This window comes from Scleropages formosus, chromosome 16, assembly GCF_900964775.1.
Source record: "Scleropages formosus chromosome 16, fSclFor1.1, whole genome shotgun sequence".
In the NCBI taxonomy this organism is placed as follows: Eukaryota; Metazoa; Chordata; class Actinopteri; order Osteoglossiformes; family Osteoglossidae; genus Scleropages; species Scleropages formosus.
This window is the reverse complement of record NC_041821.1, coordinates 9,862,035-10,004,313: the sequence shown is the minus strand read 5'-3', so window position 1 is coordinate 10,004,313 and position 142,279 is coordinate 9,862,035. Positions and strand designations below refer to the sequence as shown.

At 42.5% G+C, this 142,279-nt stretch overlaps 8 protein-coding genes and 1 non-coding gene across 20 annotated transcripts in view; 6 read left to right on the top strand and 3 right to left on the bottom strand.

The window, feature by feature from the left end:
* smim14 (small integral membrane protein 14) overlaps positions 1-1,792 on the bottom strand; it is an 8,450-nt gene extending 6,658 nt beyond the window's left edge. Inside the window, exon 1 of one of the 2 annotated variants that reach the window (XM_018735613.2) lies at positions 1,547-1,792. The gene's annotated coding sequence lies outside the window, so the exon portion shown is untranslated. The remainder of the gene's footprint in view (positions 1-1,546) is intronic. The other variant, XM_018735612.2, reaches the window with a different exon arrangement.
* A 2,694-nt stretch (positions 1,793-4,486) lies between these two features.
* Positions 4,487-13,859, top strand: ube2kb (ubiquitin-conjugating enzyme E2Kb (UBC1 homolog, yeast)). The gene is made up of 7 exons (XM_018735862.2): positions 4,487-4,986; positions 10,559-10,652; positions 11,759-11,817; positions 12,186-12,268; positions 12,586-12,685; positions 12,820-12,948; positions 13,081-13,859. Exons 1-7 carry the CDS (start codon positions 4,924-4,926, stop codon positions 13,153-13,155), a joined length of 603 nt encoding a protein of 200 aa, XP_018591378.1. The 5' UTR covers positions 4,487-4,923; the 3' UTR covers positions 13,156-13,859.
* Positions 13,860-15,611: 1,752 nt separating this feature from the next.
* Positions 15,612-34,354, bottom strand: pds5a (PDS5 cohesin associated factor A). The gene is made up of 33 exons (XM_018735861.2): positions 34,225-34,354; positions 33,243-33,372; positions 28,429-28,632; positions 27,698-27,784; positions 27,210-27,307; positions 26,591-26,717; positions 26,351-26,431; positions 26,115-26,255; positions 25,778-25,893; positions 25,390-25,484; positions 25,074-25,219; positions 24,848-24,999; positions 24,605-24,718; positions 24,396-24,477; positions 24,201-24,249; positions 23,470-23,609; positions 23,268-23,383; positions 22,659-22,764; positions 22,397-22,557; positions 22,043-22,166; positions 21,550-21,708; positions 21,201-21,269; positions 20,875-21,011; positions 20,575-20,698; positions 20,208-20,412; positions 19,903-20,017; positions 19,440-19,572; positions 19,200-19,319; positions 19,058-19,120; positions 18,743-18,888; positions 18,540-18,624; positions 18,072-18,409; positions 15,612-17,311 (listed from the first exon to the last, which is right to left on the bottom strand). Exons 2-33 carry the CDS (start codon positions 33,357-33,359, stop codon positions 17,308-17,310), a joined length of 3,954 nt encoding a protein of 1,317 aa, XP_018591377.1. The 5' UTR covers positions 33,360-33,372; positions 34,225-34,354; the 3' UTR covers positions 15,612-17,307.
* Positions 34,355-35,209: 855 nt separating this feature from the next.
* On the top strand, positions 35,210-47,470 carry n4bp2 (NEDD4 binding protein 2). Of its 3 annotated transcripts, none has more exons than XM_018736040.2 (16): positions 35,210-35,638; positions 36,662-37,631; positions 37,750-37,874; positions 38,248-38,336; positions 39,036-39,112; positions 39,352-39,507; positions 39,666-42,238; positions 42,354-42,439; positions 42,531-42,576; positions 42,768-42,895; positions 43,060-43,178; positions 44,157-44,271; positions 44,348-44,530; positions 44,623-44,791; positions 46,297-46,420; positions 46,783-47,470. In XM_018736040.2, the coding sequence occupies exons 1-16, from the start codon at positions 35,383-35,385 to the stop codon at positions 46,826-46,828; spliced, it is 5,262 nt and encodes a 1,753-aa protein (XP_018591556.2). In that variant the 5' UTR covers positions 35,210-35,382; the 3' UTR covers positions 46,829-47,470. The 3 variants fall into 3 exon arrangements, with proteins under 3 accessions (XP_018591556.2, XP_018591553.2, XP_018591555.2); XM_018736037.2 differs by having other exon boundaries at positions 42,690-42,895; XM_018736039.2 differs by lacking the exon at positions 46,783-47,470 and having other exon boundaries at positions 42,690-42,895; positions 45,819-46,369.
* A 2,410-nt stretch (positions 47,471-49,880) lies between these two features.
* rhoh (ras homolog family member H) lies at positions 49,881-54,817 on the top strand. The gene is made up of 2 exons (XM_018735753.2): positions 49,881-50,163; positions 53,210-54,817. The coding sequence occupies exon 2, from the start codon at positions 53,492-53,494 to the stop codon at positions 54,077-54,079; it is 588 nt and encodes a 195-aa protein (XP_018591269.1). The 5' UTR covers positions 49,881-50,163; positions 53,210-53,491; the 3' UTR covers positions 54,080-54,817.
* Positions 54,818-61,308: 6,491 nt separating this feature from the next.
* On the top strand, positions 61,309-65,904 carry chrna9a (cholinergic receptor, nicotinic, alpha 9a). Its single transcript, XM_018735669.2, has 5 exons — positions 61,309-61,354; positions 61,514-61,659; positions 64,320-64,474; positions 64,615-65,147; positions 65,309-65,904. Exons 1-5 carry the CDS (start codon positions 61,309-61,311, stop codon positions 65,902-65,904), a joined length of 1,476 nt encoding a protein of 491 aa, XP_018591185.2.
* Positions 65,905-68,374: 2,470 nt separating this feature from the next.
* rbm47 (RNA binding motif protein 47) lies at positions 68,375-104,302 on the bottom strand. 9 transcript variants are annotated; one of them, XM_029259123.1, is made up of 6 exons: positions 104,204-104,302; positions 103,605-103,944; positions 75,182-76,372; positions 73,203-73,409; positions 72,024-72,205; positions 68,375-71,692 (listed from the first exon to the last, which is right to left on the bottom strand). In XM_029259123.1, exons 3-6 carry the CDS (start codon positions 76,338-76,340, stop codon positions 71,447-71,449), a joined length of 1,794 nt encoding a protein of 597 aa, XP_029114956.1. In that variant the 5' UTR covers positions 76,341-76,372; positions 103,605-103,944; positions 104,204-104,302; the 3' UTR covers positions 68,375-71,446. The 9 variants fall into 9 exon arrangements, with proteins under 9 accessions (XP_029114956.1, XP_029114952.1, XP_029114957.1 ...); XM_029259119.1 differs by having other exon boundaries at positions 73,155-73,406; XM_029259124.1 differs by having other exon boundaries at positions 73,203-73,406.
* Positions 104,303-107,802: 3,500 nt separating this feature from the next.
* On the top strand, positions 107,803-107,874 carry trnaq-cug (transfer RNA glutamine (anticodon CUG)). The gene has a single exon. It is a non-coding gene; the product is annotated as a tRNA-Gln (tRNA).
* Positions 107,875-118,925: 11,051 nt separating this feature from the next.
* Positions 118,926-141,691, top strand: LOC108924353 (putative methyltransferase NSUN7). Its single transcript, XM_029259293.1, has 10 exons — positions 118,926-119,229; positions 123,024-123,082; positions 127,482-127,618; positions 128,880-129,063; positions 131,719-131,932; positions 132,726-132,869; positions 133,266-133,367; positions 136,879-136,993; positions 138,646-138,780; positions 141,502-141,691. The coding sequence occupies exons 1-10, from the start codon at positions 118,926-118,928 to the stop codon at positions 141,689-141,691; spliced, it is 1,584 nt and encodes a 527-aa protein (XP_029115126.1).
* Positions 141,692-142,279: the final 588 nt, after the last annotated feature.

Genomic DNA, 142,279 nt, shown 5'->3' with positions numbered 1-142,279 from the left:
AAAGTGTCTAGGGACCTGAAACCAGCTCTACAAGCCTGGAAAGCCAGAAAGAGCCTTTCCCCACACAGTGAAAGAATAATCAGCCTTACTCTCACTCCAACCCTCTCAGTTTCACTACCTACAAGTGCCAAGGGACCATCGGCAGTATGTGCGATGACCCGATTGCCACAAGTAGCAGACTGCAAAAAAGCTTTAAAATACCAGTAAGGAAACTTTATATTATTGTGAGCAGTGAATATATCACGGTTTTCCATTTTTGACCGTTACTTATCCAAAACCTTTGTCCAAGGTGAGCTGCAATGTTAAGTTTATGTACTAAGGAGTTTAGTTGTGTATCATTTTATACAGCTGGGTATTGTAATCTATCAATTCCAGTTGAGTACCTTAATCGAGGGTATTACAGTGGGGGGAGCCTTCAGACTGCAAGGTGACGGGCCTTACTACAGTACCTGCTCACCAGTAGATTTTGCATGACTGCTGCTGAATGGTTTCTTCCACAGCACTGGCTTAGATGGTACAATTACACACAAAGAACATGTGAAGCCCAGTACTGCCATGTCCATGTGTCGAGACTGAATCGAGAATGGGGCCACATTCCTGGTCTCCATAAGCCTTCGGAAACATGAACCACCACGCACTTTTTGACACGAGCCCTTATCATATATATGGAGCTCCCTTTTGCACAAGAGCGATATTTGGACTTTAAAGGAAGGAAACATTCACTGACATCTAAAGCTGAATCAAAGACATGACTTACATTTATTCATTAGCTAACACTTCTCTCCAAAGCAATTTACAGGTATTTACAATTATTCACACAGGTAACTTTACCTGAAGCAATTCAGGGTAAGTACGTTGCTCAGGGGCACTACAGCAGGGGGTGGGAATCGAACCTGCAACCTTTGGGACCAAAGGCAGCAGCTCTAACCACTACACTACCAGCAGCTGTCCCTGGTAGAAGAATCCCATGCATTGAAACTGCCAATACAAGACAATACTAAGGTAAACCCCACGATGATTCAACCAACGCTTCTGTAGTGTCTGAGAGACCAATGTTTGTTTACGGACAAGTTTTACAGAGAGAGTAATCTCCTCAAATAGGTTATATATGTCACTCCAGCCAACAGTTTAATTATTACGCAGGTTATTTTTCATTCGCACATCTTCTTCTTGTTCTTGTCAAGCGGTGACAACTCGACTCGGTGTGTAAATACTTTTCTATCTATGCACTTTTGACGACACATTCCCATGGCATTTCACACTCACACGGAGTTTCGTCGCTCAACACCACGTTACACCCACTGGAGTAACTACTTCATTCTTCCGAAGGCGCGACATGTAGGGAACCGAAAACACAACAAAATGTGCAAAAAAATTCTGGCCCTCTGCCACAGGAATGTACCTCAATTCCACCCGAACGCGAGGAGGATCCACCAAACTTAATGACATCAATCAAACTCCTTAATCAAACGAGCAAACAGAAACAATCCGACCGGCGGACTGGTACAAGTAGAAGAAGAAGAATTCCGCATGATTCACTACTCACGCTGTTAGATAAGATCAATTATAACTCACTTGCTGCTTGCGACGAAGTGCCCAAAGAACCGTGTTTACAAAAGACAAGACACTTCTGAATTAACTTGAACTGCCGTCGTACGTTGCAAACAGTAAATATCCAAGGGAAAAAAAAAAAAAACTAGACCCTGCAATAGGTAAACAGTGCTGGCGGTGACGCTTCTCTTGCCCACTGTATGTTTTGATAGACATCAGCCACGTCACTAGTCGCGCGAGAGATCCGGGTTTCGAACAAATAAAGGGCCGGAACACGGAATCACAGAGTTAAAATTGCTACACCTCTCAGAAACACAACGCGCACTCTGATTGGCTACGCACGATGCACAGTTCCGTCTGATTGGATATAGGCAATGCGTACTATTCTTTCATTTGCTATACTTAACGCGCTTTGCACTCTGATAGGCTGTGAGGAACGGTCGCGTAATTTGGCGGTATGTTGGCTGAACAAAGACAGTCATGTACGCTTGGTTCGTTGAGAAAAACAACGTGCGATTACAGCCCTCCCCAACGAGGGACGAGGGAATTGGGGTAAATGTACTACAAGTCATTTTCGTTTTTTTTTTTTTTGAGATCAAAGCAATACTAAAGGAAAAATTTATAGAAATAAATAATGCAGAACGATTATGGTGGTTCTATCGAACAAGCTTAGCTACGTTTCCACAGTTATTATTGGTGTGTGTTTGTGTTTTTTAAATAAATTAGAGAGAGAGTAATCACAGATGGATACAGAATAAATTAAACACAAGACTTTGAAAAAAGAAGGCAGTGAGAAGGGAAACACAATTCAAAATCATTTGGCAAATCAAATGTTGGTCCAAGTTGGCTGGCAATCATGGACATGATAATTTTTGTAATAAAAATAAATACCCAAGCCTACATGACATACATAGTGTTCCATCATTTTTTTATTTTGCAAACTTCTTTGTTCTTACATCCCAGGTGTTATTCAATAATACTGTAATGTTACACATAAAAATTAAGAAAATATAATCAGTTGCTCACTTCAACAGTTTGGCCTTCTGATTCATGCAATCACTAAATACTGAGTTTACTGAATAAACTGTACACTTCTGGATTAACAAGGACATTACTCAACAAATACTTTTTTGCATTTGTGAAAGACATAAAATTGTGACAAAAAACTGTGGCATATTTGTAGGAGGATTCAGGTTCATGTCTTTATGGATTAGTGCATTTAAATATTATTAATGAATTAATACTGTGCATTTAATTAATGTTGGATGCCAAATGAAACGTCATCTAAATATAGTGGCAGTCATCTTTCCAGCCTTTGAGTGATAATTTAGCACTATAGTGCTATACACCGTGTATTCAAATTAATTTTAAATAATTTATACATTCATTAACTACATATTCACAAAAAATATATAAACAAAACAAAAACATTACAGTGTCCAGGGATTCTGATAAACAATAACAAACAATTTAAGGGAAAGTATAAATCAGCAAACATAAAAACACAAAGGCTAGACCAAAACTTTTACCCTACCAAAACCTTTACCGACTTCTCTGTGGTTGCTTTGTTTATTTTATAGCCTCTGTCTCAAACATCCGCCTTCCAGATTTGATGCCCCACTGAGAAAAGCAGCAGTTTTTAGAACAGGCTCACACAGCTGCCCAAAGTACACACTTTATTCAACATATTAACATGGAACAACAGCACAGAGGAGCCCCAGACAGGCCATAAGGAGGCCAAACATGATTGCTTCTGAACTGACATTACTCCTTTTTACTAGCTGATCATGTATAAACAAAACTGGGTTAACGCAGTCAACGTAATTTTTTCTATATTGTCCGTCCATCCATCCATCCATCTTCAGAAACTGCCTATTTAAGGCATGTGAAGTTCAAGTCTGGAATTCATAGGGTCTCTTGTATGAGCCTTATCATCAATTATTGATGTATATGTGGTTGGAGATGAAACCATCTATGCTGCCAGAATGTTTTTATTTTTCCATAAATCGCATGGAGAAGAACTGTAATTAATTAATTGGGCAAGGGTATATCATAAAAGTACACCCACTGTGGGAATTCTGCAATACCCCTCTCGGGGGTCCATTTTTAACTCTTGGGTAAGCAGGGGCCTATTTAGGTGTGCTAATGTTTTGCTTCATTTAACATAACAAAAAAGTTGCAGAAATAAAAAAGCACAAACAGAAGGGTTCTTTAGATAGAATATTTTTGTATAGATATGAAGGCTGCTGATGCTGAAGAGTTCATACCATTTTCAGTTGACAAAAAAAATTCCTTTGACTTTTTTTTTTTTAAAAGAATTTCTCCTTTCGTATACAAAAACAGTGAATAAATAGCATTTTCATGTACCTGAACACTTTCACATTAACTAATCTGATATAAAAATGTTGCATAAGAGCAATCTTTCGATATTACAGGACTTTGAATCAAATATTTTTCTTTATCATATATTGTGAAGAAAAATAAAGAACACCTGCCACATGTCAAAGAGCTGTCTGGAAAAGTGCATGGGGCTTCATTTATCTGTTCAACAAAAGGAAAAATCCTGAGGGCTATTCATCATGGGCTTGCATGGACACTGATATCCAACTTAGCACACGTGGAGAATCACAATAGACATGGCTTCTAGTGGAAACTCCATCCAAGGACCAAAAGCAACAACAACAATAATAATAATAATTTTCAAATAGATAACGTTACACCAGCCCAATCTATCTGTATCTAGTTAGGACAACCAATAACCATCAGATCAAGAGTGTAGAGACAAATAAATTGTCAGAGATGGCATATTCAATAAGTACAGTGAATAATGTGCGAATGAACGGGTTGATAATCCCTTTCAAAGACAATTATTCGAATGAACGAATGAGTGAACAAATGAATGAATGAATGAATGAATGATTCAGTGAAGGAAAGAACGGCCAGGGAAGGACGACAGCGTAAAGGCAGCTTTCTATATAAAGCACGTGATTAAAAATGCTTAGTGTGCAGTATCGATGAGCGATTTGTCACATTTCACATCACAGCCCATCATAAGAGATCTGCGCGCGATCCCTATGTATTAATCGATAAGTCGCTGGAACTGTTGGAGCGGCGCTCCGCAACTCTTCGTGCACCACAATGCGCACCCTTTGAAGGCCGCCATTTCGTTCTGCGGGAGGGGGGCCCTGTTTTTGTTGTTAGGGGAAAAAAAAAAAAAAAAAAAAAAAAGGTAAAAAAGTGGGAGAGAACGATCCGAGTGAGGAGCTGAAGGAGGCCCGATCCAGGAGAGCACACAGCGGCAGCCGGAGGAGAAGGCAGCCGATCCGGGAAGCGCACAGCCGGGGGGAAGGCGCACTGGGACGCGGCGCGGTCATGGCCAACATTGCGGTGCAGAGGATCAAGCGGGAGTTCAAGGAGGTTCTCAAAAGCGAGGAGGTTTGCCTTTCCCGTGTCTCTGGCCTAAAACCTCTATCTATATGGGCAAACGTGCTGGGGCGGGTTATGGAGGCTGTAGCGCGACGGAGGCCTGCGAGGGGAAGGGAGGGGAAGGGAAGGGAAGGGAAGGGAAGGGAAGCGGATCCCGGCGGGGCTCCACTTCAGCTCTCAGGCGGCTATCAGTGGTGCAGCCGGCCGGAGAGAGCCCGGGGACAGGCCGTTTCTCTCTGCTTCACACTCGTGGCGCTCATTAACACTCATTTGTGTTAACTTGCGGTTAATAGTATTTCTAAATGTGACAAAATATACATTTTAGAGGTGTGAAGAGGGTGTCCAGCTCCGTACCTGCAGTCTGACATTGGTCAGGGTAGCTTAGCTTAGCTTAGCTTAGCATAGCATAGCAGTGAGTGGCACAGTCAGTAGACAACGAAAAATTCTTATATTTCCTTACATTTCTCACACACAACGTTCAGCCAGTCGCTTAAAACCGCCTTATATTTTCGATTACTACAAATTATTTACGGAAATGCAGGATAATTTATGTCCACCCATTTAATTAACGCTGCGTGAAGACGGACGGTGTTGTATCACCGGACAATTCGCTCGTGTCGCCAGTGAAACGTGTCAGTTTTGCCTTTTAAGATGCTAAAATGCGGGTTGTGAAGACAAAAGAACACACAGCTAGCCACAACTCTAAACCTTTTCGTTATTTAAAAGTGGTGCTCACTGGCGTATACACGTATAGACGAATTATCTAGTAATTAAGAATAACGAGAGGAAAAGCTGTCAAAATATATTTAACTAGACTAGAAGAGCATAATTAGCTATCACCATCTCATCTGCAAAATAAAACTCGGCTCAAGTTTTTAGTTTTTATCACTCGCAAAATTTCCTTTCTCCTTATTCTGGTGCTTTGGAAGAGAAGGTATCACTATATACTTGGACGTTCGTGTGAAGCTTTGATACTTCATGCTTTTTCAAGTAGATATTAATATTTCGGCAGTGATGCTATACAAAACTTTGGACTTCGAGGATGTTCCTGCAAGCAGTGTTGACGTGGTTTTGCTTTTAAACTTTGTTGGTAATTTGGCTGTTGAGTTAACTGTGTGTCCCGGGCTGCGAATTCAGATCTATTTAGATTTAGTTTTACTTGTAAATTTGACCATTTTACCTTCATCAATACCCTACTGATGAAATGTGTGTCTTCGCATTACCTGAGTGAAGGATTCGGGGTCACGATCGTGTCTCTTTGTCTCCATTGAGCCAGGACCTTGGAGGTGGTGTGCTCTTTTCTACCTTACAATCAGATCATCTAAATCCCTTTGGATCTTCAGGAAAGGTTTTTTTTGTTTGTTTAAAAGAAATCTTCAGATTGTGATTCTCTGTTGAGGTTGTGTCCGGTTAGTAGTGTATCCACCAGTATTTTTCATTGTTTAGCTAAGGCCTTTGTCGAAGATGACCTGCTGTGATATATAGTAACTTTTTTTTACAATGACTTACCAATTTATACAGCAGGCAATTTTAATGAATAAATACCATGATCAAGGGAACTATAGCAGGAGTGGGATTTGAATGGAGGATCTTCAGATTGTAAGGCATTGGCCTTAAACACTACACTGCTTGCTGTAGTGTGTACATGCCTTTTGGACTTTGACTTGAGCACTGGTATAATATTCTGGTACTTTTAAGTATTTGTTACTTTACCTGTGTCTTTGTTACATTAGTATTTTGTTGTGTCAAGATGTGGGGAATAGTAGGGTAAATAGTTCATCAGTTGTAAACCAGTGAAAGTGTTTGTATACAAATACCATGTGATCCTTGCGTTGTTTAATTGCATGGGTGCAATGCAATTCGGGAGCAACAGTTGCAAAACATACTCGACGATGAGCTGGGGAGTTCTGTCCGTTATTCTGTCTGTCTACTCCCTTTGTTTTGATTTGCATAACTTTGGCAGCCAAGGCTTGTATTGCATGTTGGCTGAAACAGGACACCGTAAACGTAACCATGCATTTTAGAGCACGGATATGAAATCACAGTACGGAGTGGATATAATCCAGTTGATTTAATAGAGAATGATTGTCCAACATTGTCATAAATATCAGTTTATTTCTTAAAAAAAAAAAAAAAGTGGATCCACTCACTTTCCCCTGCACCGTAGAACCGTAATTATACTGCGGACATTAGAACATAATTAGTGTTTTAAAGTCAACAGGGTTGCAACATATGCTATAAGATGGACTTTATGGGAAAGTGCTCTAATGGGAAATACTTTTGCACAAAATAGTAGGTTGTCCTACTTTTCAAAGAAATTAAATTCTTCAGAAGAAGCCAACTAACGTAATTTGCAATCCGTTTTAAACTTCTAGCCACAAAATGTTTCCTTGTCTAACGAATGCAGCGCATTTCCGAAAACCCCTTTGTAAGGTGAGGTCTCGTAACTTGAAGGCACAGTTACACACTTTCACCTTTGAAACTAATGGTATGTGTTCCTCAGTTTGATAAATTGACCCCCCCATGCTAAAATAGCACCCATTAAAATACACAATTACTTCAACAGTTAACATTTTTTTTTATCACAAGACAACATGACAAACCAGTTTCCCTTCATTGACTATTCTGGAATACTCTATTGCTGTTTACCCAAGCTTGTTCAGCTGTTTAACTCTTAAATAGTGGACACTTAACACTGAAACAGAACATGCATACATACGGTACTCAGTGTTTATACCCTCTAATGCAGATTGGAAGCATTTGGAAATACCCATGGCCCCAACCTGAACCACAAAGGCTAATTTGGGAGCTCATGCAGACTAAAAGTAGCTTTGAGGTCCAGACCAGAGGCCACTACTTTTCTGCCCCTCTTTGTCAGCAGATCTCGAACAGACCAGCTCAACATGAGCCGCTGCAATGGATTCCGCAGGGCTGCCAATCCCTGGTCCAAGACACCGAGAAAAACAGTTGGATCACACACTGTCGAACACACTGCATCAACAAACTCCTTGGCCATTGTGAGAGCCACATTACCATGCTGAAACTTTAAGTAAACCCCTGTTGGCCCTAGTGAAAGACACCCAACAATTTGAGTTACTTTAGAAATTATTTTCGATTGTTCCAACGACTTGGTGGTACTCGCAGGTCGACCAATGTTCATACACGGCTGCCTCACTCTTGATAGCTATGGAATGATTTAGTAAGGATTTTGCCAATATACTCAGATCATTACTGTGGCTCTGCAACCACAATCCAAAATTAGAGGGTGAGTAAAAAACTGCTGCAACACAATTCTTGCAAAAAATGAAGTGTATCCAGCAGTAAGTTTTCACCTGAGGAAACAGCAAAAAGTAATGTTGAGCACATGCAGCCTTGGACAACGTATATGTGCAAATCTGAGTGTAAACCCAAAGGCATCAAGATGAAACAGAAAAACATAAGATTAAGATGGTCATCCCTTGGGAAATGCACATTAGAGTTACAACGATTTCACTTTACAAGGAGTTTCATTTGATACCCCTACATCAGCTTATGATGCATTTCTTTGTGAGAGCCAAATTTGGGTGTCACGCACCTCCTGATGGCTGAGCAGGAGCAAACTCCACAAACTGAGCAGTGATTGAAACCATCGCGAATTGCTCAGCCCAGTTGCTATGACACACTAGTGCTCCATGCTGCTCTACTGTGCCATCCAGAGCAGAACCACCATTTGATCTTCTTTGCAGTTACAATTTAGCTTGTGTCACTCCTTTCTAAAAGGCCATTAGTCCTCATTTACTGGTGTTACCTGTTACAATCTGTGGTTGAACTATCTGGAAAAAAATGTGAACTTATTCGGTGAGTGTGTGTATATTGTAGCTTGAATTAACACGTATACGAATGTTTTGTTCCTGAAAGGTTTACTACAGGACTGTCCAACTTGTGGAGTGAGAGTTGTATGTGGCCAGCAAGAACATTTGTAAAATTATTGATATTTACTATAAGTGGCATACTATCAGTTCTATTAAATTGTATAATGCAATTTTAGACATACCTTAATGAAGTACTGTAAAAGTACACACACGATGTCCACAACCGCTTGTCCCGAACGGGGTTGCGGCAAACTGGACCCTAATCTGGCAACGCAGAGCGCAAGGCTGAGGGGACACACCCAGGATGGGACGCCAGTCTGCCGTAAGGCACCCCAAGCGGGACTTGAACCCCAGACCCGCCAGAGAGCAGGCCCCAGCCAAACCCACTGCACCACCCTTCTGTGAAAGTACTAATATTTCAATAGACACATTTCAGATTCAGTACATCCCTTACGCTGATTTTTACACATGTGGCCCCCAGATAAGTTCACATTGATGATTGTGGCCCTTGGCCAAAGAAAGTTGGACACCCCTAATCTAGTATTCACTTTGTTGTAACAGCTGACCTTTTGGTAATGTTTGTGAACTTTGCAGCATATTCTTTGCTTTTCTAGTAACCTTCATTCAAAACAGGTCACGTTTAAAGTATTTCACTGTAGTATGTGCCTGGTCCACAATCTAACTTTAAATGATCCTAGTTTGTGTTGCACATTTTATTTCCTTCTCACATATTGGATGTCTGTCTGGTTCTGTAGTTTTATATCCAGATGCCATTTGTTATTTGTATGGCATTAATATGAAATATATTGGAGTCATGATTTTCTGCAAGCTTTGTGTCTGTATTTCTCCTTCACTATTCAGTGTTATGAGGGTGAATTCAAAGGAATTAATGCCTGTGTCATGGCTTTTTTACAGGTTAATTGGATTTTGTGACAATTCAATGTTGTTTTTAAAGGATTTATGCAGCTGCTGTAGTATTTGCGAGTCTAGACAATAGAACAAATCCTATTTCTATTAAAGACATGATTTTCCCATTGTAAAACACACACGCTGGCCAAAGCCGCTCATCGCGAGCGGGGTCGCGGCAAGCCGGAGCCTAACCCGGCAACACAGGGTGCAAGGTTGGAGAGGGAGGGGACACACCCAGGACGGGACGCCAGTCTGTCACAAGGCACCCCAAGTGGGACTTGAACCCCAGACTCACCAGGGAGCAGAACCTGGCCAAACCTGCTGTGCTGCCGCGCCACCCACCCATTCTAAAACACGAGAAAATAATCTGGAAAATATGTATGCAAACAGCACTTTCCTGCATGTTTTTTTTGACCTGTTCTTGTGCCAGTTGAATTCTCATCATTCTTGTCAAGTGAAAGAGCTCACAGGCTGCAGATTAAGAATTAATACATTATTTTAAACGCCAAGCACAATAAGAAAATGGCATGTGAATAATGATAATTTCAAAAAGTACCAGGCTGCATAATATATGGACTGTTCTGGCTATTTGACTTGCCGAAAATGATTGTCAAAATGTTGCACAACGCATGTATTAAACGACACTTTATGATAAAAATAGAATTTAGAAAGTATGCAGAAAGACCCCTGATGTTTGCAAGAGCACTTTAGATGACACCATGGCAGCTTTGTGCTTAAATTCCAGTTTGTGTGAATGTTTGAATAACCTCTGCATGTAGCTGAGTGACTATACCTTGCTGTTTTTTTTTTTCCTTTGACAGACTAGTAAAAATCAGATAAAGGTGGACCTTGTAGATGAAAATTTTACAGAGTTGAAGGGGGAGATTGCAGGACCACCGGACACGCCATATGAAGGTGAGAAGTCCCTCCCCACTTGCCTCCACTCGCAGGCAGAGGTTCTCGCGCTCGTATTTACCTAACTTTGCTTTCCCTCGGCCATGTGGAGGATGTACCTACACGATGGGAATGCAGCATGCCAGCTGAACCGTACGCTGCCATTTTTAGGCCTCATTAAGTCTGCTGCGGATTGCTGAGGTGGCTGTGTGTTAATGGCCTGTTTTCACGGAAAAGCAGAAATGTCTCCTCCTCATTTTGTCTCGACCCTGTAGCTCACTGCACAAGTTTAATGTGCTCGCTGTTTATTGCTGCTGGCGAAGTCTTTATGTGCATTTCATTGCATGTGGCTGACAGGATGGGTGTTAATAAGATGTTAATATGAAAATACACACCCTTCCTCGCAGCGCCAAATTGAACTTTTAGTTAATATCGGCTGTAATAAAAAATTTGTGGACAGGCATGTCAGACTCGGTGAATTATCAAATGATGTCTGTCAAAATTACCATGTATGGCAGTATAAGATGTTAAAGAAGTTTAGCTGTGCTATACGTGGAATTGACGGTTCTAGTCACTCATCTTGAATGGTGGTGAACGTCAGAGGGAGCAACAGGGGAGACCTGCAGGGTCCCAAGCTGCCACTACTTCAAGTTGTTGGCACCTTCAAGCCTGGACACTGTGCGCCACACAACCTGCTTTTGCTCCAGTGATCGGGGGGGAGTGCCACCATATTCACAGATGGGAGTTGAGCATTTGGACAGTCTGTAAAAATTTCCAGGGAAGTAGTGGAGTTTATTATACCTATTAAGTGTTAATGGGCTGTCTGGTATAATATTTTTCTTTCCCATAATTGAAGGATAGGCAGGAGGATTGCCAAAATTAAACGGTAAACGCAGCTATGGTAAAACTGCACACTGGGCATGTTGTCTTCAGTTGTGCACCCACTGGTGTTTGGGGGCATCCCTTCCCCCTCCGCTTAACTGGGAACTGATGATAATGAAATGCGTGGTTTAGTTTTCTAATATAACCCATTACCTTGATTTTGATTACTTGAAAAAGCTGAAAATGGACATTTTATTATCTGTAATTTTTTGCAAATTTTCAAAGATATCTCTTGTCTTCAAAAGGTGGTAGATATCAGCTGGAAATTAAGATCCCAGAAACGTATCCATTCAATCCACCAAAGGTAGGTGTCACAGCTTAAGTTCAGAGGTAAAAGAGTAGTAGTATTGTCTCTTTATTAAAAAAATTTTGTGACATCGGGACTGAGATTTACTGTGTTGCGCTTGAATGCTGAAAAGGATTGTTTGTGCGGAGGTGGTACAGGTGAGGAGGGGTAGGAGGTGATGGCAGCACTTTGCTCACTGGGGGTTTCCTCTCCCACCGCCATCCACTGTGGTGCTGCTCCGAGCGGCAGAAAGCCCCAGGACAGCAGAAATGCTGAGCTGTGATCAGCTGACATGAGCTTTACTTTGTCTCCGCCCCAACCCCCCCTCCACCCCGTTAGTGCGAGAACATATGGCTTTGCTGACACTACTACCCTCGGTCTTCCAGGTGCGATTTATAACCAAGATATGGCATCCAAACATAAGCTCAGTCACTGGAGCAATATGCTTGGATATTCTTAAAGACCAGTGGTAAGTAACTGCCCTCACATTCAAGGAGGTGGTGTAGATTTCACCGGATTTTCAGCTGTAGAAAGACTTAAAGGACCTGGCTACAAATTTCACCTCTAGTTGTACCTTTGAGCAAGTCACTTACCCTGAATTGCTCCAGTAAAAAATTACCCAGCTGTATAAATGGGTGTGTGATTGTACATTGCTTGGTAAATAAACCTATATTGTTACAAGTTTCTTTAAAGAAAAGCATAAGATGGTGATAAAAGGAACGGCTGTGTGCCATGTGTTTACTCACAAAGAAACCCCTCCCAAAACACTGCCATCTGACCCCCCAGGGCAGCTGCCATGACGCTGCGCACGGTGCTGTTATCGCTACAGGCACTATTAGCAGCGGCAGAACCAGACGACCCTCAGGATGCTGTGGTGGCGAATCAGGTGAGAGCGTCAGTACAGCCGAGGGGCACGTTTGTCCCTCCCAGAGCATTCAGTTCAATTAAAGATGCACTGTGGCCTTCAATGGCCAAACCAGCTCTCTCTCTCTCTCTCTTCCACCTCCCTCTATACCTCAGTACAAACAGAACCCAGAGATGTTCAAACAGACAGCGCGGCTGTGGGCACACGTCTATGCGGGTGCGCCTGTCTCCAGCCCCGAATACACCCGCAAGATAGACAAACTCTGTGCTATGGGTTTCGATAAGGTGAGTGCAGCTTGTCTGGACACTCACCATTGATACACACTTCCCAAGTATGACAATTGTGTTTGTGTAGTGTTTATTTTTTTAAATGAGATGTAATTTGCAGAACCTCCGCTTCTCTCTGCCCACAAACAGAACGCAGTAATAGTGGCCTTATCTTCAAAATCCTGGGATGTGGAGACGGCGACAGAGCTGCTTCTCAGCAACTGAGACCATGGCGGAGGCGGCTTTACGAGGGTTAAACACCCCTACCCCGGGCCCCAGCTATCCTTTTGCCCCCTCTACTCTCCCACCTCTAGTTTTTCTCTCCCCTCCCCACATCCTCTGCCAAGCCTTCACCACTCTTTTATGCTCTTTTTGGTTTGTTTTTACTTTCCAGAGTACCTCGAGTTCCTTTTTAAAGAAACTGAACAGTTCCAATCACTGTCACAGCATAAAGCTGTACAGCTGCAAATGGGGGCGAGAAGGAAGTAGTCTGTAAATAAAGCTATTAAAGTCTGTAAATTTAAAAAAAAAAAAAAATGGGGAAATTTTTTTTCTTATTGTAAAATGGCTTTAAATTTCAGCTGTGATTATGAAAAAAGGATCTTACCCTTTACTTTTATTTAAGATGTGTCCGAGCGCCATGACTTGTAAAAGCATCTGAAATGTCCCGCTTTGCCCTGCGTTGTGTCCATGGTGTGGATTGAAGGAGCCCATGTCCAGCGTCTGTACTTGTATGATGGTTTGCAGCGAGAGCTGCAGTCTGTAGGGGCCACCTCCACCCCCTCCACACCCTTACCACCAGGCAGTTGGGCAGTGCGATGGGCCCTTCTCATACCCAATGGGAAAAAGTTTGTTTTGGCACAAAAATATCTTCCCATTTTTTGCTTTTTTGGATAAAGTGGTTTAAAAAAAAAAAAAATCAATATCCACATCAGTTTAATTTGTATTTTTATGCATCATTAAAACAAAATTATGCCCTGTTGGCTGCTCTTTAACTATTTGTAGTACACATTCATAAAGAACACAGCATCTCTGGGTTATTAAATGCCTGCTTCAGGCAAAGCAGAGTGCTGGCATGCCCTGTTTCTGGCCTGGTCTGGTTGCACACTCTCCCTAGCCACAGAGGTGAGACAGTGTGTGGCTGAGACTTGATTCTATTCTCTGCTTCCTGCACCGCTTCTGGTTGTGGAGATCAGAAAGGAAGATGCATCTTGCTCAACATATCACAGAACCACATTCAATGTCTCTAATAAATCTAACCCTGTCAAATGGCCAGAGCGGCAATTTACTTCATCGCCCCCCCCTTCGCTCCTGCCCAGCAGGAGGTGAACTGACTCCTTCCTGCTGCCCTTGGCAGTCCTTCGCTCATCCTTTCAGCTCTGAATAGCAGGACAGAAGTGGGGCTAAAGCAGTAAGAACACAGAAGTGGAGAGCCTTTCCAACAATCTCACCATATAGTGCACAAGCATCAGGACTTATGATATACGATTTTAAATTTTCCTTTTGCCATCGCTTAATTTGTCTTCATCCAAAACTGCTGTTGGACTGAGGTTCAAACACTAATATGTTAACATGTATCTTTTATGCTTTATGTAGGAATGTGTTACGATCAGGATGCATTACATATTTATTGCCAAAAATGTTTCATGATGAGATTGATTAAACCTTACATTACCACATGATGCCATGACAGCTATAGTGTAAGAGCTAACTTGATATTCCTCAAGTACACACTGGTGCTCAGAGAACAAAAAGGTGTTTTGCTCATTTCTGGAAAAAAATGCTAGTCATTGGTTAACTTTCCTACTTTTGTTTTAATCACATTTTACTAACTTTTGCTGATCAGCGCAAAACGAACAAAGGCCTTTTTAATATACTTACTTGTCTAGGTCAAGCTTGTGTGTTTATCTGGGAAAAATTACTTGAACATGTTGCCATTTACTTTTAATGCAGCATCCTGAGTTACTATAGATGTAAAAAGTACAGAGTTTGTAAATATTTATTACACCAACACTAAACCAAGGGAACCTCATACTGTTAGCAGCACAGCAGTAAATGCATCTGAGTTCCAGGGTCAACAGCAACTTAGCTTTCTTCTCCTGCAAGCTACCAGCCTTAAGGTTGCAAACTAATCCTAGTGTAAAGCATGTACACATGGCTAGATTTATTTTGGGGGGTGGGATCACCTTCCCTTTCGCCCCCGTAAGCACCTTTCCTGTTCTTTACACACCATGGCTCAGCACAGGGGTTGAGTGGGGACTGAGAAGGAAGCAATGTGCCAGAACTCCTCTTGTACATACAGCTGTGTTCTCATATTGAAGACATTCGTCTCTGAATGCACTACCAATGGCTGAACTTATCTTTGTTGTATAAAGCAGAAACGGCTTTGTCTTCCTGTTATATTGACTATATTGTGTTGCACGAAAAAAAGTTGCAATATGGAGGTTTTTCCACTGGAACTTGCCCCTCACTTTCTCTTTAAAAAAAGAAAAAGCATACAGCATGGTTATTTATTGTCAAACTGTGATTTCTTTGATTAAAAAAAGTGGAAAAATGTGGTTTTCAATGTGTAACAGCAGTTTTACTGGCGTAATATAGTTGACCGAATGAATGTTGAGGAGACTCCACAGTGCCCTCAGGAAGAAAATCGTTCCCAGTTGCTTTGGTTATAGAACAAACATTTATTCCTTGCATTTTAAACATACTGTCAGAAATAAGAGAACATTTATTCACATTTGTTTCAGCAGAACACAGCTCTCATTCTGGGGAAAAGTAACGGGCTCTGGCTACATGTGATCCACTACTATGTCAACCATAGCCTAAGCGTTTCAGCTCAATGGAATCATTTGCCTTTTGCAGAGGCCTGCAGACCATCATTGCTGCTGATATCTGGGATAAAAGGTTTGGTGTTTGGGCCCTGAATATTGGCGTTAGTTTTGTATTATACAACTGTTTATGCTGGTTGCATTCAGTGATAAAGGAAATACTGAATATACAGAAAAAGTACTCAAGCTAAAATCTCCCTGTAGAACAAACGTGGCCATTACAAATCAAATTTGCAATAAAAATCCTGTGAGTGCATTTCTGACAAAGTGTTCTTTTCAGAACAAGACTAATTTCGTGGATGCACACAACTAAACCCATTTCATTTACATAAAATAAAGGACATCCGTATGCATTTCTTCCAAAAAAATATTTGGAATCATTGACAAAATAAAATTGAGCCAGGAAATATTTATGCATTTTTAAATATCTCCATGTCTAAAAGCTATGTAATAAACAGCTAAACCATTTCGTAGGCAACTAATTTTATATACATATATTTATTCAAACTTTTTTTAGGTGTAACAGATGACTCTGGTAATCACGAGTCTAGTGAAGGCATAAAAGGGCGCATTGTCTTTATTATACACTTTCCTCACATTGTTATAAAACCGTAAAATCTAATTTAAAAAGCGAAGGCCTCTGAAGAGGAAACATGAACAACCTGCTAAAGCTTTTTTTTTTTTTTTTTTTTTTTTAAAAAAACCCCACTGGGTGGAAAATATAGGTGAATCACTAAACTGTACCAGTCCTTGGGGACAGGTGGCCCCCGGGAACCATGGCAACAGAAGTGGAACAGAGGAGAAAAACAACCAATCCAGAAGCAGCAGTAATAAGTCGACATGTTTGGGCAGATAACCCCAATATGCCCTGAATTCATTTTTTTATCGTCACCAGGGATTTAAAAGGGAAAAGAAAAGGGGAAAAAAAAAAAAAAAAAATCATCCAAGGATCTTCTGGAAATTCCCAACCCCCCATTTTGCTTCCCGTAAAACTGGATTCTTGCAGCTGAAAAAGCGACCACCAACTATCCACCACTGAATCAGTCTCTACAAATCAGTACCCAGTCAGCCATTCCCATCTACTCAGAGGTACTATGTTACAAGTATTTGGCTTCCAATGGTCAGCATGAGGACGCATCTGTGTAAAATTACTCATATGAAAACGTACATTAGTTGGAGAGAAACTACTAAAGATAAAATAAACGTTTGAGATGTTAAATGATGTAACCATATCAGGATGTTAGATAAACAGTCCAAGTGAAGCAGCAACAAAGATGGCTGTTCAGACCTGCATACAGTGGACATCAACCGTCTTAAAGACTTGCTTCTCTTCCTCTGAGACGGTTCGCTTCTTGAACCGAGACTCCTTGTGGCGGTTCTTGTATGTGCGTGCGGGAACGCAAGTGACAGTGTGCTCCGACTGGGGGAACCCAAATGAGTTCTGGAGTCTAAAGGAGGTGCAGGGTCTGTACAGCACTGTTGCGTCCTGAAAGTCCTGAAGCAAGCCAGCTGCTCGTCTTCCACTGCCTGGGTGTCTGCAGCCGTTCTCTTTTTACCTAAGGGTAACCAGAAGTGATAAAGTTCACGAAGGAGATGGCATCTCACCAATATGGGTGAGAAAAGTGTGCAAGTGGCAGAATTTAGCTATAAATGGAATTAGAGCCTTAACAGTACCAGTGACCATAAGCCACAATGCCCAGTGAGTAGAGGCCTTGAAACTTTGATAGAACCACGTTGAGCAACCTGTCTGTCTGACAGAACCTGAACTGATCTCTGGGAACTGCAACCCTTGGCATCCTTCACAATTGGTGTTCTAGCACTCATTTACATTACATTTATTCATTTAGCTGACGCTTTGCTCCAAAACACCACAAGTTACTTACAATTATTTACCCATTTATACTGCTGGATACCTTAAATTGCTTCAATAAAAGTAAGTACATTGCTCTAGGGGTACTACAGCTGAAGCTAAGATTTAAACCGGCAACCATTAGGTCCAAAGGCAGCAGCTCTAACCATCATGCTATCAGCTGTCCAAGTAATACTACGGTACTGAAATGTTACAGTAAAATTTCTGGGTCAATAGCTAATAGATCAAATGCAATAAGCATCTTTGTTCATCCAAGGGCCTGGAATATGGTATACTGTACACCTGGAACAATGTTATTTACAGTCTTTCTAGTCTTGATTACATTCAAAAGGTCAAAAAGCAGCTGGGACAGGAGATCCAAAATAGTGGGAGCAGAACACTACAAAGCTACTGCAATCTTGAGTATCTATATTAGTGACATTCCCATACACCCCCTCCCCCCTCACCTCTGCAGATCCATTTGTCTTTGTGGGGCTGACCTCTTGGCATCTGTGTCTTGCTGTTTTGGTATCTTGATGGTGATTGGCTCTACTGTGGGGGTGCCAGTGCCATCAGAGGCTGGGACTGCCCGCTTTCTCCCTCGTCCTGCTCCACCTCCCTCTTTCTCTGCACTACTGGCCCCTCCTCCTGCTAGTGACTTGGGTGGACGGCCTCTTCGGGGTTTGTTTACAGCTGGGGGTGGAGCTGCTGTGGTTTGGCAGGTGACACTGTTTTCCGTGCTGGAGGGGGGTGCACCTGCATCCCACTTCCGCCCACTAGCTTGACCTGTCTCAGAGCTGGGCTCCTGTGGAGATTTCCAAAACGGACGGTCAGGCTCTAAATGACCAAAACCACCGGTGTGCGATCCAGGCTCTGAAAGCCATGTGCTCTACTGGGAGGTGTTCTACTTCCCTCTTCTCCTCAAGCAAGCTCACCTTCTTTCCTGCCTCTGTCGCGGCAATTGCAGGGTTCTCGTCATTCTCACTGGCACCCGTTTCAGTGGCCTCTGAGCCTCCGTCCCTTCATGGGAAAAGAAAAATGCAGAAGGCTCATTAACAACAAGAACACAAACAGCCTATTAACAGCAATAGCAACCAAAGAGGTCTGGCATGTTCACAGAGAAATGGCAGTCCCCTACCTTCCCTTGCTCCCAGCAGGTGAGCAGGGCTCCGAATTGCTGCTGAGGTTACTGCCTGCCTCCAATGGAGCAGACTTTGTGTAGGGCCTCCTGCCTGTCACTGACAGAGGCTTGTTTACAGTGCCCAGCACAGGGTTGGGTTTGGGCTGGAGGACACGGAAGGAACAGCAAACAAACACTGACCATTGATCTCAAATAATAATGCTGAGGTTTAATCCTGGAGGCTTTATGTTACTGATTAAGTGGAGGGACTGAAGAGGACAAGTCTTTCCATGCATCACGGACAACTATGTGACATTTGCGGAGCTTCTTTACCTTTCCTGTTAAAAGAAAGGTTCTGGCTTCTGATGACAAATAATCCTTATCATTTATGAAGTCCTGAAAAGCAAAAAGACAGATAAGCCAAGGAAAGACTACAAAGCTTTGTATTTTACTTTTAACAATCGGGGGAGCTTACCTTGTCTGGAGGTGTGAAAAATTTTGTGGGCAAAACAGGGTCTTTGGGTGATTCCAGATGACAGGCTGTACTCTTATTCGTGATCACAAACAGTGCAACATCACACACGACATACAGTTTCTGTTGTGCAGAAAAACAGATGGTTACCACCTGGCATTTCTGGTTTCCTACTGCAGGACACTGCAGCCTGGATGAAACAACCATAGAACCATGATGTTAACAGCACCTAGGATTATCTACCTCATTGGTTTTGGGGTCATCTGGTGCTTGTGCATCCTTAGTCTGTTTGATGTTTTCTACCATCTTCCTGAGGAAAGCATGACTGTTGTTCTCATTCTTGGTCATCAGCACCTCCAACATGAACCACAGACACCTGAGAAAGACAGAAGCACCATTAGTGTCATGGCAAAAATGGAGGGAAGCATGCCAGAAAGCATGACATTGGAACTCAGGTGGCCCATTTGTACTGGTATTGACAGACAATTTAACCTGGATGAGAAAAGCAGCTGTCACTGAACGTGTTCTACATAGCCAGTGTGTATTCCGTTGCCACAACAACTACAGTGTCACAACAACCTTACTGTGGTGGCAGTAAGGTGGAAAAGTAAGAATGTAGGTGACATCATACTCCCACCTCAGTGGTTATGGAGACTGAGAAGAGAGAAGAGGAAATCTGAGGACACCCACAGTCACAGCCACTCACTCTTTGAGGTCCCGGAGCTGCTCGAGGTCCTGGGGCTTGGTGAAGTCTGGGTCATGGGCCAATAGGTGGATCATGTAGGGCACTACATACTCTGGCAGGAGTGAAACAAGCTTCTCTGATAGGGGGTGGAGTTCAGAAAATAAACCAGATTAGGACCTTCTCCGCCACTGTAAAATCTTAGATTCTCTGCATGAAAAAAAAAAATGTCCTGGGTTCTGAAATGCTCAGGTGAGTGTCAGATGTACTAGACTACTATCTGTACAGCTAGCAGATGTCTATTTAACCCACAGCGGGCATAGACTGACCTTGAGCCATGGGGTTCTGCTTGATGTACTCGCGACGGACGCTGATGTTCTTCAGCAGGCACTGGCGGGCATGGGCGCGGCGCTCCTTTACTGGATCCTTGGCGCAGAGGGCAAAAACAGCCAGGTACTCCAGTGGGAGCAGCAGCTTTGCCAGAGCCAGATGCAGTTTTTGAGCAAAGATCTGCCGTACCTGGTAGCACTCATCCTGCAGGTATTAAGGGGTGGGAATACAGATGACATTACTTAAAAGCACTGACAGGGTGATTAAAAGACAGTCAAGCGGTGAAAATATACTGCCAGTCATTTTTATCACCAGGAAAAATTTAATCAGAAGTTGCTCTTGTGAAACTCCGCACAGGCAACTTACATTGATGACCAAACCACAGAGCTGAAACTGCTCTGGTGTGATGATTTCATGGTAGCAGGGCTCCTGCGCCAGTTTCAATATGGCACTGCCAGCTGCCAGTCGTAGACGAGACATGTCCGACTTGCTAGCAGGTTGGGATTACAAGATAAAAAGAAAATATAGATATTAACAGCTCCCTGAAACATCACCCAGTTTTTTGTAAACTATTAGGTAAATGTAGTATTCTGCTAATTACATATCTACACACCAAATCACTAAATCCAATGCAAAGGTGAATGCTTAAGATTTCGCTTCAGGTACCTGATCTTCTTCTGCTCTGTGAGGTCACCCTCACTGACCAACATGGCAGACAGAAGACGCAGGGTGGAGTTGGCTGACTTGGACTGGTTGTTCTTCATTCCCAACAACCAGCGCACCAGCAATTTGATGGCCTGGACCTTAGGAATTTTACAGAGGTGGAAGAAAACTAAGGTCAATACAGGCTGGGATATCACAGCACTAGATGTATTTACAGAAACCAGTCAATCCAACTTTCTTCTCTTTCTTTCTTTTCAGTCTTTCTTTCTAAATGAAGTGGGAAAGAAAAAAGTTTAAAAACATCTACACGGCTCTACGGCAAACCTTACCTTTGCAAGAACTTCTGGAGAAACTTCTTCATCTGTGCTCCACAGCTTCCCATTCCTGTTACCCACAGACTGGAAAAAAGGGAGGCAATTAAGCACATAATTACATTTACATAACCCTCAGCAGGATGGAGACAGACATACAGGGCACCAATGAGTTACACAGTTCAATAATCAGACCGATCTTGGTACTTTCAAATTAGAAATAGCAGTCTGCAACAAAGCAAGACATAATTATCAAAACAAAAAAAGGTGTCAGCAAAAATTACTAAAACTACGGTATAGATTCTTTTTCAAAACTACCTTAATTTCATATGCTACCATATATGTGACAGTCACTGCCACCACCCACCCTGTCATTCATGAGCAGGTCCTTGACAATGAAATTGGCCACAATGGACTTCATGGGTGAAGCAAACTGGTCCGGAGCCAGCATAGAGATGTGTCCCAGGGCAACCAGAGGGGTGATGAGCTGCTCAGGGACATCCGCATTCAGGCTGCGTGACAGGGGCTGCAAGAAAGAGGGAGAGGAGTGCTGAATGGGTCTCTCAGACCAAGCCAGCATCACCTAAACAGATGGTTCATTGCTGAAGTTGATAAGATAAAACACCTTGTTTTCCTGAAATGGTCACTCAAAAAGGAGCAATGTACAGAAATATAATTTCATTACAAAAGGAAACCCATTTTGCCAGTGCTTCAGGCTTCATTCCCCATTCCCAATCACTACCTTTCACTGCGGTAACCATTCAACATACTGTTAAAGCTGCGGCTTGGTACTGCTCTCAGCTGCACTTGCCCTGGTCAAGAAAACAAATCACTAGTTAGATCATGCTATACTGGCTCACCTCAAAAATCTGTGCCAGTTGCACCTCCTTGTTGTGGAAGATGGCATGAATGCAGTGCACTGCCTGCTTGGCCTGGTGTGGAGTACCCCTTTTGGCCTTCTGATGCAGGATCGGAATCAGTGTCCTGATAAAAGTAGATCAGACATGCATTTACACAGGGCTTCAGACTCATCATAGAAATATATGACCACAACCTTTATCATATCAAAACCATAAAATGTAAACATAAAAAAATACTTGCACAATCAAAAATCATAAAAGTATATGATAAGGAATGTAACAAACTGCCTAAGGCCTGTCGATAAATAAAAATGGATACTCAAGAATGTTGTGTAGATTATGGCTGATCCCTACGATCTTATCTGTGGGAGCTCCGTCTCAATCTTTTGCCCGGTGTTCCTGAATATCTGAATAGCAGCCTCAGCCACCTTGTCATCCTCCATCTTCAGGCACTGCAGTAGTGATTCATACGTCTCCGCCGAATGGAAGGAGGTAGGGTGGGTGAAAGACAGCACCTGTGTTGAGCAGCCTTGGTGTCAATGGGTGGATGGACGCATTATGGCCAAGTGGCGAGAGGAGTACAACTTCTGGTTTGGCATGAAACAGGGGTCCTCACTTTGAGAAGTTCCAATCCTGAGCGAATGGCAGTGTCTGGTGTCACACCTTCCTCCTCGTCATCTGCAGTTCCCTCTATAGACTTGTTCAGCAGCTTCACCAAAGCACTGAGAAGCCAATAGCATCACAACTGGTTAGCGTTTCACCCAACACAAACACATCAAGAAATGAACTCCAATTTTAAATTAAAAAAACTACCCAAACAAAGATTAAAATGCAACTGCATGTTTAAACTGCAGCAAAACTGTTAATTTGACAGATTTTATAAACACCTTCAAGGAAGTTACACTACGAAGACTGCAGTTGCAGGATGTCAACACTAGGTGTCCTAACAAAAGAATGGCTTGTATTTGTTCAGTGAGTGTCCCAACAACTTCACTACTGTATCCAGAACAATTATTACAAACCACTTAACCCACATTCATTATGCAGTCCAGCAAGATGAATTTCACAATCTCTGATGACAACTGCTTTCTGTATCACTTTCAAATGCTGAGCAATGATGATATACGCAATTTTTACGCGTATTACAAGTTACCAGGAACCCCTACCACAGTACTCATGCCCTGTGAACTACTGTTTGTCTGATTTCAACTATAATGAAGACTACCTGATAGCTTCAGAATCAATATGCACTGGAGCAATTCGTTCCAGCAGGAACTTCACCATTTCCAGGAAAGGGTTGGCAGGTTGCTTTGGGAATGTCAGCTTGCGGGTGATTTCCCTCTGCAAAATATTGTTTCCCAGTCAACCAAATTGATTCAATAAGTGGAAGTATATGTCAAACAGGGTGAAGTGGGATGAACACTCACCACGCAAACCTCAGCCTGCTTGCAGGAGCACGTTGGGCTTATGAGCTGCTCCAGCTGGGCACGCAGCTTCTCATCCTCTGCTAGCACCTGGTTGAACTTCTTCATGAAGTCCTGGGCTTTACCAGGATCTGGAAGGTTCTCTACAAGGACAGTATGCACAGTTGATTTTCTTTAAACTGAAAATGCCCAACACATTCTCTCCCCTGCTGGGTGTGAGGGACTACAAGGTATATCTGACCCAGACCTTCAAGTACTATGTTTGGAAAATAGAAATGAATGAGAAGTGAAGGCCTAAGGACTCAGAGAATGTAAAGAATTCTTTCAGGTGAACAGAAACCAGTAGCCCTAATGAAAACTAGAACCCTAGATAGCAGCTGCACCCCTCAGTGGTATGTGGAAAAAGCCCAAAAGACAACTTTTTTCTATTCCAAGAACTTGTCAAGGCAGTTTTTCTGGAAAAAAAAACAAAGAGGAAGCTCTTTCTGTATTGGACTGTCTTCACTCTGCCAACAGGATATTAACATTTAGATTTCACCTTTGTTTATCCAGTTCATAAGCACAAAACATGCTTTATGGGGGGGGGGAAACTGGTGCAAGCCTGCAGGAAATAATTACATAGGTCTGCACGGATGATTAAGCTTGCCAATAAAAAGCACAAAAGCAGGTTTGTCTGGAAAACAGCATGTTGAACGTTCTTAGCAAGGAAACCATAGAATGTGCAAAATACTCACTGGTTATGGTCAGCAACTTCCCAAACATAGCTGTGTTGTTGGCCTCAGACTGTACATAAAAGACCACAATGGGTTACCAGAGCAATTGTGACATACCGAATATGCATATGATGAAGGAAAAATACTAAAGAAGTGTGACTACCGAGTTACTTCCACATGGCCGACGATTGGCCACAAGCAGTGTGCGCTACTCACTGGGGGCAGTTTGTGCAGGTCCAACAGCTCCCGTACCAGACCCCTCAGCATGTTCTGACACTTCCACATCTCATTCAGAGCCCTAGGGAAATGTATCAGTGCCATGTGTTATATCCTTGGCTCTTCTGAGCTTTACTGTACAAGTAGGCAAACACCCAGCAGACAAACAACAAACATACTCATGACCTCTAAATGGGCAGTGTACTTACTTTACAGCATTTGGGTCTAAGCAGGCATACAGATAGTACAGACACTTCATTTTTTCCTCGGTCTCCAAGCTATGAGGCACCATGTACTGTGCAAAGATCTTCTCTACCAGCAACCTGGCAAACATAACCAAGTGAGTAGGTCACAGGCATTTTGCTCACAAGTCACTAAAGATCACAACTCAAAAACCTGACTTAGGACATCACAAGTCCAACAACCCAGTGAAGCACAAACCAGAGACTCACTTGTCATCAATGCTATTCTGGTAGTATATGTGGAGAAGTTTGTCTTTTATCCAGCTGATCTTCTGAGCAGACTCCTTGCCAGCCTCATGATGCAGACAGTACTTCTTGTACAGCTGAGCAAGACCCATCATGGCCTCCTTTCGAACTCGCCACTGTAAGCAAACAAGGCAAGCTGAAGAGATGACTCCAATCAGGAAAACAACCTAACCAGAAACAGGCAACATACCCTCTTGTCCAAAGTCCTCTCCCTGACAAAACCCAGCAGCTGGTCATTCACCAGATTCAAGTCCTTCTTCCCTGCATTAATTATGGTGACTATGACATCATGACGAATAGCTTCCTCAGGGTCATGTGATCGAACTTTCAGATATTCTGACGAAGTGAAAAAATAAGATGTCAGGATGCATTTAAGCCCCACTTTCTCTAACCATTTCAACAAACATTTCAGTTAAACCAATGAATCAAAGACAAATAAGGCCACACAAACGGTACATGCTTCTGAATGAAATCAACCACTACTACTATACAAGTGCAGCCCCCACCTGTAAGATCTTTGGCCAAATCAGGGTGGTTCATCAAGCAGTGACTGGCAAATTTCACACACTCCAGTCTCACTGGCACATGGATGTCATTGAATCTTAAAACGAAAAAGATCTAATTCATGTTATGAATCTACTACAGATAGCAGAAACTATTCTCATTCATACTCCGTATATAATTTGAGGACCACAAACTATTTAGCTTCACAAATTGCATTCCCCATTCTAATTCCCCAATCTAAACCTGATTGCAATAAAAAGCTACAATGATCTGTATAAGACGTTTCCTCATATTTGTTTCTACTCCTTTACTTCATAAATGGTCTCATATCACGGCAGACAAAATGACTTCAGGAATGTTCAACACTATTGAGGGCCCATGCTTCTGTACCTTCCCAGGAAGCACTGCCACAATGGGCGGTTCTGGTTGGCCAGCTCTGAGTCCCTGGCTCCGAACAGCTTGGCCAGCAGCCGCACCACAGCCAGACGCTCCTCACCATCATTACTCTGAACCGAAAAATCACTATCATATTAGCAGGGGCATTCAAAAAAAAAAAAAAAAAAAAAAAAAATCAGGGTATGTGAACAACCCAGGAAATACTACTTGTATTGTGACACCGGAAAATGTACATTTCTTAGCTTCCAAGCGATTTCTAGCTAAATGCATCAAAATGATGTAAGCATGGATCAAGCTAAACTCTGGGGATATTGAGGTTTTACACCTGTACCTTCAGTTTAAACTCCAGCTGAGGCATCACAGAAACCAGGAGGTGAGGGTCTATGGCAAACAGCTCCTGGATCAGGTCGAAAACATGTTCTGACAGATCACTCACTGACGACTTGCCCAGGACAAGAACTTGGTTGAAGAACTGGAAAAATCACAGCGCTAGTCACATAAATGCACTACATGGTTAAATGCCAAACATTCAAAATACCATGGTGGAAAATGTCTCAGGATGCTTACATAGGCAATGCAAGTCTCAATGGCTTGAACAGTCCTCTTCAAGAGAACCCTAGCAAGATCATATGCTTGCTTGTTCAAATTCTGCAAACAGGAGTGTTAATCTGTAAAATCTCAGGGATTACAACTGGGATAGAATGAGAATCTTAGGTTAAACTCTTGACCATGATCCAGATTTTCAAAAAGGCAATCACTTAAGCCATCATTAAGTTTGAGTGATAAATTCAGAAATGAACTTTACACCTTGTGTGCAGGAATGAGGTTTATGAGGATAGAGTCCAGCAGCTCTTGGGTGACCCCATCTCCCTCTGTGATGATGGAGCTCATCAGATCCAGCATGTGCATCTGTACCTTCTGGTTGTGGCTGGTGCTAAAGTACAGGGAGAGAAGGTAAAGAGACCATAACAATTAAGCATGTCATTCAATAGATTTTGCATCTACAGAAGACCAGCCCCCTGAGCTTCTGAATGGGGAGAAGTCAGTGAGCATATATATGGACATTGGTTTATACACATGCAGATTTTGTATATTTTAGTCATTTAACCCACTGTAATTCAATACCCTATAAAGAAGAGAAAATTCACACTACAGTAGATTCCTAACATGAAACACTAAAGATGTTTGTATAGCTACCCGTTAAAATGTCTGGTCAGGTACCTCAGGCAAAACCTGGTATTAGTAGTTGTAGACTTCATGCTGGCAATTATGCCTATTAGTTGAAAGGATGGACTTGTGGAAGCAAAAGCTCCACTTTGGAATACCATAAAGATAACTATGCTGTCAAAGCACATGTCCATAACAAACAGTTGGATAAAAGATGAATGCAAATAAACAATGAATCTCCATTTTGTTTTAATCTTACTTGATGACGGAGAAGAGAGTCTTAAAGAGTTGGATAAATATCTCATTGCAGTCTTCCAGTTCAAAGCAAATATTGTAAGACTTTACCCAAGCCAGGTTCTGTAGAGGGAGGGTGGGGGGGGGGGGGGGAACAAAAGTGGAATCATCTGTAGGAAATGATCAAGACATTATGGCAGATTCAGCTATTCATATAGAGGTGTATGCTTTTTCCTTTCAACTTTAACAGAATTTTCTGGCCTCCCAGATTTAAAACCTTCACTTTGTTTGCTTTATCTGATGTTTAAATACCATGTCTGAGTCAAATCCAGACTCCAGTTTATTTATGCTTAAGAACTGACCTTCGGTGGTCCTCCATGAGTATAATTACGTGACGAGTGCTGGCTCTTAATTTAAGGCCTTCCTCTGTCAGTATAAAAGCAATATTGCTTTAATACTTGATTAAGAATAAGAATTTATTAGGAAATGTTTTAGTGAAAAATTTTAACTCACCTCCAGCAAGTAGAAGTATCTGTTGAACTGTGGGCTTTTAGTGTCCTCCAGACCCTTCAGCTGCCTGGTGATAAACAGGAAGATGTCCTGGGAGGGGAGGGAAAAAAAAAGGAGTTCTCTCAAAAAACAGTGACATCGCAAAAACAACTGACAAGTGAGAGGCAGTAAAATTAAATTGTTAGGTACTTAGATTGAATCATTTAATGCTTCTCAGCAGTGATGTACAAATGAAAAAAGAAACACATTTAACCAACAGAGACATAGGTGCAGACACGTAATTCTCAAAGCAGTCAGTTTTTCTTATTCTACCAGTTAATGCAGAAGATATTAGAAGGGTGGCTTCATATAGCATTGGTTGGGAATGCCACTTTAAAATAAAATAAAATAAAATTAAAAAAATAAAAAAAACTAACAATAATGTTATGTGGGAACAGCATATAGAAATGACACAAAGGCAATTTTGACTGAATGTAATACAAATTTATGGTGTAAAAAGGAGGATCAGAAATAAGCGAGTATGAAAGATGTGTTTTGGTATACTTCTTGAAAGATGAAAGGGATTTAGCAGTTCTAAAAGAGAGGGAGATCATTCCACCACAGTGCAGGCACAACTGATAACCTCTGGGCTTTTGAATCTGGACTTCTTGTGCACAGGATCACGAAGCACATAAAATTTTGCTTTGGGATGCTTGATAATGCAGGGTTCAGCACTTTGTTGAACCAGTCCACACCTTGAGCTTATCGTGGGATGTATAAGGTGCCTCGGGTGCGTAGATGCGGAAGATATCTGCCAAGCAACAGGCCACCAACAGCCGTACATCTTTGTTTGGGTTGCGCAAGAAGAACTCAGATGCCAGGTGGAGCGCTAGAGCGAGGTACTGCTGCTTTTCATCCTCTGAGTCTTGGTCCATATCCATGAAAGTCTTCACCACCATCTTTAACAGAGCAAGACAGGAGGCAAAACACAGCATAGTACACATCAAAGTTACAAGATGCAGAGGAAAAGACCAAACAGACAGAAAGCCCAGCAGCTTATGTTGTAACATGTGTAGGCTAATGTTTCTTGTTTGCGTTTGGAATCACAAATACAGCTGCAAACACCTTCCAACCGCATGCAATAATTTGAGAAAATATTTTCTGCATATGCTTAGTTCAAACTATATCCTTATTTGGTCAACAAATGTGTTGTAAACCTGAAAAGTATGCATCAGTAAACAGTACTATAAAAAGGAAGCACGGTGGCACAGCGAGTAGCACTGCTGTCTCACAGCGCCTGGGTGGTGCGAGAGAACGTGGGTTCGATCCCTGCTCAGTCTGTGTGGAGTTTGCATGTTCTCCCTGTGTCTGCGTGAGTTTACTCCGGGTGCTCCGGTTTCCTCCCACAGTCCAAAGACATGCTGTTCAGGTTCCCCCCATAGTGTGTTTCACTGATGTATGGATGAGTGACCCATTGTAAGTAGTGTATCTAGCAGTGTAAGTCACCTTGGTGAAAAAGGTGTGTGGGCTAGTTACACGGCATAGTATTCATTGTAAGTAGCTTCGGAGAAAAGCGTCTGCTAAGTGAATAAATGTAAATGTCTCTTCCAGAGGGGCAGGTTAGGTGAAACTATTCACACACCAAAAAAGTAGCAATTGCCACCCCTTTTCAACTTAGATGGTCTTAATAACATACAAAAGACTAGCACCCCATAAAAATTCAGGCCCAAACAAGAAACAACTTAGGGGAGACTTAAGATAGCATGGGCACCCAGGAAAAGACACAGATGAATTAGATCAACTGTGTCTGGAACCCTCTTCATAAGCACAAATGAGGAGACAAACATCATACAAAGTTTGGTGAGGCACACGTTGTGGTGTGAGCAGGGAGGAGAGAGGAAGGATGCTGGTATATAACTCCCTCAAAATACTGTTACTAATTACATGTCTTTCTTAAACTCCAGCTGCCCTGACAGCAAGTGTTGAGCCTGTCCTGAGAACTTCCCCGACAACAAACCAGCTTTCACAAAGAAACCATTACAATCCTTCAAAAGCAATCTGACACTGCTTTAAATGAAACCAGGACCTCTAGGACCCAGGAGGGCAGCAGCTGCCACAGCCCAGTGTACGCTGTCTATTCAAGCTGCTGTCAAAATTGCAGGACGCATGTGAGCCATGATCAGGCAGGAGCAGTGGGGGGATGGGTGGACTGCCCACAGAGGAATTGCTCAGGAGAGCCGCTGCAGAAGTCTCCCGGAAGCCTCCAGCCAGCCAGTGCCTGAGGACCTGCCAGGGACATTCCACCGATACTGGAGAGCTGCAATATGATTCAGCTGCAATGAGTATTCAGTGTTGTACAATCACAGCAATGTAAATTATGCTGAAGTGTGGAAAGGAGGGTGGACACATGCCTACATGTGCAAATCTCCACAGTAAGATGCCACTGCAAATTTAACATTTCAAGACAACACTTTGGGCAACCATTTGCCCATTAAAGAAGGCAAAATTAAGTCTAAGGAATTTTTAAAGAAATGTATTAAAGTAGGGGGGGGCGCAGTGGGTTGGACCGGGTCCTGCTCTCCGGTGGGTCTAGGGTTCGAGTCCCACTTGGGGTGCTTTGCGACAGACTGGCGTCCTGTCCTGGGTGTGTCCCCTCCCCCTCCAGCCTTACGCCCTGTGTTGCCAGGTTAGGCTCCGGCTCCCCACGACCCCGAATGGGACAAGCGGTTCAGAAAATGTGTGTGTGTGTGTGTGTGTGTATTAAAGTAACAGACACTATGGCCAGTACACATACTACCATTCATTAACACCTGGACGGCAGGCAGGCAGGATGCACTACTACAATTTGAGCTATAGACAATTTGGTTTTATTTTTACTGAAATACTAATCACACAATATTGAACTTGAGTCTGCGACTATAGTTCAGTTTGTACAGTGCCCAAACAGTATGCACAAAAAGTAAATATACAAGCAACAATTTGCATTTAAAATATACTGGTAATGTAATATCATACTTCTAATCAGTATCACAACTTTTCTGTAAAATACTATCCAAATTGTTACAGCAATTATGTGAAACTATGTTAAAACTCCCTCTGTTGTGCAACATGGACACCATTTCTTTTGAATGCCAAATAAACTGTGATAGAAACTACTACAGTAAGAATAGTTATAAATGACTCACATCAACCTGCATATCTGCGTACAGCCTTTCCTTGATTGAAAATGCCACATAAATTCCACAGGGAAAAGTTAATCAAAAAACTAACTTGAAATTGCTTTACAAATACACTCCAAAATATGAATGAGTCTCAAAGTTCCTAATTTATGAACATCCATACATCTCTGGACTGTGGAAGTTTTATATGTATACTTATTCTGCGTACAGTTGTATTTCTGGTTTAAATAATTTAAAGCTATTTAAAAACATATTTAGTACATTTTATTAAATTTCCTTAAGTGCAAGTTTATTGCCACATATCTCACAAGAATAATGTGGCGATATGGTTACACAGTTCTTGGCTTTACACAAAGTGTCAGTTGCTGAGCAATGTAACACACATGCACACACATGTATACACATGGGGAAATTCAGAGTTACCAGCTCAGCTACAACATGTTTTTGGACTGTGAGGGAAACCCACATTTTAAGCTTATTGCATGTAATAGCCATGTAAGCTAAATGACTACAAGCATAGAGTGAAATACAATAAACAGTACATAAACACTGAACATACGAAAGTTCTCTTAGGTGAGCATTTGTTAAGTGCAAAGTACATAACAGCTAACGAGTGCAAATAAACATACAGTGCTATAAAGAAATGAAGAAAAAAGTCTTGTTATTCTCAGAAGCGATGTCAGTTGAAAATTTTGCCAATTTTAATTGGGTTTGGTGATATTTTTACTTAAACAGGTGTGAGTTTTGGGGCTCAGGAATGCATAAGAAAATTTTACCATTGAAATTAATGTTAGGTCTTTGACTTACAAGAACTCACAAAGGGGTTTTCAAGAATACATTACCAATGTGAGGTGGGGAAAGACTAACTGACCTTTGTACAAGGTGACTGACAATGTTATGTTCATACTCAGGTTCTTACAATTATTTACATTTAGACAGCAGAATATTCTTAATGTACAAATTCAGGAACAGTACCTATATCAAAGCTATTATAGCAGGAGTGGGGATTTGAACAAGGGAGCTTTTGATGGCAAGATTTAACCATACCACCTGCTCCCTTTACTTAATGAGTTTAAATCTCAGAATCACAAACTAAAATCCTGTTCAATAAACTCCTCATTTACATTTTTCAGATAAATGTGACACAAAGGTAAGATGACTTTCAATACAGATTAAAATAAAAAATATGAATATATTACCATGGACACTACTCACATACTGCAGTAAACTGTTCATGCAGCTTTTCTCAAAAGTTAAAATCACCTCAGTAGGACACGGAGTAAATATTTGAACTAACAAATAATGAACAATAATTGCATAACCAAAACACAGGGTGGCATATTAGTGCAGTGGGAAGTGCTCATGCCTCAAGGCTGTGGGACTTGGGTCTAGGTGCATGTCTGAATGCCCATAGTGGATAAACAAGTGCCCCGTAGCAGGTAAACGAACAACTAAATGAGCGTGAGATTTCCCAGCACTAAACTGGCATTCCATTCAGTGTATACTCTGCTGTGTGTTCTATGAATCTGGGATAGGCTACAGACCACTGTAAACCTACACTAATAAACAGCTACTGATAATGAATAAATGGATATCCAATATAAAAAAAACAATATATTTACATTCCGGCTATTTACACTGAAAATTACAATAAGATACAGCAGAATGAAGTGTCAGTTCATCTCTCTCAAAGATGAAACATGACATGAAATGGGAAGTACTGTACTGCTTAGGGCAGCTGCCATGAAGTCTGAAGGCTTCTGGTAAAAATCCTACTCCTGCTGTTCTACCAAGTTCTATCAAGTTACCTCCCCTGCCTTAATACAGGAAGAATAACTATATATAAATGGGTAAATCTATACAAAACAGACTGTAATTTAGAATTTGCCTTGGACAAAGATATGAGCTAAAAGTAAGTTAGTAATAATTATAAAAAAGTGGGTAGGTGGCATGGTAGGCTTGGCCAGGTTCCGCTCTCAGGGCAGGCTGGGGTTTGAGTCCTGCTTGGGGTGCCTTGTGACAGACTGGCGCCCCGTCCTGGGTGTATCCTCTCCTCCTCCAGCCTTGCGCCGTGTTGCCGGATTAGGCTCCAGTTTGCTGCGACCCCGCTCGGGACAAGCGATTTCAAACAGCGTATATGTGGGTGGTGGGGATACGGACTTTGAAAATTGTTGGTTCTAGTTCCACTCCCTGCCACTGTTGCAGTAGCCTTGATAAACGTACCTTCCCAAAACCGCCCAAGGAAAAATCCCTAACTAGTAATGGATCAAAAAACTAACTATAAACCGAGTAAATTAAGATGATAAATATTTAGAACAGCAGCACAAGGAACAGATTACTGCAAGTGGTGTTGAGAGTCAAGCTGCTACAAAGTGGGATGTTTATCTGACCTTTAAGCGCTTGACCACCTCGTCGTTGCTGATCTTGTCGGTGATCTCCTTCACCCCCGGGGGGTATGTGATCTTGCCCTCGGCAGGTTTCTGTTGCTGCGGGAACTCCATTCTCATCCTCTACCGCCCCCTACAGGTCGGAGAGAAGAACAACGGGGCGATGATCAATTCAGCACTTTTTTCCTTCCAAAACAATTTCAAACCGTGCCCCCCACACCCTAGAAATAACAATTTTTTAAAAATCCCGGTATCATACATGGAAAAGGAAGTTACGCACAATACCTTAAAACAAAAATTAAAACGTACACAACAACAGGGGCGGGCGGCTGAAGAACCGCCGTAGCGCACAGCACAGGACCCGCGCTCCTTCATAATTCATAGTGCTCTCACAATAAACCACACAAAAACTTCTGGCGCAAGGTTTAACACTAATTATATATTTTTAAATGTAAAAATTTCCTTCCGTGCCACGAAAACAACGCCAAAAAGGACAAAAGTGAGCTAACGGGGCTAGTACTATCCGAACTACCATCATCAGCAGCACCAAAAAACGGGGCCTGCGCGCTAGGCCTCAAACTGTTCAAAAATACACCGACAAAAAAACGCCTCAAACGCACCCCAAACACGCCCAGGCACACATACAACAGCACGTCTATTTTAATTCTTCATTAGTAATGGTTAGAAAAATAAAGCTCAGTCTCTGGAACCTCCTCTCGAATATCATTAACTTTTTATGTAGAAAAATGCTGGTATCTCAGTCATTCACATAATGATAATCCAAAGCAACACGTACACACGACCACTTTTATCATATTTCTTTAACTTTGCGCCGAGAAAGCAGGGAATTTGCATATTTCCAGAAAGAAGGATTTTGCATTTCAACTACCATGTATTTCCTAAGTCCGATTCGAGACCTAGTATCTCTTTTTTCGCGCGGCGCGATTCACCTCATAGTTCACCTGGCGTTTACCCGGATATTTACCTCATGAACCAGCTCGTTTCGGTGTCCAACTCCGATTTTTCCTTAAGGTTTTGCTTTTTCAGTTGCCGCACAAAGCTGCTCCTTCTCTCGGCCAGGGCAGCTCTTCGATGTCTGCGCGGAAAATGAGTGCACAGCGCCCCCCATCGACTCCACCAGAAACCCGGGAAAGCCACAGAGGAGGAGGGTCCATGAAACTTTCACACCGAGAGAGCCCGAGTCTACGGGTTACCGTAATACGCCTTGTTATAGAGCAAACTATTTTTAAGAAATGGAGTCGATCAAAGCAGAGGAATGGTAGCTGCTTGTCGTACTCTTTTTAAAATATCACACATAAGTAGTTACGCAATTCCAAACAAAACCAAGACGCAGATGTCAAAAAACTTTTTAGTACGACTTTGAGAAAGAATCCCAAGTCAATCGGTTACCGTAATACCGCTTATTGTGGCGCAAATATTTTTCAAAAAGCAGCAGAGCCAGGACTGCTACGTAACGTTCTCTGGAGAAAACAACGTGAATTAAGAACTAGTCACATTACCGCAAAAAGGAAACCAAGAGGCAACTGTTCAAAAACTTCAGTCTAGAAAAAAATCCCGAGTCAATCGGGTACTGCAATGCTTTTAATAATGTTTATGAGTGAGCAGTAAAGTTCTAATTGTTTTATATTATCATTTGTGAAAGAAATATCAGCGGTTAGTGAATAAATCCAAAAGGACGTCAACTCAGTAGCTGGTTGTCATACTAGCAAAGCCAAGGGCAGAGCAGCATTTTAACTTGATGATTCGTTAACGTGCCGTGTGTCATCGTCTCTGCGCATTAAAAACAACATGTGTATTTAACGCGCGCGCACAAACAACACCTCGGCACTCCCGAATCACCAACATACAAACTAAGGACATTGGGCAGGGAATGACGTGCCCCTCCCCCGGCTCCGCTGTATTGCCTCAATCGCTGCTATTCAGGTCCCATCCGCTGGGGGCGCTGTTACCGTAACTCTCCACCTCCTCCGCGCGGGGGAAAACTCAGACTGTTTGCGGTTCTTTCTTTTTCCAGTCCCGACTGAATACTCCCCGACTTCCTCCGCGAGAACGCGCCGCAGATGCAGCGGTAGGGTGCGCGCGCAGGGACGTCCCCACCTCAGGGATTGATTGAACCGCCACGATGCCGAGGAAAAAGAGAAGCTCGCAGAGCCCCGCGCGGCAGTCCGGCCTGCCGAGCGACGGGAAGGCGCAGCAAAGCGAACATGGAAACGTCAACAACACCACAAACACAACTACTAGCAGCAGCGGTATCATGGGTGGCCCGCCGGAGGCTGGAGCCCTGGACAGGGACGCGGTGGTGAGCCGCATGCAGGAGATGTTTTCGCACTTGGACCCCGATGTTGTTTACATCGTGTTGGCCGAGTGTGATTTCAAAGGTAACGACGTCAACAGCGGTGTCTCCTGGACCAGGGGGTCGTGTGTGTGTGAGAGACAGGATCTCTGCAGTGACACGATGGCAATCGATCGTTTCCCTTTTTTTCTTATCCACACCGCAGCCAGGCATGCCATGATCCCCCAAAGTTTGACACGTGGAAATAAACATGGTTTTTTTTTTTTTTTCTTTTTTTACCGTTTACTCATTTCAATTCAGTTTCTAAGGAGCCTCGAATGCATAAGACGCTGACAAAACTTTCTCGTCAGTGTGTGGATATGTGCATTTTTGGCCGTATATTTTTCCTTTTTCGTACATGCAAGCAAGTCAGCATTAGTGCAGTTACACACTGAGTCTAATCTGTGTGGTAGTTTGCCTTGTTTCAGTGTATTTCTGACAGTTCACAAAGTCTTTGGGAACTCAGAATATAATATGGTAGCAGTGTTGATTTACCATTGATTGCTCTAAATTCTTATGTTCTTGTTGTTGTTAATAATAATAATAATAATATTTAATTTAATGATTTCTCCCCAGCGACTAATGACAGATAATCAGCTTTGTCATGATTTACCCATTTTTTTTTAAACAGCAGGGTGTCCTTACAATATTAATGCATTGTAAGTACCTTGCTCAAAGGTGGGATTTGAACCCTTTACCCTTAGTTTTCATGGCTACGCCCGAAAACATGATACCACCTAGAACCAGGAGGTAAAAATAATTATTGTAAAAGATATTTACATTAATTTATTTAGCTGATGCTTTTCTCTGAAGCAACTTACAATGTTCAGGTACCTGCTGTTATTTACCCATTTATACAGGAGGGTCATTTTTTTAATGGAGTAATTTGGGGTAAGTGCCTCGCTCAAGGATCCTACAGCTAGAGGTGGGTGTCTAACCTGTGACCTTTGGGTTCAAAGACCCCACATCTAACCACTGCGCTACCAGCTGTCCCCTAGATTTTAGCATGAAATTAATTTTATTAGTTTTTAATACTTTGTTTTTTTTCTCCTTCCCCCCCCCCTCACAGTGGAGAATGCCATGGACTCTTTGCTGGTGCTTTCTGAAGGGGTTGCACCTCCTCAGGTCTCAGGGTTTGAAATGGCTGCCTCTCTGCTCTATCCCAAACCACTAGAAGATACGTCTACGGCTTTGCCGAGCAACATGTCGCGGCCTATGCATGGCAAGCCTGAGGGTGGGGAGGACTCGGACGTGATCGGAACGCACCTCACGGCGGATTTTGACGTGCTTATTGACAGGGAACTGCAGACCATTTCAACGCAGCAGACTGCTCGTGGCAGCCCTTTCTCTTCTTCCTGCTCGCTCTCTTCCCTCCCTCCACCAGAGCTGCTTCAGTCGAGCACAGAGCAGGGCCATGGGCCTGGACAGGTCTCTGTGGACAGCTCAGGCTCAGGGTCCCCTGTAAGTGGGCTCAGCTTTGTAGGGGGAAGAGTCTATAAAGAAGAACCTGGCCAGCTGGACTTCAGTCATCTGACTGCAGAGGCTGTGAGTAACAAGCCATCTTCACTGGACCTCCGGAGCTATGGGCGTCCCTCAGCTTTCCAAGCTTACAGAAAGAGCCCCAAACCCAACACCTCAGATGGCAGTCAATTCATGGAGTCTAGCTTTGAGGGGGCAGCCCTGCCTGGTGGTGATAGAGGCACATCCCTGCCAAAAAATTCACAAGAGCCTCCTCAGACAGCCTCGTCCAATTTCTGGAACATGCAGGCTTCCGAGTTCATGCCTCATGTGAACAGGCCGGTCTTCATCACCCCCGTGGTGCAGAATCACATACCTTGGAACATGCTGCCTACAGTGGACTGGACAGTACGTGGTTTCGGGATGCAGGCACCGATAAAACCAGCAGCTACCATACCAAAATCCTGGGCAGTATCAGCAGGTGCCAAACCTCTGCAGCCATCAAGGCCTACTCGTCTATTTGGCCAGGTTCTGGTGCTGATGAGGGGGGCCCCTGGGTCTGGAAAATCTGCTTTGGCCAGGTGCTTAGTTTAACAATCAAAGTCACTTTACATGTTATACTGATTTCTGTATGTGTCTTCAAATTCCAGCTGCTGATTCTAAACATGCACTGATTTGTACCTCTGCCATTGTTTACAGGAGTATTCTACAACAGAACCGGGGTGGTGTGGTGTTAAGTACGGATGACTATTTTGTGCGCGATGGACGTTATTGCTATGATCAGTCAGTACTCAGTGAAGCCCATGAATGGAATCAAAAAAGAGGTATCGCTGATCTTTTTCTGCTTATTTGCCTTTAGATTCCCACTCAGTTTATTTATGTTCAGATTTTTTTTCTCCTGAATTTTATTACATTTCTCATTCATATCGCTTATGTTTAGGTAAAGAACAAAATACTTTATACTAATTTTCAATTTCTTATTCAACACTTTAAAAATAGCTCAAAAATTAATTAAAATTCAACTTATATAAGAAATGTATGTTTTTGCAATGTGTGATGTGGAGCGCAAGGAGCATAATAGTTCACATTTATAGCCAAATTTTTTCCTGCCGCTGCACCGTCTTAGTGTGAACTATGTTGAAGTTCATGTTTATAATACAAGTTAGACACAGTACTTTCTTCCTCCTTTTTTTATAGCCAAGGAGGCTTTCGAAAAGGGTGTCTCTCCCATCATCATCGACAACACCAACATGCAAAGTTGGGAAATGAAACCATATGTTGCTCTGGTTAGTCACCTGTCTGTACCGCCACAGAAGAACACTCCCAAGACCGTTAGCAAAGTCCTAGACTGTCAACACAACACTTATAGTCATCAGGACTCGTACACAGCCTTGTGACGAGGCCCATTCAGTGTGCTGCTTCTGGTCGCAGTTCAGCCCAGCACACCCTTCTGTAGCAGCTGTTGGTTGGTGCTTTGAAACAGCATCATGCTTCTCAGTTATAACAGTTGTATTCTGAAGATTAAACATATGCTATACACATGTTCATGTAAGGTGTAAATGTTCATGCACCATAACTTTAAGATCATGCCTGGATAAGCCTTTACGCAGCTACTCCTGTAATGTATGTAAATATTTGTGTATCTCCCAAAAAAAAGAACTTAGTAGGAAGGTGATCAGGAATTGTCAATATTCTGAGTTTTATGTAGCTATTTGTGTAATGAAGATTGGTTCATATGGTGAAAAGAAACAAATTAACTGTACTTAAGAATCACACGTCTGCAAATATGTCTCTTTCTCCTAACGTAATGCACAAATTGTATGTTCTATGAGATGTACGTCGCTTTAGAGAAAAGCGTCTGCTAAGTGAATAAATGTAAATTCTCTGCTCAAATCTTCAGTTTGTTGCTTTATAGTCTTCATTTAGTCAAAGTGATACAAAAAACAAACAGTTTTTCATCGATGTCTGTTTTTCCATCTTTGCAGGCTCTCCAGTATAAGTACAAGGTCATGTTTCGTGAACCTGACACCTGGTGGAGATTCAAGCCTAGGGAGCTGGAAAGGTATGCAAGGCCTGTTAAGGAGCCTGCAGGCTGGCATTTTTCCATGCAAACTTACACTCTGTGCTATCTTGGATACGTGTCTAACTCGGATAGTAATTGCTGTGGGTGGCATACTTTTAAATAACACGTGATTGTATGCATAAAGATGTTGAATTGCTTTCTCAGCGCAATTAGGGGCTTAAACCCATTTTTATACGTGTGTTTGTATGTGGTTTGCATTCTTGCTGTTGTCTCTTCAGGCGCACCAAACATGGAGTGCAGAAGGAGAAGATCAGGCGCATGCTGGATCATTTTGACCGTCACGTCTCGATAGACTCCATCATGTGTTCCTTCAAGAAGCCACTAGAGCCAAGTGTTGATGCAGTGCAGCCCTCTCAGGAGACTAGCCTTTCACAGTGAGTCATCAGTACTCTCTACACCTTTTCCCCCTATAAAGGATTCCAGGCATACAGATGGAAATTAGGCAAACTGTACGAAAAGGGGGCTGAAAGGGATGGTGTGGAGGAAGCCCTTGCTAATATGCCGCTTTTCTTCCCTTGCCCTGTGTCCACAGGCCTTCAGCATCTGACGTGAGGCCAGATCTGGTAGAGGAGCCTCATTTAAACCTGGAGTCGGCAAAGGCCCATTTCCAGCTCTTTGACTCTCTTCCAGATGTGTCATCAGTGGGAGGGTGTTATACCAAAGAGGAAAGCATGGGTGACAGCAGCAGCAGCAGTAATCAAACTGATAGCAGCTCCACTTCCAGTCAGTACCTGCACCTGCAGGCAGAGGGACATGAAATAGGCAGAGTGCTTGAGCTTGATGTGGCCAGTACTGAGCTGCAGGAAGGACATACAGAAAACTGGATGGTGGGGAACTGCTCAGCAGCTCCAAATGAAAGAGGGATCCCAGATGACAAGGAGACCCTGCAGTTTGATGTGAAGGACCAAGCAGATGAAGAACCTGTTGCATTTTTTGAGTCAATTAGCCAGAGAGTGAGGCGTGACAGAGGTTGCACCAAGCAGGTTGATGCAGATGAAAATGCCCTGGTGGATGATGATGATGATCTCCCCCTTGGGCATGTTGTCGTAGAGGATGGCGATGTTAAAGACAGTGACTTTCAGACAACTGGAGGTGACTCTGTGAAGCCAGAGCTGCTGGATTTTGTGGGTGACTGGCCCACAGAGGCTCTGGAGCAGCGGGAGCAGAGGACAAGAGGTGAGAAAAACAGTCAGGCTCTGAAGAAAGGTTCAGAAGAACAGGTTGTGAGTGATGATGGCCAAATACAAAATAATTGCAATCCACTTGTAACTGAGTTTCAGAAACTTTTAGATCTATTGCAAGTGGATACTGAAACATCCCAAAAACAAATGACCACCTTTGTGGACTCCCTGCCTGGATTTTTTGATTTGCGCTTTAACTCAGAAGACTTGATTGTAGAAGCCGCAGATGTTGTGAGGGAGGTCAGTTCTGTCTCCGGCAAGGAAGGAGAAAGTCAAAGAACAGGAAAGGACTCCAGGCCTGAGCTGCTGGACTGTGTGGAAGACTGGACAGAGGTAGATGCCACACTTGCGGAGGACTTGTCCCAGAAAACATCTGAAGAACGGGTGATGAAGACATCCGGCATCATCAAGAAGGTTGATGTGTTGTCATTGACCAAGAATAACAGCATCAGTATGCCTGATAGAAGTGAGGAACTCCAACATGGAGACTTGGAAGTGTGTCAGAGTTCCTGTGTGACCACTGACCCAAAATCTGGATCTCTTGCAGCTGGAAGTGCTCTGATGGATGGCACGCCAGTGGTGGCTGGAACCGCGGGTAGTCATGAGCGCAGGCTGAGACACAGCCGGAGATCAGGAAAACAGTGCAAACTGGCACTCACCTTCACCAACAACAGCCCCACGTCACCTAAATTACAGCTAGAGTCCCCTCAGTTATTCCCCCACTTAGGTCCTGTGTCTCCAGACCCAGTTATACGCAGCTCTGTGACTGGTATGGATTCTGCCACACAGACTAACCCTCAAGACTTCGCTCTCCTCTGGAGGATTGATCGGCAGCATCAAATAAGCACTGTTGATCTTGAAGTGAAAGAAATGGAAGGGAACTCCTCTCGCTTCATTCCTAAATCAGTTGAACTTGTTGAAGGCTCAGGTCACCAGGAGGTGCCGTATAGAGTGATGCATGACAAAGGCACTCTAGTTGAGGAGCAGGAACTAAGTGGTGGCAACAATAAGCTTGAAAACTTGCAGATCCTCAGCCGCCACTTCAAGCTAGTCGCCTTTGACATGCTGGAGGACTTGTATGACAAGTGCCACCAAGATATGGAGTGGACTACCAATCTTCTGCTTGACTCAGGAGAGTGGTTCTTCAAAGATGATGAGGAGGATGATGCAGTGGACAAGGATCACTTCACTCAGTGCAGTTGGGTTGACTCCCACGTGTCTGTAAAGATACCTAGTTCTTGTTTGGAAGTAGAAACAGTTGTCTCCGCTACTGAAAATTCAACTGCTTTTGCCTCCTTTGAAGCCCAGTGTCCCAGAACAGAGAGTTATGGGGGGTTGGAGTTGTGCTCTGGTTCTGAGGTGACCCTTTCTACAAGTGGAGAGCTGTCAAATGTGGAGAGCAGTGCAGTGAGCTCGAGACCTGTTGACCCTGTTGGAGCAGCTGAACCTGTCATAGCTGTTGAACTTGGGAACAGTATCCCTGTTCCTGAAGAACCAGTGGCAGATTGCCCCTCAGCTGAGATTAGAAAATCTCCTGAGCTGATGGGCTTTCAAGAAAAAGCCACTGAAGAACAAGAAAGGAGATCAGAGAACCAGATTGAGAAGCATGAAGGTTGTAGTACTGAAGAACCTGAAACACTTGCACCAATGGAAGAAGAGGAAGTAGCAGGACCTTGCCTTCTAGAAACTGAGTATGAGGAGATTGGTAACCTCTTGTTTGAAGGTGAAGTCAGTGAGTCTTTGCTGGAACAGATAATGGAGCTGGAGAAAAAGCAAGCAGGAGACAAGCAGAGGGAGAGGGACAGAGCCAGCCAGGCCAAGCAGCAGTGCCAACCTGTGAATATCCAGACCCTAGAGCTGAAGTTGCCCACAGAGCTTGCTTTGCAACTCACTGAGCTCTTTGGCCCTGTGGGCATTGATCCTGGTAAGAGAAATATATATTAATCAGGTGCAAATGCCTTTAGTAACATTTAATGACAAGTATTTGATTATCAGTATGTCATCAATCATGAGTTGATTTTCTGATTTGTTCTCTTCAGGTAGTTTGTCTCCTGAAGACTGTGCAGTGCAAATCGACCTGAGCCTTGCACGTCTTCTGCACCAGAAATGGAAGGACACTATTCATGTTTGTAGAGATGGATCTGGGGGATTTTCGTGAATATTGAGTGCGTGTAACTTTTCATTTGTTTATATGAACTGTTCATCTATTTTCCCAGAAACGGAAGAGACAGGAAGTGCTCTCGTACTGTCTGCTACAGGAGAGTAAGTCCTGAGGACCCCCTGAGTAAAGTTTGTCATGATATCCTTTCTAATTTCCTTCCTCTTCCCGCTATTGCTTTTGACTTCTCTACTTTGGTATTCTGTCGGGTGACCAGGCTCAGTCCACTGGGGAGACTCTCAGTCGGCCAAGCCGGGGAACCATGGGAAGATTTCACAGCTCTTGCTTTGTCCAGATGGGTTGGTGTCCCTTGGCCACTCGGATGACTTGCCCTACATGGATCACTGGAATGCTTTTCAGCCTTATGTGTCTCTGAGGGACATTATGTTGGAGGAGGAGGCTCTCCAGCAGAACATGGAGAAGGTATCTTCAGCTGGTGTTACACAGGCGTCTTGCAATCAATTTGATGAATGTGTTCACGCTGAAGATGACACGGAATCACATAGACCGGTGTACTGTCAGTATTACAAATAGCATGCTGATACTCCTGACTGAGAAGTCATTCTTTTTTGCCGCTGTAATTGCAGCTAAATCGCATGGAAGCTCAGCAGAAGGACAGCGCCACACTGCTGAAGGAGCACCAGCTGTACAGCTTGTTTCCAACCATTGACCGCCACTTTCTGAAGGACATTTTCAGGGACCAAAAGTAAGCATTGGAGTCAGCATAAAAGCATTCTAGCAACCTGTGATAAGAACCAGCTGTTTGCACAGGGTTTGTGTTATCCTTAGAATGGGTATGCGTTTCTGAGTCAAAAATTTATCTCCTCATGCTAAAATATCACCAGATCCTATTAAAATGTACAAATTCAATAATTGACTTTAGTTATATCATTACATAAGAAAACACTTTGCCTTCATTGTTTACTCTAAGGCTATTTTTTACCGTATACTTAACAAACACAAAGAAAAGATAATACATAAACACTGAATATCACATGTATTTAATTTAAGTTTTAATGCAAAAAAGAAAATAATGAAGACAAAAGTAATCAATGAAAACAATGCAAATTAATTTTACATGGAACAATTTGTAATTGTTTGGATAGTTCAAATAGGGGCCATGATTACTGAGATTATAACAGGTGAAAGGTGCTCATTCTGTGTGATACTTGCATGTTCATCCCATTTTCACATGGGTTTCCTCCAAGTGTTCTAGTTTCCCCTGTGTCTAAAGACATGTTTCAGGTGAACTGGTGACTCTAAATTGCTCATAGTACGTGGGTGTTACATTGCTTTGTGGCATAAATGAATGACTATGGGCAGTTCAGTATATCTTACACTGTAAGACACTGGATAAAGGCACGAGCTAAGCACAAGTTGTTAATCTTTATATGCCATTTTGGAGAAAAGTGTCTGAATAAATGTAAACGTTTAAGTCTTCTGCTGCTCTGCTGTTGGGAGGTACATGAAATCCAAATGAGGTTTTTATAAATGTTAAAAAGTGGCTCTTAAGCCAACATAGAGGTATTAAATGAAACTCCTTGTAAAGATGGATCCTTGTAACTCAAATGCCTCTGTCTTTGGGTACGATTGTATATATTTTTGCAGTTTGCCATAACCACCACGTGTGCAATGTTCCCTCTAACCCTAGATGTGCTGCTTTTTTTCCCCCCCCTGCTGGCAGCTACTCCTTGGAGCGGACAGAGCAGTTCCTAAGAACACTCTTGAATGAGGAGCCAGTGAAAACAGTGGTGGCACCAGAGGCCTCCCAGCACAGGGACACGGAGAGCAAAGACCTTGTGGGTAGCCTACTGCAGACTTTTATTTCTGTGGAACTACTGTCCTGCAAAATCCTAAGCTTACTTCCTTCTCTAGCCTCAGACAAGCAAGACCAAGGAGCCAGAAGTGGTCCAGTTCCAGGACACAGACGACCCAGAGTATGAAGATTTCCGTGCAGAGGCGGTGCTGCAGAGAAAGAAGCAGCAGGAATGCATTGGCAAGGCAGCCGATGCATACACCCGGGGCATGAAGGATGTAGCCAGTTTCTATGCCCAGCAGGTTGGCAACCAGAATAGGTGAAGAGCATCAGTGAACCAAGAAAAGTAATTGGTACAGCTGACTTACTTTTCCTATGTGTCCTTTGTCTTAAGGGTCACCTCCATGGGCTGAAGATGAAGGAAGCGAATCACCGAGCTGCCATGCAGATCTTCAAGAGGGTTAATGCCTCACTCTTGCCCCAGAACATTCTGGACCTGCACGGTCTGCATGTGGATGAGGCACTTTACCACTTAGCACAGGTGCTGGAGGACAAAACTAAAGGTAACGGAATGAAGATTGACACTTTACAGGGAAGATGTATTTCACAGAAGTGGTATTTTGTTTCTATTTTGCAAGTTACACAGGAACTGCCCCGCTCACCTTAGATTCATTTAAGGGAGTTGTTAGGTCTGGGGTAAATATCAAAACACCAAAGTCAAACCACAATTTGTACATCAGGAATATACAGTATTAATAGCAGAAAAAAACATGAGGCTAAAGTTTTTAGAGGGTAAGGTTTTTTTGAGGTAAACACTCCATGTTCTTCGTTCAAAGTGATAAGTGTGTGGACATTTGGAAAGTCCACTAGTCCACTGGGAAAGCTTCACTAGTTACACATAGATACACATGAGAGGATTAAAGGCACAACACATTTACATTTATTCATTTAGCAGACCATTTTCTCCAAAGCGATGTACATTTCAGAGAACAAAACAAAGAGTGCATTACATCAACAGAAGGAGAGATTTGGGTGCAGAAACATGATTCTACAGTACGGTCCGTTTTTCCCATTCTACCATATGAAAAGGTTTACATCATACGAGTAGCTGCATAAAGGTTTTGACTCTCTTCTTTTGTGTTTGCTCAAATCTCTTTTTAGTGACCAATTTCTCATTCGTCTTTGCAGTCGTGAAGTGCTACAGCAGCTATTTTGTTTGGCTGTTTTGTAATGAAGGAGACAATGGGTGTCCATGAGGTTGATTATTTTTTATCTGGACACATGGTGAGAAATGGATGTGTTGAGCAGATAGACGCTCGAGGATATGTCGGAACAAGCTGCTAACTGTGCTCAATTCTGACTTTCTTTGAACAGAACATTAAAAAACTGTTTTTACAATAGAGTTTGTTTTTGAAGGCCTCGGAAAAATTGATTCCGCGGTCTCATTTTTTCATTGTTTTGTTTTCCACGGCCAAGGTGAAGAATATCAACTACAACCTAGGAACGAGCGGCTCGATTCAAGGTTATCCTCATTAATTTTTATAGTTTCCGGTCTACTTTATAAAGTGGTTATTTTCGGTTTTTTGCAAGGGTCTTCAGCTTGCACGTCTTCCCCCTTGAGAATAGCTGAAGCTTGGCAACATCGTCACACTCGAGGACCGCACCAATATTGCCCTGTGATGGAATAATGGGGGCGTGAGAGGTGGGCGCCATGTGAGAACGGAAAGTACAAAGGGCAGGTCCCTGTCATAAGGATGCCCTGTACCCCTTGTTTAGGTTGAGGTTGCCAGCAGGTATCAACAGTTCAGATGTACAGGTGTGAGTGAGGCAGTTTCCTTTGTCTTCTTGTCTAATGTCAGTCTGCCTGCCTGTGTGTAACTGTGTGATCAACCTCACTGTGAGGGGGGCTGCTTTCTGTCTGTGTACGGGACACATGCGGTTCATATCTCTGCCAGGAGCCTCTCAACTTTTAGCTCCTGGTTAGCAACAGCATCTCAGCAACTGTTTTCTTTGTGAACACGGTGTCCACCTCTCCAGTCTTGCTTCCTGTGCCCCCTCACCCCTGCAGAGTGTCAGAACAGTGGGTGCAGACCTCAACTGTCAGTCATCACAGGAAGAGGGAACCACAGCCTGGGAGGCGTGGCCCGCATCCGGCCGGCCGTCATCGATTACCTCAAGAGCCACAGCTACAGGTGAGACGGAAGCTTCCCCCTCCTACCTTGGCAGAGTTTTGCACTCCTTTCGGTGAGAGTCCCTCTTCTGCTTTATAGGCACAATGCACCCATTGATTTCACTGCATTTGCATTTAAAGGCACAGCCATAGGATCACACTGCAGTAAGCCAGTTGTTGGTGTGTCCTGTTGTGTGGAATTTAACGTATACGTTGCTATTGATCTTTCTCCCTGTGATGTTTGCGCCTGTGCTGTGCATGAAACAGCCACCATAGACTGCTGTGAAAGGGTGGACATGAGAAGGATGAAAGAAGTGATGTGACTAAAACAGAGGAATTATTCTTTTCAAAAATGTGTAATTTCCTACTTGTTCTCTCATGCAGGTTCACCGAGCCAAAGACTGGACTGCTGCTGGTCACCTTACACTGAAACAGGCTGAATGTTGACTCATGAAAACACACAGAAAATGTCTGTCTCTGTCTTTCTCTCCCTTCTCTCTCTTTCTCTCTCTCACTTCTCTCTCTCACACACTTTACTTCATTCCGATTTTTAGAGTGCCCATACTTACTTTTTGCTGCCTACCCTTTTCTCCTACCTATATTTGTGTATATATGAAAAAAGACTATGTTTTGTACTAGAGAATCAAAATGCTAAATAAGCAATGTGGAATGCTAACACTAATGATTTTATAGTTTATTGTATAAGGAGTATATTTTGTTTACATAAATATCAATCCGTACTTCGGTACAGTTATGTGGCAGCTATAACCAACATATAACCATATACATTGCCATAACCAGCAGAAGCATCAACAGTTTGTCATGTATTTTTTATGCAATCCAACTGCATATTTTTTTAATTCTAGCGCAAGTTTTGAGTCTTGCGTCCTCATTCATTTACAGTTTTAAGTCATTTGTTTCTGTAAAGTTTTAATTTTTTTCTAAAGTTAATGGTTTACTCACTACAGAGTTCAAGCTTTTAATCTAGCCAAGTTAATTTTTATTGGAGTTTATGATTGGTCAGCTGTTACAAGAAATCCAAAGTTCCGTTTCCAGCTATACTTTAATTAAAAAAACTTTATCAATCCCTTGAAATGTTTCAAATCCCTGAAAGGATGTTAATGTAACTTTATGTGCAATAATCATGATAGTTATTTTTAAAATACACAAAAAAATGCTTTGTATTTAACTTTCATTAAAATGTTTTTTTTTTTTTCTCTCAGCATACTTTAAGTATCGAACACTTAAAAGGAATTTTGACAAATTGAGATGTGTATTTTGATGTTTTATACTATTTGAATATTTGATTATATTGCTTAAAATGAAAATATTCTAATATTTGTTTAAATATAAAAGTTCATATCAGTGGTTTCTGACTTTTATTGGATCTGTACATTTTCTGCAGATTTTTTTAAAAAATGTGTTTCTAAACGTGGTCTAAATTCCATTTAGTCTCCACATACACCGCATGATTTTACATGTTAAGCACAGCAGTAAACTAAGTTACAGAGTTGGCCTGATATGTTGGATATTCTTGAGTAAAGTTACTGTCTTCCTGTAGCAGGCGCTAGAGTAAATGATTAGTTTGATTCAGTGACACAGGCTTGTGTGTTTGAGCTACCCACTCTCTTCCTATTTGGCCGACACTGCTCAAGCTTGTAAATTTCCACCAAAAAGGGAATGAAAGAAGATCAGGTGGGTTTTGGCATCCTCTCATCATGCTGCCCTTTGGTTATTTCGGTAACGAAATTAAACTTCTGAAACTCCTGTGGGTGTGAGTGTATTTGTAAAGAAAAACACCTGAAGATGACACTGAATAATAGTCCTTATTGATGAAAGTGCCAGATCATCTAAAATGTGTATTCAGTTATCTGTAGTGCTCCATATTTATGAAGATTTTATTCACAAAACTTTGGACAGTGTGTGATATCAGAGCAGATTATTGGATCAAAGTGCTAAAATGGGCAATTTTAACATTGTTTCAGTGCAGCAGGCTTTCTTGCATTTATAAGTGCATCTCCCAAGCTGCCCAGCAAGTCTTGTTAAAAATTAAAAAAGGGAGTCTGCAGATCCTTTTTCTCATACATTATTCTTCTCAACCCAGCCTGTCTGTTTCTCTTTTCATTTCTCTCTTCTGTGCTTTTAATCAGTGCTTCCTTGCTCCTTGTCACTATGCAACTTCACACACAGTACATGTTGAAGTTTACTTCTGAATGTATACTTCTGTCATTTTGGCCGACACGTCATCCTTTCTTCCCACAGTCCCTCTTGTTCCTTAGGGTAATTAACAGAGACTGCTCCGGATCTGTGTCCTTCCGCTATAAAATGTTGTTCTCTTCACCTTGTCATCTTTTTGTAATTGACTAAACATCCTATGTAGGGGGCGCAGTGGGTTGGACTGGGTGCTGCTCTCTGGTGGGTCTGGGGTTCGAGTCCCCCTTGGGGTGCCTTGCGACAGAGTGGCGTCCTGTCCTGGATGTGTCCCCTCCCCCTCCAACCTTACGCCCCGTGTTGCCGGGTTAAGCTCCGGCTTCCTGCGACCCCGAGTGGGACAAGCAGTTCAGACAGTGTGTGTGTGTGTGTGTGTGTAAACATCCTATTGACTCTCTTTCCCTGTGAGAATAGTCTTAAGTGGTACCAATGTAGTTTTTCTTACCCTAGCATTATATTATTTTCTCCTGTTTTTTCTAATTGAAGTTCTCAATCCTGAACTGAACCTTTACAAGGCTGTCTTTTTAATGATATTGATTTAGTCATAAAATTAAATACTTGATATTGTTTTTGGCATATGTTTTACCCATCCTGCCACGCAGGGCCTACATTCACCTGGGTTTCCCCACCGCGTTCCGAAGACACGCTGCTGTCTGGGTGGCTGTAATGTGGCCTATGCGAGTTTCTAATCCTATGCAGTCTGTGCCCTTAAGTGCTAATGAACCACATCCTTCAGGTTCTACCAGTTATAATAAATTGATGGAAACGTGAAATTGAGAGCTAAAAAAACATGTCTATCAACCTTGAGAACCATGAGATTCTCTCCTGCTTAGCCATATGTACAGTCCAGCAGTGTAGCGCCGTTCCATCTTTTACGGCATAGATCTTATCCTGTATTTCAAATGTTACTCATCTACCATTTAGCTTATTTCTATCAATAAGCCCACTCTGAGGTGCTTTCTGTCTTTAAAATAGAACTAAATCTCAGTTGTCAACCTGATGTCAGTCTGATGGTTAAATCTAAACAGTTTGTGTATTTTTTTTAAATTGTGTAAACTGCAACTTTTGCAGTGCATGGAGTGTTAAGAGCAGTTGTACATACAAAAGGAGTATATTTGGTGCATTGTTGTAAACAGTGATTGCGTTGCTGCAGTATTTTTGGCTGAGTATAGAACAGGCTCCCTCGCATGTCTTTCAGATACCGGTGCTTTGTGCGAGTCTCTAAGGGCAGACTTCCGACACTTGAAAGGGTGACATCCACACCTCCACATAACAGAACGGATGCAACACAGCGATGCACTGTGCTTTTTTACTTCCCCTTCAGTTTCTCAACTTCACGACTTCTTAGTAAGGAGGCATTGCAGTGGCAAGCACTTCAAGTTCTGCCTGCTCAAGAATACTTCTCGAGCATCAGTAGTATTGCAAATATTACGAGTATAAATAGTTTACGGTAATTCAGCCAGACGGCTAGGCTTTGACTGTATGTGTGAACTGTGTGCTTGAAACCATCTGCACTTTCAACATCATCACATCAGTTTCTAGGAGTCTCAGAAGGTAAGACATCTGGATTTATTGACTTAGCTGTGTATTTTTTTAAGATTTTCCTCTAAAAGTACATGTTCTTATGGAAAATATTATACTGAATTACTTTACTAATAGTGTACATAATTATAGTATCAAAAACTATATTAAAGCTATATATGTTTAGGCTATATATGTAAATTAATCAGCTTGGGGCATATTGACTGCTTATGTTTTGCTTATATTTAATAACATACTAATTAACATGACATCCTAAATCATTTAAGTGTGAAAGTCGTATTTAGACAACTAAAATATATATCTGAATTAAAGTATTGCCATAGAGGCCCCGTTTTTCCTCATAATCCTGTATCGGACCTCATGCAGTGACTTTCTTTGCTTCAACAAGTTTTGTTTTTTATATTTCCTTGATTAATTAACAGGAGTATACTTTTGTATTAAACAGGTATGGATAAAATTTAATCGGGGATTATATTCAAATGGATGTGTGCACAACTTCATTGTAGTAAGAGGTTGCGAATAAATCTCTTGATTCTCAGACTACCTTCAAAGAAAAATTTCAAATTATAAAGTCCATCTTTATATATATTTTTAAATATATATTTATGCTCTTAAAAAAACTTGCCTTGTTTGTAAACAGAAGCATTTTCATTTTTGTACTTGCATTTTACATAGAATAAATCGAATATGAATAGAGTAAAACAGAAGTCTAAGTTTGGAATTAGTACTGAATTTCATTTACTGTTCATTCTGTCCATTACTGCTGCATCATTTTTCAAGTTTTTTTGATAACAGCGTTATCAACCTGCCCACTTGATACCACGATTGTGGTCTTAATTGCAAATGACAAGAGCTCAAAGAATTACAACTCAAAATTAAACATACTCCAGCCTCCGCAGACATCTTCCTATGAAAGTTTTGGTACTTCTTTACATTGTCCAGAACTATCAGTTGTTCACTCATCTAAACAAAAAGAAAACTCGTGCCAACGTGGTATCCCGAGGTTCTGTATGGATTGTTGGTCAAGTATCAAATTTTAATTGATTAAAGAAAAAAACAGAGGAGTATTGCTAAATTCATTAAACTTACGTGGGTGACGAACCTCCTCAGGGCTTGGTGGAAAGGTAAAGCACCTACCAGATCAGCAGGTCAAATTTAATCGGGGCTTACAAAGGGAATATGATGTGAACGCTAGCAGTCAATGGCTACCGTATTGTGACTTTTGGGTGTGCGGTTAGTACATATCGCACACCTTTATAGGTGTTCACCTGGGTAGAGAAGGCCTGTAAACATAGCTACATTCTCCTTGTAAACTGTTCTTTGACTATCCAGTCATCCCTGACGGGTAGTCACGTCAAATAGCCCAACTTCAGTGCATAACATCCTGCTGGGCCTCAGGCAGTGTTCAGACGTGCTTTCTCGAGACACCATCTAAAGGAAACCTCTTCGAATCTTCTAGGCTGTTGCCTTCGCACATGGCAGATGGGCTGTTCACGCCCCATGTGCCATGAGCTTCGAGCACTTTCAGGAAGTTTCCATGTCCGTGGTAGATGTATGAAAATGTTAACAAATAAAATGCTACAGTTTCATGCTTGACGTGTATATATACATACATACACACTCATGTGTATACTGTATATGTATGTGGTGTCTTGTGTTTGTGTCGATGCTGGCGTGATAAATAAAATTTCGGGATTAAAATAAGGGTGAAGTTGAGCCAGGAACAGGAAAGCGGAAGTTTGAGTTGAATAACGAAGATTGTTATATGATAGTGTTAAGTAGAAATCCAGAAAGTTATATTTTGTTGCTGCTATAAGACCATATTTAGTTCTTAATAAATCAACAAAATAAAGGCTGTGGTCCAAAATGATTTTCTTCTTATTTTGCCACCCTGTCTATACTTCTCAGATTAAGAATAAGGTTACTTTATTTGCTTTTTAAATTTTACGTGACAAATTTAGGGTTTTTTTGGACAATATAAGACGTTTTGGCAATAACAGGCAAATGAAATCATGTTCATTTATTTACATTTGTTTGTCAAAGAGTGGGAAGTTTCTTCCTTTTCCATTCGTTCAGTTTTTTTTAACGTAAATCTTGCATTCTTTAATTCTAGTTGTTAGTATTTATCTTGAAAGTTTGAAAAGTGAGTGAAGGTTCAGTTAGTCGGTTTTAGTAAAGTGTTGGAAATATTGAAATGTTGCTGTAAGCCTTTGGACTTGTCACATGCAAAGAGAGCTGTAGCATTATTTACAGCGCTACAGAGGCAGAATAATGACGATCGGCAGGTAACCATTTAAATAGATCTGTCAGTTGTTTGTCGATCAGCAGTTGTCTCCCGGAACCCTGACCACGTTACGCAGTTCCCTATAAAATTCATCCATTGTGGTGTTTACCTCTGCACGCAAAGTAACATGAAGACAGTGAAAAGTTGCATTTGCAGAATAAGTTGCATCAAAGATGTATAGAATTAAAACCCGATTCTTCTGGCTTCGCTTCAACCCTGAAATACGGAACTCATTACGGATTATCACATACCATAAGTATATATCGATGCTATGAATAGACTTTTTGTATTTAATAGCTGCTTAATATGGATATTTTACAGCATGCATATTGTGAATTTTGTTATCCTGAAATGTGCTAAACAAAACAAAGACTTGTCTCTTAACACTATACACGATGTACTTTTTATGCAGATAACTTCTGCTTTTTCCTTTTGTTTGCTACTGACATCTACGTTTACTTGTTAAAATGTTGCCTTTCTTCATGGCAAATACAACATTATGTTTCTGTTCTAGACTACTTGCAATGATTTAGCTATTTAAATAGCAGGGTCATTTTTACTTTTTCAAGTCAGGATAAACCTACCTTGCTCAAAGGTATTACAGCAGGAGTGGGATTGCAACCCATGTCCTTTAATGACAAGGTGATGGCTCTGACCGCTGTGCTGCCTGCTGCCCCTGCCTAAGTTTATGTAAGAATTATTTATATGTTGTATATATGTACTGTTTTCACTGTGTTTTACATTGCTTGTTTTTTCTGTCTGTTCTCTCTCTAGATGTCCCAGGGAACAAGCCCTGGAGACAGAATGGCTTCTTGAGACCCAGGTTAAGTGGCGCACCGTAGGTTAAGGTTATTGCGCCTTTCAGTGGCCTCATGGGAATCTAGGGCTGTGACACTTCTCCACGCAGATTGAAGGAACAAAGTGTGCTGCTCGACAGAAACATTCGCAGCATCCAAATCGACCACCTCACACTGCTTATGGGCTCTCCTCTGTCCCTGTGAGCCGACAGCGACCTAACGTGACTGCAGAGAAGGAGCGAAGGGGCCGCAGGCCGAGATGAATGGCATGTCGGAGGTCTCCGTTAAATGCGTGCTGGTGGGTGACTCGGCGGTGGGCAAGACCGCTCTTCTTGTGCGTTTCACCTCAGAGACGTTCCCAGACAGCTACAAGCCCACAGTGTACGAGAACACCGGCGTGGAGGTCTTCATGGATGGCGTGCCCATCAGCTTGGGCCTGTGGGACACGGCAGGCAATGACACCTTTCGTCAGATTCGCCCCATGTCCTACCAGCAGGCCGACATAGTGCTGCTCTGCTATTCGGTGGCCAACATCAGCTCGTTCGCCAGTGTCCGCAACAAGTGGATCGCCGAGGTGCGAGCCCACCTGCCCCACGTGCCCGTGCTGGTGGTGGCCACGCAGACCGACCAGCGTGAAATGGGTTCGGTCCGAGCCAACTGCATCACGTCCTCGGAGGGCAAGCGGCTGGCTCACGACATTCGGGCCAAAGGCTACATGGAGTGCTCCGCACTGAGCAACAGAGGCATCCAGCAGGTGTTTGAAAACGCCGTCCGGACTGCGGTAAACCAGGCCAAGAAGCAGACCCGTCGAAAGTTCTTTGACATCAACCAATGCAAGATAGTCTAACTCTTCTACTTCCATTTTAAGTGCATTGTTTTACATACATTTTGTTCTTAATTCAGTGGTTCCACTTCCTTTCAGCTGAGGACGAAACTCTATTGACTGCTTTTATTACCATGATGCTCAGGTGGTACGTAGGCTTCTGAGCTCCCGCTTTCTCACACCATCGGTTCCTGGGACTTTCTGTTCACTTTCTACTGAGCGAATGAAAACGTGCAGAAGAAATTCTACAAATTTACAGTGAAGGATGTGCTGTGGAAATCTCAGAAGGGTTCTCGCTCTGCATTATGCTTGAAGAGTTCAGTGCAGGGTGTTGCAGCTTCCACCACTGAACAGTGTGCAGTCAAACAGCTATTTTTATTTATTCACCATTTTCATACACACTGGATGCACAGATTCGGTATTTTTATTATTGCTCACACTTTCGGAAAGGGAATTATAGTGGCATAGCTGTTTTGAAAACTTTGTCAAAATCTTTTTCTTGTCGTAGTATTTCTCCAAAGGAGAACAGACACACTTTTTGATGTTTCTTTCACCGATATAGAAATAATGGCCACGCTGTGACTTTCTTCCACTCTGACTTGTTTTAAAACATATCAGAAATAATCCCAGACTGAAAATGCAGTCTTTCCACACATACCTTGTTTCCCTATATGGTGCTTTAGGTGTCTGTTCTGTCTGATTATGCAGACTTATGTCCGAAGGGGAAGGTAACTAACAGGCATAATAAAAGTAATGTATATACATTATATGTAATGTATATATATATATAATGTATTTTTAGTTAAAGGATGTTATTAAAACAATTTTTATTCAAAGTTCATAAAGTGGGAACTGTAAATAATTGATACAGTAGATGATAATCGACTGCCACAAAATGACGGGTAAATTGTACCTGGTCTTCTCTGTTACACTATGGCTTCATTTTAAATTGTTCATTTGTTATCATTGTCTTTCTAAAGCACATGGTGGGTCATGTATTTGTTCTATGTAAACAATATCAGCATAAAACAAATGATTGACCACAAAAGAAGTCATGCTGTATCTAGTTTTTCAGTTAATGACTAATTGAAATATTTGTTATTATTATGTCATAATATCATAATGTTAGATAAAAGAACTAATGTATCATCCTGGAAATCTGACAGCAGATGAATTAATGATTTCAAGGATTAAATGCAGTTTTAAAATTTATTCTCAATGATGTTGCTTTGACAATACTCACTGTCACATTTTTTCAAACCCAACACTAACACAAAACCTTTAATAAGTCAGTACCAAGTGTGCCTTTTCTAAAAAGAGCAGGAACTTTTTTTTTCATTCACAAATCTTTGAGAACTGAGAATCTTTTGAGAATTCTTTTGAAAAAGTATTGTTAAACACAGACAGCTGAAATAAATATACCATAATATATCATGGAGCTCCTGTAATAATTGTTCCATGCTCACAATTTCTTTACATATGTTAGAAATGTAGTTCATTTCTTTACAGGCATGCTTACACGTCACCGTCAATTACTATGCAACTAAACGTGCAGAAAATATTGATGGGAGTGCAATTGTACCTCGACAAATTTCATAGAAGGAGACTGTGCTGTCAGCAGCGGTTCACATAGCGTAACATGCCTGCCAACACCTGAAATTTTTCTATTTACACATAGACAAAACTTTAATTGAAATATAAATGTATTCCTTTTGGATAAGTAGTAGGTTTAGGTGTTATTACCCAGGTTTTTGCAATTATAAACCTAATTATAATAAGATCGTGCATCTAACGTGCTCATTCCTCATGCGACAGTCCTTCCCATGACCGTGGCCTCTGGGTTAAGCTGAGCACAGACTGTGTGGAGGACACACTGCAGAGGGCAGGAAGATGGACCATGAGGTCACTACACAAGAACTAACCCCTGAAAGACAAAAAATTCTGCAAATTTGTGCAAGGAGGGTATCTTTGCAGTTGGGGAAAAAACGCAAAGGCTCCTATCTCCATGCAGAGACCGTTAAGTTCCATATAACATCAGTTTTGAGTGCATTGGTTCCCCTAAGACCCCCTTCTTTGATAAGGCTCATTTAGAAAATTACACTTGATAAACAGGGGCAGTTCACGAGTGTTCTCCAGTAGATTCCAATTTGATATGCATGCGTTAATTTCTATTGCAGCTTAATTTTATTTGTTGGATAAGTCAACTGACTGTATGTTCAAAGTGTTGCCTCTTGATTTAATTTGCAATGACTAAAGCCCACCTATGTCCAAGGGTAACACAGAGCTTACTCGTGAATTTTCCACTGAGATGGTGACAGAAACATTGCACATAAAAATTAATTGAACTGTACACGTGTTTCTGGGCTGTTGGCCAAGGAAAGAGCTCTGCGCTGCAAGAGGAGCAAGGCTCCGCACGTCTGTTCGCTTATCGTCCCCCCAAATGGTTTGTAGAGCTCAACATCAATTCACAAACTCTGAAGCACAAGCAAGTGGGCTTTGATGGGAGATTAAAATCTGTGCCCTTTTCCGAAGTATAACTGAAGAAATTACAAGCATGTGTGAAAACACACCTGTGTAACCACCCGTCTGGTGCCGGTCTCTGGGTGAGCGAGTTGGAACTAGGGCATCGATTCCTGCAAACGACGTGATTTTGACTCACCATGCAAGCTATGTGTTGATACTGGAGCTGTTTATTTGCCCCACATTTACCGTGTTCATTAACCTGTGCCGTTCGGGGTCAGTTTCGATGGAAAACTGCACGCACTCAAACCTGGACTTTCCAGCTCAGGTTATGAGCTACAAGAAACAGGTTAATATTGTTAGAAAGGGTAATAAATACTGTAAACCATGTCGGCAAAGTCATCTTCAGAATTAACGTAAAACTTAAAGGAAAAATTAGTTTCAAATAAGACTAGTGGAGAAATATTTCTTTCCAGTCCCTCTGGCTTCTCCATCTACCGTTAATAACACATCTGTCCCTCATTGAGTTTATAATATGTAGGCTAACCAGAGACTGGAAATAAAAGGCGTATCAGAATGGAACAGTTATACTCGTCCTGTGTAAACACCAAGTGAGGCGATATTTGACTTGCTGCAATCTTCTGCATGCTGGTGGCAGGAAACAGGAGAGTGACACGCATGTGACGCGGTGCGTCCGGGCGACAGAAGGGGGTGGGGCAACGACTCCCCGCCAGGGGTGCAGAGGTGGTTTGGTTAACCGCAGCGCTACAGTGACGCCCCCCCCCCCTTCCTCCCCAACACTCACATTAACCCTCTATGGTTGTTTCTCAGACAACCAGTAGCTCCAGAGGTACCGGGAGACGTGTTTGCAGGAGGAAACTAACAAGTGACACGCATTTTTGTAAATAATATTTTGTTCTTTTATTGACTGCAATATGAAACAGGAGCATTTGGAAGATATGGATTTCTAGAGAAAATAGGTCAAGCCAAGCATCAAGATCACTTAAACGCAGCAGATTCCCCTTACAGTTATGACACTGTTATGATTGCATCACTATGGAGATAATAATTACTAGCTTTTCCAATGCAATACTAATTTTTACTTATTTATACAGCCTGATATTTTACACTAACCAGCCCCTTGCCGAAGAGCATTGCAACATGATCTCTACTGGTACCTTCGAGGTAGAACTGCTTATAGTAAAGGAAACAATGTCAACCGCTGATGTACCTGCTGCCATCTCTCTTCTCCCGTTGCCATGGAGGGTAGCAGAGAGGGGGAAAACTCCACTCTTCTTTGGTTTCTGGAGCTCTTGTAATGAGCTCGGATGAATACCACAACCTAAGACTCGCATGCAGCTCGGCTCCTGCTCACCACGTGACGAGACAGAAAGATACACTCACACTCTTATCTAGTCTGTTGGACTGCTTTTCCAACTGCAATGATTTCCCCATCTCATTCTTTGATGTATCTCTTATTATATACACCAATTTCAGGGGAAGGGTCTTGCTTCATATATTACAGTTACAAGAGGGCAGAAAGTAGAATACATGTTGTGGCCATCACTTCCCATGTTACCATGTTACTCCTGCTGTAGTACCCTTGACCAAGATCCTTGCTTAAAATGACCTCAGCATTTGAGTAACTCGATTGTATAAATGGGTAAGTAATTGTAGGTATACCTTGTGATGGGCCGGCATCCCATGCAAGACGTATCCTGTCTAGCTTAGTGCACCATACTTTTAAAAGAGGATCTGGACCATTATGACCCAGCATTGGACAAGTGGTTATCGATGAATGAATATATTAATGAATAATTGTATTGACAGTGGAGTGACAAAAAATACAATGCAGAAGTTGCTAAATTAGAAAAAAAAATTTGTGTTCATCAAACCCCCTGAATAATTTCGAAAGAGGGGACACTTGAACCAAAACGACAACCATGACTGAAATTTGTGTGCTAAACTGCCTGCCACCATTACGGACATCGATGCGTTCTATAGGAAAGGCAGAAAGTCAAAGTGGTTTTATTGCCATTTCAACCATAGACAGCTGGTACGGTATATGGTGAAACGAAACAACGTTCCTCCAGAACCATGGTGCTACACAAAAAACAACATAAAGCTACCAACACAAAATAACAAACACAGCAAAAATCAGAAGCTATTACAATATAATAATAAATGCCATAGCTATAAACATACTAATTAGCAGCAAAAAATGCAGTTGGTCAGTACAGTGAAGAACAGTGCAAAAAATTGCAAAGGGAGTGGAACTGTGATAAGCAGAGAATGGGTGTGTGTGTGTGCGTACGTGTATGTGTGTGTGGATTGGTGTCAGTTCAGTACATGGGTACTGAGGAATCTGATGGCTTGGGGGAAGAAACTGTTACATAGTCTGGGCATGAGGCTTTTGCTGGACGGCAGAAGGGTGAAGAGTTTGTGTGAGGGGTACGTGGGGTCAACCCCAATGCAAGGTGGCTTTGCGGATGCACCGTGTGATGTAAATGTCTGTGATGGGGGGGATGATCTTCTCAGCTGTCCTCACTATCCGCTGCAGGGTCTTGAGATCCGAAATGGTGCAATTTCCAAAGCAGGCAGTGATGCAGCTGCTCAGGTGTAAATCCACAAACCGTGGCATCACATAAGTATGAATCAGTGAATGAGATATGACATCATCTTTGTGGTTAAGTGGCCTTTTCTCAAGAAGACCTTCTGAGAAGTGACAAAAAACAAAGCCCAATCATTTCCCTTAAAGACCATAAAAAATAAGTACAGGAGTGCAAATATTTGTCTATCTCAGCTCATGCGAACGACTAACCACTTATTTTTTTGCGCACATGGCGTGCAGCGTAATTGTGTGGCGCTATGCAATGTCACCAGTTGTCATGAGAGCACAAGGTTCTTGAACTCAATCCATGAGCATCATGAGCAAAAGATATGGGATTCTCTTATATCTGCTTGGCATGACTAGCGTGATATCGTTGCGACAAAGGAGTGACAACAGAATGGCAGTTCAATGAGAAGATTAGACATGGTCCTCAGTTTGGTCTCACTTTGTGGTTGACTGTAGACCTTAGTGATATGGCTTACTGCCAAAGAGGTCAAGACCTACAGTAGAAATGTGGTGTGTTTCTCACTAAGGCCAAATTCAGGCCTTCTGCAGCTTTCGATCTGTGACGGTTTGTCAGACTTGTGGTCTATGTGGGATCGTGTGTGTGTGTGCGCGAGTGTGCACAGGTCCGTGATGTGTTCAAACATGTGATCAGAGATGCATTCTCCGGCAGCCCTGCTGAAGTTCTCTTAGCACAGGAAACACCTGCGATCGAGCTACATCCACCAAGCTTCACCCAGTTCCACCAATATGAGCTCTACAGCAACACTGCCTTGTGGCTTCATACCCAATGAGCATAAAAACACTAGAGTGCATCTAAAGGTTGCTTTAGAATATTACTGACTTCCTTTAAAGTGCATATTGAAAAAGTTAAAAAAAATTTACACATGAGCATGAAACATGTGCTAAGAGTCAGTGGAAGTTCTGCTTTGTTGCTTAATGCAGACTCTCCATGTGCGCAGTAAAACCATTCTACATATATTCTGCAAAGGGGACCAATCACACATTTAATAAAGGGTTTGTGATCTTATTGTTAAACAGTCTGAGCTGAGAATGTCAATTAAAACTACTACTACTAGTTCTGCAGTGTCAGATTTCTGTCTGCAGGCACACTGCCGAGTGCCTGCAATACTTCTAGGGCTTAAAAAGGACAGAGAAAAAAAGCAGAGAAGATAAAAAAATAAGGACAGAAATAGGGAAAAAAGATTGTGAGACAGAAATTTAAATCAATATTTAAAACTAAGGGGGCGCGGTGCCGCAGTGGGGCAGTGGGTTGGACCGGGTCCTGCTCTCTAGTGGGTCTGGGTTTTGAGTCCCGCTTGGGGTGCCTTGCAACGGACTGGCGTCCCGTCCTGGGTGTCCCCCCCTCCCCCTTCCCCTCCGGCCTTACGCCCTGTGCTGCCGGGTAGGCTCCAGTTCCCCGCGACCCCATATGGGACGAGCGGTTCAGAAAATGTGTGTGTGTATTCAAAACCACATTTCAAAAAAATAGTTCCTGAATTTCCTAAGATTTTTTTCTTCCTTTGGCTTTTCCATTAGTCACACAGTTTGGCGTTAGAATAGTTTAAAGTTCATTTTATCAACTGGTGTGGTTCACTTTCCAGCTACTGCTCTTTTGTAGTTGTTCTTCCCGATAAATATAGAGCTCAAACTCATACAGTAATGAGCTGCGAAGGCCTTTTTTAAATAGTGATCATGTCTCTAGTCTCCATATCAGTCTTATGTTACCAATGAACTCTCCATCACCCAAACAGATGTGAAACCTTGTATGGTTTAAAAGAACAGCGTTGGATGCACCACAAGCCAAGCATTGTGTCTGGATGCCTGGATGCTGCTGGAGTCAAGGTAGGTCTCCATCATGTGGCATGAATTTCTTCCCAGTGCTTTGATAGACAGCTGATGGAGGTGGAGCCCCCCCCACCCTCCCGTGGTCAGCATGTCATGTGATAGCCACGGTAGTGTTGCAGAGCCCGGAGGCAGTGCGGTCCAGTTTGACTGCTAAGGGCTGAGCACTGATCACAATCACAGGCTGCAAATGGACACCCTCTGCTGCTTTCCTAAGAGTCCAGCTCTTACTTTGGACTGAGGGACTTCAAGTGACCCAACAGGAAGAAGATAGAGCCAAATACAGCCAAGATATACCCTTGTGTTACAAATACGTCTGAAATCTTTCATTAAAATGAAGGTGTTTGGTTTTATGGTATATTTTACAATGCTTTTGAAAGGTAAGCCTTTTTTAATATTCTATCATCCACGTTAAACAGTTGCAGTATATTGTATAGCACTTAGTATGTGGTTCTGTAATTATTTAAAGGGCTGAATCCAAAGAGAGTGTACTGCCAACTGGGGTCATTGTGACCAAGTCCTCCCTTTTCCCTCTGCAGGTGCTGTTGCTGCCCAGGGGAGGTACGCTCAGAAACTTCTCAATGACCTGATGGAGAACTACTCCAGCGCCCTGCGGCCAGTTGAGGACACGGACAAAGCCCTAAATGTCACCCTTCAGATCACCCTCTCCCAGATTAAAGACATGGTGAGTGTCCCAAGGCCCATCTGAGGAAATGCCCAGAAAGGAAATAGAGGAAATAGAGGTATACTGCACACTCATAATAATGTTTCATATGTCAAAACAACATTTTTTACCATGTCTATGATTTTGCATGTTTAGAATAATCCTCACATTTCTTTTATTTAGCAGCTGCCTTCCTCCAAAGAGATGTTAATTTCAGATTATACAAAAATGCATTCAGCAGCAGATGAAAAACTTTGGAGTCACACAATTATCAGACCACAACTTTTTTGTCTGATACCACTGTTTTGGTGGTGCACATAGATGATGTACCTACCAATGGAAGTGAGGCTGAGATAACAAATGCGTAGACAATCATGGCAGATGGTGTGATACAGATCTATGCAGCTGAGATCAGAGAGGGAAACATTTATGAAAGAGATGGGTTTTGAGACCTTTCTTGAATGCTAGGAGGTATTCAGCAGTTCTCAGGGAGAAAGAGAGCTCTTTATATCATATTGCAGCAAAATCCAAGAACAAACAAACATTTTTGCACCCCTTCTGAGTAGGACCACCAGGATAACAGGGATGGAGGAGCACAGCACTCTTACTGGCATGTAGAGAATGACCAGATCCTGTAGTAGGAACCCTTAGCTATGTATGCTGCACACTTGCTCTGGCTGATTTTATGTCACAGCTGTATTATTTTTAAAGAAAATTATTAATAAAATTGTAGGAAGGTGATCAGGATTAGTCTATCCTGATCCTGAGTTTTGTGCACGTACTCACGCGATGAAGATTGGTGCATAAAGTGGAAAGAATCAAACTAGGTTTTCTTAAGAATCACATGTCAGCAACTATGTCTCTCTTTCTCCTAATCTAATGCACAAATTGTATTTTCTCTGAGATGTACGCTGCTTTGGAGAAAAGCGTCTGCTAAATTAATAAATGTAAATATAAATAGTGTGCTAAGAACTGAATCAAAGATAAAATATAAAGGGTTTAAAAAAGAGGTGGTCCCGTCTGCGTCGGAAAATAAAGTTTTTCCTGTGACCCCTAATGAAGGAAGCCCAGGAAGTTATCCATCAAGTGACACAGATGACACTCATGTTCCACCTGCAGCGGTGTCATAGACTTCTGAGCTGTAACCCTTAGTTTCTTGGAATGACAACGATGATCTTGTTTACAGTTTACAGTCCGCTGCCCCATCCAGCTGCTGTAGGGTGGTGTTGTCTTTGCCACCTGGTTGCTACTTTTAGTTATAATATTCCTCCCTCCCACAGGAAGCAAATGCTTCATTTAATCACAAAACACTTACACTGTGTACTTTTCACACACAATGCATGTTTTAGTGTACTGATTCTCATATACTGTATGTATGCATAGGCATCATGAATAAAATGTTGCCATTTTAGGAGCCAGCAAACAAAACACATTTACAACATATTTTGAAGCTTTCTGATAAATATTCATATGAAATAAAAATACCCCGAGTGAACCAAAATACACGGTAACTAAATAGTTTTCAATAAGGACATGTATTAATGTGTTAAATTTGAATGACTGAGTTTGCATTTTTATATCTACCTAATACTTTTAATTCCATTATGGGTGTATCAGGCTGCTTCTCCTACACCTGTTATCAGTGTTAGACTGAAAGGCCAGTTCCAGCGAAAAGCTCTCGCATATCAACAGGCCACGTAAGTGTTACCAAGCCATTGCACACAGACACACACACGCACACACACACACTAGTGTCCTCTTACAGGAAAAAGCGCTGTACTTACTGGCCCCAAGAACGCAGCAGTGCCCTTTGACAAACATCAGCCTGATATCAACACACTGATCCCAGACCAACTCAATGAATGCAACAGAACTCGAAGCTCAGGTTATGAAACTTTGTGTGTTAAAAATAAAATGACTTTTAATTGTTCTCTGTAAGGCTATTATGGTGCAAGTATGTATCACACATATGAGGCAGGAAAGGGCTCTGTGATATTCAGGATGAAAAAAAAATCAGAAGCTGGGAAAGTACACAACAATTTTTAACGTCCGTTTCAGGCTTTTAATTTCTTTTTCAATAAACCAAAGGATGTACATCACAGACTGAACTAAACAGTTTCATCTTTGTCACCTATCAGCCTCTTCACTGCTCAAGGACTCTTAAATAGTTATTAATTAGGTGCATCTGTGCTTGCTTAGACTAAAGAGCACTCATTCAGGTGCAGTAACAACAGGAAAAAGGGGTGTGGCTTGAGCATCTGAGAACATTATTGCAGAGAAAGATCTGGAAGGTGGATTCCGGGGCAGAACTAGGTTTCTTTTAAAATCTTAATTTTTCATATACTTTTAAGCTTTTTACTTGCAGGGCAATCAGACTCAACCATATTTAAGTAAAGACATGAGAAATTACACATTTTGAATTGTTTCTGACCACCTCAAAGATAAAAAGTAGTGCAGGAAGTTGTGCTCCAGTGAAATAACACAATGCCTGTTTGCACTTTGCTTCCTCTTTTATTATTGGTTCTCTTTACAGATAGTGAAACTGAAAGTTCCTAAGTCAAGATTTACATGTGAAAAAGGCAGTGACAGTCTATATAACAAAGCACATCTTGTGGCAGATTCCTATTGTAAACAAATGTAATAATAGAGTAATAAACTATTATTTATACCTGTTCCTGCAGGATGAGAGGAATCAGGTGCTGACTGCATACCTGTGGATACGACAGATCTGGCATGATGCCTACCTGACATGGGACAAAGACAAATACGATGGCCTGGAGGTCATCCGCATTCCCAGCAACCTGGTTTGGAGACCTGACATTGTCCTTTACAACAAGTACAGCTGTCAAACTTAATAAAACCATAAATAATACCTTGGAAATCTGTCACTCTAAAGAGAAGTTTTCAACTGACCGTATAGAAGCCAATAGCAGCTCTTCTTTCAGATGTTTTTTTTTTCTTGCTGTAATTCTTCAGGGCAGATGATGATTCTTCTGGGCCGGCTGATACCAACGTGGTCCTTCGCTACAACGGCGAGATCACCTGGGACTCCCCGGCAATCACAAAGAGCTCTTGTGTAGTAGACGTATCCTACTTCCCCTTTGACTACCAGCAGTGCAACTTGACCTTTGGGTCCTGGACATACAATGGTAATCAGGTGGACATCACCATGGCCATGGACAGCGGAGATCTTTCTGATTTTGTGGACAATGTGGAGTGGGAGTGCCAGGGTATGCCTGCAGTAAAGAATGTCATCATGTATGGCTGCTGCTCGGATCCTTACCCTGACATCACCTACACACTGCTCCTCAAGCGGCGCTACTCCTTCTACATCTACAACCTACTCCTCCCTTGCGTTATGATCTCATTCCTGGCACCACTGAGCTTTTATTTACCCGCAGACTCTGGGGAGAAGGTGTCCCTGGGGGTCACTGTACTCCTGGCCTTGACAGTCTTCCAACTCATGGTGGCTGAGAGCATGCCACCCTCAGAAAGCGTGCCTCTCATTGGTAAGTTTATTCAGTTTGTGAAGGCTCAGTGCTCCATTCCTCTGAAACCCAGCATGAGTCTTTTTGTTGTCACCTTTGTTATGACTGGACTGTCCTTGGGTTTTTTTGTCTTCAGTATGGTTGCTCTTTAATGGTTTCTTTTTTAAAACTCTTCTATACAGGCAAGTACTACATAGCAACGATGACAATGATTACAGCCTCAACAGCGCTGACCATATTCATCATGAACATCCACTTTTGTGGGGCCGAGGCCAAGCCTGTTCCTCACTGGGCCAAGGTCCTCATCATCAACTACATGTCAAAGATATTTTTTGTGTATGAAGTGGGTGAGAACTGTACCACACCACAGAGTGAGTCCTTTTCGCTCTACCCAGAAGAACTGCAAGTCAATGGGGAGCTCAAAAGGCACAACCACCATCAACATGACAATACATCTCAAAGGCCCTCCCACAAGTCCAAGAAGTACCACTACATTGGACGGAAGGAATGTGACTGTAATGGCAGCATCAGTGCTGGCCTAAAGGATGAGCTCTGCTACCCAGAAAAGGTTGTCTGCTATCCATGCAGCTGTTGCCACCATGAAAAACTCATAAGGAACATCGAGTACATCGCCAAATGCTTCCGAGACCAAAAGGCCAATTGCATTAAAGGTGCTGAGTGGAAGAAGGTGGCCAAAGTCATGGACAGGTTCTTCATGTGGGTTTTCTTCATCATGGTCTTCCTCATGAGCATCCTCATCATAAGCAAGGCCAACTGACCCTGGACTATTTCTGTAAATTAATGTCACCCTTATTAAAAGTTCATATGTTAAAGTTCTTCCGTATTAAAATGAGGGGAAATGATGTCAATCCTCTAAAATGTAGAAAGCTGAACTTAAAAATTTTGCTTTTTAAGGCCATACAGATTTTTTCTGTCATAAAATCATGTCAAGATAATATATTTCCCTTTTTTCCCTCTACAGAGCTTAAAGAAACAGGACCAAAAATGTAATAAAGCTATACTTTTTCATGCTGCTGTAAGTGCTCATACCTGACATGCAACTCGCTGTACTGTTTTGCAACATTATTATGGAAGGAAGTATCAATAACATTAATATTAATTTATTTTTAATGTTGTCAGAAGTTCACAGAGAACTTCAGTTTCTTTTGACCTACAAGCCTTGCTTAGGTAAATGACACAGCAAGTAGTACAAGGGTTAGAGCTACAAGTTCAACCCAGTTTGAATCCCACCTTCTGTTGTAGTACTCCTGAGCAAGGTACGTACCCTAAATTTACATTTAGGTGACACTTTTCTCCAAAGCAACTTACAGTATTAAGGTACTCAATTATTTACCCATTTATATACCTGGGTAATGTTACTGGAACAATTACAGGTAAGTACCTTGCTTAAGGGTACTACAGCCAGGGGTTGGGATCAAACTTAAGACCTTTAAGTCCACAAGCAGCAGCTCTAGCCATTATACTACCAAGAAAAATGACCTTTAAATAGTTAAATCATTGCAACTACCTTAAAGTTCAATCCAGTTGCTTTGGATAAAAACATCAGCAAAACATGAATATACTGTAAATCTACATATAGAAACATATAGATACCACAGGAAGTGCAAAGGCCATGCCAAAAGGCTTGGCAGTAATTCCATGGAATCTATTCCTCTCATTTCCGCTTTCAGCGATTGCTGTTCACATGGGTGCTGAAACACAACACCATTAAATAATTAAACCACTTCCACATATGATTACATTCAAACTTTGACAGTGATATATTTTGAAAGAAAAGGAAAATAGGACTATCTTGCGCAACAAAGCCACCTTACACTGATTTGGTCATTTTTCTTTTATACACATTTAGAGGAAATAATTAAGCATATAAATATTTCATCTGACAAAATGTATGACTCTATAATTTCCCATGACAAGCAGGATTTAGAGTGAATCAAAGAATTCCACGAGAAGTAGAGTAGAGCCGTGGAAAATGTGCGGTATCCTTGCAGTTGCTGAGTGAATTAGTTTTAAAGGCTACATTTGGAGGAAACCTGGCTGATCTGACCAGCTGTGGGCAGGTAAACTGAGCCTGCTTTTCTGGTGTGCTTGCAGACACTACCTGCTAGTTCACTGGGGTGACACCCTGCTGCAGGTGGATATGTGGTTCTCTGACTTGAAAGAGGACGCGGGGCCTGTTGTGCAACCACGGAACTACCATGGGTTCAAAGCTCTGAATATTTTCTGTTCAGCTGCTGCAGTAAATTGTTAATGGTGAGCTTGTTTTCAAACGTGCAGGATGTAAGACAATCTGCACACGGCGTGAATGGACATGAAAAATGCATGATAACGCTTTTGGCTTTGCAGTGTATGACACAGGGTGAAGGAAATTGCGTGCTGCAGGTCAAAAGCACATCAGAAAACAATACGATGGACATGCACTGTCACTGTAATTTGGTACCCCTTAAAACATTACATATACAAGTATGTAGGCTATGGTTTACCTACAAACTCAAACCATTTCACCATCAAATGCTAATTTTCACAATGAACCATTTAAATTAATCTTATGTAACATACCCAGTTTAACACCATATGACAAGGACACTTTTAAAATACAATGTCTAATTTTTACTTTGAAAGTTTGTTGTAATACATTTTCAGGTCTTGTCATAAAATGTGGCCAGTTTGTTAGATTTAGTTGTCTGAGGTAAGAAGAGCACTCTACAAAAATAAATCAGAATCAGAGGCAGCCATGATAAATAAAGGAAGAGCACCTCCTGCTGACCAGTGAGCTCTGCTTTGTGCTGTAGCTCAGCGATTACTTCTTAGTCCTAGTGGTCAACACCTGAGTTGTGTAAGAGAACATGGGTTTGATCCCTGCTCAGTCTGTGTGGAGTTTGCATGTTCTCCCTTTGTCTATGTGGGGTTTCTCTGGGTGCTCTGGTTTCCTCCCACAGTCTGAAGACATGCTGTTCACGTTCACCCATAGTAGTGTTTTGATATATGGATGAGTGACCCATTGTAAGTAGTGTATCTAGTAGCGTAAGTCACCTTGGTGAATAAGGTGTGTGGGCTGATAACGTTACATAGAGTTCAGTGGAAGTCGCTTTGGAGAAAAGTGTCTGATAAATGTAATGTTACTATTATAAAAACAAAAGCATATTACTTTGGAATATATGTGATAAAGAAAAAAGGCAGCTGAAGGTGCAAATGGAATTAACGCACAGCACATAACAGAGGGTTCACACAGTTTCTGTAAATGCTTTATTTAACTACGACTATAAATACAGCTCCGAAAAAAGCTTTTCAAAACAATGCAATATTAGAAAACAGTAAAAGGCCTACGAAGGTGTAGAACATTCTGTGAATAAGGCACTAAAATGCTCAGACTTTTAATACATTTCTCAAACTATGCACACATTGTTCGTTTGCAGCGCTGGGGAAGTCCATCTCAGGTTGAAAGAGCACTCCTGTAGTGTCAGTGAAATGATTTTGATGGAAAAATGACCCACATGGAATGCACAGGAGCTCCCTGGACCAGGGTTAAGTTTTACTGGACTTTTCATCTACACTGGACTGTGATACCTCCAATGGACAATGCTTCTTGCATGACTCCAGCCCGGTTTCATTTCTGAATGCTCACAACCCATCAGCAACACAGCTGAGGTTGTATTCTGTTTATTAAAAAAGAAAGAAATAGAAAAGCATGTGCTTCCTTTCAAAATATATTATTCTAATTCTTCTTTCTTTGTAGCTTCATATACAATTCAGTTGGTATATATTAAAAATATACTCTCAGACTTTTATTCATAAAGATGTTACAAAGGAATATATCAAGAGGTTACCACTATTTCACAAATACCAATGTAAGCCTTTAAACAGGCTTTATACAAACACTGTGTCAAAATCCTATAGAGTCCTACACTATCAGTGTGTACTTTGACTACAGTATGAATTCAGATATGCTACCAAAAGACCCCAGCGGGCTGTTTTTGTGCCTCGGCTCATGTAATAAGGCATCATTTTCCACTCTATTGCCTCTTGATTGTCACCATGCAATACCCTGACAGGGCTGTGTTTGACAAAAATTATGTGTTGTGCTGTAAGGCAATAGAGAGAATATGGTCAAATCATGAAAATTCTAATTACTGTGTAGAGCCTAGAAAACACCACCACCTTTCAGCTGAAAACAAACAACAAATACAAAAGAGGAAAACATACAGCACTGGGCATAACCCATCTGTTGATGAAGGCATTAGGAAGAGGCACTAAAAGCAGCTAAACTTCAAAATGCAAATGTTTCACAACCCAAGCAGTTCTTTAAGGAGAATTAACATGTACCGTACTTTCTGGCTTCATGCCTTCATCAGACATGATCTTGGTGAGAAAACACCTTCATGAATCTTTACCATTTCTCAAACGTACGCCGTCTTGCATTAGCAGGTCTTAAAGACTGGATCATTGTACCTCCAGGGAGTTCCTCTGCAGGATCCTGGATGGCGAGCAGGTCCTGATCTACAGCGTCTAGCACTGTGGGAAGGCAAAGTTATCTGCCCCACATCCCACTGCATGAGGAACACCCCACAGGATGGTTATCTTCCAAAAGCCTGGTTAACAATACAAAGGAAAGTGCTAGCAAAATATAGTTTTAGGACATTGTGTCTGCTTCATAGAGAAGTGGTTAACATCTTAAGAGGATGTTATCCAGAAACAGACTATAATCAAAAGAAAAACACCAAACCCCTCAAGGACGACAGGCTTAAGTACCTCTTGGTCAAACACATTACAGTGTAGCTCAGGCTGCTATTGGTAATGCTGTCCCAGTGCGTAACCCACAGGTAAGCAGAAGGCTAAGGTGATGTGAATGTTGCCATAGCGACCAGTGTTTGCACCTGGGGGTAGAGTGTTAGAGCTGGTGGGAGAGTGACCATTGGCTCCTCCTGTGATGCACTGCTAGTCTCTGAAACCCTTTGGAAAGATTTGTTAGAATGAGCTCACAAAAATTCCCTCGGAAAACAAAACACAGAACCCCTCAGTCTGCTCGTACCTGGGACAGCTTGTGCAAAACACAGAAAGCTAAAAAAACACCGTTATCTAACAAGTCCTGTAAAAATGTTAGTATTTGATTAAAAAAAACCTGATTTTCTTCACTGATAACAAAGTAGTTGGTGTATCCAGTGAACACTAAGTAACTGACATGGATGTTCGCGAAACAGATCCATTGTGTACACACACAAGAACCAGCTTTACCAAAATAACATACAATGAATTCTTAATACATTACATACTGTTAACTAATGTTGTAAAAATTCTGTAAAACACCACATGGAAAAGAGCAAACCGTTTGGACTGTACACCATGTAAGATACGTGTCAGAGGACCACAGAAGGAACGCGCTGTAAATGTGAATTGCAGAAGAAAAACATAATCAGTCATTCAATGATAAAGCAAGGCCAGAGCATTCACAGGAAATACACTTTTCTGTGTGTTTGTGAGAGTCACATCGTAACTTGGGCAGTCTTCACAGGTTATGGTTCTCTCTCGAAAAGAAGAACTTTTCGCACATGTCTGATTTTTTTTCTTTCAAATTTACAGTATTTCTGAGGCGTGTAGTATTTCTTAATGGCACAAATCCTAGAATTACTTATTGCTTATGAAGGACTGCAGAGAGCTTATACTGCATCCCATTTGTAAAATTAACCTTAACTTTATTTCGATAGACATTATGGAATTTTTTTTTACAGTTTTTTTCTGTGTGCTGACACTTCTTTTGAGATGTATTATATATATATGTCAGTCAGAACCACTGTTTCTGGATGAAAGATGTCAAGCAGGCAACCTTAAACCGCAACACACATCATAGCATTAAACCTTCATACCACAGAAAAAACATTTATCATATAACAGCAGTAAAACAACAAATTAAAACAGATGATACAATAATGCATATTAAGGAATGTCCTCACTCTGCTGTAACTGTAGAAATACAGTTTATGGACGGAAGAAATCATGACTAGAATACACAGTGTCCGCGAAGGATGCTCTATACTTGTAAAAAGTAAGGCATACATTAAAAAGAATAAAACCCCATCCTTTTCTTCTTTTTTGTTTCTCGTCCAAAGTTTTGTTATATATTTAGTTTTTTCCTCACGTTTGTTAATGCTTTAATAGTTTGTCACCTAACAAAGAAAGAAACAAAAGGAAAAGCAGGACAAAAACAATGAAACATTTAGTTCATAAATACTAAAGGGCTCCTTCAGTGTTCTGGCTGCCTGAGCGGCGGGTCGCGTGGTTCACAGTGGGTTGCGGCGACTCCTTCAGTAGTTCTGGTAGAGGTCGTGGAGGGGCACCTGGAATGATGTGGCCGGGAAGGCCTGGGGAACATACCCCGTGTAGCCTCCATAAGCGGCAGCCGCCACTGCTGCGTTCTTCTGCAAAGCAGCCAGGGTGGCGGTGTTGGCTGGTGAAGCAATGGGTAAATAGCTGGTTCCATACAGGCCAGCGACTGCAGGGATTCTCTGGACATTATGGGCCATAGCATACACTGGGGTAAGGGGGCGACCCTGTGGTAAGTTATCAGGAGAGATGGAGAAAGGAGGGGACAAGGAGGAGTGAGGTAGGAGGGGGGAAGGAAACAGTGCATAACATCAAACACTGTACTACAAAAATCATAACTTCAAAAATTTCAAAGATTTTACAAGTTACACTGTTAAAATATCTTAAGGTCATATCTTGAAGGTCATATTTCCAAATAGGGCAGGAGGCAACGTAGTGGTTAAGCCTGAGAACTCTTACATTGTTGTCAAACGCACATGTATTGGTCTTGAACCCTTAAGCAAAATACTTAAAGTGAATTGTTCCAGCAATAAAAAATGAAATTGTAATGCATGATACCTGGAATGGAGGTGGTGTGGAGACAGCTGGCATGACGGGTTGTGGCGCCCCTGTGTGGTCATGCTGCAAGGCCAGAGGGTTGAGCAGATGCTCCACTGCATGCACCTTGCCCTCCTCCATCAGCTTTGTGGCAGGACCAGCGGAGAAGACAGGGTACTGGGCGCCCAGGGTTGGCACGGCCACTGCACAAATGCAGACACAGATGCAGAAACAGACAAAAGCATGGTGTTTGAGCCAGGAAGTGATATGAGTTCACAGACACTCACTCACTAGGGGCTCTAGTGACATTACTCATATTGTGAAGTCATATTAAAGAAGCTGCTGACATACGGCACAAGAATACCCTAATGCTACTGAATACATCTACTTATGAAGAAAAACTCCTATTTTGAAACACGTATAATTTTTTTAAAATGTGAAATATCTCTATACCATATGACACAAAAACTGGAATGGAAAGCCCTGTGTACACGAAAAAATATTGTGTGGTTTTTGGTGAGTTGATTTTACAATAAACCAAAATTATGAATAGGAATTCTGAGTTAATAAAGATATTTTCCAATATAAAAGGATGGAGTGGTGGCTAAGTAGAGTCTTTATGAATGCCCCCAATCAGCTTTTTGTATAAATCCCTTTGTGGGTCATGGGGAGTCCAGCTGTTGGCCTGTCACCCAGGGAGCAGGCATGACTAGAAGTTGCACAACCCTGCAGCAGCTGTGAACTCCTTGGCTCAGCATGACTCAGCTTAAAGTAAAGCACAGAGCGAACTATGAGCTTTGCCTTTGTCTGGCCACACCAGAACACTGTGAGATGGGACAGCCTTCCTATTCTCTGGATAATCAGAGAGCAGTGATGTGAACTGATTCAGATTCAGGGATTCAATTGCGTTTACATTGACCAGCATGAGACTGCAACCTACTACATTCATTCCCAAGCAACAATTACGCTGTTCAAGAGGAGTATTGATTGTAACATCAAGTCATTGTATAAGTCCAATTGCTGGGTGAAGTATGTGGAAAAAACCCTGGTGCGTGATGGCAATGTGTAATGTTTCCGACAGAAGACAGAGACTCTGAGATCACAGGGGAGAGATAGAACCCAACACCACACAGAGCAAATTTGAACTGGCACCTAGCGGGGTCTGAGCAGAATTGGGGGGCATCAGGGTCTCACACTGACTTGTACCAGGCTTGATGCCCATGGGGTTGACTGTCGCCAGCTCCAGGCTGGGCACCAGCTCGTAGGGCTTGTCCTGCTGCTTGGCTTTCCCCTCGTGGTACCTGCTGTAGATCCCACGGCCAGCCGAGTAACCCCCCAGGTAGGAACCCCGTGGCCCAGGGGCCCTGTTACCAGCAGCTGCACGGCCCCGGCCTCTTACAGTACCTGCTTGAGATACAAATGAGAAGAGCCCCTATTTATGAAGGGCTGGTCTCTCATGCACCTCATGCTGATGAAACCAACTCACGCATCTGACTATTGGCTAAGTGCTCAGGGTTCTGGGCAGGTAACAAAAGGGTGTTCAGTTTAAGTCCTTTTGACAGAGCAACTCTCAGCCTTCAATAACTATTTGCTCCTTCAGATTATGCTCCTTGAATGCTCCTTAAATGGTGGATATTGTTTTTATACAGGACAAGTCTTGACAGGACAAGAGCCTAAGTGTACATGGGCAGCCTGGACAAACTGGACAGAAGACGGAAAGCAAATCAACTCCTAAATCTCTGGGAACTGCTACAGAACATATGGGAAGATGTGTCAGCTCCTTCCCTCCTCAGTCTTGTGAACAAAGGCTATCTTCCAGCAAGCGAACTCAAACTTTTGACTGCTGCGTATATTTAACTCTTGCATAGTGCCCGTCAAGCTAAAGCCACTGGGGCCATGAATCATAACCTAGTCATGCCCATTTAGTCCCTGAAGAGGAAGTATTCCTGAGGAAGGTACTGGACTGAAACTGCTTAAGGAGAATATTCAGGTGTATAAATTACACAAAACTGAAGTTATTTTCACAAAAGCGTTAGCTATTCATCTGCTGCCATGAACAATTGTTTCTGCAGCACTTGTCATTGTCAGTTATCTGAGCTTTCTCTTTTCTAGGCCTTCAGCAGTTTTGTTAGTTGTTTCTCAAAGGTGAAATCCTTCAGAGCATCTCAGCAGTTGCCTATGGCTCTCCTAAAGTAGTTCCAGGTAGGATAACTCCAACAATGTGATTGCAATGTGTCAATGCTTGTGCTAGTGAGTTGTATTTCGTCACTCTTAAGAGATCACCTGGGCTATTTGCCTATAGTGGCATTCTTGTGCTTTGGTTAGGGCTAAATGTCTGTTGTAATTGCACTAGAACCAGTACTTCTGTTGGGGGCAGTGCTTTCATTAATTTGTAAATTAGCAACCATGTAAGAATGAGTTTTTGAATGGCAAGAAAAAACAGGAAAGCTCCAGCTGGACACATTGGTCTCAGGTTGTCAGTAAAAGGAAACAACTTAGTTTCCCGGTGTTAAAGGTTGGTCCATCTTTATGGTGTAGGCCAGGCAGTATAATTAAATATTGTTTGCATCCAGATGAGCAAGAAGGAAAATATTTTGAGAATATTTACTGAATTTTATCATTTTCACTGACTTTGTCTTTTAAAGGAATCCTTGAAGGTGTACATGTCTTCAGAAAGAGGAGGTGGATGACAAAAGAAAAAGCAGATGTACAGAAGACAAAGACTGAAGAGTTGCCATGTGGGTTTTCACAGCATAAGGAGGTATTTTCATTCAAGGAGCACTGAATTTTTAAAAGTGTGGAATAAATCATTCAATCACCTGGGGAGATATTTAACTTGGCTATTTTATGAGAGGAAAAGCTGAAACAACAGCACATGATCTTAAATGTTTGAAAAGATTTCCCGCTACCACCCAGAACACTGAGAATCACAAAATATTTACATCAGTTCACATTCAGAGCAAAGATTCCCCATGTTATTAGCTCCAAGTTTCAAAGAGTAAATTAGTATGATTTTGCAACTGCTTAATGAACGCAACAGCAAAATCATAACAATCAGTATTAGTTTGTATCAGTTTGACAATGAACCAAAGCAACATAATCAGTAGCAAAGTAACAAAATCAAGCACCACAGTATCACTCATCCTAAAAAGACATTAAGCAGAAAAATCAAGTCTAACCTTTCACGAAGTAGTCTCGGTTGGGTCCAATCAGTGTGTTGTAAGGATATCCATAGTATGCAAGTGTGTAAGGGTCACACTGGTAAACATAGCTTGGCTGAGAGTTCTCTGGGCTGGGAAGGACTGCATTGCCTTTGGTTGCCTTCTGGTAGCGGGTGTATTGCTCCTTGTCCACTGGCTTAGCTAAGGTAACCTCTATGCAGGAGCCCTCGATCTCTTTACCGTTGAGTTTGTCCATGGCAAGGACTGCATCCTCACGGCTGGCAAAGTGCACAAAGGCATAATCTCGGATCTTCTTGACTCGCTCCACGCATCCTGGGTTGAACTGGCCAAAGATCTGCCTCAGCGTCTCCTCAGTTGTCTCGATCATTAGGTTGCGTACATATAAGATCTTCACTGTCTCCATGACGTCCTCATCCACATCAATCTCTGGTTCAGCCCAGTCCACAGCGATCTGGTGGCCCCACAGCTGGATCCGTCCAGGCATCAGTTTGCGTCGGGCCATGGCGGCTGCCCGGTGGCTCTCGTACTCCACAAAGGCAAAGCCACGGTTTTTCATCTTGTCAGCAGCGCTGGCATACACAATGACATCCAGCACGCCTTCTGTCACCTTAGAGACCTCCTCCAGGATCTCCTCACGCTTCTTGGTCTTGGGGATGCCTCCGATGAAGAGTCTACAGTTGTCCACACTGCTGCACACACCCAGCAGGCGGCCTGGCCGAACCTCATAGTTGTTGAGCTCACGTACCGCCCGCTTGGCATCACGCTTCTGGGTGTATGTTACAAAGGCATAGCCGCGGTTCTTCCCATCAAAATCCATCATCAGACGCATCTCGTAGATACGGCCCACTGACTCGAACACTGGCACTAGCTCATCTTCATACACATCGCGTGGAATCTTACCAACAAAGATCTCACAGCCCCTTGGTGGGGCAGGTCCCTCCCATCCTGGTGGAGGACCATATTTACGCTGGCCGTTCTCCTGAATCATGCTGTAGCCCGTGCGTTTCATTAGAGCCACCAGAGCACTCTCATTGGGGGCTCCAGCCACACTGTCAGGCACCGTGCTGGACACAGAGTGAGGCTGGGAGGGGGCCTTGGAGCTGGAGGGGCTTGGATTACTCATTGTAGTGGCACAAGCGGAGTCTTCAGCTGTCATTATGCCAAAACCATCCAGTGTTTTTCTGGGACCTAAACAGACAAGAGAGACAAGAAAGAGCAGTTTAGATGGTTTCATCACAGGGAACAAAAAAAATAAGTTAAGGGTAATCCTGGTCTTGCAAAATTTCAACCCATAAATTCATTCACTTGAGGACAAATTGCCTGAAAAACAGGAAAAGAAAAAAAGCATAACTTTATCTACCTATCTCGGCAGTATTTCTTTGTCTGACAAGTTTAAAGCCTTTTTAGGTTATGTATGTTACAATGACATACCTTTGGCCTTTTTTATTGCAAGTGAATGGGTGATGAAATCTTTAAAATGAACTCAAGGCTGGCAAGATGACGTTAAACCACATGAAGGGAGGAGAATGTTCAAGACTAAACAATTTGCTGCCCTTCGGCACACCCCTTCCATGAAACCAATACCTGACTCACCTGGCCATTACCTGCAACTTCTGGTAATCTCCAGAAGGTGACACATTTTAGCTGAAAGCCAATACACATGACTTACCTAACCCAACCAGATCTGGAATTTTTTGCAGGGCTAAATAAGAAACAAAATTTACGGAACTAAATCTTCTTTCTATTTGAAACTCCTTGAATTTGTTATCCACTTAAGTCTTCTTTCCTGTTTTCTATAATTTGGTGACCTTTACATTTTTACTAGCAGAATTAGATCTCCCTCCACGAAATAAAACTGCAACAGTCATTACTTTCTGTTTGCTCAAATCAGCTTCATCAGATGAATAGCCAAAATCGTATAAATAGAATTTTGGCTTTTTTTTTCAGGCCACAAGTCTGGACTGGACCAGCACAGATTGTAACTCATGGCATGGCAGTTGTGCTGCTAGGCAACAACGCAATGGCAACTTGAACAATGCTCATATCCACCGCTCTCAGGCTGTGTGGCCACTTTCACAAGAAAGCATGAAAGCGTTTGCATAACCGTGTGCCGCCCAGAAACATGGGTCACCTGGGGTCAAACCAACCGGGAATTCGACATGAGAGTGGTTTTGTGAATATTCCGCAGTTTACAGCTACCTGTAGAATAGGCTAAAGAGGGTACAAGGAGGCAGGAAGAGAGAAGGATTGTATGGAGAGAAAATGGCATGGGGAGAAAAGCAGCCAAAAAACTAAAACCATGAATCAGCATAATAGTTTAAGAACTGGACTAACCCAACAGTTGTAGATTTGAATAATGCAAGTTTTTAGCCGCAATGAAAAAAACTAAGCAACTAATGTGTAACTGCCACATATTTACTTGATAATATAAATCTACAAGAAAAGTACTGACAGCTTCAAAAACACTACTACAGGTAGCAGTTGATCCCCACCCCTTCTGCTCCCCCAACAAATCCTCCTACGTAGGGCACTGCAGCTATTCAGGCCTTATCCACCTTATCAGTTCAAGGTGATGATACAGTGCAGAAACTATGCAAGAGGTGAACTTTTTTCCATAACGCAAATTGCTGCTATTCTGTACCACATAATATCACACATATTCCTTCTCTATGCTGTAAAGGTCATTAATGAGTAAACTTCCTAAATGAAACATGACCCTTTTTTTTTTACAACGCGAGTTTTAGCCCAAGTGAAAAAACTGAGAAACTAATGTGTTACTGCCACATATTTACTTCGTAATCTAAAGTAATTTTCCTGGAAATGTAAAAGAGCAGCATGCTTCACTAGAAGGCTGGTGATATGACCACAATTTGGCCTTACCATTGTACCCTTGAAGGGGGTACTCAATCTATATACTATACTAGTCTTTAGTATAAATAGATAAGAAAGTTTGGTATAAAAGCACTAGGCAGACTAATACTAGTAATGTGTCTACAATGTCAGAGAAGGTAGGTGGGGCAACCATAATCATAACTCTGTATCCAGGTGCTGATGGGACACAGTATCTCCAAACTTTCATTTAACTGATCACTTTGAACATATAATTATTGCTATTATTTCAAATATTGCAGTTGTAATTAAAATTTTTATACAATGTGTAATGATATATAATCTGCTCAGTACAGAGCTTCAGTTTAAAATGATAAACTCTGGAATCATGCAGCAGCTTGAAAAGGCTTGAAACCCTGCAGGACAATATCAAGAAGTGTCTGCATGCCAATACGGTAGGACTGATGATGTCACAGCTGATAATGTCATCATGTTCTTGCCTCTTCTAAAAGCTGGCTGTGACCTTGGTCGGAAGGCCAGGATACACACACACACACACACACTTGATACTTTACAGCCATCGGAAGATTCTAGAAGGCACCGGAACATTATGGAAAGTACCAAAACAAACACACACACACACACACACACACACACACACACACACACACACACACTTTCAGAACCGCTTGTCCCATACGGGGTCGCGGGGAACCGGAGCCTACCCGGTAACACAGGGCGTAAGGCCAGAGGGGGAGGGGACACACCCAGGACGGGACACCAGTCCATCACAAGGCACCCCAAGCGGGACTCAAACCCCAGACCCACTGGAGAGCAGGACTGTGGTCCAACCCACTGCACCACCACACCCCCGATAGTAGCAAAACATTCGAGAACAAATCCTAAAAGGTACTGGAATATTTAGCTTTTGGAACCTGGTGCCAACATTTGCCAGAATGTGAAGAATATGGAATATTTTTCTAAAAACAGATGTATAATGCGAAATAACGAAAAAAGTGTGTAAACTAACAAAATTGAATGGAAAAATGTAAAAAACTGACATAATACAATTGTTACATTATGTTTATAACTTTTGATTTTGGTTTAAAGCACACACACACACACTTACTTTTTGGCAAAAAATGTTTCCAAAACCATGACTCCTAATTCCACTGATGTCACACCCATATTTGTAGAATAAATGCCTGTGAATAATGAATACTTTTAATTGTGAACACAAGGAGTAGCTGTTTCTGCTTGGAATACATTAAATGTTGTCAACGTTCTTCACGTTGACAACTAAATGTGGTAATATGGGAAATGCCACCCAGCATTCTGTGTGGAATTCAGGAACTGAGAACATATGCATACAAAGGCTACACTGGTTATGAAAACAATTCTATTCCATCATGCTACATTCTATCCTGTTTTATTCTAGGAACAATTAATGACTGTTGTCATATGCATGGTAGATCTGGATTAACAAATGAAAGCTCTCCATGTGAACGGCCATGTGACTTGTTTAAACTCTGGTTTGAGGGAATGTAGATGTTGGACTGCTGTTTCCTAGCCAGACTCATCTGTGTTGCGCCTGTCCTTGTTTTTCCAGAAGTGAAACTCAGCAGGCCTGCTTGCCGTTTACTTAGCTTGTGTTTTGAGCAGGAAGTGTAAACCTCAGAAAATGAGAACTGAAAGTGTTGGCCAGTGCTGTCCAAGACCTGGGAAAATTCTGAGGTTCCCGCAAGCCTGCTTCCACGACAATACGTTGCTGCCTGAAAGGGGGATTTACGTGACAAATTATGAACAGTTGTATTTCTTAGCGCTCTTATTTTTCACGCCTGAAATAACCTGTACCTGAGGCTTTGAGACTCTAGAACAAGGGCAGGAGTCGGGGTCTCTGGCCCCATGCTCCATGAGCGAAGGAGGCCGCAGGGGGGAATGAGGTGAACGTCTCAGTTAATTTTTTCCTTGGCTGGCTTGTTCCTGCCCAGCAACAGCTGACCTTTATGCTAATGAACACTGAGCGTGGAGGGAACCTGAGGCTGTGGTGAGTAGATGATTAACTGCAGGTAACACAAATCATGGGCCACTCTTGCAAACACACACTTAGAAGGGAAAGAGGGGGTCAGGTGGGGTGTTGGGAGAGAAGGCATCATGTCACATGGCCAGGACTGTTCTCCTCACTGTGCACAGGGTTGAAGGTGATGGTGAGGTTCTATGGGTGGCTTGGCTGGAAACCTCCACTACTTAGGATTTATTTACCTGATGCGCTATTGACCTGTGGCTTACAGCCTACATGGACATTTATTTACACTTTTATAACCACTTTGTTTTACCCACTGCATCAACGTTGCCATAATAAACAGGGCTCTTTCATTACAGTATAAAATCCCATTACAGTGTTTTCCATGGCCTGTTTTTTTTAAATTTAAAAAAAAAAAGTTCCTTGCAGTTACATTTAATTATTCAACACATTTTATTTCAAAGCAGTGTATAACTTTTAAAATCACTGTGTCTTTACGCAACAGCCATTATTAGCAGAAGAGAAATCGTACAGTTGTAGCACCGACACCCCCCCAGTTTGCCACGTCAAGTTGCAAGTCGATACAGAAAGTGTTGATTTCTTCACACAGTGAGCAAACAGGTTGGAAACAATGGACCACATTCAGGCCCCGGGGCTGGACTTGAGGACAATGAGCTCTGCCACTTTCACAGAAACGCCTTTGCATGGGGCAGGCTTCATTCAAGAGCACAGCTGGGCAGACACTCTGACCAGAACAGCATCCAAAGCTCACAATATTACACTTTTATCCATTTGAACACCTTGATGTTTAGTGAAACTGCTCAGGTTAAATTCTATAGGGTACAATGGTAGGGTCCCTTTTCACAGTTGTCATCTTTAAATCTGTGACCTTAACCACTACGGTATTTGCTTCCACTTGAAACAGTCCATGTGGCAAGTCCAGTCAGAGTAACCCTCTCCTTCCCATTAGCCTGGTGAGGGAAACGAACCTGTTTATATACCACAAAAGGTGATGATTATGATGATAAAATATGATATTTAATTTGTAGACGGTTACCAAATAATGTGTTTTCTTCTAGGCCACAGCACAACTACTATCAGACGGTTATTAGGTGACCAAAAAGCCTTGTGATACAAAAACATAAAGCCATCAGTGAACAGAACTGGTCATGTGGTCAATGCAGCGAAGAATTTCACAACAGTCTCTAGTTTGGTGAACACACACACACAACACTAGACATACGGTGTAGATCTGAATCAAGTGCAGAAGGGAAGAAAACAATGAAAAGCACCTGACACCAGGCAGATAAAAAAACGTATGTATAGGGTCCCTGCACACACTGACCTCACAGGTACAGGTAATTCCCGTTGCCTTTGGCTCTTCCAGCATTAGCCCATAATCAAGTTCTAGACAGTGAACAACTGAAATGTGATCAATTTTCCATGGACAGAAAGTGCAAGTTGAAGGTTTTAAGAAACTGAAACACTTAAATGCTCCATATCTGCTTTATCCACAGACATTAACGACGGCTACTGCACGTGAAAGACCAAGACAATCATTTGCGAGAATAAAAACAATCAAAAACAACCAATTCTTAATTGCTTTAAGTGACTGTAAGGAATATGTCTCTGCATCACCGCGATGCCATCCAAGTCTCAGAACCCCAGAAAGTGTGTGTATAAGAATGGCAAATTTAAGGGAGAACTGTACATACCACCGCCAAAAAAAGCAGTTACCTTCCAAGTGAAGTTGATCTACAAAGCCAACAGTGGTGGGATAGGGTACATCGCATCCACGCAGCCTCCTCAGATCCTCGCCCGAACCTCTGTAGGCAACCTTATCTCCAGCCCCGTGAGCGCAGTGGCTGTGGCAGGTGGAATGCAGTGTGCAGGACGTGGCAGGTGTGTGGACCCAGTAGCCTCCACGGGAGGGTCAGTGGCTTGCAGTATGCGGATAAGTGTGGAAAGCATTTTCCGTGAAGGAGGTGGGACAGTGTGGGTGGAGCAGCCACACAGGGGTGCTTGCACCTAAACACACCCACAGAAAGTGAAAGGGAGGGTAGCTGGAGACAGTGTGTGGGTGCTCAGGTGCTTGTGTCATGAATCCTTAGCTGCTTAGATCATTAACACCTGCCTGGCTGTATCTAATGGATTATCAGAGGATCTACAGTAGAACAGCAGGATCTACAGTTTTTTCAGAAAAAGCAGGGCTGACATTTCACATTTGTGTGATGGGGGCGTGAGGCCGAATATCATCTTTTTCCAAATTCTTTTAATAGTTTCTTTCATTCTAGTTCTCTATCAGGAGTTCTAGAGAGCACTGCTGTTCTTCCAAGCACATAGCGGTTATGCAAAAAGATATGACAGTAGCTCTGGGTGTATATAAGTGTGTGTCTGATAAGCTTTGGCACTCCTGAACAGCTGTAGAATTTGCATGCATACGACACACGAGTGTGACCCTTATGAGGCTGGGGAGGGGGACTCTCCTTCAAGCTCTGTGTATTTCCTACTGTTTCGAACTGGAGCCCATAACTGTGATTTTTTTTTACAGCTGCTTCCAGGGGCCATGTAACAGGGTGTGGAATCGGAGGGCAGAGGAAGTCAGCCTGAGCAGACCTGGCCATGTGGTCAATGCTGTGATAAATGCGACGTGTGTACATAACAACGGCAGAGGAGTGTGTGACCAGCCACACGGGGACAAAACAAACAGCACTCCCAGCAAGCTGGCTGCGGGTAGAGAGTACCTGAAGGGTGTACTCTATGGGGGGATGGGCCAGAGAGGCACAGAAGAGTTTTCTTGGTCTGGTGGAAAGGTGTGATGGGATGGAAGGAAAATGTTTGTGTTTAGGAGAGAGACAGAACTGGTGAGAGCATGGATGAGAGACAGGAAGAGTACTGCCACTTACAGGAGAACAAAAACTGAGTTTCACAGTTCTTGACGTTTGAGTTTTGATGTGATAGCTGGATAGAAACAAAGTTCCTGTATATATATATTCAGAATTCACCAAAATCAAATAAGAGCGGAGCCAGAAATACTAGGTCTGTACTGCTAAAAAACACTTTTGAAAAAAAAAAGATAAAATTTCAACAATGTCTTTTTATTTTGTTGCCCCATCAAGCAGTAGCCAATTACCATTCAACACTATCTGAAGAAGTCAACTGAGTGAGTTTTACTTTGAAACATTATGTATAAATTTTCATAGAAACCCTGGCAAAAGCAAGATGCAGTACTTTAGAAGCATGACACTTTGGTCCTTCAACAGTCTACATTTTATTCTCACAATTAGTTCTGTACTGGGTCCAGGTCTCAAATACAACAAGAAATATGAAGTATTCCAGCAAAAAGACAAGCTTAAAGAAAGTAAGGAGAATGGTAAGAACTTTAACCCATTTGCTCTTTGATCGTCACGTTGAAGAGAAGAATTTATTAACCTGATTAGTAGTCCAACCCTTGACCCAAATCACATCTCTGGTTTTATATGGGTCACCAGTTCTATCAGTGTATCTTTAAAAATGCAAGCAGAGCGGAACCAGTGGCGTGGTCTTTGGTCCAGTATTTTTCACTCACTGCACCTTGCTCAGCCTGAATCAGCATGTAAGAAAAACCTGCCTAAAAATATTTCTCATATGCCAGCAGTGCTGGAGTCACTCTTTAATCCAGAGCTACCTTTGGTTAGATACTGTGGTTAAGGTGCTGTGAATGTGTCAATCATTGACAACAATTACTGAAATCAGCAGAAGACAGAAAGGCAAGTTTTCAAAATAGCCAGTTTTGAACCTGGACATTTCAGCAAGTACATCGCCAAATGACCCATCTTGTGACTCTTCTGAAGGGTCAGTGATTAAGTCCCACTAACACTCTAGCGGGACCAGTACATAGTGCTTGGTCTGCTGGTTAATGATCGAACCCAAGAGGAAGACTTGGCTTTGCGGTTCATCGGTCCTCCCATCTATTGCTGCAATGAGTGACTTTTCCAATGGCAACAAAGATTAACCAGAGTCTCTGTCATTGCTGAAAGAACTAAAATTTTACACTCAGTTCCAGCAGAAGTGTAAGTGACCAATGATTCTGGATTTGTGCAACAGATCAGTCTAACATACCAGCAAGCTGGCTTTCATGTATGGGCTTACTAAGTCATCCTCCAGCAGTCATGCTCCTTGGGTCATATCACTCCTTGTGATAAAGTTTTACTAGCCATTCACCTATAAACATGTTGCTGTGTATAATCCTACCTATGTTTATCCCAAAGGCCTTAGCAACTATCCTCTGCTCTACACCTTGAACACCCTTGAATTCCACATGGAAATTGAATGTTGTACACATCTCTTTTTATATCCTGGATGTATCTCTTGTACCTGTGTCAAGCCACCTTTTCAGCGTAAGGTCTTTTCAATGAAACTTCAAGCTAGTTATGTTATTTCACTGGCATCACAGCACGAATGTAAACCCAGATGGATGACAACTTTTTGTAGATTAGTCCGTGACCTCTTTTACCATCCTTTGGAAGGACAGGAGAGTTTGAATTGAGCTTGTGCTTTGACATATGGGCAAAATGTGTATGCTTTTCAATTTCTGAGAAGATGTGCATAGGGTGAAAAAAGAGATTGACTAAACCATCAGACTGATTCTCCTGTGTGCACCTCCACTGTGACTCCCTGACATGCTTCTCTTTGATAGGTTTCATTTCCCAAGAACAGTTTCATTTCTATTTCATTCATAGTGGATATCAACCCATTATCTACAACCCATTGTCTAGTAGTGCTTGCAACCAGTAAAGCTGTAAGACCTTTGAAATGTGGTCAGGCATGTTATTCCTGAACATATAACTATTAAAGTCATTGATTCAGCAGAACAGAGTTCTGTGGTTGCTGTCTCATGGCCATTACTAAAATTAGTAAAAAAGCTGAAATGAGAAATGCTTCACAATGTAGAATGAGGCTTGTTTGCCATTGCATCAGTTGCAAGCTGCACACCACGGCTCAAAACATCAAGTGCATAACTGAAGGCCTCTTGAAGGACTAACTTAATGCCTCTTGAGAGGCTTGCTTAAGGCTCTTTGAGAAGACAACTTAAGGTTTCTTCAGAAGGCAGCTCAAGGCCTCTACAGGAGTGAGCTGGAGTGCTTGCCTAGGGCACAGTCTTGCTTTCTCAGCAGATGCATATTGATGGGATTTCAAAATACATGACAAAAGAGCACAGGGACAGTATCTATAGACATACCCTGTACATACAGGGGAGAAAATTATATAAATATCAAAGCAATCAGTGCACTATTCAGTGTGGTCCCAGAGACCCTATGTTGCACTTACAAACTGCAAGTAGCCTTTGCTGTGTCACCTCTCCCCATCAAATTCCATTAAGAGTGGACAGGCATTTCCTACGTAACAGCTCTTTGACCTTAGTTCTTACAAATTTTCAAAGTGAAACTGATGAGGAATTCGAGTTTAATTTACTGTTTTACCACACCTATTTAGCTTTTGTTCATCTGTGAAACCAAGCCCAGTGTATGACTAAATTAGGGTATAGTCATAGTGTATTGAAGTAAACTGTCCTTGACACTTGACGCTAAATATAGCTACCAATGAATTCAAGTAGAAAACTTTTTTACTTGTTACACTTCCTGGTTGTCCTGTTTGAAAAAACCCCACTATGTGCTAAATATTTTGCTGTTGAGACTTCATGCAGTGTGTTAATGTGTTTCAAAGAAAACCCATTTTGCCAAAAACGAGTTAAAGTGATTTCTTTCAGCCTTTGTGGAATTTGTAGATCATTGCAGTGGAACCATAAACACCTTGTTTTTTAAACACTTAACATTTACACATAGGGGCCACAAGGACGCCAGCATGTGATCATGGAGAAGTAACACTGGATAAGCTTCAGATAATCAGCAAATTCTGCCAGGATTTAAGGACAGTCTTGTTCCAAACACTTCACCAGTGGTTCCTGGCCAGTTGTTTACTGCTGAAGTTGTGCACTTGATAAGACTTGGTGCCCTTGAATGAGCAGGGAGACCTGTATCAAATGCCATTCAACTGGACTCCGCATATTTAGAAGAACAGATAATGGCGGAAAAGTGTAAAGCAAGGCATGAAAGACTGGCATGGACACATACATTGTGGTCGAAAAATCCATCTGGTCTGTTTCTGAAAACAATCATCACCATTGGCATTTCATATATAAAACTACAGTCATGCAGTATTGGTATTATTACACTGTTTATCTGACATTTTTGTTTAAACAGACTTTATTTAAGGTATTCAGGTAAGCACCTTGGTCATGGGTACCAATAGCATCAAACAGCAGGGAGTGGGGTATGATTTGGTAACCGTTCAATTGCAAGTGTAAGTCCTTAACTGCTACACTACCTCCTATTTTCACTATTTGGTGCAATCTCTTTTGACCTGTTTGACATTGACAGTTAAATGAAAGACACCAGCCATTCTGGGCACAGCTAGCTGAACTCAATGAGATAAGCCTTTTGTAAACCTGGAGCTGAGTACACAGTGTTACTGCACCTTTCCTTGTTTCACTAATACATTGCAACACAAGTCATCTGTAGGCTACCATTATTAAAAGTGGACAGATTGCAAATGTGGTTTTCAAGTCCTTGTAATTCCAGACTACTCTCAAAGACTGTCTGTTTTTCAGCCAGATGTCTGTGGGTAAATTTTCTACAATATACAAACAAATCCATGGTCTCTTCCTTACCACAAATACAGCAAGGCGAGAACATGCAGACCCATACCAAGTGAGCACTGTAGACTAAATTCCAGCAAGACATCTCCAAAGAAACAATACTATCCTCATGAACTCAATGGCAAATTCCAGTAAACAGTGAAGGAACAAAATGGTACAAATCTAAAACTACAGTATTTGCCTGCTGTAAGCATGGAATAGTCCATTGGTTAAAATATGTACGCTATGTAGACTATGCAAGTGTTGCTTTAGCAACCATATAGGAATGGCACATTTTGGTTTAGGCACTTGTTTAGAAGATTTACAAGTCTCAGCTTCCAGCAGCCCCCATGTTACCCTGCCATTTTAGTGAGTTTATTTACAATAATACATGTCCAAGAGGTTTGGAAAACACCTGCTTTCTGGGTTGACCCATAGCCATCACCACACAGTGTTGTACAAAGAAGGTACACTATAAAAGGCTCCTATCCGCAGTCTTGTTCAGTGATGGCAAATCTCCCTTTTGCTTTGCTTTGCTAGATAAGTTCCCTTTTTTGTGTTGTTTAACCATTAGGAGATGTGGAACCCAGTCAAACCCAAGTGGAACTGAAGTGAACTCCTTAGAAGATCTACAACGTTTTAGCCATGTCTTAGTGTCAGTACTAATGCAGAACCATCTCTGGCTACTGATGCTATTTAAGGGCAATATTTATAGTAAACCCCTCTTTCACCATTGCCATATTAGTGTGCATTTACCTCACAGCTGAAGTCACACTACTCCAGACTCCAGTAAATATCACAGACTGTTCATCTAAACTCAGCTTCAGTCAGTACTGACAGAAATACACATGCAGGTCAGGAGGATCTCTTCTCACCTGGCTCCTTTGACTTTGTTGGGGGAAACTTGGTTGGTCCAGGGCCGACTGGCTTAGTGGAGACACTGCTCTACTCCCTCTTTCCCCCTGTTCCAGACTTGCTGCCTCTACCTCTGTGTGGTGTAGACTCCACTGTTGGAAGTGCTAAAGGTGCTTTGTTTACACAGTGCTCAGAGGTGGAGCACCTCCTTGACGCTGACCCCTCCCTTTCCTTGTCCCTTTACTTCCTTGGTCTTCCTTAATAAAGAAGGTGAGAGCAAAGTTCTGAGGTTTGCAAAGAGTAATTAATGACTTGCAGACTGAGGATGGAAGCTGCGGTTGTTCATTGACAACAATGTGTAAAAGTCAATCTAAGAGCTATCTGCATGTTCTTTGTGTTCCTTAGACAGTGTCTCCAGTCTTCTGGCCCATAAAAGTATGTATTTTAATAAAATATTTAACAAAACATCTCCATCTGTATCCAACCCCCCAAATGAACACACGAAAAAAGAAGGGAGATAGTTTCCACTATAGCTTCTTTGTGTGTGCCATTCCTCATACAAACACTATGCTTCCATTAGAATGCACTTCTCCTTTGAATTGAAGTCGCAAAAAATGTTGAGACTCAGAAAAACTGCAAGTTTTGAACAATCACAGTTTGTGAGTGTTTACTGAAAGATATTACGCAAGTGTCCAATTTTCTTCAATGTTTACTAAGAAAAATCAAAGGGTTTTGACAACACAGGGAAAATTTTGCTTTTGACTCAGACCAACATAGCTGTCATTAGGTTAACTCTGCCCACGCAACAAATTGACCCCTCACCAGGTAACCGAGCCCTGACCGAACCTCTTGTGTTAACACACTGATAATATGAGATCGGACACTTCCACTTTTGCCACTGCTGCACTCCATACAGTAGAAATGGAAGCCTGCAGCACTTTATTTCTTTCATTTTAGCCTTTTTCATATGAGTTTTTTTTTTCTGAAAACAGAAAATTTACTGAGACATACATGGTAATGTTTTTTTAATACTGCTACGTTACATTTGAATGTATGGAACATTGTCTCAAAGGTCTGATCTGCATTAAAAAAATGTACCTTTCATGTTGGTATATTGCATATAGGCTGAAATATTTGTTTAGACAAAGGCATTTTCCAGCTATCTAACTAGATAAGGTGACATAATGTAAGTTTCAAAGTTAATTGTCACTTTCTCACTCATATTCCACAACTTTATGCCCTGGTTAGGGTTGCTGGCGTACATCCTGGATGGGATGCCAGTCCATTGCTCCAGAGTTAACTCTTTCTTCTATAAATTAGTAATAGCAAAATTGATGGAAATATAGGGGAATTTCCACAGTGACAAACCCAAAAGATTTTAAAAGTTCAGGATAAAATCATTTTCAGTTTCATTGCACACTCTCATGTAAACAGCCATAGAAAGTTTTATCAATATATTACTGATTGCATTAAAGAAAGATTTGCAATGTTTTGTTTCTCCATAAAGACACTATACCTTTCACTGGAAATGAAACTTCAGTTATCCACATGAATGCATTAACCTAGACCAATACATCCAAGCTATAAGACAAGCAGTAGCCCAGATGATGATGACCAACCCTTTCTAAAGGCACTCAGTGGGAGCACTGTGCTCAAATGTAACAAGACAATGGGTGCAAACAGTAACTGATTCACCATAAACATTTTAAGTATATATTTTTCAGTGATATTATCACATCACTGATAAGCAGTGGAGGGGCGTGGGGGCTCAGTGGGTTGGACCAGATCCTGCTCTCCAGTGGGTCTGGGGTTTGAGTCCCGCTAGGGGTGCCTTGCGACGGACTGGCGTCCCGTCCTGGGTGTGTCCCCTTCCCCTCCGGCCTTACGCCCTGTGTTGCCGGGTTAGGCTCTGGTTCCCGCGACCCTGTATGGGACAAGCGGGTCAGAAAGTGTGTGTGTGTGTGTGTGATAAGCAGTGGCTAAAGCAAGGTGGTCATCAGTGATTCACACAAACATTTTTGTTGAATTTATTTACATGACACAGCATACCTTGACTCACACGATAACTCAGGCTAGTTTAACCCGAGAAAACATGGGAGTCTGCTTTACAGTATGCCAATGTACAGAAACCATTAAAGAGGTATTTTGATGGTTAACACCAATTAAATACAATACACTATGCACACAGGATCAATTACTTCTGTGAAAACACAGCAACAGAGAGAAAATATCAACAACAGCCTGAAGAATAAATAAATATTGACCTTGGGCTAAATGTAGAAGCTAAAGTCATTAACTGCTGACCAGTTTAAACATTAATCTAAGAATACAAGACTGTTAAGGTGAGAAGAAGCCATTCAGTCAATCTTATTTATGCTGCTGGATATTACCTTCAGCAAAGGGTAAGACAATTACGCTGTACTCCAAAGATGGTTTTTTTCCCAGAAATGTTGTTTAAACAGATTTATAGTAATACTGAGATGTTTATTATGTAAGATTAATCTCTTTGACTGACATCATAGTTCCATCATAGCTCCGGTGTTCTGTTCTTGTTCTACCAGTGTGACAAAAACATTGGTAACTGGGTGTTGCTGTCTTGACATGTTTTAATATTTCTCCAGGTTCAATAATGTTGTGATGTTTTCTCTGCTGCAGCACTGGTGTCAAACCCTAAGGGAGGCTGGGGCAAACCATGTGAAAAATTAACAGCTGCGCTAGTTAATAGAGGACTCCAACCACAGGGCCTGGTTTCTCATCTGCTGAAAGGTCCACCAGGTCCAAGTTTCAGAGAATGCAAGAAAAATGTCTGCTGAGACATTGAGGTCACAAGTCCAGACTTCAGTCCTTCAGTCCTAACATAGACTGGAACAACCTAACAAATGTGAATGTGTAAGGAAAAGTATGAGGGCTCTGCTACATCAGATTTCATATGCAAGTTGCACCACACTTTTTTGTTTTTCTGTCACATCTCAAAGTCTCTCTGAAGTATTTCACTGAGGTTGCTGTGACCTACATCAGCTTCAGATGTAGAGAAGAAAGAAGAATAGAATTTCATCAGTTAGAGAACATGATAGAAGAAGCCCAAATCCTATTCTTTAATTGATAACACTATATACTAACAATAACACTACGCAGAGTTCATTGGAAGTCGCTTTGGAGAAAAGCTTCTGCTAAATAAATAAATGTAACTGTAATTGACTGGAAGCAATGCCAACCTATAGAATTTGGGGGGGGGGTTGCTAGAAAAGACAGCTGTGTAACTTGTTTTCAACCCAAATGAATTCTTTACTCCAAAAGAAGAAATCCAAGCTACTTCCCCAGGCTACTACCCCCAATGAAGAGGTGTTATTCCTCCCCTGCTCAAAGTTCAACTGTGGAAAAATCTCTTCTGTACACATGTTGGGGAAAATGCGCTGTTGGAGTCTGAGTTGCAATAAATGGCTTAGAGACCTATGTGTTTCTTATAGCTTTATTACACTCAGTATGTTAGAAAGACAGAACTTTTTACAAGTGAACAAATGGATGGCTTTTGCTGTTAAAGTTAGTTGTCCCTGCCACTGGAGATAGTGTGGTAAATGAGCCATGAAGTATATAAATGGCTTACAGAGAGCCAGATAAGCTGAAAGAAACAATAATATGTATTGTTGCAGAAAAATACTGTTTCTCTGAATTGTTCGTAAGTAACATGGTGATGGACTGAATGAAGTTAGGTTCTTCTTTACCTTGTTTTGGGTGTAAAACAAAAATCATGTCATTATCAAAGACCCACACACACACATTGTCTGAAACCGCTTGTCCCGAGCAAGGTCACGGCAAGCCGGAGCTGGAGCCTAACCCGGCAACACGGGCACAAGGCTAGACGGGACACACCCCAGATGAGACGCCAATCTGTCACAAGGCATCCCGAGCAGGACTCGAACCCCAGACCCACCGGAGAGCAGGACCTGGCCAAACCTGTGGCGTCACTACACCCCCATTATCAAAGAGCAATATGAACAAATATAAATATGACAAAAATGGAGGCTAATGAAACAAGAGACAATGTAATCTGTTAAGCAATGAGAAGTTATAAATTTTTACTATGTAAATAACTTTGTAATTTCAAAACTCTTTACACTTAAGCTTACTCCACTAACCTGAATACATAAATAATAAATTTAATATGTTACTTAAGCATGCTGTGTCATATCCTTTGTTGTATTTGTCCAACATTTAATAACTACTATCTAACAGGCAGCCTGTAGTGTAGTAATAAGAGCTGTTGTTTCTAGACTTGGTGGTGCAGTGGGTTGGACCACAGTCCTGCTTGCGGGTGGGTCTGGGGTTCAAGTCCCGCTTGGGGTGCCTTGCGATGGACTGGTGTCCTGTCCTGGGTGTGTCCCCTCCCCCTCTGGCCTTATGCCCTGTGTTACTGGGTAGGCTCTGGTTCCCCATAACCCTGTCTGGGACAAGCAGTTCTGAAAATGTGTGTGTGTTTCTGGACTTAGCCATCACAGGTTCAAATCCCACCTCTTGCTGTAGTACCCATGAATAATGTACTGTAGCTACATACTCTAAAATTGCTCCAGTAGAAATTAGAGTGCTGTGCAAAGGGCTAAAACTCTGATTTTTAGCTTTGGAGAAAAGCATCAGCTAAATAAATGTAAATAAACACTACATGGCGCTGTGTAGTGTAACTGTGGTTGAGTAAGGTTATTCACCAGGAGCTGACTTTTCTTTAGTGGCAAAAATTGTGTAAACTCATGAGTTTCCAACTGGATGTTATTTTTCCCCTAAAGTGCTCAAGGACACAGTCGCATTCCATACCCCGCTGGCCCTTTGCTCATCATATCACATGCAGGTCAACACTTACACAAATTATTCTTAGCAGATAGTCAAAGCTGTCTAGTCTATTTTGGTTTTATTATTTGGGCTATGGGTCCTGGTTCTAGCCATCATGGCAGTCTTAGTTTTAATATCATTTCTGGTTTATTTCCTTCCCCCTCGACCATCTGGAGCCTACTGATGTCTCCCAGACATCCTTTCTAGCTCTCTGGCCCTGAAACAAGCACACAAACCAGACATCACTCTCCCTCTGGCCAGAGTAGGTCTTCATTTCGCAAGTGCTTCTGCAGTAGGGCAATATGTGCTGACATGGTGTGTGTTGAGGGGACAGAGCAAAGCTGCAAGATGAGCTGAAGTGCTTCAATTCTAGGAGGCAAGTCTGGGAGACTTGTCTGGCCAGTGGTTATTTCCACGCCTGTCTAGCATTTCTTGGTCACATTGGCCTTACAGCAAGTAAGCAAGTGCACAACAGGTACCATGTTAACCAGGGCTCAGTCATGGGAGCTCTGCATTGCGGCTGGGTTCTACTGATGGCAGTTCTGTGAGAGATACGGAGAACCGGGATAACTGTACCCTGTGTCTGTGCATGACAATAGCAGTCAGATTACGTGGATTCTACAGGCTGTGCATCCCCACAAAGGCAACGTGAGCATTATGATAATGATGACAGTGATAACTATGACATGTTTTACATTGCAGGTGAGCTAGCCAGATTAACCTCACGACGCATGTCACAGCAAGTTCCCATAATAGCTGTCTCAATAGTAAAGACAAAATGGTATGACATAAATCTGATTCATGTACCAGAACACAAAAGAAATAATACACCAGTTTAATATGATGCAACACTTAAATTTCTGGCAAAAACTGCTTGGCCTACAGCTACTCGTTAAACATTATTCATTAGAAAAATTGACTGGTTCATAATTACTTCCAGTAAGGCTAACATCAGGAATAAAGAAGAATACTGTTGGAATTTTACAGTTTTTTTATGTTATTTTTTGTATACATTTTTTTTTCTTTAGAAGACAGTGTTGGAAACAAATAAAGACACCATTAAAAGGACTGTAGCTTTCTTCCTCTCTGCTGCTGTTACTGAGACCTTCCGCTTAGCTGCAGTTTGTGAGCAAACTGCAGTTGAGAATCATTGTCATTACAGCTGTTGTAAAAGTCCCCTGATGACCGCATGGGAAAGCAATAAAGCAAGTTTAACAGTGCGTTATAAAACTAGCATGTTATATATCTCCACGAAAGGGTCGAAGGTTCATTTAGGGTTCAGTGGTTACAGTAAATATGTCACGTTCATAAAAACACTTTGGCACGGCAGCATTGCAAAAAAATCACAAAGCCTGTTCCCGGCTTGTAGGAGTAGGTCATATGTGAAGGTACAATGGCTACTTGGGTAGCTGCACGCTAAACACGGAGCCCTTGCCCCCTAATGCAATCGTACAAAAAAACTGGAAATTCAGGTCTCTGTTTCTACTCTAACCTGAATTACATAGCGTCCACAAACAACCGACGATTTAAAAGCCCCAAGCAAAGCAGTTCCTTGGATTTTTCAGCAAATTAAAAACAAACACCTCTAAGCTTCTTCACCGTGCCATTTGCGGATTGTCCCTTGTACAACGAAAAAGGAAGTAATAACTTGTAGCACATAAACTTCAACGGGCATGAACTAGATGCTCTTCTCTTACTCTGAGACAATGCGCAAGTTGACATTGACAATGGAACTGACCACCTTCAAAGCGAGCTGTCATTAACCAAACATTCTGGGCGCCAGGGGGCTAGTAATAAGGAAAGAAACACAAAATTGCTCAATGAAGAACAATGAGGAAATGGCACAGGCTGACACAGAAATTCCTCTCTTGATAGTTTACCCTGATAGATATGTAGACAAAGGCAGCAGAAAGGATTGGTTAGAAAGATATATTGCACCAGTTCATACTGGAATCAAGAGCTGCAGCTGCTTCGGTCAGTTGTGGTAAGAGTTTTTACTGCACTATTGTCACGTGTGTAAAAAAAAACCACAGTCCACAAAGGACTTTGAGACCATACATCACATGACCACAGAGTACAAGATTTTTCAGCTTCTTTGGGTCAATATCATAATTCACAGCACTTTCAAAGTTTGACTGTCCTGAACTGTCTTTCCTCACAATGTCAGGTAACAGGTTTAAGTAGAATTCATATGAATTACTGGAAGTTATTCCATGACAAAATAAGTAGAAATGTTTAATATTTCAAGCCTCATCTGCAGCTGTCATGTTGTCAAAATATGTGAACAAGGGAAAATGTGGGTTAATGTCTTTCCAGAGCCTCCTTTATTAGGTACTGCATATTATGGGTAAACATGACTGTGAGAAGGATTTCTTTATGAACCTTAGTATATACTGAATTTTCAGTTATGTTATTGAACGTAAAAGCAATGGTAAATGGCAAAAACAAACAAAAGATTAAAATAAATCAAAATAATTTAAATGTAGTGATTTTGGGAATTATTCCTTTTTCAGTGTGTAAAATCAGTGATGCCACTTTTGTGACTGCAAGCCCTTACTATAAATGGCAAGAGTTTACTCTTCCACACCCGTTAAGACTGGCAGTTCTACATTTACACACCACCTACATTTACTGTAGCTCTACAAGTGTTGGCCAAACGACAAAGTTTGCGAAGAAACTTTGGAGAGCTGATAGGATTGTTGTTTCCTGGAAAAAAAGTGACGGGCTACACAAAAGCTGGTAGACTGGTTCAGCAGTGGGAACTAACTATACCCAATAACATGAGTTTTCCTCGAAGACCTGCAATGTTGAGAGGTCAGAAAGCGCGACCTGCTTCATGACACAGCACATTCTGCTACAGGTAAGGACAATCGAAGGCAACTTTTGGTCACATCTCTGAGAACAAGTACAGCACTTAATGAAAATACTGAAGTATACTAAATACGGAACTACTCAAACTACTAAATTTGTGATCAAAAAGAAAGCAAAATCTAGCAAGTGGATGCAAATAGTTTAAAAGGGAAAAGTTTAAAGTTCGGAATGGTTCTGATAAAATGCCAGGAAGCACTACATATTTGGCAGAAACTGGGCTTTCTGAGGGGGGTGTGGTGGCGCAGTGGGTTGGACCGGGTCCTGCTCTCCGGTGGGTCTGGGGTTCGAGTCCTGCTTGGGGTGCCTTGTGATGGACTGGCGTCCTGTCCTGGGTGTGTCCCCTCCCCCCTCTGGCCTTACGCCCTGTGTTGCCGGGTCAGGCTCCAGTTCCCTGCGACCCCGTATGGGACAAGCGGTTCAGAAAATGTGTGTGTGTGTGTGTGTGTGTGTGTGTGTGTGTGTGTGTGTGTGTGTGTGTGTGAGCTTTCTGAAAAGGGTGCAAAGCTCTCAGAAGGTGTTGGTGGGGTGTCCAACGTGTTGCGATTTCCCGCTGTTCTGTCTTCTGGGTGGTGTGTCATTCCTCAGCCTGTCCCCAAGGAGGGAGACATTCCACAGTGTATTACACACAGCACAGGAGTGTGACAGGGATGAAAGGATTATGAGCACAGCTTAACTCTGTAAGGAACACAGGGGAACGCAGACATGGGTCAAGGTAGTTTGGTATCGTCTGGGTGATTCCTTCCATCACATCCCCTTTCTTTTTACTTCCCTGACAGCAGTTATAATTCTTTAAAATATTTATTTTTAAAGAGTTTTACACCACCAATTGCTCTTTCCCCATGGGAGGAAATTGTGTGATTCATCACCCTTGCCTCCACATGGTAATACACAGCCATGTTACCACAAAACGGTTGCTGTACCACGTCAGCTAATATGTGCTTGAGCCCAGTTGGTATTTAGTCTCTTAACACAAGTTCAAGGTTATGGGGGGACAGTGGGAAAAATGGTATGTTTTTGAGGATAATAGCTGCCTGCACCGATCCAGCCTGATGCAGAATCCTGCATTTATCATAAGCGCTCAGTTGTGATTCATTACAGCAGGTAAAGGTTCCAGCTCAGAGCATCATTTATGTATAATACATTTTCTGTGTAGGGGTGGGCAGTTTTTCAGCTTATACCATTTGTTCTGGTGACAGCTGGTAGTGTAGTGGTTAACCCAAGGGCACAGGTTCAAATCCCACCTCTAGCCATAGTACCCTGGAGAAAGGTGCACACACTGAAAATTGCTCCAGCAGAATTACCCAACTGTACAAATGGGTAAATAATTGTAAGTATCTTAACTTTGTAAGACACTTTGTAGAAAATGTATATGATGTTCTTTTACAACTTCAGCTGCGCAGAATTTCTGCCTCCTTATTCATACATTTATGTACATTACAGTTCCATTGTTACTGCATTGTTCTCTAGTTTTAATCTCATAAGATACTAATAAAAAATACTTATAATTCAGCTATTTTATTGTAACAATTTGCCTAAATGTCTAATTTATTCATGCTGTTTTCCACTTATATAACTCTATTTGAATTGTATACATCTTCTTAGCTCTAACATTTAATTCTAAGTATTCTTTTAATCATTTGAGCAAATATTCTGCTTTACAAAGTTCTGCTGACATACAATTCTTAAAAGTGGTGTGTTATGTTACACTACACTTGTTATTCCAGTTCCTTAACGGAGCATTATTGTCATTTTAACTCTTACCTATTTTTATTGTGGGTTAGCCAGCTGAAGCAATTAATTTTCAGAATATTGTTAAATTGGTACTATCCCAGCTTCATTCCATATATAGAATTGGCAATTTTAAGCTCTGCTCTTCCACTCAGCAAGTCTATATGAATGTCAAATTACTGTTTCACAAGTACATAATTATCCACAGTCATTTTTGCACAATTCTTCCTGCACAGTACCTGGTAAACACCCACCTGCTCAGTCTCACATTTTGGTAAAACCTGTTTGTCTCTTCTTGAAAGTGCTCCACACCTAAACCTACAACCTCATGGAAAATAAATGCTACACAGTTTGTTCTGAACGATTCTGGAATGCATTGTTTCATCTTGCATACCCAGACTCAAAGGAAAGGCAGCATTCAACATGATCTGGTTCACCTGGTACTACTGCATGACATGTGTAAATGTTATTGATTAATCACACCCTTTCCACAGTAATCAGAAGAAACACATTAACAACATTAAAGGTAAAAAGGAGTCAGGTCAAAAACTGCTTAACTCTCAAGTTATTTTGATTCAATTTGGGCATTTTAATCTTCTGACTCACTATCAATGATAATCTTTTCAATAAATAGTTTGCACTACTTAAAATTAAAAATTATCAACTAGACTAAAATACATATAATACAGGGCAGAGTGGGTAGCATAGTGGTTAACACTACTACCTCCGGACCCACAGGTTGTGGGTTTGATCACTACCTCCAGCTGTAATACTCTTGAGCAAGGTACTTACTCTGCATTGTTCCAGAGAAAGTCAACCAGCTGTACAAAAGGGTGGATGATTGTAACCTTAGCACTGTAAGTCACTTTGGAGAAAAGCATTAGCACAAATAAAAGGTCACAGTTGCTATTTTTCTGTACCTGCCTTAGTAAGATTAGCTATCCAGCTGATTTGATAGTTATCTGTCTAAGCAATGGTCCACTGAGGACACCAACAAGCAATGGCATATAGACTATTACTTGTAGCTAGCTATGTCTAACTAAAGCTATTTAAGTCAGAGTCCGTTGGTAACGTTGACACCGAAGGTCTCGTTAGGAAGAAAACGGAGCTTAGTGCCTTGATAATGAATGGTTAACAAGACATGGTCACTTCCACATCCTACTTTTGACATTTTTTCTGTGAGACTTGCATTCCAATGCAATGTGTTGGTGAATCTGCAGCCAGTATAGGTTATAGGTAGGATAACCCACACATAACCACATTGCTGATCCCACTCAAAGTGTTCCATAACAAGGGGGAACTGTACTAAAGGGAAAACATCTGTAGTGTAAAGTTACTGTTTCCATTAACATGTACAGAACACGTTATAATCATAGCCCAATTTGGAACATGTCGCTAGCATAGTCTAATAAACAAAATCAGAGTGATTCACTAAATAACTAATAATTTATACAAATTCTTACAAAATTCAACTCATAATATACAAAAAACTTATTAAACTTATGCTTCTTCAGACTACAGTGAAATCGTGTCCCTTCCAGGATGCTCTGTGCCTGGTCTAATGCATTATGATTCCAGGGGAGCCTCCAGGTGGCTCCAACCACCATGACCCTGCCTTAGGACAAGTAGGGATCAGTATTGAATGAGTAAGGGTTTCTTCAGAATTCTGACATGAATAAACTTGGCTGTCAAAATGGCAGGATGGAACTTAACTCTAAACTCTGATTGGTCTCATTACACAAAGAAATGTTAATGCTTTTATGGTATTAACATGCTGTTCAAAAGTTATATCTGTTATGGATGCATGAAATCCACAAGTCACCTGACCACGAGGAGGCGTCACTAATGGTTCTCCGTAAAAGTGATCTGTTTGGTTTGGAAGAGGGAAAGTTAAAACACTAAATGTGGAAAATTCTAAAGTAACAAGAAGGGGGTAACAAAAATCTAATGGAGTAAATGTACATTTTTTCCTTACAAACGTACTTCAGTAAAAGTAAAATGCATAGTTTGCAAAAACGCTTCTGAGAAATACATTTTCTCAAGAAATTTACTTAATTACCAGTAACTGGGTAAATAAACAGGGTAATGGGGAACCAGGTAAAATTTACGATCTGGTTTCTTTTTAATAGAGCATAACTGGTAATTGAAAAAACAAAAGGCTGAAAATGTCCAACTTGCTGCAATGTTCTGCTTGTGTCCAGGTAGCAGTCCCTTATCTCAGGGCCAGCAAATTCTATCTTGCCAAAGAGACACAGCTGGGAGGGGGGGGGGGCAGGGATTGTGGAGGATGGGGGCATGGTCTGTCTCCCTCCACTCTCAGGTGGGGCAGCCAAATACTTCTTGGCTGGGTTTTCTGCATAACCCCTGAAATGGCTGGCCCCCCCACAAGGACCCCATTATACACAGGCATGCACTGAGGGAGGTGCACTCGCTCAAGGTTCTCCTGGCACTGGCAGCGTTCGAAATCTCTCCCTTCACCTTTAATAACAAAGGTGAAAAACAACCAATCGCCTCACCCACAGTGGAACAGCTGTCTCAGGCAATCCCCTCTTCACTGTGTCCTAAATAAAAAAACATGGGTGACATTCTGCCAGTGATAAAAGGACAAACAAGTGCTGCATTGTGACATGTGGAAAAGATCATGGAGAAATAAGGGCAGAATTCGAAAGGTGAGATAACACTTTTAAGCTCTCCATACGACTGTAGCGATGGCTTTGGAGAGCAGCCCGGTAATGTCCATCTGGGGGCAAGAGTGTCGTGGTATTCCATGGGACACCGTAGCAAATGGACCTGTGCTCTCAACTAGCCTTGTCCCAATAAGGCCCTCTTCATTAACTAGAGCAAAAGAAAAGACCCTTTTGTTGAAAGATGGTTACTGCCTTTTCCGACATTTTCTTTTGTAAAAGAACCCTCCATTTATGTAGGAAAGTGCAGATGAATAATGTGTCCATTGTTAAGGACAGGTATGAGGTTTCTAATAAGGAGAAGTACAACAGTCAGACTCCATTCCAAGGAAGTCTTCACTGCAACGGGGAAGAAATGATGTTGCTTGTTGGGTAAGCGACTGGTTATCTAGAGCATTACTATTATAACATTTACGTTTGTCTGACACTTTTCTCCCAAAGCAACTTACAACGTTGAGCTATCTACAATTACTTACCCTTTTATACAGCATTGCTCAAGGGTACTACATCAGTACATGAGGTTCAAAGCAGCAACCTTTGCATCCAAAGGAAGCACCGCTAACCAGTATCCTAAGAGTTTCCTTCTTCTTCTTCTTATTATTATTACTATTTTTATTATTATTATTGTAATAACTACATAGCTACATAACTAAACTTTAAATCTATCATGACTCACAAATTTCTGTATGCAGCTGGGTATTTTATATGAGCCCTTCTGGTTAAATGTCCTATTCAAAAGGACACCAGCTGCATCCCTCCTTGGACATTCCACATTCATGGTAGAAATCCATGTTTTTTACTACGCCACTGGTTGCTATGATACCGCTGGACACATACACAGAATGCCAGAGGTCCATGAACTCAAGCAAGAAGAATAACAGCACCACAGACTGCTCTGAAGAAAACCAAGCATGGCTTCAGGAAGTGAGAGAAATCAGGGGTGAGCAAAACTGCCCGAGAAGTCACAAAGGCGAAGACGACTGACTGATGCCCGGTGGTTGGGAGTGAGTGCTCTGCAGCTGTAGTGATGGCACGCCCCCTCCCGCCCTCCCTTGGTCCACGTGACCATTTCTGAGCATGCGCCTCCAGCAGCCGGCTAGACCAGGCGGTTGCGACGTGAGGGCCAGAGAGGGAAGTTCCTGGAACTGTAGATATATGTAGCTAGAGGATTTATTCCTGTCTGCAGATCACATGACTTATCATGTGCCTGTTAGTGTAAGTCTGTGTCAGCCACCGGCTGCATTCCTGCGTATTTCCTCTATAGGATCCAAAAGAGCCGGTCTCCGAATGCAACACACATCCACTTCATGAGATTCTTCTGAAAGAACCAGAAAACTTGTCAGATCCCTCAGATCGAGGGAAAGTAAATATTTGCTCAGTTTTTTCTTCCTTTGAGCAATGTTGAAAGAAGCTGCAGTGTGCCATTGTTCCTGCCTGGGCTGAGTTGTTCTTGGCACTTCCTTCCTTCTCTGCCTCTCCCACCCCTCTCCGTATCGATGTTGCTCCTGCTGCTCCCACTACTGAAAGTGAGACAAGTGCTGACAGCGCCCAGGCCTCGCCCACCCACCCCACCTGCTTGTCCCATCTGATCCCAGCCCATCCTTGAGTTGCTGGAGAGACGGAGTGATGCTGATAGGGACTGAGAGGGGTTGGTTCGGAGTGGCCGCTGTGCTGATGGGTACGGTTAAGAGGTGGTAGTGCTGAAAGAAGGGGCTGTGGAACGGAGAGGTTATGGTCAGATAGAGATGGGGTGAACTGGAAGGGGGCGGTGGGGCTATAACAATGACGGTGAGATGTGTCCATACACCGCTGGAGCTATTTTAAATTTGAAGATGACCTTGCACAGATCTGTCTATGTGTGTTCTGGTGTCCGTGTGCGAGTGTGTGGAGGTTGTGTATGCAGGTTTGCCATGATCCGTAACAGAAAGATGGTCGAAGTCACAGCAACCTGTATTTATTTTTTCTTCTTCATCCGAGTAGGAATCTGGAATCACACTCAGCCCATTGCCATTCCACTCTGTCCCCAGAGCACCAACCAACCTTTAATTATGTCTCGTAATGTGTGAAAAGGGTTTGGTTGAAAAAATGGATACAAAATGTTATCAGTACATGCACTGCACTCAGTTCTTCAGACCTTATGAATGAACCCATTATTTTGAATGAAAAAATGATTGAAGAATACTCAGAAAGCAAAAGCCTCTGAACGATGTACTTTTGAAAATAATAAACAGTGCCGATAAATAAAGCTGCACAGCCCATCATAAATTCTCAAGAAATGCACAAATATTTGCCCGATTATGTATATGGTGACAGCCATAATTGTAAATGAATGAGATGGACTTTTCTAACCATCCTCAGCTTAAACAGGGCAAAGTATCGCCCTGGATCTGCCATGATCCCACATGCCAGTTATCACACCCCCGACCACATTGCAGTCTGTAGCACCCGGCAGGAATCAGGGGGGTCAAATATAAAAAGCCGTGCCACCGCTCCCAGGTTGTGGAATCTCTCCAAGACAACCGTCCTCTCTGTTTTCACAACCGGCATCTCATCCTTTACCTTGTCTTCCTGTCTCGTTTCCCCAGCACCGTCTCTTCACCCCAAGCCCTGACGTCCGGACCTCGACCACGACTTCGTCCTTCGACCACAACCTCGGATCATCCCTTAGTGGCTCACTGACTCATTGACACACGCCCGTCCCTCACCACGAATCTTGCCTTGCCCTTCGGATAAGTAATAAACAAACCCGCACTTGGGTCCTACCTCCGGTCTCCTGCACTTGTGTCCATGGCACCAGTACATTTATAGAGACATGGACAGAGCAAGCTGGACAGAAGTACCAGCATCTTCTATGACCAAATTCAGCAGCACCATAATGAACTGTTTGCTGCAAAACAGCAGAGATCAGCTGAGTATGAGTTTGACTTTAGGAGGAGGAATATACAAAAGCTTCACTCAACATGTGTCAAACGTCAGAGTCACATTGGCTCTTTAGGCAATGTACTAATGTAAATTTTGCAATCAGCCATTTACATCCACCCAGCATGTGTCTAATTCCCACATGACTGATAGCATAGTGCAAACAGAGTGCAGACTCTACACCGTCGCAGTTCCTACAAGTTCTGGGTCCCCTCTGCACAATGTGTCCCTACACACAGTGAACTGTGTGTGCTTCTTGGGCTGCTCTCCTAGATCCACCTGGCGTTTCATCACTGCTTCGCATTCCCTTCTGTTTGGAAGAAGGGTCAGGATTTAAACTCCATCCTGGGCTCTGTAGGGTCTATGTGGTGTGACATGAACGCTGGTGAAATGTCACAGCTCTTCCCTTTATCCAAGGCTACCACTCTCCCCCCTTGCACTTCCAGCCCGACGTTGAGACTCCTTTTTTAGTCCCTGTCCCTCTCCGTCCCTCTTTTCAAGCTGGTCTTTGTTGTCTTTCCGTTTCCAGGCACGCACGCGACAGATAGGTGAACTGGTGTCCTTCACTGTACATACCTGTCAAACCGGACCTCCAGCACCACATTTCCCCGCCTTCCTACCTTGACTTCTGCAGGTTGATGCGACATTCCTCTACGCTACCGCAGCCTAAATTCCATTGAATTTCTCTCCAAACAACAAATGAATCAAAGACACAGGAACAGGGCGCCCAGAAAAATGCAGCTGGAGATTTTTGACTTTCGCTTTCAGAAGAAAGCTTGACTGACGCGCCTGGCTGTCTGTAGGAGCCGGCGTCCCTAACCGAGAAAAACACACACTGCTGACGAACACAAACCCAGCATCTTGCCCCCGCCAACGCACTGGGATAAAACTTGCCCCCGTGACTAGGGAAAGTGTGGGCTTTAAATCCACTTGCACAATGCTGGTGAGGCAACCGCTGGGCTGCCAGACAAGTTCCAGCCCGTGGTGAGCATTTAGAGATGGAAACTTCCTTACCTGGCGAGTGGCGGCTGCAGTGGCGTCTGGCCGCTCAGGGTCTGTGATGCGGTCTAGTAAGCGGAGCAAGGGCAAAAAAGCTTGCACAGGTGCATGTTGCTCTGCCCTTCCCACCCCACGGCCCTACGTCCAGCCCCCTCCGCTCTCCACAGTCAGGATCTCTCCTCTGTGTCCCTCGCCGTCACACTCGCGCGTGGATCTCTCCGGTTACCGTCTCATCCAACGGAGATGGGGAGAAATGAAAAAGGGAGCCCCCGTGGGGTCTTGCAGAGAAGAGCGATCAGTTGTCAGGAGCCGGAGCGAAATACCTGACAGTCACTGACAGGAGCCTCACATTCCACTGCGTAGAGGAAGGGGAAGAAAGGAGAAACGTCCTTTAGGGTGCTTACAGACACACGCACAGACACACAGACGGTCGATTTGTGTACGTCTTTAACTTAATCTCCGGTCCCAGTTGTACGTTTGCTGTTAAAAATGATACTCAAAATTCTAGAAAGCTTTGTGTGTGTGTCTATATGCAGCAGCTACATACTAATAAAATGTTGGAAATAGGCAAAAATTAAATTAAGAGCTGGTGGTTTTCCAGTAAATGAGAGCACCTCTGCTGTGGCGGTGGAGGACCTTTCCTCCCGTGTTTCTCCTCCCGACGCTCCTCTCGCAATGCTGTGCTCGTGCTCTTTGTATGCTCCCTGCCCCTGAACTCGCCAAACCAGAATGGCTCTCTGCGCACTGGCGGCTCCCCATAGCTCTCAATGGAAACGCTATCCTGCGCTGCTCTGAGCCGGACCTGGACTCCAGCCAGACCTGCATTCCGTCAGTTTCGGGGAGTGTATTCTTACACCTTTCCATCAGTGCAGAGCCTTGCCTTCAGTGAGCTTTAAGTATGGAGGAACGCAGGTGAGGAATAAAATCCATTCCATTAAAAAAGTTTAAAAAAATCCTTTTTACTTTATAAAAATAAAGGAAATAAAAATAAAGCGAAGTGTGAATTTGCTTTAGATGAAAGATTACAATTTTTTTTTTAAACACTTTTGAAGGGACCTTTTTTGAAAACTGATCTTTTCTTCTGTATATCAGTTATGAACATTGTCATGTCAATGCAGTTATTCATGCGTAGTAATTGAACAATAATGCGAAAAAAGAATAGGCCTGTCTTCTGCGTGATAAGAACACAATTACTAAAGCAGTCACCAGAAAATATAATCACATGGGGGGAACTGCACACTTTCCCTGCATATGTTAAAAGTCGTATTATCTGAACAGCTTTATATAGCAGAAAGCAAGACATCATGTATCTATAAGTACCCATGCAAGCCTTACCTACAGTAAAATGGAATCTTCTGGAAGCAGCTGTTGGGTGTGACGCTACTTGGAACTGACCTCTCCCTCATGCCAGATGTCAGGCTGACCTCCTCACTGTCCTCCCCCCTATGACTGTTGAGACGCAAGAACCACAGACTTATGGTGAACTCAGAACTTCTATAGCGGAATTGAAAAGAGAAGTAATGAGAATTCTCTTTCTGTTTCAAGTCACCAGTGAGCACACACACACGCACACACGCGCACACACGCGCACACACATGCGCACACACATGCGCACACACACCGGTAATCCTGAAGGCAGCCTTAGAAGAGCCGCAAAGACCTCAGCTCCTGTTAAAGGCCAGGGGAGGTCATCAAATCTCTCTTACTTGCTCTTTCACTCAAAGTTTTCTCCAAAAAAATCTATTTTATACCTTTACGCTTTAGTATTTAAACAGACTACTATACACAAGGGATAATATTTAAAGGATAAAAATCTTAGACTATAGAAGTTGTGTGGTGCAGAAAGAACTTTCATAGATACAGAGACACGGTTCAGAATTTAGTCTCTGAAAAGTGCCTGGAGAGAGATCTTTAAAGATACCAAATTAATTGCCAAATTCCTTTATTCTAACCCTTTAATTGATATCAATGTGGCTTCATGGAATTCAGGGTTTCTTTTTGCCTGATAGTCAATACATTTGGTCTTCTCTGTTTCTTATTGACATCGTGGTGGTGTAACGGGTACCACTGATGCCTCACAGCTTCTGGGCTTGGGTTCAGACATGGGTCCAAAGCCTGTCTGTGGAGTTGGTATGTTCTTCTGTTTGTGTGGGGTTCATACCACACTCCATAAGGTTTGTGTTAAGGTGAAACATTGCCTCTGAAGTGCCTTTAATCAGTTTGTGATTAAGTCAGTGTGTGTGTTTGCTTTGTGATGGTGTCCAGAGTGTATCCTGCCATGGACTCTATGCTTCTGAGATAGACTCTGGACCACTGTCACTCTCCATTGCACAAGTGATTACTGAGAATGATTGCCATTCTCATATGCCCTTACCATACTGAGAGGTATTTTAACTGTGGTAAAGCTTGATTGCCATCACTGATTGCAGTGATCTAAAGATGATCTGGATAGAAGTTAAATTTCCTGGTCTGAATCGTGACCAGTTGAGCATCACCCTGTAGTTTCACAGAGCCAAGGAGTTTCACACCATTCCTGTTGTTCAGGATATCATTCTTCTCATTGCTCCTGAGCCAAATTCAAACAAACACATCCCACTGTGTTCCGTCTTTTGTCTCTGGAAGAGGTACTCATCCTGGGGTCCACAGCCTCAACACCAACATCATTTTGGAGCAAGAGTGGAACATCCATTTTCTCCAGCAACTCAAATGGCTCAGACTCCTCTTTTGAATTCCATTAAGCCCCATGGACCATGAGCAAAGTTGAGGAACACTTGCATGACTTGGAAAAAGCTACAAAAGTGAAAAAATATGAAAATATGTTCATTTAACAGTGAGTGAGGTTATGATGAGAAGCTCAGAATATCATCCGCAGGCCTCAGTATGAGTAAGTGAAGCTGGTCAAGTATTGAGTTGAAGAAGGCTTAAGGCACACGAACAGTGTCTGCATACTGTGGTTTCCTCTTCTCTGGGGTAGAATACCCTGAGTAGTGGGAAACTGAAGTATGAACTGCTCCCTTATGTTATGTCCTAGGGTAAACAACAAGCTACCCTTTAAGTCAGTATTACACTGAAATCAGCAGTGTACAACATGTTACTTTGACCAACCAAACCATGCATGCACTTGCCATGTCAAGCCAGTCTAAAAGAAAGGCAGGTCTTAACAACCAAATAAAGTGGTAGATCAGAATGACCTCTAGGTACAGTCAACAAACCATGACTTCATTCCCCTAGGCATGAAGGTGAAGGTGGGGGACAGTAGTCACACCAATGTTTCCCCAACAAGCAAAATCAGTCTGACACTTGGCACCAGGGAACTTGTCCTCATCCCAGAGCTTCTCATATAGGTGATCTGATGTTATACGTGACTATCTCATTACACCTTTTTGTGGAGACTTCTTCCTGGATGGAGTAATGAAAAGAATGAGAGAGAGTGCATGGGGAAGAGAGTGAGACTGAGACATGGAAAAGGCCATTCAGCTCAACAAAGGGGGGCCTAAGCAGTCCTTTGCTTAGCGCCTCCTTTTTTCGCAATAGACAAACAAAAGAAAGGGGAGAAGCCAGACAAACTGGAAAAGGAGGTGATACACAGGAAAGATTCTGCGGCCTTCAGGCAAGCCAAAAGGTGAAAACTAGATTGCTGAGCTAGTTTAAAACCACAGCACCAAGTTTATCAATTCTGGTTTTAGAGGCAAGGTAATAGAATTAAAGTTTAATGTCTAAGTTGTTTCAAAGAAACTATTTCACCAGGAGGGGAAACCAGAGCACCAGCACTACCTACTGCCCCACCCAAGATGCCATACTTTTCAGTGAAACATACAATGGCTTTCTCACAAATACACGTTTGTGCCCATGTAAAACAAACACAGCACACTTTGGACACGTTTCTCGAACACACAAGTGAGAATGGATGTAAGAGGTAAGGCTGAAACGCTGATGTGACCTCTGTAAAAAGCATGGAGAATACAGGCATCAATCCTACTACCTCGTGCATACTAAGCAAGAGCTCTACCATTTGAGCTAAAACTCATTTTTGACTGTAAGACCACCAGAGGAAGCAACTAAAAGAGGTCAAATACACAAAAATTGAGGCAGAGTTGTGTTTGTTCAGAAAGAGAAGCAGTTTCACAGTTTCTGAGTAGAGTAACTGGAGTAGAGTAAGTAGAGTAACTGCAGTAGGTGCGTGTTTGTGTGCACAGAGACACATTCAGCTACAGGTTCCATGGTGTAATGGTCAGCACTCTGGACTCTGAATCCAGCGATCCGAGTTCAAATCTCGGTGGAACCTTTACTTTAGCCTCGATGGCGAACACTTATTACCTTCCCCAGCAACGACGAGTCTCGTTCGGTTCCTCCCTCTCTGTCTTTTGCTCCGGTTCTGAACTTTACACGAGCTCCTCGCTGTCGCCGCACTGGACTCTGAATCCATGGAGCTGAGATGAAGTGTTGGTGGAACCTCTCCGTCTGTCTTTGTCGGTTCCAAAGTGTCTCTTCACCTGTATTATAACGAACGAGGCTCAGGTGTTTCCTGTGGAACGTACAGCCGCCACCTCCTCGACGCGTCATGTGTTTCTCCACTGCGGCCTCAGTCACTGAGCTTGATGTGCGAGGCTACGTCTGTCATTAATTAAATAAGAAAAATGTAGAGTAGCACACACTGACTACATGGCTGGTTAGCACACATGGTTCTTGTATGCTTCTAGTATTGCCAGGCTTATGTGTTTGATCCCCATGAGGTTCAGTGTCACCTGCCCTTCTCCTCAAACACACTTTTCAATCCCACCAGCCGTCAGTAGACTTGGGTTTCCTTTAGCTCTCTGGTTTTCTCACCTCGGGAGAGAATTATGTTCTGGCTAAGACTTGCCACACTTTTTAGCACAAAGTGCAATGACTAAATCAAACGCACTAAGTGAAACATACAGAATGTGGAAGTTGAGCCTGCGATCTCTCATATGGAAAGCAAGCACACGTCTATTTGAGCCAGTTCCTAGGACTAACTCCTGTCGTCCTAGCCGAAGTAAGGAAAAGTGCTCAAATAGACGTGTGCTTGCTTTCCATATGAGAGATAGCAGCTCAGCATCCACATTCTGTATGTTTCACTTAGTGTGTTTGATTTAGTCATTGTAGGAAAAGTGCTCAAATACCCTAAAGCTCAGCGGGAGCTTTGTTAGTTCAGAAAAAAAAGCCATTTCAAAGTCTCCAGATACAGTAGTTGCTGTATCTGTGCATCCTTCCACGGTGTAATGGTCAGTTTAAGTCTTGGTGTACCTGTGGTGCCTTTTTGTGCAGGTTGCTGACGGTCTGTCGTTGAGGAACTGGTCATCGAATCTCTCTGATGGTAATTCCCATCTCCACCTTCAATATTTACATTATATACAACATTAAATTTCTGTTCACTGTCTTGTCTGTGCAGGTACTGGTGTGATGAACATTGGTGATGATGATAATAATGATAATAATAATAATAGTAAAAGGTTACTTCCCAACTACAGCATTACCAGCTATTCCCAGAGGAGCAGCAGTGTGGAAAAATTTGCAATATTTTGTCATCTGAATTAATTTCGGTACTCCTGTGTTTTTTACCAGAAGTGTGCACATTGCTGACCTTCAGTACTACAAGTGATGATCTGGGCTCCAGCGTGACAAGAGTCTCCAACCCGCAGCCTTAAGTGGTACAGGGTGGAAAGGTAATGCTCTTACTAATGAGCACTTTCCCTCTTTGTTCCGCCATATCCTTGTGGGCTTATGGCTAGAATGTTAATCTGTCTAAAGCCATTGAACTCATGCAGAGACTGCAGCTAATGTGCAGATGGGGGTGTCAGAGGAAAAGCACCGTTTCTGAGCCCATTCCATGTGGCCCCATTTACGCTCCTTCACCCTGATGCCCAGGCCCTGACTTTCTACAGGATCTACACCACGTTCTGGTTCAGCCTGGGACACAGGACTGCCCATCTTGTCTGAGGGTTTCGCAAAGACAAAAATAACTGCACATGTTCTGCTATGCAGTTTTTAAAAACCACCGAATCACAAGTTCAGTTCTTTGTATTAAGTGGTTCATAACTAACCCAGCATGGACACCAAATATGACCTCCTTGGTTGTGAGGACCTTGGAATCATAAGAAAAATAGCCCAGTTAAAAGTGCATATGCGTAAGGACTGGACATCTAACCCTTAATGAGCAGAGAATATGAACATAACAAAAATGGAATTAACGATATGTAGACACTACAGGTAAACAGTTTAGTGTATGAGATGACAACCATTTTTTATGCCATTACATTGAATAAAGTGGAGTTTTATTTGAAAATCATGTCCCTGAAAAGCTATGAAAGTACTTTTTTTAAAAAAATTAGAATAACTTTTAAAGAAAGCATCCATCACAGTAGACGACAAGCAAGAAATTACGACCTGAATGAGGAAACTTCGTGCTTGGAATTTAAAAGCATTGAATTAAAAATGTGTTTGTGATTTTTGTATTTGCTGTGTCCCTGAGCAGTTTTACCAGAAGCAGTAGAAACACCCAGAAGAGATCAGTCATTCAGCTAAGTTGTTCAGGCACAAGAAGTAAAAGGAAGTAATTTTATAATGCCAAATTATTATTGTACTTGGAGAGTTACATCAACAGTTTGGCATATCCTTTGCCACAGAAACACACACAGCTGTGAAACATTTTCACACTTACAATGCCTTTTACATTTACATTTATTTATTTAGCAGACACTTTTCCCCAAAGTGACATACAACTCATCTTTTTCCAAATCATATACATGTATCTGAAATGGCAGTAGGTCCCATCATAAGGAAAAATGTGTCTGATCTTTCGCTAGTTACTGTAATTAGAAGGAAGCCGTTTGGGTTAGTTAGTGTTTTTTGTTCAGATCTTATCGTTATGCTTTGTCCTGAGTCTTCTATTCCCACATAATCACAAGGCTGGTGTGGCCTTTGCTTAGTCGCACACCTTAAAAGAATTCAAACTTTTTCTTGGTAAAAGAAGAAAAAAAAAACTGAACATAAAGGGCAAACCAAGTTTTCGCAAGTGTGGAAAAAAAATTACAAATCAAACAGAAAGAACCTAAAGGAACAAAATCAAAAGACAAAATAATAAAGAAGAAGAGAAAGTTGCATTCCTGATCATTAACAAAACAGCTTTGCTCCAACTCGACATTTTTTCTGCTTTGGTTTTTACAACTTTAGAAGCACAAGTCACCATGTCCTGGAAACATAACCTGGTCCTGACCAACTGATCACATCAGGCAAATACAGAACACACAGCATTCAAGCACTTTAAATGGTGTAAGTAAATAGCTAAATGAATGAATGAATGGCAAACAGTGGGAAAGAAGAGGTTTTAACACATGCGCGCTATAAACAAGATAATGCTGTTTAGACCACATTGTGCTGTTGTTCAGGCGTTGGTCGGTTTTGACCAGGGAGCACCCAGTTTCGCTGAACTGAGGGAACTAACTTTTTTTGCGGTTGGAGAGATCCATATGTGTATCTGTGTGTGTCTATGTGTACTGGAGGTGGCAAGGGGACGGGAACCTGGGGGCGTCTTGACTCCCGCTGTACCTCAGGACCACACAATCGTGTGCCTTACTCAGCAGCTTCCTGTAAAGATTAGAACTTTATTGCGAAAATTCCTGACGGGCTTACAAGCTTGCGATCAAGCCCTCCGACACGGGCCGATTATTGTACAGCCTCACAGCAGCGTCCCTAGAGCTCAGCACACCCTCAGAGAGAAGGCCTGTGCAGCAATATAATCTCTATCAATCACTGCAAGCACCTAGTAAGGAGGAAAGCAAGCCAAAAATCATATTTTACATTTATTACTTCATAACACTGTGAAAGCTTATAACATAAACAGAATAATAACACTCTTTCCTATACTACACTGCCATAAAAGTTTTGTCAGTATGTTGTCAGATGTCATTTTTTTTATCTTGATAAACCACTTATGGGAAAAAAAAAACTTCTCTGAGTGCTCAATCTCAAGTTTAGGATTATGGGTGATTATTGCCAGGAGAGCTCTGTGGTAAACTGTTTAAACTTTTTATTTTCATGACTCTGTAAAAGTGTTTCAGTTGTGCTATAAACCATTACCTTCACTTAATAAAATTTATGCAGATTGTCACTCATCTGCAACGGAGAATTAAGACGCATGCAGTGAGTCTCGGTGGATATGGCGACCCCTCGTGGTGAGAAGTGAAATAGTCAGAACCATGAGTCATGGACCAAGTGACAAATAGATCGGACCCTCGTCTCGGGAACACGAGTGTAGGACAAAACTCCCTTAGGACAATACCCTCCAAGAATAACTTCACTATTAAATTAGTTAATTTATTTTTTTTCTTGCAATTATAATGGTATTAAATGGCATTAAAGTGCAAACACAGGAAAAACAGGGGCTTTTGTCATTTTTAAATTTTAATTAAGAAGATTTTGTCCTAGTTTATGTTTCAAAAGATGGGGTTTCATCCCACTTGTGTTTCAAAAGAGGATGTTTTGTCCGAGGGGGAGTTGTCCGGAGCCGTGGAGATGCACGCAGTGACTCTGGGTGGATATGGCGACCCCTCGTGGTGAGAAGTGTAATAGTCCGAAGCATGAGTCATGGACCAAGTGACAAATAGATCGGACCCTCGTCTCGCGAACGTTTGGTGTACAGCTCGTGTGTGTGTGCCAGGTGACGGTGTTTAGAACTGTTACCATGCTGTTCAGGGATTCACGTTTGACTCCCAGCTGTAACAGTTTTGGTCAAGGCCCTTGCTCTAAATTTCTTCAGAAAAAATCATTGCCTGCTAGTATGAATGGATAAATAATTGTTAGCGGCTCACATAAGTTTCAGAATATAATACTGGAGAAATAATAAACAATTTTTATACAGATTTTAACAGCTATTGTAGATGTCATATCATAACTTGTACCATCCCCTGAGTGAGGACAATGTGGAAGCTGCAATGTGTAGTAGTGTAGGACAAAAAATTGCATAGGACAAAACCCCCATAGGAAAATACCCCCCAAGGATTAGTTCAGCATTAACTTGCTTAATTTGTATTTTTTCTTCCAATTATAATAGTATTAAATTGAATTAAAGTGCAAAAACAGAAAAATGGGGCTTGTGCTATTTTTTTTTTCCATTTAATTAAGAAGGTTTTGCCCCACTTTGTGTTTTCAAAAGAGGGGGTTTTGTCCGAGGGGTTTTTGTCCTAGGGGATTTTGCCTGGACCCCCTCGTCATTTACCCATTTAGCTGGAAGCCATTTTCTGACCTTCCGATTACATTTATTATTTTAAGGTTTAATTCTGAACAGAGACTCAAATACCACACTCATGAACTTCTGGGCCATCGTCCTTTTTCACATTTTGTCACACCCCCGGGAACGAGCGAAGCACCTACGGGTTAATTGAACCACTGGGATATAAGGAGCTCTGAGTCCACACCATGACGCGGATTCTCGCAAACACCTTTGTGGTTTTGCAGTATCAGCGTCTTTGCAGTATCGGTGTCTTTGCCTTGCTTGTTCCCGTGTTCCTGGTTTCTGACTCTCGCCCGTTCTCCCTGACCACCGACCTTCGGATTGCCTGTATTGTGACGTTCGTGCCTTGCAAGACCTTCGCCTGTCCCTGACTTTGTTTACGTCCAGTCCTACGAACCTCGCTGAAAGAATAAAACCAAGAAGCAATTGGGTCCACTACCTACCTGTTTCTAGCCTGCTTGTGCCAAACATGACACATTTATCGTTTACATTTATTCATTTAGCAGATGCCTTTTTCCAAAGCGACTTACAGTGTTAAGGTTACAGTTATTACAAGCTCACAATTATTTACCCACTTATACAGCTGGGTAATTTTACTGGAGCAATTTAAGGTTAGTACTTTTAATGATGGGGGGCATAGTGACGCAGTGGGTTGGACCGGGTCCTGCTCTACAGTGGGTCTGGGGTTCAAGTCCCGCTTGGGGTGTCTTGTGATGGCCTGGCGTCCCATCCTGGGTGTGTCCCCTCCCCCTCCAGCCTTATGCCCTGTGTTGCCAAGTTAGGCTCTAGCTCCCCGTGACCCCGAATGGGACAAGCAGTTCAGGAAGAGTGTGTGTGTGTGTGTGTGTGTGTGTGTACTTTTAATGACTCTGCCATGAAGTAATGCTGAATTTTAATAACTTTCTCATATCATTGGAATTAAAGGTTACAAAGACAGTGAAAAGCTTCGGTCTGACAGATGTGACTTTTAAGTTAAATGGCTGTATGCTAAAATAAAACCAAAATTAACTAAAATGCAAAGCTTATTGTTCCAGATTGCAGGAGGGCTTAACTATAGATACATACATATGCATTACTTCACAAATTGTACAGATTTAATGAAAAATGTCATTAAACTATATGAAGGGAAAATATTCTTATTCAGACCTTCAATTTCTATGGAAATTCACATACACTATAACATCTTTACTGTTCTTTCTTCGTGGAAGTAATAGGGTAGCGTCAGTGCGTGTTCTCGTGTCAGATCCGTAAATACTTTTTTAATCTTCTTCCTGGTAAGTTTGCACTAGAGATTTCTTGTTAACAAAATACAGTTGAATGCATGAATGCCGACACTGTAAAAGGCCCGCACAGCGAACTCGTGTGGATAGTTGTCTGAAAAGACAGCCCAAGCCCTGCTTTGCATTGTTTGCACCGGTGGGTGAGCAGGACCAGGCCTCAATGATTCTATCAACCATATCCACTACCTGCTCGCTGGACCCTATACCTTCTTAAATCTTGTTTTACCTCTGTCATCTAACCTATACCTAATATCACACATCTCTATCATCTGGGATGATTCCACACACACAAACACACACTGCCTGAAACCGTTTGTCCCAAGCGGCGTCGCGGCTTATTTAAAACTGTGATTCTGAAACCACTTCTCAAGAAAACCCATCCTCTCTCCTCAGCAATTTCTGACTAATTTCTAATCTCAATTTCATTACTAAAATTCTGGAAAAGGTTTTCTCACTCAAAATCAACTGTTGTACTTATTCAGAATTATTTGAATTCAAAATTTCAGTCTTGCTTTCATCCTGGGTACTGTACCAAAACCCAAAACTGCACCTGTCGGAGTCACCAACGCATCTTCTTGTCAGCTGATTCACACTTTCCAGCAGTGCTCATCCTCCTGGATTTCACTGCAGCTTCCAAGACCAGCGATCACAGCATCACTCTGCACAGGTTGGAGACATATCTGGACCTTTCTACTACTGCCCTCAGCAGGTATGGATCCTGGATCATACTGGAACACACACCCACCTTCTGAACTGCTTGTCCCATACAGGGTCTCGGGGAACCGGAGCCTACCCGGCAACACAGGGTGTAAGGCCGGAGGGGGAGGGGACACACCCAGGATGGGACGCCAGTCCATCGCAAGGCACCCCAAGCGGGACTCAAACCCCAGACCCACCGGAGAGCAGGACCCGGTCCAGCCCACTGCGCCACCATGCCCCTCATACTGGAACAGATTCCAGTATATATACATTGGTGCCAGTTCCTCCCCATCCTCACTTTCTCCTGTCAGACATGGAATACCTCAGGGTTCAGTGCTGGGGCCAGTACTCTTCTCTTTAGAGATGCCACTATTAGGTGATATTATCCATAAATATAATATAAATTTCTGCTTTTATGAATGACACATAACTCTAGCAAGCCATCAAGCCCCAAAACATGCTTGCATGATATACAAATCTTGCTGTCTAGGTGATGTCATGGCCTGGATGGGTGTTAAGTCCCTTGCCTTAAATAGAAATAAATCTGAAATTTTACTTCTACAACCTAAAATGCACTGCAGTAAGCTCTCTTTCACCACGTTGCCATGCACAGCAGGGGTAGGCTACCACTCTGACCTCTAAATGTTTATTTTTCCCTCCTGTTCCAGGAGTTTTTTTGCTTTCCTCTCCTCCCAGCTGGCTTATTCATCTGGCACATTATAACTGTTCACATTCATTTGGGTGTTGATTTTCTCCAAAGCAACTTAAATTTGTTTTTACCTATTCATACAGCTGGATAATTTTAGTGGGGCAATTTAGGGTAAGTACCATGCTCAAGAATACTACAGCTGGAGGTAGGATTCAAACCTGCACTCTTTGGGTCCAGAAGTAGCAACTCCAACCTCTGCGATAGCAGCTGCCCTTCATGTTTCTGTATTTGTCTGTTTTTGTCAATTTTGCACTCTGCATAACCCTGCTGAGAAGAGTACTTTATAAAAATAAAATGAAGTGCATTGAATAGAATTGAAATAAACCAACTGAGTTGAATTCCACAGGGTTTAATACAAGCAGCAGTTTTACCGTATACCTTTCTGCTGTGTTCACCTCTTGTTCTTCTACAGAGCCTTATTATTCACCTTTACCTGCTCATTAACAATGCCATGCAGACTCCACAGCTTCGGCAAAGGAACGAGACTGAAAACAAGCCTGTTTTTGTTCCCAGAGGAACCAAAAATGGAGCAAAACATCAACAAAGCATCTAGTCTATCAACTCTTCATTACTTCTGTAAGTGCAGTACACACACAGTGCCTCACAGACAGAAGTATTGGCATGGGAGCGCTGGTTATGTACCTTGGCAACGGCGCTCCATCAAAAATTGAAGATGAAAGCAGATGGTGTGACTATATGCTGGTCAATGCTGGTCATCAAGAGCTGTGGATTCAGCCTCTGGTTTTGCTTTATTGTACAGTTTACTATGACAGTAAGCAAATTTTAATGCATGATTATAGTCTTTAAAGCCAGCAGGTGCCTATTTCCCAAGGACCAGCATTGGCCTGTATTGTTTTTCAATTCCCATGCAACACGTAATTTAGTTTATATTTGTGCAGTAATTGGTTTCCGCTCCTTGAATATTAGCCCATATGCACATGAGTGCGCCTAAGCCAACGAGATTTCCCAGATACACCCAAAACATGTATCTAATGACAATTCCTAGAGCTGGTCTCTTTTTGAAGCTTCAGCAAAGATCCAGCCACACTGTTGGGTATTCTATGGGCACTGCACTGATCGTATCGCATTTATCACAGGATGAGCCGTTCAGCTCCACTTTGGGTCTTTGCTGAGGCAGCGTGTGGGGTGAGGAGAAGAGAATGGCTCTCATCAAGGGGGCTTGGACACTAATGCATCTCATTTACCAGATGCAAATGCGCTGATTTTTAATTAGGGCCCAAGGGGGCAAACATAGGATTATCATCAAAGTGTTTTGTTTAGTTTTTCAACACAAGACAAGTGTATGAATAAATCACTGTGGTATTTGAGTCTTCAAGACCACTGCTGAATGTTAATTCTATTCACTGCTTCCTGTAGAAGTCATAAAGACTGTGACCACAATGATATGAAGATGTGCCATGATTGGTAAATCATACATTTCTGTGCGGGGTGTGGTGGTGCAGTGGGTTGACCTGGGTCCTGCTCTCTGGTGGGTCTGGGGTTTGAGTCCCGCTTGGGGTGCCTTGTGACGGACTGGCGTCCCGTCCTGGGTGTGTCCCCTCCCCCTCCAGCCTTATGCCCTGTGTTGCCAGGTTAGGCTCTGGCTCCCTGTGACCCCATATGAGACAAGCGGTTCAGACCGTGTGTGCACATTTCCATTGTGTGCTTCAGTTTTTCATCTTATAATTGATTCAGGCTCTCGTGTAAGAGGAGGGTGCCTTGTTTCAATGAACACACTCATTATTGAACACACGGCATACACACATGGTCAAGCATGAAAACTCGCATGACAATTAGTTGATGGATTATAAACTAATATCACAGCTTCTGACAAGCCTGTGGCACGGACACACTGATACATGTTGCAGTGGGTGACATAAAAACTGTTTTTTCTTGCAGTACAAGGTGATGATTTGATGCTGGTATTACAAGATTTTGCATCAATTGCATATTGTGAAGTCTGCGGCGATGACGTGTAGAACATATCTTGCACTTCACTGACATCTCCATCCTTTTCTTTTGAATTAAAACCTTTCAGACTTGAAAAACAAACAAAATAATGTGATACCACTCATGCGGAATTTAAACCAAACTCATAACTCTTGTATAGTTTTTGTCAGTATTTGCTTTTCAGCAATTCAAAAAATTTAAATAAATTAGAATATCCTCACTATCATCTGCACAGACATCTGTATGAGCTGGTACACTGTGACTAAAGTAACATATCATTTATCTTTCATGACTTTATCAGGCTTTCAGTCTTTATGGGGAGTTCCTTCAAACAGTTTTTGTCTCTGTGTTCTCATTTTTCAGCTCAGATGAATGTGCATATACCAGTGGAAAATTTCATCGCTGTGTGTCAAACATAAGCAACAATGCATATGTGTGTGTGTGTTTGCGTGTGTGACTTCATTAGATGGAAGTACTGAAACGTTTGCCCGGTGATCATTTTCATCACTAAAATACAGCACTTTTTCCTCGAATTCGGGCCGGACAGCTGGTTAGCGGGAAGTTACGGGACAGAGAAGAGTACAGAGTGGTGCACTAGTTCAGGGGACTTACACACATATGTGGGTTAACAGCACAGACCTCATAAGCACTTTGCCCGGCAGCTCAGTATTTATTCTGAATGATGTATTACACTGTCATCTTAATTGGTACCAGCAGAACCCAAGCGCGCGTGGCGGATTACAGGAGCAGTTTCGGGCGAGTGAACTGGAGATGCCAAAAGGATCATCAACCTCACCAGTGCGCTTTACTTAAACTTCATCTCCTGGCTTCTCATCCATCTGAGAGCTGATCTAGAGCTGGACAGCTCTGCCTTGAATAAACATCAGTCAGCATGCTGTCTGCACATTGCCAAACATGAAAAAAAAAGAAGAAAAGTGGTTGTAAGAGTTCATTTTTTCTCTTTTTTCGCTCACGGTGTCCTATTTTCAGCAACTCCTACACGGGTAAATAAAAATAAAAGAAAAAGAAAAGCACTCGAGATAACTTGCCATTGCCTTCCCTGTAATCTGAAGAGGAGACCTGAGGCAGGGAGGATATAGTAGCAGTCATACCACTAGCTCCTGTTTAAGTTTTAAATTACGTTGACTGGATACTCATTGAATGTCATTTTAAACCACAGCTCTTTAAATTTTAAAGGCAAGTTGTGAAGCTAATTTGGAAAAGGTTCAGAATTACCTGTAACGGATGGCAGTGTGCCCTGCCACCGAATGAGAGCTGCGGGAGGGACCGAGTCGTTACTGGTGCAAGATGCTGGGCGTTGTGACACCCCTCTATTGCGTGTCGCCGTTCACGCACTCGCTGATCGCGTGCACCAATGACCTCATCCAGTAGCTTCACGGGTCCCGGAGCAGACGAGCCCAGCGGTCCGCTTGTCCGCAACAGGGATTATGATGCTGGCGAAGTGCGGTGGGGCTTCCGAGCCCGTTGGTGCAGGCCGGGGCAGAGTTCTGACGCCGCAGGACGACGGTGGAGGTTCTGCCCCGGCACGGCCGTCCGGAAACCAGGGGCCGGGGGGCTTCCCAAACAACGTGTACGCCCTGGCCGCTGCCGTTTTCCGGAAGGCTCGCATGGAGCAGGAGGCCACCTGTGGGGAGCCGGGTGACGGCAGGAGGAAGGATCAGCACCTCCCCGAGGTCAAGGATGAGGAGGCTCGGCGCCGGGCCTACAAGCTGGCTTTCGACACCCTCGCTTGTGAGTACCCTAACCGTAAGGCGAAGGGTCATTTACTCGTGTCGTCAAGAAACGGACGTGACCGAGAGCCGTTTCAGACGTTTGCAGCCCAGGATTTTGCAGACGGGAAAAAAGCAGCGGGGATGTACGATTTTAGGCAGCCCCCGGCCTAAAGAAAATAGAAGATGACTGAAGCCATTCTGTTTTTCCTTCCGATTCACTGTGTTGGAGCTAATGAATTACAATTAATTAGTACAATATTACAAGACGGCGTGCCGCATTTATAATTACGATGCATTGCGCAGCACATTTCCGTGTTCTGTGGAATTTATCATATCTTACCTCCGTGTGTTATTCCGGCACTGATTATAGTTTCGTGTTGGTTCCCTCGTGTGTCTCAAGATATGCCTGTAGGTGATTCAGCGCTGCTTGAAAGAAAAACAAAATAGCTTTTCTTTTGCGGAGAATGCTGGAAGGCACCACGGTAGATGACAAACATGGAGTGTTAGAAAATAAACTACCAAGCACAACAAGCCTTACGTTGAGATGCAAGTATAACAATGTGAAATCCCTCGCAGTCAAATGTGCTCGTGAATTCTGACAACACTTTTAAGGGGCAGGGATGGCTTTGTGCTGCTACAAATCAATTTGCCAATACAGTAATCCATATGACTGATGGCAAGACTAGGCAGTAAAAGTGGGCATCGCTGCCATGGAGATAAGGGAGGATACTGGATGACACAAAACGAAAACAAACAGACTTGTGTCAGTCTCTAAGAGAGGTGCGTTGGGACACGAGTGCGGTCAAAATGCGACTTCTTCACGGAGACAGTCTGTAGCAGCGCCACAAATACCAACACAATTTTAAATTCCATCACCCCAGCTACAGGCAGTGGGTACGGCAGGGGTTAGATGTACTACAGTCAAAGGACCTGGGTTCATATCTCGAAATAGTACCCTTCATCTTGGTTCTTACCCCGAAAAGCGCCATTAAAAATTACTGTATAAACGGATAAAACTGGTGTCGGTTCCTCAGTACAAAAACCTAGCTTTGTAATCCACCTTGGACAAAGGCATCAGCAAAATAATAATTAACAATTACAGGTGAAATGGAATTAATTGTTGCTTTCTCAGTAATACTGGCTTTAGATATTTAAACATACATTCACGCTGCTGTTTTAAAAACAATTTCAGGAGGAAATGTGCATTTACTGCATGTCTTCCGCAAGTGTGCATTTACAGTTTAAAGAATAGTGTGATAAATTCTAGTTAAATGAGAGAAATGCAGCCTGCTGACACAAGTATAGGACCCCGCAAAGGATCTTGAAAGTGACAGCTAAGGTGAGAGTACATAGGGGAACATGTCATCTTATTCACGCACAGCCAGCTTTTTGAAGGTAAAATGCAAAACTTTTCAACAGTAAATGTAAAACTGACCTGGATTTTTAATGCGGCCTGATGTTAATGAGAATGGACATTAAAGTACAGGTCAGGGGGTGCAGTGGCGCATTGAGCTCGGCCAGGTCCAGCTCTCTGGTGGGTCTGAGGTTCGAGTCCTGCTTGGGGTGCCTTGCAATGGACTGGCATCCTGTCCAGGGTGTGTCCCCTCCCCATCCAGTCTTGTACCCCGTGTTGCCGGGGACAAGCGGTTTCAGACTGTGTGTGTGGTTAAAGGACAGGCTGAAGAGGACCTGATAAGACATTTTATTGGTATAATTTAACTTTCCAGTTAATTATATTCATTGTGTTTAATTTTTGTAATATGCTTTATGGTAGTGGTCTAGCTCCCTTTATGTTGTAGTTGTATTTCAGTCTTGGTCTATTTGCTCTTTAATGTTCATGATACAGTGCACAGGTTTCCACTGGAACGCGAGTCCTCGTACAATCCAGGCTCTGCTGAGGTTTCATATTCTTTGTCTTGCGAGCCAGTGACAACGGTTGGGACATTCATCAATATCTGCCCATTTTAACTCAATTGCCCTTTTTAACACTGCAAGCGGTTTGCATAGATATTAGGCTTAAATGCAAGCATTTCAAAATGTATGGGTAATTCCTGGCTTGCAGCTCCTGATTAAATATACATGTGCTTTTCAAGTTATGATTTTTGTGACTTCAGCAAATTTGTAAGATTAATTCCCACTTTACAGATGAGAAGAGCCACACAAAACACAAAGATAAAAGAAAACAGGGAAAAAGGCAAAGTGGTGAATGTTTATTCTCCCTTTGCTTGTTTGTCCTCGGCAGTCAGCGTTTACATATTGTCTGCGGAAGGGGCTCAAAATAAGCAAAAACTGCCACATGCATCTTCAAAGATATCACCATGTGGATTGCCATCATTTGGGACACACACAACATTAGTATCCCGCTGTCGCACACACGTCAGGATAATGACTGCAGTTCGATCGCAAGCCTTCATTCATCTTTTACCTTTAATACGCTGACTCCCGGCCAGGAGTAAAGTATAATTGTGGGGAATCTGTGAACTTTTAGCATTCTGTGTGCTCAGGGCTTGTGTAGATACAGAGGACAGACACACCAAAACAATTCCTGTATCCGACAAAGCTCAGATTCTACAGCTGGTTGCATGTTCATAGTATTCAAATGTCACACTTTTTGACAGTCATAGTTACTTATTCCTTATGACCACCATCATTTGTTATTTTGCATCTTATTACATTTGATCAAAATCCCAAGAATGTTCATTGTTGCATTTAACAGTTTTGTTGAAATACAGTATTCTGTAGGTGGAAGTAGACTACATATGACACACAGAATGATGAAAGTAACCCAACCAGTCTTGGTAATGACTGAATCTGAATTTATGTGTAAATTCTACTCCGTGCACTTCACGGAGTAGAAGTATGGCAAACACTTGTGCAGATGCATCGCACCTAATTCGGCTGATTTGATGCTTTAACAAATGTACACAATCACCTGCAGTATTTTCATGTACAGTGGGTGCATTTGAATGCCTTCTACCAGCAGTCGTTTTCCGGAGCACTTTCAGAGGCTCTGACGTCTTTTCTGGTCTATCCATTCCTCCAATTTCAATAACCGCTTGTTCTGAGCACGGTCATGGTAATGCAAACCCTATCCTGGAAGTATTGGGTCCAAGGCTCAGGGGGTACACCCTGGATGGGACACCAGTCCATCTAAGCCACTCCCACACAATCCTTCACCCATTCACACACTAAGGGCAATTTATGTCGTGAATCCACCTGAACTACACATCTTCGGACAGTCGGAGGACACCCACACAGACGCAGCGAGAACATTCGAACTCCCTACAGGCTGTCCGTGTTTTCTCATACCATCCAGGCACTACCGCACCACCTTGCTGCCTCTATTCTTGTGTAACTCCATCTTCGTGGAGAAAAAGCAAGATAGATTGACATCAACTTAATTTTAGAATGTATTTAATCTACAATAGGTAAAGTGCCCTATATCACACGTATTTAATTTTTTCATGCCTGGAGATATCGGCTCAGATTGTGAAAGGCCCGATCGGTAATACAAAGCAGCGCAATTTCATAATTTCTTAGGGCATTCAAATGAGCACCCAGAATTCTGTGAGGAAAACTGGGTTACTGTCCAAATGTGCAACTCAGCAGATGTCACGTACAGCAGATGAGCTATTGTTACCTAAGGATCTACCTGAATATATCATAATTTTACAGCCTACCTGGTTTATCGGTGCCTTTATTTATGCATTTGATGTTAGGTGGTGTTATGGTGAAGCGGTGCTCAAAGTGCCGATATTAAATTAATTCATAAGAAGTGTTTTTTTCTAAGATTGCTTTCCTGGCTTTTTACAGACCTTGAACTTCTCAACGATATTATGATTGACAGTTGCTTCAACCTTTTGCAGCCTTTGGTGAGTACAGAGCTGCGTTCTGGTGAGCGTAGTCCTACACCTACACATGGTGGGAATGGAAGGCTGTGTAACTGGAGCATCATCAAAAGCAGAATTCAGTCCCCTGCCCATGTGCTGATAGCACTAAAGGGAAGCTGTCACTTTGCTGGTGTCTGTTGGGTTTAGCAGTTGTTGCACATCTCCACGTCAGCCACCTTCATGAACACTCGCTCGCTTGTATCAACAGAAAAGCAGAGCGGAACTCATGAACCCGTAAGAGTGAGTCGGATTGGTTTAGATTTAAATCAAAAGCCCTTGAGTGAACGGAAGCTACTGCGACACATTTTCTCTTTGGGTCTGGTGTCTCCGGGTTTCATTTGAAAGTTATTTTCTGGCTATTAGACAGCATCACACTTTGTGTAAATTGTAATTTGTTGGAGCAGGAGCTGTGTTACAGTCTGTATAAGGATGAAAACAACATATTCCACTGACAATAAGAATAAATTGATTCAAAAGCTTCTTACAAGCGCCCTGCTCTGTGGACTGCCACCTTTGCAAATTGTTTAAATGGATTTCCTCATGATGATTTACAGAACTATATATCCCATCTACCGAGGGTTACAGGAAATACAGTACAAGGACACAATAATTCAACACGAAATGTGTCTAAACAACATATGATCAAATAATTTCATTTCTGGAATGCAATTAAAATACACAAAGGTGAAATGAACTTTAAGATAGAAATTGGCTGAAAATTACTATGTGCTTAGTATATCAAATGAATAATTTGCTGTGTTGCTCAATGTATTATTTTTCGGTGAACAAGCATTTAGTGGTATAAACTCAGATCTTTCAAAAACTTTTCAGACATATTCAAGAAAGTCAAATTAAAAACTCCCGCAGTTAAAATAACTGTCATAAAATGGCCCGCAAATTATCAACATGTCGAAAATACCTCTGATATGCAGCACTTGAAGGGCAAACTAAATATGTCAAATGCACATTAAAATGCACAACAAAGTATTGATCATTTTGCTGTTTAGTGTCTCATACATTTTTATTTTTTAATTTGCCATTCAGATTCATCATTGCCGCCTGCCCAGCAGGTGATAATAAAAAAGAGGTCATCCATGTGATCTGTTTGGTTTTGAAAATCCAATTTAAATGCAAAGTAGTAAACAGATAACATTTGAAGTAAAATTGAACAACATGAAGTGGAATGTGACAAATCCAAACATGAATTTTACTTGCGACAAACCACGAATCAAAAAAAAAAAAAAAAAAAAAAAAACTGAGAAAGTGTTTCCTTGCTTGCCAACTCAGAATTTTACTAAAATATTTAATTCAGATATTTGCTAATCTTAACTGTACAGCATTAGTATTTAATTGCAGTACTGATTTGAATGCCCTTGAAAAAGTGATGCCTCCTTATCCATGGTGCTCACAGTCTTGGATAATGACCGTTGCGGATTTATTGTGGAAAACCTGTTTTTATCTCCGTTACCCTCACCAGGAAGAGCAGTCAGAAGGAAAGTGAATCTGTTTTATAGGGATAAACTCTAAATCGTGAACTTTGTGTGAGCTGGTAAGCAGTGGTTCGATGCCTAGGGGTGGTGGGAAGGAGCACGATGGACAGTCGTCCGCCGCCCGTCGCTGTCAAACCTAATTAATGACGACCAGTTGCTACCACTTGCTCACATCAACATGGACAAATAAGAGGCTGGTCTGAGCTAGAGAGGAGGAAGATTTTTTTACATCATACATTCTGCACTGTGTTTGATAGGTGTGTTATATTTTTTTTAATATTAACTATAGGGGAAAATTGCATGTGCTAATTTTTGTTATTGATTTTCGAAAAAGAAACCCTTTTTGTTTCGGAAACGCGCTGTCCCTTTGCCTCTTTCCACCCAGGTGGGCACATCAGCCCTGCAGTTGGTTACATTTATTCCATAACATGAACCCCACCTTTATCTGCCACTCCAAAGGTTTTCTAATTTCACTTTGTGTTAATTGTAAAATTGTTCACTTTTCCCTGTGGCTGTTTTTAAAAATAAAAACAGAGAAAATACAGAAGCATTTTCGTTATACAACGATTACATGTAGTGTTAATTTAAAAAGTTTCAGTTTTGCACACCCTACTTCCCAGGCTTTTGTATGCAGAAGTTCTCTGCTGTGCTGGTTCCTGCAAGATGAGCAGATGTCATTATGTGTGTGGAGCAGATGGGAGCAGTATAATTGCTTTTATGACTGAGATCCCGCACACACCCGAACGGAGCAACATCTCAAGGGTCTGCTGTAGAATAAACTCAAATCTATGTACATGAAAGCGTTAGCGTTACGAGGAATGTAGCGACACATGGAGCAGGAATCCACACGAATAAGTAGAAGGATCCGTTTTGGCAGAAGACAAGCCGGCACTGGTGACAGTTGTTAGAATAAGCAGCGGGTTGCCAGGGAACAGCCTTTGAATTTTGAATGATTCCACGAGGCGCCTGCACCTCAACCAGGCAGGTTTCTTCTCTAGACGTGGACTTGCTGTCAACCGAACTGGGCCTCTGTTATTGTTCACACCGGGAGCCGCCCAGACGTGGGAAACGGCTCTGAATTCATGTTGAATTTATGTCATTCCTTCCGCCGTCACGGTTTGGCCCACAAAATCTCTCTTTTTAGTAGCACTTAGAACTTGTGTGATGCCAGTTCACGTGAAGAAATAAAGAAACGGAGACAGAAAGAAACCAAACCGATGACAACTATGAAGTGGTCAAGAAAATACAGTCTCGCTGCACCTGTTTCTTTGTAGGCAGCTTGACAGCAGCAAGTAAATATATATTTTTTGTTTTCATTTTTGTGTTTTTTGTTACCCCTTGTAAGTAGTGTATCTAGCAATGTAGTCACCTTGGTGAACAAGGTGTGTGGGCTAGAAACGCTGCATAGTATCTGTTGTCAGTCGCTTTGGACAAAAGCGTCTGCTAAGTGAATAAATGTAAATGGAAATGTTATAAATTGATTTGATTTGCATACATCTCATTTTGTAGCTTAAGAAAAGGCATGTGTCTAAATTATACAAAGATGCATTATTTTTTTACTACGGTATTTGTATTAAAAAGAATCGGGCAGGTAATGGCAGGCATCAGTATAGCGTAACGAAGTGCTGTCTGTACCTGCTAAGTGATGGCTCCAAAGGGTTGCCTTCCACACACACACTAGCCAAAAAAGAGCCGTATAGATTACTCGCTCCAGACGCCTCTGCTGTGTGCGGTTAATGGACAATATTGGCAGACACATTTCTTTGATTTTCTGCTCTTCTCACACAAGGGAATAATAGACACCCTCAACCATACCCCCACCCCCGCACCCACAACCACACCCGCAAACGCACACACTTCCTTACATCCCTACTGTGGTGCTGTGGCCCGGTTTTTCAGTGGACTCCCCAGGGGACAGATCTGTTAGCGTAGGTGTGTTCAGACAGTTCCCGGGGGGATTGTGGAAGAACTGCATGATGAGCACCGTGTCACTGCCAGCTCCATGGGAAAGAAATAGATTGATGCTTCAGTGGAAAAAGTGGAACGCAATGATTGAGCAGCGGCGGCCTCTGTCTGCTCGGCCTCAGCGTTTGTGCTCTGCTTACAGAGGACATTTCATCCATTCCTCGAGTACAACACCCAGTTTATGTCACTGCTCTGTCGATCTTAATCATTTCGGTGACCTACGAAGCCAAAACTGCATCTGAATGCACCTTCTCTCATAAACTAAACTGAATTGCCCATAACATTCTTAATGTTTATTGTAATAATTTACTCAGCAGCTGCTTATGTGCAGTGCAATGCAGAGATTTTTCATACCTGTGCAGTTGAAGTATTTGTGCAGATAAAGGTGAACAGCTGTGCAGACACTGACGGAAGTGTCAATGATGAAACAAGCTATTACATGTTGAAACGGCTACTACAAAGACCCTGCCAGCACCGCGGGCCCCAGTTACGTGTTCTTACGGCTGCTGTGACTTCTCAGGACTGTGCTCCAACTATCTGTCCACCTGTTGTTCCCCATATTTGATGCAGGTGCTTGGAGCTGGTAGGTGTTGTGCACCTGCCTCATACCTTCCCGCAGGTGGTTCTTTTCTTGAGAAATGGGCCATGACGGACTGTTGTAAAAGCATGCTGAGCAGATACTGTCAATACTTCTAGGAACGGAAATGAATAAATAACAGAAGGAGCTGATTTCCTACATGCAGGTCCAGCTCTTCCATCTCAGCTGGGGTCTGTATTCCACACACATCTTGGCATCTATGTAAGTCTTGTGATCTTTAGCACACTCCAGTTTGTGGACCTCCTCTCTGAGCAAGACTGATAAAGTAACACAGTATATATTGTATGTGTCCACGAATCTTTTCGCCTGTGTGTTGGTCTTCCCCCAGCCAGATGATCAGATGAGCCTGGTGATGGTCATGCTGTATGACCTACAGGAGAGGAAGTTTCTACCCAGAAAGCGAGGAAATTCTGAGAAAGACAGACAGCTGGTGGAAGTAAGGGAGGTGGAAATTTGTCTGTACAGGTATGGTCATTGGGTATTTAGCTATTGTTATACTGCTCTGATCATCCATTCTTTGGATATTCAATCCCTTGCCTTCAAACTGTTTCCTATTACTCAGATGGAAAGAAGATCATTTTGCTCGCTGAAATATTTTATTTTTTCCACATCAAGTGAAATGTGTCCTGCAAGTGCTGGCATGCTTAGTTTCCCCTTTATGCTATTAGTGACATTGACAAATGTGTCCACAAAGCAGATAAATCACTGTTGCTAGCTTTAAATTGGGTGCAGGGTTTGACAGTTAGACACCTCAGTTGAACTATTTCCTCTACTGAGGGCAAAACCGAGGTAGTTTAAACTTCTCATCATAAATCTTCTGCTCCGTGTGCGCATGCCCCTCCCCTTCGACACCCGAACTCCCCGAACCCATGACACAGGTCTAGAACTAGACTGGCAGCTTCCTTGGCTCGCTGCCGGATAAAACGGGGCCTGCGCTCCCTCGACGACTTCCTCTCCGAACCCGTGAAGCGAAGGAAAGAGAGGGCTAATGCTTTGCCCCTTTACGCTTGGGTCAACAGGCTTAAAACCAGGTGGGTCCATATGCCAGTATAACCACATACAAGCAGCATTATGGTTGAAAATAAGGAATTGAAGGTTATCAGTTCAAGTCTCACCAGGGGCCCTGCTCTAAAGTTTCCTCAGTCAAATATACTGTACGTTCCCCTCTGATCAGTTGTAGTAAGTTCCATTTCATAACTTTTTCAGTTTTTTGTGGAGAATATACAAAGACATTATTCATATTCATTTAAAAAACATCATAAATATTATTACAGTAAAAAATGTTCTTTCTGTTGTGAAATTTGTGGTGTCAGGGGTCAGTTCTGCATCTCAGGCCAGATGTTCTCATTTGTTCAGGGTAAGATACAGTGCAAATTCTGTATCTATAGCTGTGTGAAGACTCTGACATGACATGAGTGTGACAGTCCAAGAGAGTCACTATATACCATTTGGAAAGCTTTTCCTTGTTTTTTATTATTGTTAGATATACTAATCAGTCAAAAGAATAGTATGTGGAAACAATGTCATGACGAAGCGGTTTGTCGCATTCCCTTCTCAGAGAGAGCATGTCAATGAAAGCGATAAGGTGCAATCCGTTTCCTCTCTTTCTTCAATTTGCTTTCTTTACAGTCTGACTGCTTGCTCATTCAATACAAAAAAGTTACTTTAAGAGGAGTGAAAAAAATTGATGGATTTTTTTTTCTGCCTCTGTGATTTATCTGCCCAGCCTTCGAGATGTGTGCAGCGCCCTGGAGAGAGGGGGATTTTCGCAGGTGAAATCGATCGGGCAGCTGGAAGGTCCGACGTTCTGCCAGGACCCTCACTGTCCGGATTTGCTGGCCTTCCGCGCCCACCTCGAGGCCGACCTTTATGCTGCTCGGCTCTTCGGCGATCATAAGCTGCTTGTTCAGGTCGGCTTCGCCGTGGCTTGCTGTGTTTCTGCTGGCACGCCTTTAAAAGCAGGGTATTTGGGTTTTCCGGGTGGGGGGGGGTCCTGCTCACTCCTGCAGCAAACCAGATCTGAGTGGCACCTTGAGACATTCATCTTAACTGCAAAATGCCAGACGACATACATCAGAAACATTGCTGCAATATCTGCCGTGCACATTGCAACTATATATAACCCCTCTGAAACACAGCGAGGGCACATTGAGGAAAACAGCCGAGTTACAAAATTAACTATTCTTTTCTTATTGCTTTATTGTTACTGTATTTTATTGTCAGAATTATATGATCTCATTTTGATGTCCCCTATAATTATATTATTTTTTCAAAAATCCCACAAGTATGTTACATTTTATAGGACTTGGTGTTTTTATTTTTGTTTTATCGTTACTTTTTTCACGCAAATGATATTTTAATGAAACTGGTGACATTCACCATTCCGTTAAGCGCTGTATCCGTTAGTAATGCCTTGCACGGCGTGTGTTTGCTGATATTAGGACTAAGGAGCTTGTGCGTTAAACATGATGCTGCCTGATTCATATTTAGCCTTTTTGGCGTTATACAGTAACGGCAGCCTCTTCCGGGTGGCCACCTTATTTTCCCATGATTCCCGTCACTTGGCAAGTGGCGTACGTAGAAGCTCTGACCTAAATAATACGGCAGCAAGTCGTGTTGCTGCTGAGATTTCATCTTGGTCTGCTGCCTCATGGAAAAGCACACACGTCTGTCGATGGAGCTCATCATGGTGTCCTCGTTCGTGTTCTTAGCGTACGCACCCATTAACCCCTAACCCATCAGGGCTTACAGTAATACAGTATGTGCTGTAGATCGGTGCGCTCGCGTGCAGCTCCCTTCAGCCGCTTTCCGTTAGCCTAAAGAGTCCGAGCTCTCGTCAGACACGGGAGGCATGGCTGAGACTGACACATCAAGACTAAATGTCATTCTCACCCTGACCCTGTGTACTCTAGAGACGTCCCGTGCCTCTCATCAGAAATCTCTGAGCTGTAGCAAACTGCAGAAAGTTGATGGCAAGTGATGTTTCGGGTGAATAGGCTGAAGAGCCTGTAGCGACATTTACCAGCCCGTAACGTCGCATTGTGCCCGTTACCCCCCGTGCCCCAACCCCCGCTCTCATCAGCATCCACCACCCCTCCCCGATCTTCTGGGGAAACAGACACTTTCCACTTTGCAGACCTTGAGAGATATAAATGTGGTTTGTCTCTGGCTCTCTTCTATTCATACTAGGGACAAGTAAATTTGGTGTAATAAACAGAATAAATTTACAGCACAACAGTTATTAAAGGAACAAACCCCAGTTACTGGAGCTCAGCAGAACACCAGAGGTTCTCCTCTCCTGATTTCCCAGGAGCCTCTTCTGCACAGACCATGCAGTCTTTACAAGAAGGCTGGTTCCAGAGGCACCTTCCAGAATCATGCTTGTTTACTCTGGCTCAGATTTGTCCAGCCACTCTGCTCCTGTCCGTTTGTTCTTTGCTGTGACTTTGCTGTGAAAAGATCTGTTTCGGAAGATTGCACCACTTCCACTGCGAATAAAAACTCAGAACCTGGATTCATCCTTAGCCCACTTGTCTGTATCATTAAAAAGCAAAGAGCATGTTGGTAGTGGTTGGAGCTGCTGCTTTTGATCTTAGAGGTCAAAGGTTTGAACTCACCTTCTGCTGTAGTACCTTTGAGCAAAGTACCTACCCTTAAGTGTTCGAGTAAAACTAGCCAGCTGTATAGACGTGCAAATAATTGTAGTTACCTTAACAGTGTAAGTTGCTCTGGGGAAAAGGTATATTTTGAATGTAGAGGAAGTATAATTTGCTTTCTTGTTTTTATGCATTTAATTCTTCTAAATTTGTCAGACAAGATCTCAATATCATTTAAAAACGGTGGTCTAAAAATCGTTTAAAAGTGGTGGTTTCCACCTTGATGGTCCAATGGTCCTCGCATTGCGATACGATGAGCTCCACTTGGCGAGAAGCTACCTCCCGACACTGTCACCATTTCACCTGATTGCCTGTAGGATCGATTGAAGTTGGCGGAGTTGTTCAGTTCTACTTAACGCAGTCGAACTCAGCCCCAGTTCTCCCTCTGCCATTTTTCACATTCCATTACAATCGGCCCGGGGCATCTTTCAAAGCTCGGTGTTGTCCGATCGAATTCAAACTATTTCAAGGTCAAGTTCATCCCAGTTCATACGGAAGTGAAGACTAGATGAGGATTTGTCACGCTAGAAATTTAAACAACGGAAACTCTCAGCGTCCAGTCATCAAGCCGGTACTGATTATCAATCATCACGTAAATTAATAGACTAATATTACTTTTCTGTGTTCAATGTATCACATTTATTCACTTAGCTGATGCTTTTCTCCAAAGCAACTTTCAGTGTTAAGCTTCCAACAGCAGTACACCCATTTACGCAGCTGGATAACTACTGTTAAGGGAACCCACAAGCTCTGGATTGAGAGGCAACAGCTCTAATCATAATGTTATTCACTGCTCCTATCAACTTGGGTGATAATACGGCACTGAGAGAACGGCTGGGGAATTGTATAATTTGCATGGGGTAATAAAGGTGTCTATTTGACATCTTGTGATCAATCGCTGCTTTCCAGGACAAGTGTCGTAGCCTGGCTCTCAGCTGCTTGCGACCCCTCTTGACTCGGAGTTGTCATGTGCTAGTGGCTGGATACCTCTCGGTCTCGACTGTCACCCAAGCGGCCATGCTGGCATCATCAGATTCCGCACAGGTTCGAGTCTGCTGGCTGGGACGCACCCCGTCTCAGAGAGAGGAGCTTCCGGACACCCTGGCGAGCATGGGCTGCAAAAGTATGCGGAGGCCTTTTCACGTGTGCCTGATCTGCTTGTTTGACTCTCCAGCTCAGCACTCAGACCGAGCTGCGGGAATGCAGGAGTTACTGCCATCTCTTGTTTGCTCAGTATGCTATTGCACCCCGCTGTTAAGAACACATTCTGATTTACATTCCGATCTCAGAGCAAAATTTTTGTGCATTTTGTTGGTATTTTTGAACCTCTTCTCCTTCAGCCTCATCTCTACTCTTGTGAAAGTGGCTTTTCTGAGGACTTTCAGTATGATTCCCTCTTTAGAACCTCCGATCCAACTTTGATCCATAGTTCCATATTTGATCGTGCCTATAATTTGTTGGTAGCATCTGTAAATCTGCCTTTAGGGAGAGATTCTGGCATGAAGTGAAGAAAAGTGCTTTTTTCTTTATTTGGATTCGTATTTCTGTTTTATGTTTCTTGCCTGATTATGTTAATCCATCACACTTAAATTGCTCTCTCTGAGGAAAACTGAGAGGGTTTTTATGAAAGTGGAATTAATAACGTAAGATAATACCACACTCATAAAAAGAGCCCCTTTTCCCAGTGCAATTTGCTAATTTCTGCTTCCGTGTAAATGGTTGTATGGAAAAACAGATGGGGGCGTCACTTTTACAATTTAATGTGACTCTTTGGACACATTTGAATGTCTGAAGTGTTGTATTTTAACAAGTGTCTTTAACAGTAAAAAATCCAGACACTTCACCCAAGCGACAAAATCAGAGAATAAGATGGGAAATTACTGTAAGTTATTAACTGTGTTCTGTATGTTCTCCAGATGTAAAGTTGGTGGGGGAGAGCTTCCTGGAACTGGACCCCAGTGACCCATCGGTGCAGAAGGTCCAAGTCATTCTGCTGATGCCCCTGTGTTCTGCCTCCGCCGTCAGCAACCCAGTGGAGCTTCTCCTTGCTGAGGGCCAAGGTATGGGTCTTCATCGCCGACCTCAGGTGTCCTTCACACCTGATTGGAAACTGATGTTTCACTCACAGGTACAAAAGACTCACACAACCCCCTCAGCTTCTGTATCTTGTACAGTGCAACCAATAATATGTGAAACATAGTGGCTACATTACATTACAGTATCTGCCACAGTCTACAGGGCCATATGCATTTTGCATGTTGTTTTGTGTTTTTATGATTATTATTAGACTTCTTTGTTTTACTGTGCTATTGTGAAGCAAAGTGAAATGTTCTTGGGCGGTGGGATGAACTGTGCTCTCGTCAGAGAACAAGGACAGCGTTTGTCCCAAGAGTCCACACAAGGACGCAGCTAGTGGTGAGACCCCTGCACTCACGGGTGGTCTTTGTGGTTTTCAGAGCTGGACCTGCTCCACGACCTCTCCCAAGAGACCTTCTCACAGCTGAAGCTGGACACCCTGGCGGCCGGGCAGATGCGCGATCTAACACACGCAATGAAGTGTAAGTCCCCAGAGTGTGAGCGATGTGTCATATATGGGATAAACACGGTTGAAAGCACCCACACAAAAACATAGGAAACCCAGTATATTTATAGCAGAACACAATGCCTCATTGGCTCTTTATGAAGAGCATCTGTGCAGCTTCAGAGTGCCAGGAAAGCTTTAAAGTTCTGGAGTAGAGGGAGGGTGTTGGTGCAAAGAATGACGGCAAGGCCGGCTGCATATCGGACAGGACAGGGGGTCACAAGAGCCCAAGGAGAAGTGGTGAGGTGTGGGCCAAGTGAGCCCCCGCGAAACCCTGCCCTTTTGTATACCCACTGTCTTTTTCTTTGCAACCCCTGTCTACCTGGGCCTGACACAGTCGTAGCTGGACTCGTGACAGGGAAGTCACAGATTAGAAGTCTATGATTAGCGGTCAAAGATTCTTGGCCCTCACTCCGGAAAAACCTGAGCTGCGTCGTTGAAATGAAAAATAAGATGTAAAGTGTCCTCTTGAACATATGTGAAATAAATATGAATATACAGTATTAGTGTAGTCTATAGAGATTTTTATTGAATAATAAAATGTCCAAATTACTTCTCGGATAACACATTATTCTGCGGAGCACAGTGAATGATTGATTATGATAACAGTGGAGGCCATAGTAAAAAAGCATCTCAACCATCAGTTGTCATTAGCAGGATTTAATTGAGGAAAAATAACTCCTGATTAAATTTGCTAACTTTCAGTATATTAAAGTCTAATAATTTCACCTGGGTAACCATTCATATAATGATTAATTCCCCAAAACTCCTCTAGAGTGTTCTAAATGAGATTTAAAGGATAATATTTCACAATCCAGGAAGAATATGCCTGAATTTTAATTGTCTCACAATTATTTATCAGATCACCTGCCTTCGAAAAACTGCTTCTTATCACTGCAGATTTATATATCTGGCAAAAACCAACTGCACATGTGAATTTATAATTGCACACATACATTTTTGGCATATTGAGCAGACTGTGGTAAATGAGTCTTCAGTAACTGTTTCTGCAGCACACTTTCTAGGAGGTCACCATTAATCTGACTCTACTTTAATTTGTTCTTAATGAAATCCAGATTCCTATTGATCTTGAGGAGACGTGCACAGGGTGCACCTGAATCCCACAAGCTGCTGACTCGCCGGAGCATGCTTTCTCAAAGAAGCGTGACGTGACTGCTGGGTTCTGCATACGAACAGCTGAGGAATTTCTCTGTGGCTTCGAACCCAGACCTGTTTTCTCTCTTAACCTTCTTTAAAGTTGCCTCATTGAGTCTCCAGGCTGTTGTCTCTCACCATCCCTCCACTCAGAACCCTCGCACGCAGCAGGGGAGTAGGGCTCATGAGTGCGTTCTGCACACAGGTGCCACTGCAGGGGGTATATGCTGTACGTACTGCACATCAGTAAAGCATGTAGTTGATGTACTCTTGGCGTACCCGTATTGCACTTTACTGGGAGCTGAATTCTTGCTGCCACCCTGTAGAGCTTTGCATGTGCCTTTGGAGCTCTGTTGATGGGAGCTTGTCATTATTATTATTATTATTATTATTATTATTATTATTATTATTATTATTATTATTATGCTGCTTAGCAACTATTTCAACAGTTTCACATCTAACTGCAGCAATTCAGGTTGAGTACACTGCAGGGCTCCTCCAGGGACTTGGACCAGCAGCCTTCATCTTACAAGTCTGTCCTTTCATGGTACCACGGTTTGTGATCATCTTACAGAAGCAAACACCGCTTTGACAATTCGACCTACTTTGAGTGTATTAATAGCTGTTGGTGGAGCGCCGGTTCCAAATGCAGGAGTATTCCCAGGGTGTGGGGGTGGGGTGGAACAGAGTCACTTTACTGACTTCCCCTCCAGGAAGTGTCTCACGCCATGGGCTGGCACTGCCCATACACACAGACGCATGCTCACATGCACAGAATCAGGTGCAGACAGACAGCGGTAAGGTGGTGCGTTGAGATCCATGAAGTGTGACCTAAGGTCGCCCACTCGGTGTCCTCAGTCCAGTGTGCAAGCCTCTCAGGATCATACCACAGCCACGCAAGGAGTCGTCGCCACCAGGACACGCTCCCTAAAGCTCGGGCCCCTCCGTTATTCTGTGTATTTGTCAGAATCACTCTTCCTTTTGTTGATGTCAGTGCATTTTTTTGTACATTTATTGCATATTTGGAGTAGTTAGTGATGCAGATATTGCAACAATTTAATATTAAGTATCATGCAGTTGCTCTTTCAGAAGGAAAAGAAATACTATAAGCATATTAGATATATGACTCTCTCAGTGTGAGATCTATATTCAGACATGTATATATAAATGTGTCTTTTTAAACGGTGCTTTTTATACTGGGTTCTAATCTAAAAGCCAACGTAAATGATGTGAGACCACTGAAATGCACATACAGTAGATTATAAATTCAAAACTGCTTGCACTTAATATGAAAGGTTTAAGCTGGATTTAATATAAATCCCCATAATGCATATTTATGAGGATATGTTTTAGAATTTGATTAATAAGAAATCAAGTAATAACAAAAACCATTCAAATAAATTGCAAAAATTGCAAATATCTCTAGTGGAACCGCATAGGCAACTATAAAATGAAATAAATGGTTCATATTTTGAATTTATAAGTAAATAATTGCACATTGCACTTCAAAGTGTGTATTTATGAGAACTGTCTCCAGAGGGATTTAATCCTCTCTCTTGAATTTCTTAATTTTCTTCCCTTTCTGCTCATATTATGTGGAATACAAAAGTAATTTATGCTGTTTCAGCTTTGTCTACAGTCAGTTTTTGTTAAGAATCTTCACTGAATACTGCAGTTTGGGAAAAAATGTACATAAAAGGAAACATGGCTTATATTGCTCACTGTAAATAACTACTCATATAAAGCAATGCATAAAAAACATATTTAGTTCTTTGCTAAAGAACAGAAGAGGTCGAGTCATTAAGTTCCAACACTGGCCGCTGACACTGACACTGCTGTGGTTCCAAGCCTTCAGCACATGCAGCTTAGCCAGTGCCACATGGCAGATGGTCTTAGAACTTATTGACTGTACCACATTTGTATGGGGCAGTGAAACAGTGTTATCATTTCCCTGAACTTTTATTGATTTCAGTTCCTTAGGAGGGTCAACAAACACTTTTCAGATTCCCCTAAAGCGGCAAATTGGGGCTTTGCTTTTTTGACATGCTGAATTTACTTTGAACTGCTTTGCTGTTAACTTTAAAAAAGCACTACACTAAATAAAACATGACCTCTTGATTGACTGAACATGAACAGAGTTGGAAATGAAGGACCTGACAGCAAGGTCACGTCTTTGCTCAGGAGACCTACAGCTCCAAGACTCCACCCCTACCTGTATTTCAGGCCAATCAGCAGGACATGTCTTCTTCCTGTGGGTGTGTCTAAGCCGTTAGGATGCTCTGATTGGCTGGGCATGCCGTTCGGTACGATATACAATCCACGGCCTGTTGTAGTCCCCCAGGTGCGGGCAGTGCTGTATTCCACATGCTCTACGTACCGGGAGGAGAACGAGGAGGTGGTGGAGAGGGCACTGCGGCAGGGAGGGGGTTCCAAGCAACGGATGTTCAGGTACCGCACACGGCACCCTGTCAAATATCATTCCCTTACAGCTGCCATGAATAATAAGAAACAAGCTTGTAATTGCGTCCAAAATAACGAAGCTCATAAAATAGCCTTAATAATACCTCCGTACTTATAAGTGATCGATGAGGTAAGAGAAATGAAAATGACCTGTAAACTCGGGTTGCAATGAGAGATGACCCTTCTCAACTAACCCTTTGCATTTGTACAAGATATTATGTAGGCAAATCATTTATTATCCTGCAGGTACAGTTCTGTTTGAAAGTATATGAGCCCCTTGTGTCCCTTAGTTTTACCACAAAATAGTGATTTAATCAGGACTAGTAATTCTCATCCGACAAAATAGGTGTATAATCACAATTTCATATGTTGGTTCAGAGGAAATCATGTGTGTAGTAGAAACACAGAAGTAGCGCAGGTGCAAAAATAAGTGAAGCCCAAGTTGCATTGATTATACCAAGTAAGTAAATAGAATCAGTTGTGTAAATCATAATCAGGTATTCATTTTATAAGTTTATTTTAAGATTTACATTTTATTAGTTTAATGTTTTATACAGAATAATGACAATCACTACAGGATTCACATACTTTCAACCAGTAGTGTATGTGTAAATATTTGTGAAAACTGGATCGAAGCTCCGTGATACAGTCCATATTGGTAGAGTAAAGGGTATTGAAGTTAGAAATCCTATTCAATTCCTGCCTGAGCAACATCAGGGTAGAATGAGCAGGGAGCATCAGATGGATTCTGATCCTTCATTCATCATGGGAGCAATTGTGGGATTCTGGCTGCCAATAACACCAGAGCTCACGGCTAAAAGAGAAGAAAGGGCCTCGATGCCAATAACTCTGACGTGGCGGTTACAAAGAGGAAGTGAGCTACAACGATTGTTTTTCTTTTCCTGGATGAGAGGAGGATCTCCTTTATTTTCTGGGAGGCTGTTTCACATGAGAAAAAGCCTGTCAGAGACCCCCAGGACTGATGAGTAGATGGACGAGGTAGACAAATGGTTGTTGTCTCCAAATGGGCTGAAGCCAGTCTGGTGGGAGAAGAGGGGGAAAGGGGTGAAATGATGGGATGTGGAGCCCATGTGCTGCCTTTTGAGGCCTCCTGGCTGTAGCTGCCCATCTTTTCACTTCAGTGTTGCCTCTGTTCACACTCTCCCCTGACAGTCACCCACTCATCAGCTGAGAATTATCCACACTGACGACTTTGTCTGGTCTTCTAAAACACCAGCGAGAACCCCTTTTGAACGTGCCTCCGAAAATCCATTTGTAGCTCCTCCATCTTTATAACAGCATGGCTGTTTAAAGTACCACTGGTGGCTTCGTCACGATGGTGTGGTGGATTTGATCCTCACTCATCCCATGTGGAGTTTTCATGTTCTCCCTGTGTTAGCTTATTTAGATCTGCTCTTGATTAGGAATCGTCAATAATCTGATAAAGTTTTGTGCGTCTACTCATGTGATGAACATTGGTGCATATGGTGAAAAGAAACTAACTGTACTTAAGAATCACACATCTGTAACTATGTCTCTTTCTCCTAATGTAATGCACACATTGTATTTTCTATGAGATGTGCATCGCTTTGTAGAAAAGCGTCTGTGAAATAAAAAAATGTGAATGTAAATGCTCGCAGGTTGCGGCCCACTGCGCTGTCCCAGTTCAGCACTTTGGTGGCAGGAAAACCCAGACACCCATTTCTCAAAGTGGATCCATCCAAGGACAGCAACGGCTGCTTCGTGGCCCTGCTGACCAGGGAGGTGAGCGTCAGGTGTGGCCAGCGCTGTCGCTGCCATCTCCATTCCTGAATTCCCACTTCTCCTCACACCACCATCTGCTTCTCTCGTTGAACACCTTCACGATCCTCATCTTTGCAAAAATCCAGGACCTTGACTGCAGAACCCACCAGAAATACTGGCTGCAGTATGACACACTGTCAGGGACGAGGCTGGGAGACAGAGGGATCGCAGGAACTGTTAATGAAGAACATGAAAGGGGCAAACCAGAATCGTTGTCGTTGATCAGGCAAGGGTCAGTCGAGGTGCGATCGTTGTTTCGGGGACAAAACAGGAGCCAAGCTCGATGTTGCGAAGCCGGGGTCTGGAGCCGAGGACGTGGAGCCAGGGGATCAGGAACGAAGAGGCAAAGCGGGAAGGGAAGGGAAGGGTGTTTGTGAGCTCTGTGGACGCATAGACGAAGCGATGGTTCCGAAGAGGTTCTGCAACCCAGTGAGTCAACGCAGTGCTTCTATACCCTGCTGCTTTGATTCGGTGCAGGTGCCGTCACTTGCGCTGGCAGCGGGGGCGTGACACATACATTCTCGAACCGCCGACACTGACGCTTTTCGGCATCCAGCGCAGCTGTTAAACCCCACAAAGATTGCAGTGATGGAGAAGCAGGATTTCTGCTCACAAATCATATCTGAGTGGAATGTTTTATTTATTTATTTATCAGCTTGGTTTGTCTTTCTGCAAAAGTGCTGTAAAAATTTCAAAGACTGTGAGGGACCTCCCACCACTTTAATCCTCGGGAGCGCTGACTGCGAGCTGCGGCTGCCTCCCGTTTGAAGTGAGCATCTCTGGGATCCAGGGATAATTCCAACGTGCATCTTAAAAGTGGCTCCCTTCGCTCCCATACCTTTCCACAACATGAACTCCCGCCCCTACACCCTTCTCCCACTTAACCATGTTAAAGACATTATTTGCAGGGTGAGCATCGGTGCATCATGGGCAGTGAACAGAATAGGGTGACGGTAAGAAATCCAGAGTTAACAACATTGTTACTAGGGCATTACGGGTAGCGGCACGCAGAGCTGGAGTGGCAGCAGTGACGCCAATATTCCAAAAAAAGACGTTACATGTATAATATGACGCTTTTTTGGATCGCCCATGTGAGACGCTGCTAAAGTCAGATCACTTTTGATGTGTCACTTAAATACGGAATAAATGACAGCCCTAGACCGTGGTGTCTTCACCCCCATGTCAGACTGACACATGAAGATTGCACTGTCATGTGTTGAAGTGCATTCTGGGATTGTATCCAGCACTAGGATTTCACAGCTGAGTAAATCCATTCCTCACACCTTGCTCTCAAGTCTGATCCAGAATTATAACTCTTGCTGCAGTGGAGACGTGAATCTAGGTGTCCTTGAGTGCCGTACCAGCCCACCCCTGGCGTCTAGGGACCTCAAGCATGTAATTGCCTCGGCTAGAAGCGGCTCTTTAACCATCTATCTTCATCTGCTGCCGAGTGTCTTAAACCTTACAAATGCACAAAGCATGTCGCCATCAATAATATAAGGAGGCTTTTCTTGTTCACTTGATGTTCCAGTAATGAAAGAATCAACCTTTGCCTGCAAAAGAGTTCTTTTACTTGATATGCAGATCATTGCGTTATGTCACGGCTTAGTTTGCGCACTTATGCAAATCAATTTCAGTATCAAAAACAATGGGCTGAGCACACCTTTGAGGGTAACCCGAGACTTTATACACTCTGCTGAATTCAGTCAGCCTTCTGGGATACGAGCCTTCCGAGGCTCGGTGCCACACTGGAACTGGGTTGTCTTACAGATTATGTTTATGGATAATGATGTCCCTCATTACTCCAGGTTTCGTGAGCATACTGGAAGTTTCCAGAAATAGAGCGGCTCACTAAAACATTATCCGAAGTGAATGTACATCAATAATGTAAGAACCACCACATAAGACATTAGCATGCTGCTTCCATTAGCACCTATTTTGCTGCTTCCGATCTGATTTGCTAACGCTTGCTCCGAGCCATCTAATTGGGGAGACGCTGACTGTTAGGTGCTGGAAGCGTCTTGAATTCAACATGAGCTGAATATGAGTTGGAGCGGACAGCAGTGAAAGGCTGAAGAGTGCGAAAGCAGAGAATTGCCATTAGCACTATTCACGCTCATCTAGGCTGTTTGCCTGCGCTCCCGTCCATGTCTTTGCATCGCTCACCCTCCAGGACGAGCATTTAATAAGTCAATAAGCAGGTTCAAGTCCTTCTGTGAGTTCAGTCCAGGCCAGAGGTTTCTAACCTACTTTTTGCCAATGGCCACAATTATTATTGCAAACTGTTCCGGCATCCTCACTTGTAAAAGTCATTGCAAGTGGAAAAAATATTTATTTTATTGTATTTTATTTAAGTGCACAGGGTTTTTATGGCTGTGTCTAACTGTACTGTCACGTGTTTCTGTTGAGTTTATATTATTTGTCATAGGTAAAGTATATTAGTAACTTTACACGTGTTCTTGCGGGCCGCATTACATAAAGCAGCGTGCTGCGTGTAGCCCTAGCACCACATGACTGACACCCCTGGTCAATTCCGTCATCATCATATCGCACCCATTAGAAGTTAGGGGTGATTTAAGAAATAAAAGATTAAACAAGCTTTGAATATTGACATGGTCTGGCTATCCACACAGGGGGGACCAAATTTCAGTTAAAAGGTAATGGCTCTATGAACAACGTGATTAACTGGTCAGGGGCTTGTTGGCAGGTGGCTTCTTTTGCAAAGTCACTGTGACAGGTGGCATCTTGGTGGTGACAGCTGCACAGCTGAGCGGGTTTGACACGAAGCAGGTGGCGGTGGCGGCAGAGCCGAGTCTCAAAGTCGGAGACGCCAGTAGACCCCGCATCCTGACAGAGCGCCATACGGCCTGGGGTCTGGAGTGAGGAGTGCCTCTGATCGCTCGGCTGAGCAAACGAGCGCTGCAACTTGTTTCACTCGGCTGCCGGGGCGACTCTGGAATGGATGAGACGTCTACGTGATGAGATTCTCGCTGTGAGGGTGTCGTCGTCTTCCTCGGTTGAGATTTTCCCCACAGTCCGACCGGAACATTGAGGTTCTGATGGTGAAGGTCTGATGGTGCAGAAAATTTAGTTGTGAAAAGAATCATGTGCCAGATGCACAGCATTACTTTGATGTTTACTGACATGCAGTCCTGCAGCAGGATATTTTATTACCACAATTCAGGTTAAATGCCTTTCTCGAGGTGCTACATTTGGACCCTGCTGAGACGTGGACCAGCATCTAAGCCTTGAACAACAAATAACTTTCTGTTTCCACAGCATTACCTGCTCTCCTAGGGCTTTTCAGCTCTTACTACAGCTGGATAATTTACATTTTTTTTACTTTATTTTTGGGCTGCATGAAGCAATACTATTTTTCCTTTGAAACAGAATTACTAATTCTTAAACAGTTATTAAGTTTGGCTTTAGTTAAAAGGCCAATGCAATAGACAAAAAAGCAGATCATTATGA

What these genes read in the sequence shown, in the direction of transcription:
- n4bp2 (XM_018736037.2), top strand. Translation starts at nt 35,383, where the DNA reads ATGCCGAGGAAAAAGAGAAGCTCGCAGAGCCCCGCGCGGCAGTCCGGC. An exon ending in GACATTTTCAGGGACCAAAA is followed by an intron (nt 43,179 to 44,156) that starts GTAAGCATTGGA and finishes CCCTGCTGGCAG; the next exon opens with CTACTCCTTGGAGCGGACAG. An exon ending in CCAGTTTCTATGCCCAGCAG is followed by an intron (nt 44,531 to 44,622) that starts GTTGGCAACCAG and finishes CTTTGTCTTAAG; the next exon opens with GGTCACCTCCATGGGCTGAA.
- chrna9a (XM_018735669.2), top strand. Translation starts at nt 61,309, where the DNA reads ATGAAGGTGTTTGGTTTTATGGTATATTTTACAATGCTTTTGAAAG. An exon ending in TTTTACAATGCTTTTGAAAG is followed by an intron (nt 61,355 to 61,513) that starts GTAAGCCTTTTT and finishes TTCCCTCTGCAG; the next exon opens with GTGCTGTTGCTGCCCAGGGG. An exon ending in GACATTGTCCTTTACAACAA is followed by an intron (nt 64,475 to 64,614) that starts GTACAGCTGTCA and finishes GTAATTCTTCAG; the next exon opens with GGCAGATGATGATTCTTCTG.
- rbm47 (XM_029259127.1), bottom strand. Translation starts at nt 76,340, where the DNA reads ATGACAGCTGAAGACTCCGCTTGTGCCACTACAATGAGTAATCCAAGC. An exon ending in CCGAGACTACTTCGTGAAAG is followed by an intron (nt 73,410 to 75,181) that starts GTTAGACTTGAT and finishes TTGTATCTCAAG; the next exon opens with CAGGTACTGTAAGAGGCCGG. An exon ending in CCACACCACCTCCATTCCAG is followed by an intron (nt 71,693 to 72,023) that starts GTATCATGCATT and finishes AACTTACCACAG; the next exon opens with GGTCGCCCCCTTACCCCAGT.
- rhoh (XM_018735753.2), top strand. Translation starts at nt 53,492, where the DNA reads ATGAATGGCATGTCGGAGGTCTCCGTTAAATGCGTGCTGGTGGGTGAC.
- ube2kb (XM_018735862.2), top strand. Translation starts at nt 4,924, where the DNA reads ATGGCCAACATTGCGGTGCAGAGGATCAAGCGGGAGTTCAAGGAGGTT. An exon ending in ATGCTGTGGTGGCGAATCAG is followed by an intron (nt 12,686 to 12,819) that starts GTGAGAGCGTCA and finishes TCTATACCTCAG; the next exon opens with TACAAACAGAACCCAGAGAT. An exon ending in GTGCTATGGGTTTCGATAAG is followed by an intron (nt 12,949 to 13,080) that starts GTGAGTGCAGCT and finishes GCCCACAAACAG; the next exon opens with AACGCAGTAATAGTGGCCTT.
- pds5a (XM_018735861.2), bottom strand. Translation starts at nt 33,359, where the DNA reads ATGAGAATGGAGTTCCCGCAGCAACAGAAACCTGCCGAGGGCAAGATC. An exon ending in ACTCTCTTCTCCGTCATCAA is followed by an intron (nt 26,718 to 27,209) that starts GTAAGATTAAAA and finishes CCTGTACTTTAG; the next exon opens with CACCAGCCACAACCAGAAGG. An exon ending in CGACAGAGGCAGGAAAGAAG is followed by an intron (nt 18,410 to 18,539) that starts GTGAGCTTGCTT and finishes AAATCTCCACAG; the next exon opens with GAGCCCAGCTCTGAGACAGG.
- LOC108924353 (XM_029259293.1), top strand. Translation starts at nt 118,926, where the DNA reads ATGATGCTGGCGAAGTGCGGTGGGGCTTCCGAGCCCGTTGGTGCAGGC. An exon ending in GTGGAAATTTGTCTGTACAG is followed by an intron (nt 127,619 to 128,879) that starts GTATGGTCATTG and finishes TTATCTGCCCAG; the next exon opens with CCTTCGAGATGTGTGCAGCG. An exon ending in GGCGAGCATGGGCTGCAAAA is followed by an intron (nt 131,933 to 132,725) that starts GTATGCGGAGGC and finishes TATGTTCTCCAG; the next exon opens with ATGTAAAGTTGGTGGGGGAG.